Source organism: Bombina bombina, chromosome 6 (genome assembly GCF_027579735.1).
Source record: "Bombina bombina isolate aBomBom1 chromosome 6, aBomBom1.pri, whole genome shotgun sequence".
NCBI classification, from domain to species: Eukaryota; Metazoa; Chordata; class Amphibia; order Anura; family Bombinatoridae; genus Bombina; species Bombina bombina.
Window position 1 is genome coordinate 1,091,226,862 of NC_069504.1, and position 144,179 is coordinate 1,091,371,040.

The 144,179-nt window shown below is 40.6% G+C and overlaps 1 protein-coding gene across 1 annotated transcript; it reads left to right on the top strand.

Annotated features, from left to right (window-relative positions):
* Positions 1-19,475: 19,475 nt before the first annotated feature.
* RIBC2 (RIB43A domain with coiled-coils 2) lies at positions 19,476-77,090 on the top strand. Its single transcript, XM_053716253.1, has 7 exons — positions 19,476-19,694; positions 39,269-39,350; positions 45,095-45,439; positions 49,971-50,089; positions 61,279-61,506; positions 61,889-62,055; positions 76,866-77,090. Exons 1-7 carry the CDS (start codon positions 19,578-19,580, stop codon positions 76,945-76,947), a joined length of 1,140 nt encoding a protein of 379 aa, XP_053572228.1. The 5' UTR covers positions 19,476-19,577; the 3' UTR covers positions 76,948-77,090.
* Positions 77,091-144,179: the final 67,089 nt, after the last annotated feature.

A 144,179-nucleotide genomic window follows, 5' to 3' on the forward strand; every position in this document is an offset into this window, starting at 1 on the left:
CTACTAAGAATATTTAATAAATTATTCTTAACGTAAGTATGAAAAATATCTACCGTGTGGAGAACTGTGTCATGCTACAAGCAGCATTGAGGTTATGTTCAGTCATTTGTTTCTTGGGGAGACTAGATAACTCAGAACTGGCTGACATTATTACCTAGCTGGGGAGGGGTAATCAGTATGCACTATAGGAAAAAATGGTGTACCTGGAAACCTTTTAATTTGCTTATTTAATAGTGTGTTTGGCGTTTCACTTTAAATATGCTGTGTGGGCTGACGCTGGGAAGATGCGGTTTGCTATTTCAGGGCTAAATGTTATTATGGCTTCATAACTGGCTTGACAGAGTTTGCTGTTGAACTTTTATTATGTAAGTGCGTGTATAAGAGGGGCACATGGAGTTTTTTAGTATAATATTGACAGACCGACATGTTTTATCGTCCCATGCGGGTCTCTGTACGACTCGAGTTATGCCCACGATGGGTGGGGGCCTATTTTCACACGCTCAGCAGCGAGCAGTATTTATTTCGGATCGGCAGCAGGGTCCTGAGGCACCGGTGGGGCCTAAGTCAGTTTGCACTCATTGGGTACAGAGAGACTTGGGAGCGCTTCTTCTGGAGGATGTGCGCCGGAGGCAGGTAGGCGCCACAGCAGAGCTGTGTCAAGGTGCAGGGGCCTGAAGTGTGTTAATAAATTGGTATTAAAGTTGACAAAATTTGATATATAACTTGTCCAAGAACGGAGCAATAATAGTTAAGTGAATTGGGGGCACATAAAGGCACTTTTTATTGTTTGCAAACAGTTGTTTTGACTGATTGCAGAAAAATTGCTGGGCTTTTATTTTTTTAAAGGTGCAGTGCACTTTTTTAGTTCAAAATTGTTTTCTATGTAATTTAACTTCAGAGCTCAATATATCAAGTAAAGAACGACTATTATTGCTATTGCTAGTCTGTTATACATGTCTTAACTTGAGGAAAATACTTGTTCTATGTGTTTAGATGCCATTGTGGAACCCCCTCTTACGTTTTAGTCCCTCATGTACTGAAAGGGCCTTACAATGTAAAGAGCAGATTTTCTTTAACGAAAGTGTGTCTAAGGATGCTCTCAGTCTGATGAGAATCAGGGTATGCCGCTACTTTCTCCCCAAGCGTCACAACCTTTAACGCCCACCCAAGCGACGCCGGTTCTTCAACCGCGTCTACTTCATTTACTCTGCAGGATATGGCTGCAGTTATGTCATCTACCCTTACAGAGGTTTTATCTAAGTTGCCAGTGTTACAGGGCAAACGCAGCAGGACAGAAGTCAATTTGAATACTGCGACCTCTGATGCTTTGTTGGCTATTTCCGATGTACCCTCACAGGGATCTGAATTGGGGGTCAGGGAACTTCTGTCTGAGGGGGAACTTTCCGATTTTGGAAGTATGTTACCTCAGACGGACTCGGACGTCATGTCCTTTAGATTTAAGCTTGAACACCTCCGCCTGTTACTTCGGGAGGTTTTAGCGGCGACTCTGGATGACTGTGACTCTATTGTGGTACCACCAGAGAAATTGTGTAAGATGGACAAATATTTAGATGTGCCTGCTTACTCTGATGTTTTTCCAGTTCCTAAGAGAAACTCGGAAATTATTACGCGGGAATGGGAAAGACCAGGTATCCCATTCTCACCTTCTAATTTTAAGAAAATGTATCCCATATCTGACACTGTTCGGGACTCTTGGCAAACAGTCCCTAAGGTGGAGGGAGCTATATCTACCCTGGCTAAGCGTACAACTATTCCTATTGAGGACTGCTGTGCTTTCAAAGACCCTATGGATAAGAAATTAGAGGGCCTTCTAAAAAAGTTATTTATTCATCAGGGTTTCCTTTTACAACCGACGGCCTGCATTGTACCAGTTACCACTGCGGCGGCCTTCTGGTTTGATGCCTTAGAAGAGTTTCTTAAGACTAAAACTCCTTTAGAGGAAATTTTGGATAGAATTAAGGCTCCTAAGCTGGCTAATTCATTTATTACGGATGCCGCCTTTCAGATTGCCAAATTGGCGGCTAAGAATGCAGGATTTGCCATTTTAGCGCGTAGAGCGTTATGGTTAAACTCTTGGTCTGCTGATGTGTCATCTAAATCAAAGCTTTTGGCTATTCCTTTCAAAGGGGAAAACCCTATTCGGGCCCGACTTGAAAGAAATAATTTCTGACATTACAGGAGGTAAGGGTCATCTCCTACCTCAGGATAAAGCAGCTAAACTGAGGGGTAAACAAAATAATTTTTGTTCCTTTCGGAATTTCAAAGGAGTCCCCGCTTCTTCTTCCGCTAAACAGTAAGGAAATTTTGCTCAAGCCAAGGCCGTCTGGAGACCCAACCAGGCTTGGAACAAAGGTAAACAACCCAAGAAGCCCACTGCTGCTCCCAAGACAGCATGAAGGGGCGGCCCCCGATCCGGGACAGGATCTAGTAGGGGGCAGACTTTCTCTCTTTACCCAGGCTTGGATAAGAGACGTTCAGGACCCCTGGACACTGGAAATCATGTCCCAAGGGTATCGACTGGAGTTCAAAAATTCTCTCCCAAGGGGGAGGTTTCTTCTTTCACGATTGTCTGTAGACCAGATAAAAGAGAGGCGTTCTTACGTTGTGTAAAAGACCTCTCTACTATGGGAGTAATCCGGCCCGTTCCAATACTGGAACAGGGGCAGGGGTTTTACTCAAATCTTTTCGTGGTTCCCAAAAAAGAAGGAACGTTCAGACCCATTTTAGATCTCAAGAGTCTAAACAAGTTTCTCAGAATCCCATCCCTCAAGATGGACACTATTCCAACAATTCTACCATTGATCCAGGAGGGTCAATATATGACTACCATGGACTTGAAGGATGCATATCTTCATATTCCTATCCACAAGGATCATCATCAGTTCCTAAGGCTTGCCTTCCTGGACAAACATTTTTAGTTTGTGGCTCTTCCCTTCGGGTTGGCCACAGCACGCAGGATCTTCACGAAGGTTCTAGGGTCCCTTCTGGCGGTTCTCAGGCCGCAAGGTATTGCAGTGGCGCCTTATCTAGACGATATTCTGATCAAGGTGTCGTCTTACCATCTGACGAAATCTCATACAGACATGGTTCTGTCCTTTCTGAGGACTCATGAGTGGAAGGTGAATCTAGAAAAGAGTTAATTAATTCCATAGACCAGGGTTCCCTTCTTGGGAACTCTAATAGATTCCATATCCATGAAAATTTTCTTGACAGAGGTCAGAAAGTTAAAGATTCTGAATACATGCCGAGCCCTTCAGTCCAATCCTCGGCCATCAGTGGCTCAGTGCATGGAGGTAATTGGATTGATGGTGGCGGCAATGGACATAATTCCGTTTGCTCGTTTTCTTCTCAGACCTCTACAACTGAGCATGCTCAGACAGTGGAATGGAGATTATTCAAATTTGTCTCCTCAGATAGATCTGGATCAGGAGACAAGAGACTCTCTTCTTTGGTGGTTGTCGCAGGATCATCTGTCCCAAGGGACGTGCTTCCACAGACCCTCATGGGTGATAGTGACAACGGACGCCAGTCTACTAGGTTGGGGTGCAGTCTGGAATTCCCTGAAGGCTCAGGGTGTGTGGACTCGGTCAGAGTCTCTACTTCCAATCAATATTCTGGAATTGAGAGCAATATTCAATGCGCTTCAGGCTTGGCCTCAGTTGGCTTTGGCCAAATCCATCCGTTTTCAGTCGGACAACATCACGACTGTGGCTTACATCAATCATAAAAGAGGAACAAGGAGTTCCTTAGCGATGACAGAAGTATCCAAGATAATTTGATGGGCGGAGGCTCACTCTTGTTATCTGTCAGCAATCTACATCCCAGGAGTGGACAACTGGGAAGCAGACTTTTTAAGCAGACAGACGTTTCATCCGGGAGAACGGGAACTCCATCCTGAGGTCTTTGATTCTCAGATGGGGCAGACCGGAATTGGATCTGATGGCATCTCGTCAGAATGCCAAGCTCCCAAGATACAGATCCAGGTCAGGGAATCCTCAGGCCGAATTGATAGATGCCTTAGCAGTGCCTTGGTCGTTCAACCTAGCTTATGTGTTTCCACCGTTTGCTCTCCTTCCCCGGGTGATTGCACGGATCAAACAGGAGAGGGCATCGGTAATTCTAATCGTGCCTGCGTGGTATGCCGATCTAGTGGACATGTCATCTCTGCCGCCGTGGAAGCTTCCATTGAGGCAGGACCTTCTCATTCAGGGACCCTTCCAACATCCGAATCTAGTTTCTCTGCAGCTGACTGCTTGGAGATTGAACGCTTAATTTTATCTAAGCGGGGGTTCTCTGATTCGGTCATTGATACTTTGATTCAGGCACGTAAGTGTGTCACTAGAAAGATCTACCATAAGATATGGCATAAATATCTTTATTGGTGCGAATCCAAGGGCTACTCATGGAACAGAGTTAGGATTCCCAGGATTTTATCTTTTCTCCAAGAAGGATTGGAGAAGGGGTTATCAGCAAGTTCCTTCTGCTTTATCGATTTTACTACACAAGCATTTGGCAGATGTTCCAGACGTTCAGACTTTGTCAGGCTCTGACCAGAATCAAGCCTGTGTTTAAACCAATTGCTCCATCCTGGAGTTTGAATTTAGTTCTTAATGTTCTTCAAGGGGTTCCGTTTGAACCCATGCATTCCATAGATATTAAGTTGTTATCTTAGAAGGTTTTATTTTTGGTTGCTATTTCTTCTGCTGTTAAGAGTTTCCGAACTTTCAGCGTTACAATGTGACTCTCCTTATCTTATTTTCCATTCAGATAAGGTGGTTTTACGTACCAAACCTGGTTTTCTTCCCAAGGTTGTTTCTACTAAGAATATTAATCAGGAAATTGTTGTTCCTTCATTGTGTCCTAATCCTTCTTCTAAGAAGGAGCGTTTGTTGCATAACTTGGACGTGGTCCGTGCCCTGAAGTTTTACTTGCAGGCGACTAAAGATTTTTGTCAATCATCTTCTTTATTTATTGTTTTTTCTGGAAAGCGTAGGGGTCAAAAAGCTACGGCTACCTCTCTTTCTTTTTGACTGAAGAGTATCATACGTCTGGCATATGAGACTGCTGGACAGCAGCCTCCTGAAAGAATTACGTCTCACTCCACTAGGGCTGTGGCTTCCTCATGGGCATTTAAAAACGATGCTTCTGTTGAACAGATTTGCAAGGCTGCAAACTTGGTCGTCTCTTCACACTTTTTCCAAATTTTACAAATTTGACACTTTTGCTTCATCTGAGGCTGGTTTTGGGAGAAAGGTTCTTCAAGCAGTGGTGCCTTCTGTTTAGTTTCCTGTCTTGTCCCTCCCTTTCATCCGTGTCCTATAGCTTTGGTATTGTATCCCATAGGTAAGGATGAAATCTGTGGACTCGTCATATCTTGTAAAAGAAAAGGAAATTTATGCTTAACTGATAAATTTATTTCTTTTACGATATGACGAGTCCGCAGCCCACCCGGTCATTTCTAAGACAGGTATTTACTTGTTTTTTGTTACACTTCAGTCACCTCTGCACCTTTGGCTTTTCCTTTCTCTTCCTAACTTCGGTCGAATGACTGGAGTGGGAGGGAAGGGAGGAGCTATATGTGCAGCTCTGCTGTGGTGCTCTTTGCCACATCCTGCTGACCGGGAGGCGTAATCCCATAAGTAAGCATTAAATTTGTGGACTCGTCATATCGTAAAAGAAATAAATTTAGCAGGTAAGCATAAATTTCCTTTTTACTATATTTGTACAAACTAAAGTTGTTTCTTTTGCAAGGCTAACACTGTAGGAAAATAATTTTCTGTTTCAGAGCAAACACTTTTGGAAAATAAAGTATGACTGTGTGAGTATCTGAAACTGATGTTTAAAAGCACTGAATGTTAAATGGCTTAAAGGGATATGAATCCCAATTGTTTTCTTTCATGATTCAGATAGAGCAGCAATTTTAAGCAACTTTCTAATTTACTCCTATTATCAATTTTTCTTCATTCTCTCGGTATGCTTTGTTGAATGAGAAGCAATGCACTACTGGTTGCTAAATGAACACATGGGTGAGCCAATGACAATTTATATTTATATATATATATATATATATATATATATATATATATATATATATATAGCCACCAATCAGCCACTAGAACCTAGGGTATTTGCTGCTACTGAGCTTTCCTAGATAAACCTTTCAGCAAAGGATAACAAAAGAAGGAAGCTTATTCAATACCAGAAGTAAATTGTAAAGTTGGTTTAAAATTGTATGTTCTATCGGAATCATGAAAGAAAAATGTTGGATTTCATGTCCCTTTAAATTTGCTATTGCTTTCGTTCATTAATGTAGATGCCAAAGTTTTGGCGAATAGATTGGGCAGACACCTACAGTCACTCATGCATCTGGACCAAGTAGGATTCACTCTAAACAGGCAAGGTACAGACAATACTCTGCGTCTCCTAAACATTTTCACTGAGGCTGCCGATCTGGAGCTTCCCATACTCACCCTGTCAGATGCTGAGAAAGCTTTCGACAGGGTGAGGTGGGAATATCTGTTCCAAACGCTCTCTGCATTCGGCTTACCAGACAGCTGGAGCGCTCTACTCAGCCTCTTCGGCAGTTGTGAGAGGCCCAGGGTTTTGTTCACCCAAAATAGAAAATCAGGAACGGAACTAGGCAGGGATGCCCCCTCTCTCCATTTCTGTTTGTCCTAGCGATTGAACCTCTGGGAGCTGCCATCCGGAAGTCCATAAACAACCAGGGACTCCAAATGCATGACACTCTGCAGAAAATGGCACTGTTTGCAGATGACCTTACAATTTTCCTTACAGAGCCCTTGGATTCCATCCCCTCATTGATGCTACTATTGAGACAATTTGGCAAACTTTCTTATTACAAGATTAATGAGAGTAAAACGGAAGCATACTCTATTAACATACCACAAAATGAACAAGAGACTATTACGCGTCTATTTTTTCAAATGGTCCACTAGAGGAGTTTGTCACTTAGGCGTCTTCCTTTCCCATATAAAATCTGTAACCATCAAAGAAAATTATGAGACTCTACTAACAGAAGTTACCACAGAACTTAACTCTAAAAGATATGGGGAAATATATTGGATGGGCAGGGTGGCAGCCCTCAAAATGATGATCCTCCCCAAGCTCACCTATTTATTCCGTTGTATCCCTATCTCAGTGCCAACAACCCTAATACGCAAATTTCAAACTCTATTTAATTCTTGCACCTTGCATAACAATAGACCCCGGGTAGCTGCCCACATTCTCCAAGCCCCAATTGAGAGAGGGGGCATAGGCCTCCCTAATATACAAAAATACCATGAGGCGGCAATGATAACTCATGCTATTGCATGGGGGTCTTGTCTCCCTCCAACCAGGTGGAGAGAGCTGGAGCAGGCCTCTTTACCAGCATACGTCACCCTGGAGGACTTGCTTTGGCTCCCCTCGCACTGGCAATCCAATATCCACATTGCAAATAGTATAGTCAAAGGATGTCAAGCAACCTGGATTAAATTAAGACACCACAAGCTTATTGCCCCACACCCCTCACGGGGTCTGTTACTAGGACTCCCCGACACACACCTTAATACATGGACCAATACGGACATAGTCTGTGTGAAAGACTTTTACTCCAACACACAGTTAAAGGGACATTAAACCCACATTTTTTCTTTCATGATTCAGATGGAGAATACCATTTTAAACAACTTTCTAATTTACTTCTATTATCTAATTTGCTTCATTATCTTGATATTCTTTCATGAAAAGCATATCTAGATAGGCTCAGTAGACTCTGATTGGTGGCTGCACATAGATGCCTCCTGTGATTGGTTTACCCATGTGCACTGTTATTTCTTTAACAAAAGATATCTAAAGAATGAAGCAAATTAGATAATAGAAGTAAATTGGAATGTTGTTTAAAATTGTATTTTCTATCTGAATCATGAAAGAAATGTTTTGGGTTTAATGTCCCTTTAAGACCACAAATTGATATGCTGAAGCAACCCAGCTTGGCCCCTAGGTTCCAATTTTATCTATTGAGACTAAGATCTTTGATGAAATCTTGGGGCCTCCTGGAAAATAAATTACGGACCTTACTCCTTGGGAAACACGTTGGCAGACAAACCTCCAACTATACAGGCCTCTTTCAGTACACTACCAATGTTTAATTGGGGAACTGATCCCCCCCAAGACGAGACACGTGGAAGCCTGGGAGAGAGACTTACAATTGACATACACGCCTGAAGCATGGAACATTGCAATTAACCTCACAAAGAAAGCTACTCACTGTGTTACCCTTTACGAGCTGTATTTCAAAATAATTACTAGATGGCACTTTGTACCAACAAAACTGAAAAAAAGTCTTCTCAAATCACTCCCCACAGTGCTGGAGGGAGTGTGGAGAACTGGGGACCCCTCTACATGTCTGGTGGTCGTGTCCAAAATTGGAACATTACTGGCGCAAGGTAGAACAGACCTGTAAAGACCTGGATTTAGTGGAAACACTATCCCCTGACACCGCTATACCACATCTAGGGATAGATAGACTCGCCAAACATAAACAAAGCTTAATACTACACATTCTCACCTCCACTAAATTGCTCATCGCCAGAAACTGGAAAAAAAGCCAACCCCCCAGATGGCAGGGAGTAGTGGACTGTATAAACTATGTGGAAACCATGGAAAACTATGTTTTTAAGGAACATAGACGACTACATGAATATTGCCTTATATGGGAACCATGGGATTCACTTGAGACCCACAAAACCCCGTAATTAGACTGGTAAATCAGTACGGATTAGTAACTATTACCTGAAGATCCCCTACCACCCCTGACCAACACACGCCCTAACCCCCCCCACATAGATAAACCAGGTGCAGAGACTATGAGATTACCTGACAACCCCATAATGTTATTCTCCTTGGGGGAAGGAGAGATTTGCTGTCATCCTTCTCCAGAGTTCATTTCCTAAGTGCCTTAGCGACTTAAATTATTACCCTAATGGTCATGCCTTTAAAGGACCAGTAAACACAGTAGGTTTGCATAATCAACAAATGCAAGAAAACAAGACAATACAATAGCATTTACTTTGAATTTCAAATGAGTAGTAGATTTTTTTCTAACAAATTTCAAAGTTATGTCTATTTCCACTTCCCCTGTACCATGTGATAGCAATCAGCCAATCACAAATGCATATACGTGTAGTCTGAATTCTTGCACATGCTCAGTAGGACCTGGTGACTCAAAAAGTGTAAATATAAAAGACTGTGCACATTTTTTTTTAATGGAAGTAAACCGGAAAGTTGTTTAAAATTACATGCTGTATCTGAATAATGAAAATTTTATTTGACCTGAGTGTCCCTTTAATGTTTCCGGTTAAGAAGTCGAAAAATCCAATGATAAGAAAACATCCAAACAAAAGGTGACCTCTGTAAAAATGAGGTTCTAAGAATAGAGATATCTCCCAGCCTATTTTCACAAAGTTTTGTACTTCCGAGTGCAGCCTCATATTTATATGTTGTACATCCCTTCTATATTGCATTCAATGTATGACTTATTTGTAACCTCAATAAAAATTATTTAAAAAAAAAAAAAAATTGCTATTGCACAGGAATTTGCAATGGCTTAGCTACAAATTAGTTAAGTAAATGTTAAAGGGATAGAAAGGTTAAAAGGAAATGAAATGTGCATGGGTGCACTTCCATTTAAAATCTAAGCATTTTTCAATATACTTTCATTAGCAAAAATGATTCTAGTAAAAGTTATTGTTCTTCTGCAGAAAACGCACATATGCTGCGAGGGTCTGTGCGCCAGTATTCAGACACTACACCTTCTCAGAGAGTCAGCAGTGGATTGTATAAAACAAATGACATCTTCAGAAGCAATACACACCACTACTAGCTCTCTGAGAACATGTGGTGTTTGAACACTGGTACAGGGGCCGTTACAGCATATGTGCATATGCTGCAGAAAAACAGTAATAACTTTTACTAGAGTCATTGTTGCTAAAGGAAGTATGTTGCAAAAACGCTTATGTTTGAAATTGAAATGCACCCACACACACATTTCAATGTTGCCCTTTCTATACGTTTAACCCTCTGCTCCTGTAATACACTTCTAGAAATACACTTTTTACCTCTGTGATTACCTGGTATCTAAGCCTCTGCAAACTGCCCCCTTATTTCAGTTTTTTTGACAGACTTGCATTTTAGCCAATCGGTGCTCACTCCAGGGTAACTTCACGTGCATGAGCTCAATGTTATCTATATGAAACACATGAACTAATGCCCTCTAGTGGTCAAAATGCATTCAGATTAGAGGCAGTCTTCAAGGTCTATGAACCTCCTAGAATTATCTTTCAACTAAGAACACCAAGAAAACAAAGCAAAATTGGTGATAAAAGTAAATTGGAAAATTGTTTAAAATTACATGCCCTATTTAAATCATGAACGTTTTTTTGGTCTTGACTGTCCCTTTAAAGTCAATGTAAACTGGAGCGTACTCGCTCAAGTCATAGGATAGAGTTTAAAAATGTGTGAGACTTTTATTCAAGAAATTGATAATATATCCTGATGATCTGTGATTTTTACCTTTTAATGCTATAACGAATGCTATAACGATCAATTGAGGACTATGGCGGGCGGAGGAACGGCGCTTATCGTTATAGCATTAAAAAGGTAAAAATCACAGACCATCAGTAAATATTACCAATTTGATGACTCACTAATTTTTTTAATTCTATCCTATGACCTGACGCTCAAGTTTACATTAACTTTAAACTTTTAGTATTCAGATAGAGCATGCAATTGTAAACAACTTTCCATTTCACATCCATTACCAAAATGTGCAAAATAGTTTTATATGCACACTGCCTGAAGCACCAACTACTGAGCATGTGAAGAATTCACAGTATATACTGTTTTTATTATGCATTAGTTGAATATGCAATTCTACTGTATTTAATGGTCCTTTAAAGCAATATTGCACCCCTAATGCTTAATTTGACCAGAGGGAGTGTATTTAAAGGTTTGCTTTACCTTACCTGTATTTGCTATTTGAAATAGCTACTTTTGTCTGTTTTGTTCCCGCTTACACTGAAAATATGAGTTAAATACGTTTTTTCTGTAGAAAAGTTACGTAAATAGAAGGAAATATTTTGTATGTGAAATAGCTGCATGTGTTTACTCAACTGCCCTAGCCATAATTAGCATTTGAATACCCAATATAAAAAACAGTAGCAGGGTTGTTTAACTTGATGGTTATTGGCACATCCTAGGTGATGATTTTGATGAGAACAAACCGCTATTTCAAATACAGAAATATATATGAAGGAACTATTTCTAAATGACTGCAGTAAGTCATTTGGAACACAAATCTTACAGTTTAGTGTCAATTTAAGGCTTCAAAAGTATTGATCTACAGCCCCCATGTTTAGGAAGTTGGCCATCTCTGCTAAAACTCATTCCTAAAATGACATACTCTACCAACCCTGCAAGTCTACATGTTTAACCCCTGCAAAGGGATTAAAATGTTTAGTTGTCACAGAATACTGCAGGTCCCGAGTGGACAGCTGGTGAGCTAATCAGCAGCGGCATTTGCACAACCCACCTTCATGACTGCGACTGCTGATTGGCTCACCAGGCGTATTGACTCGGGACCAGAAGCAGTGTTGCATTTGGGTGAATTTCATGCCCAATTAGGCTAGTTTTAAACATGGATTGCTGGAAATTTTTTGGAGGTTGTGGGTTTGGGGGTTATTTTGAATAGTGTGTTTATTTTTTTGGGCTATTAACCACGGACAGTTCTTTCAACTCTCTGAGGAATTTGCCCTCACTGCAGACACCTCACGTGACACAGGAGCTGCCAGTCGTACAACAAACAACTAGTTTTCCAGCCTCCCTCTTCTCTCTCTCTGTCTAAATTCAACCTCAGTGCTGATGCTGATTCAATGTTACAGACCTGTGCAATCTGTCACAGCACACACCTACTCCAGACTCCTCCCTCCTCTCTAGCAATCAGAGTACTTGGCCTGTTCCATGTTTAGAGAAACAGAGCTAGAGAGTTGTCAGTACACAGGTGCTTTGCGGAGACAGTAAGTGTCTGAATCTGCACTTATATTATAAAGTTTCTGCAGTGTACAGTATGTAGTCTAAACAGGGTTCAGATATTAAGGCAATGCCCGTGTGTGTGAGTGTATATATATATATATATATATATATATATATATATGTGTGTGTGTGTGTATCCTGAATAGAAGATTCCTTAATGTTACACAAACTAAAAATTAGGGAAATAAACTGCACATTCTCCCTCTCACATATCAAGGGGGGGAATATATATATTTGTTTATGGGGTCACCCACCAGTACAGAGTACCGCCACTTCTGCCATCCCCTAACAGTAATATTTCTAATTGGCATATGCTGCAAACTTTATCATGCATTCCAAATAACTTTCTCCCTTATATTGTGCTCAATAACTTTGAGAAAAGCTATTAATCAATAATCAGTGAGTACCGGTGTTCTGTCAGAATAAGCTACCCGTCAGAAAAAACTACCCCAGCACTTCCTGCGAATGCGCTTTTTGATGGCACCGCATTCCAAATCTGTAAAGCATCTCTTTAAAATGCTGTGAACTCAGACAGCATATGCAGAGTAGCTTTTTCTGACAGTGGAGAAATTCCACAAGCTATGTCTCTGTGACTGTTTGCTTACATGCATGTGCAGTCACAGAAGTAGCTTTTTCTGACAGATATTTTTATTTGGTAAACAATGAGTGCGCGTTTGAAGGAAGCAAAACTGGGATTAATCAAATAATACCCACTATGGATTATAATTGTTGGCATGCCAATATTTATATATCAATACATATACTCCCTTCGCATACGCACTCATTGTGTCCCAAAAAATATCCGTCAGAAAAAGCTACTTCTGGTACCAAATATCTGTCTAAAAGGTTACCTCAGCGACTGTGCTAGCCTATGACTGCGCTGTCTAAGGTTACAGCATTCCAAAGATATTTGTGATACAGATTTGGAATGTGGTGATATGAAATAGCGCATGCGCAGTGCTAGGTTATTCTGACAGAACACCAGCACAAAAAAACTTTGTTTTTAAGATGCTTGATGTGTTTCTAATAAGTAATGGATTAGTGGATGCTTTATTAATATTAAAGGGACAGTAAACCTCAAAAATAATGTTATACATAGTGCAGAATTATATAACATTATATTAGCCTTATCTTTATAAAACATAATATTCCCTTTGATTTTTTTTTTTAAAAATGACTGTTTTTCAGACCCGTTCTCTGTGCTCTTCTGAGCGGATCTGTTTTTATAACACAGCGCATCGGGCCAGCTGTCTAGTCACAGCCCGGCCGACCGCGCCATTATACTCAGTGCAGCTCGCTCCTGCTGTCAGAGAGATTATATGATACTACCCAATCTATAATTAATATTATAAGTGATTAATGCAATGTTATAGTATTGTTTAAATAATCATAAATAGGGAGATATTTAAAATATAGCAAAAATGAATATTAGGACTGTACAGCTGTTTGTCTGCTGCCCCCGATGGCCAAAATCCAAAATTACAGCCAGAAGGCCTTTGGCTGTTAAAAATGAAATTTCCCAGGGACAATCCAATAAGACCTCCCAGGTGACCAATGTATGATCAGTTTCCGAAGAGCCAATCCATGCGCAGATCCGTAGGGCCTCCCATATTGTTTCATCAATGATTAAAACATATATAAGCTAATGCAAGATAGGAAAAGGGACATGCTGCTGACCTTTACTGATAACTGATTGCTGGGCGTTTGAAATACAGTTATTATAAGCAAAGCTGGGCTACCTTTTCTCATTGATTGCAAAATATACGTATTTGTCTTCTGAGAGGAAACAAGAAGTTTTTGGAAACTTACTTATCGATTTGGTGATTTTTGGTGATGTATGATTGTTCTAATTTTTGATATTTAAATCAAAAGTATGTGGTAAAGTATAAATTACAACTGATAGACTTAAAGAGCTTTATTTATATTTTAGAATTATATTCATAGTCCTGATTAGTTTTAAGCTTGCCTTTTGTATGCTAAATATTTAAAACAAACATCCATTGTTGCTGTAGGTAGCAGATTTAAAGGAATAAATTGTATTTTAAAACTAGTATTTCATAGCCTGAGTATTGTTAAACAAATCCTTGATGCTAAGTAATTTTGCACAAAAACATCTGCATCCTTTCCGAACCAACAATTTTTTACAGAAAAAACGCTGTATCCTGCCGGATCCATGCCTAATTTAGGCAGATATAAACAAATGTGTTTTCCACACAAATACATCCAGAAACTTGTGGATCCAGCAATATTTTACAAAAAAACATCTGGACCTTTTTAAGAACCAACACTTTTTTACACAAAAACAGCCAGATCCATGTCTAATTTAGACAGATATACACAAATGTAAGTGTTTTCCACACAAATACCTCCAGATACTTCTGATCCATCACTATTTTACACAAAAACATCTGGGTCCTTTCAGAACACTTTTTTTTTTTACACAAAAATAATCTGATCCTACCATATCCATGTCTTATATAGACAGATATACACAAATTTAATTTTTGTCCACACAAACACATCCATCTAGGTCCTTTCAGAACCAACAGTTTTTTACAGAAAATCAGCAAACATGTTGGTTCTAAAAGGACCCAGATATTTTTTGAGTAAAATGTTATTGAATACAGAAGTGTCTGAATGTGTTTGTATGGAAAACACTTAAATTTGTGTGTATCTGTCTAAATTGGGCATGAATCCGGCAGGATCCGGCTGTTTTTCTGTAAAAAAGTGCTGGTTCTGAAAGGACCCAAATGTTTTGCAGTAAAATGTTGTTAGATACAGAAGTGTCTGGGTGTGTTTGAATGGAAAACACTTACATTTGTGTGTATCTGTCGAAATTAGGCATGGATCCGGCAGAAATCGGCTGTTTTTATGTAAAAAAGTGTTGGTTCTGAAAGGACCCAAATGTTTTTCAGTAAAATGTTGCTGGATCCAGTAGTGTCTAGATGTGTTTGTGTGGAAAACACTTAAATGTGTCTGTATCTGTCGAAATTAGGCATGGATCAGGCTGTTTTTCTGTAAAAAAAAGTGTTGGTTCTGAACCAAGATATTTTTGAGTAAAATGTTGTTGGATCCAGTAGTGTGTAGATGTGTTTGTGTGGAAAAAAAATAAATTTGTGTGTATTTGTCTAAATTAGGCATTTATCCGGCAAGATCCGGCTGTTTTTCTGTAAAAAAAAAAAAAAAAAGTGCTGGTTCTGAAAGGACCCAAATGTTTTGCAGTAAAATAATGTTGGATACAAAAGTTTCTGGATGTGTTTGTATGGAAAACACTTAAATTTGTGTGTATCTGTCTATATTAGGCATGGATCCGGCAGGATCCGGCTGTTTTTATGTAAAAAAGTGTTGGTTCTGAAAGGACCCAAATGTTTTTCAGTAAAATGTTGCTGGATCCAGTAGTGTCTAGATGTGTTTGTGTGGAAAACACTTAAATGTGTCTGTATCTGTCGAAATTAGGCATGGATCAGGCTGTTTTTCTGTAAAAAAAAGTGTTGGTTCTGAACCAAGATATTTTTGAGTAAAATGTTGTTGGATCCAGTAGTGTGTAGATGTGTTTGTGTGGAAAAAAAATAAATTTGTGTGTATTTGTCTAAATTAGGCATTTATCCGGCAAGATCCGGCTGTTTTTCTGTAAAAAAAAAAAAAAAAGTGCTGGTTCTGAAAGGACCCAAATGTTTTGCAGTAAAATAATGTTGGATACAAAAGTTTCTGGATGTGTTTGTATGGAAAACACTTAAATTTGTGTGTATCTGTCTATATTAGGCATGGATCCGGCAGGATCCGGCTGTTTTTCTGAAAAAAAGTATTGGTTCTGAAAGGACCCAAATGTTTTTGAGTAAAATGTTGTTAGATCCAGAAGTGTCTGGATGTGTTTGTATGGAAAACACTTAAGTTTGTGTGTATTTCTCTAAATTAGGCATGGATCCAGCAGGAACCAGCTGTTTTTCTGTAAAAAAAAAAAAAAGTGTTGGTTCTGAAGGACCCAGATGTTTTTGAGTAAAATGTTGTTGGATCCAGTAGTGTCTGGATGTGTATGTGTGGAAAACACTTAAATGTGTGTGCATCTGTTGAAATTAGGCATGGATCCGGCTGTTTTTCTTTAAAAAAAAAAAAAATGTTGGTTCTGAAAGGACCCAAATGTTTTTCAGTAAAATGTTGTTTGATACAGAAGTGTATGGATGTGTTTGTGTGTAAAAAAAAAATTAAATTTGTGTGTATCTGTCTAAATTAGGCATGGATCCGGTTGTTTTTTTGAAAACAACTGTTGGTTCTGAAAGGACCCAAATGTTTTTGAGTAAAATGTTGTTGGATCCAGAAGTGTCTGGATGTGTTTGTATGGAAAACACTTATATGTGTGTGTATTTGTCTAAATTAGGCATGGATCCAGCAGGAACCGGCTGTTTTTCTGTAAAAAAAGTGCTGGTTCTGAAAGGACCCAAATGTTTTTGAGTTAAATGTTGTTGAATACAAAAGGGTCTGGATGTGTTTGTGTGGAAAACACTTATATGTGTGTGTATTTGTCTAAATTAGGCATGGATGCGGCAGAATCCGTCTGTTTTTCTGTAAAAAGTGCTGGTTCTGAAAGGACCCAAATGTTTTGCAATAAAATGTTGTAGGATCCAGAAGTGTCTGGATGTGTTTGTGTGTAAAACAATTAAATTTGTGTTTATTTGTCTAAATTGGGCATGGATCTGGCAGGATCCGGCTGTTTTTCTGTAAAAAAAAAAGTGCTGGTTCTGAAAGTACCCAAATGTTTTTGAGTAAAATGTTGTTGGATTCAGAAGTGTCTGGATGTGTTTGTATGGAAACCACTTACATTTGTGTGTATTTGTCTAAATTAGTGGTGGATCCGGCTTTTACCCACACCCCTTTGTGGCTGTACATTTATATACTGTTCATCTGTAAAATGGCCTACATTTGTTTTTATTGCTTGGGCTATAGCAATTGTTGACATCTGGTAACACAGGCCAGCAGTTCTCTAAACCCTTTGGGGGTTAACACAGACTTGGAGTGCTAAAATTTTACACTATGCACCTTCAATTTCATTTCCACCAGGAGCTGTCTGGAAATTAAATTAAAGGGGGGCTTAGGGAACTAGAAATATATTCTGCAAATTATTTTATTTTTTTATCATCTTTCTAGTTGCAATCATTACTTTTCAAAGAACGTTTTTAAATATGGGTGCCCTGATTTTCGTTTTCAGACCCTTTATGTACTGTAGAAAAAGAAGGGTTGCAGAAATAAATTACAAAAATGCGGGTAAACCAAGAGGATATGACTGCCGTTTCCTCTCGAAAAAAAGGATTTTCAGAAATAAATTCCAAAATTGAAGGTATATGTACCGTTTCTTGGGGAACAAACGCCATTTTTAAAATAGATGTCTTTATTTGCAGAATGTAAGAGCAACTTTAAGTAAAGCGTGAACCATAAGACGCTGGGTCCAGTAGGAATTTTACCTGATCCATTAGGACCGATCACACAGTTGAAACGTTTGAAGGGACCTATCTGCTGAAGCCCACGCCACGACTTAAAATCCTGCAACACTAGCTCTTTCAAGTAACCCATATCTGAAGCTTATATAGATGGCGAAGTCAATCAACTCCCGCCGCCACAGACTATAACCTCAGCTGCGTCATCGAATATGTCTGGATGTGTATGTGTGGAAAACACTTAAATGTGTGTGCATCTGTTGAAATTAGGCATGGATCTGGCTGTTTTTCTTTATAAAAAAAAAAAAGTGTTGGTTCTGAAAGGACCCAAATGTTTTTCAGTAAAATGTTGTTTGATACAGAAGTGTATGGATGTGTTTGTATGTAAAAAAAAAAAAAAAAATTTGTGTGTATCTGTCTAAATTAGGCATGGATCCGGTTGTTTTTTTTAAAAAAAAAAACTGTTGGTTCTGAAAGGACCCAAATGATTTTGAGTAAAATGTTGTTGGATCCAGAAGTGTCTGGATGTGTTTGTATGGAAAACACTTAAGTTTGTGTGTATTTGTCTAAATTAGGCATGGATCCAGCAGGAACCGGCTGTTTTTCTGTAAAAAAGTGCTGGTTCTGAAAGGACCCAAATGTTTGCAGTTAAATGTTGTTGAATACAAAGGGTCTGGATGTGTTTGTGTGGAAAACACATGTGTGTGTATTTGTCTAAATTAGGCATGGATACGGCAGGATCCGTCTGGTTTTCTGTAAAAAGTGCTGGTTCTGAAAGGACCCAAATGTTTTGCAATAAAATGTTGTAGGATCCAGAAGTGTCTGGATGTGTTTGTGTGGAAAACAATTACATTTGTGTGTATTTGTCTAAATTAGACATGGATCTCACAGGATCCGACTGTTTTTCTGTAAAAAAAAAGTGCTGGTTCTGAAAGGACCCAATGTTTTTGAGTAAAATGTTGTTGGATTCAGAAGTGTCTATGTTTTTGCATGGAAAACACTTACATTTGTGTGTATTTGTCTAAATTAGTGGTGGATTCGGCTTTTACCCACACCCCTTTGTGGCTGTACATTTATATACTGTTCATCTGTAAAATGGCCTACATTTGTTTTTATTGCTTGGGCTATAGCAATTGTTGACATCTGGTAACACAGGCCAGCAGTTCTCTAAACCCTTTGGGGGTTAACACAGACTTGGAGTGCTAAAATTTTACACTATGCACCTTCAATTTCATTTCCACCAGGAGCTGTATGGAAATTAAATTTAAGGGGGGCTTAGGGAACTAGAAATATAGTCTGCAATTTCTTTATCATCTTTCTAGTTGCAATCATTACTTTTCAAAGAACGTTTTTAAATATGGGTGCCCTGATTTTCGTTTTCAGACCCTTTATGTACTGTAGAAAAAGAAGGGTTGCAGAAATAAATTACAAAAATGCGGGTAAACCAAGAGGATATGACTGCTGTTTCCTCTCGAAAAAAAGGATTTCAGAAATAAATTCCAAAATTGAAGGTATATGTACCGTTTCTTGGGGAACGAACGCCATTTTTAAAATAGATGTCTTTATTTGCAGAATGTAAGTGCAACTTTAAGTAAAGCGTGAACCGTAAGACGCTGGGTCCAGTAGGAATTTTACCTGATCCATTAGGACCGATCACACAGTTGAAACGTTTGAAGGGACCTATCTGCTGAAGCCCACGCCACGACTTAAAATCCTGCAACACTAACTCTTTCAAGTAACCCATATCTGAAGCTTATATAGATGGCGAAGTCACTCAACTCCCGCCGCCACAGACTATACCCTCAGCTGCGTCATCGAATATTTCCCGCCAAAACAACTCACAGCCCTACGGGCCGTCACGTGATCATTCAAGCCGTGGAATCACCAGCATCTCGCGATAATCAAGTATCTTCGCAACAGACGTTTGATGACGTTTCCAAGGGCAACGCGATGCTCTAGTGTAGGCCACAGACAGGGTTGCGAAGGATTACTTACTGCCAATAGCAGGTCTGCTGCTGGTCCTCAGAGTACGGCGAAATGTACAAGCTGGACTTGCCCGTGGATTTAAAGGAGGCAGCTCTCCTGGAGAAAAGAAGAGAAATCGAACTGCAGAGACAGAGCCGAGTGTTTAATAGTAAAGTCCGCACCATCGGGGTAAGTGGGGCGAGCGTGAATTCGGTGCTAAAATGACTTATCCGTGGGGGGTGGCTTGTCTGTGGGGCTGGGCAGTGTCTCGTTGGAGATGAAGGAGTTTTCTAAACATGACTGGCAGGATTATTAACTATATGTAAATGCTGTGTTTTATATCGTTGCCTTTGTTTTCTAATCATCTGCATATTTTAGAGCATTTTTTTGGGGGGGGGGGGGGCATTGTTTCTGTGCACGAGGGAACAAATCACTTAAAGGGATATGAAACAAAAAAAAGAATATTTTGTGATTGAGACAGAGCAAACAACTTGTGAACAGTTTTCCACTTCTATTATCAAATTTGCTTCGTTCCCATGATATTTTTTGTTTAAGAGATACCTAGGTAGGTGTCTGCAGCATTACATGGCAGGGTATTGTACTGCCATCTAGTACTTTTGCAAATGTTTAACTTTCTGGTAATCTCTTATTTTAGCGTATTTTATTAGGAGCATCTGCCCAATTTAGTATGTTAGCTCCAACTACTGCAGTCATAAGACAAATGGTTCTTTTGTTCAGAATAGCAGACATGCATGGCATTGCAATTAGTTTTTGGCAATTAGAAGTCCACTAATTGCAACTGCGCACTACACTGATAGTCTATTTCCTACTTTACTGACAATTCAGGCAGTAGCAAATCTTATTGCCCCCCCCTTTGGCGTCCAGCAAAGGGGGCGCAATAAGATTGGATACAGCCTGAATCGTCAGAGAAGAAGTAAATAGACTATCCGTTACGGGCGGAAGAAAACATATAAAAAAAAAAAAAAAAAAATTCCAAAGCCTTTCATAAATGAAAGTCCCCATTTTTTACTTTATGATTACACAAAGGGGTCAATTTATCAAGCTGGGGCGGACATATGCGCCCCTATCCGCTGCAGCTCGCCTCTGGCGGGCTGAATTTTGCTGCCGGAATTCAGCATTGCTCAAGAACAGCCAATCGCACGCAGGCAGGAGCTGTCAATCTCCCCGGTCCGACGACTGATGACCGCTGCTTCTTAAAAAACGGACTGCAGGTTCTCTTGTGAGAACCTGTAGTTGTAGGCAGGCAAAGCCTGCCAAATCATTTGATAAATCAACCCCATATTGTAGCTAAAAAAGTTAGTTTACTATCACTTTAATTTTTCCTCTGTTTTAATTTTTATTTTTAAATCTTTAGTGCAGTGGTCCCTCCCACCTCCCCGCGATCACTACTGTACGGTCCCCTCCATCCTATTTCCCCATTTTTCTGTAGTGTAGCGTCCCCTCCCTCTCCCATTCACAAAAGTCACATTGGGTGACCCATTCCCCAGCTTTGCATAAGTAACATTGTTATATTAACAAACTTTATAAGTTGTAAGATTGTCTGTCTCTAAGAAGTCCCTGCAGGCTGCCCCTTATCTCAGTGGGGTTTTTTTTTTTTTTTTAAGCTTTTCACAATCTTGCATTACAACCAGACAGTGCTAGTTCATGTGTACCATATAGATAACATTGTGCTCACTCCCATGAAGAATAATAATGGGGTAAAAAAACAGCACTAATTGGCTAAAAATGCAAGATTGCAAAAAGCTATAAAAAAAAGCACAGAGATAAGGGGCAGTCGGCAGGGGCTTAGATACAGGTAATCATAGTGGTAAACATATATTATTATAACTGTGTTGATTTTGGAATCCCGGGAATGACTAATAAAGGGATTATCTTTTTAAACAATAACCATTTTCAAGTAGACTGCTGCTTTAATATAATGTTGTTGTCTTCTATATCATTAAAGGGATAGAAAGGTCAATGCATTTCAATTACAAATAGGAGCATTTTTGCAATATACTCCCATTAGCAAAAATACTTCTTGTAAAAGTTCTTACTGTTTTTCTGCGGCATACACACATATCCTTTGACATATCCTTTGAGAGCCTGAGCACCAGTATTCAAAAACCACACCACAGATAGTATGTGGTGGCTTGTATGACACAAATTATATCTTCACAAAAGAAATACAGTTCCAAGTAGATGATGACAGCACACCAATACTTCCAAAAATCTTCACGTTTATTTAATACAGCTCCAATAGACAAAGCATGATTTAAGGACTTCGACCTGAAAAGTTGTTGATTGATATATTTGTCATTGAAGCTCTATTAAAGGGATGGTAAACTCCATATATATTGATTATAATATTGCTATTGTTACAGTACATTCAATTTACACACTCAATGTCATGTAATGGTATGTATGTAAAAACACAAATTCTTGTAAAAAAGGGGGGTACTAATGGCACTGCTACAGTTTCTGTTTAGGAATATCCTTATATAAAGTGTATATATCTATTGAGGAATCAATACTCAAAGGCATGTATTACTAAGTAAATAATGTTGGATGGGGGTGCTATGTACAAAACAACAAGTTGAATTTCATCAGTATCAAAACTGATAAACAAGTACATATAGGAAGCACTCACAGTCCTAAACAACTAGAATAGTTTGAGCAAGAGAACAAGGGGGCATAGCGGAAGAAAAAATTAAAATGTAACCTTTATTAGGATTCTTAAAATCAAACATACACAAACATTTAAAAACTCAATATATTGTCCAAAGATACTGATACAGGTCAGGGAAAGTATTACAGTATATAAGTGATAGAAACCTAGGATGATGATGTTAATCCTTAGTTTATATCGCATTATAGAGGCAAGTGTGCTGAACAAGTATCATGTCTATGAAGAGACTCAGGGCTAGATTTATCAAGCCCCTACGGCAGCAAGTTCTCACAAGAACTTGCTCGCCGTGATTTATCAAGCAGCGGTCACCAGACTGCTACTTCCCTAAGCTCTTCGCCACCTCTAAGGTGGCAAAATTCAATCTCCTCGGTCGAGTCCGACCGAGGAGATTGACAGCTCCTGCCCGCGTGTGATTGGCTGTGTGCGGGCAGGGGACGGGATTGCACGCGAGCGCAAAATTGCGCTCGTGTAAAATGTTGATTACCTACGGGTAATTTTGCCCCGTCACACGCGAGCTGAGGTGTACAGGGGCGCGTATACGTGCCCCTGTACGCCTCAGCTATGATAAATCTAGCCCTCAATATCACAGGTATTGGAATGACAGGGAGAACAATTTCCTCAAATATATTCAATATTTATTAAAGTCACAGTAATAAATGGTTTAAAGAAAATGTGCTAAAATGTACACATAGGAGGTATAGAAAATAGATACAATGTCCATATGTATGTAAACTAGACTCTATTATAAGTAATACATTTGCACGCGCATACATCCGCAGCGTGTCTTGTAAAAAGTTAGTTTACCGATTATCGATCTATACCTTTAAAGAATTTCCAATCATCTATTGTTAGGCATATAATGGCTTTATATATAACATATGAGATGTAAGGGCTATAAAGCAGATACATTATTATATTAGTACAATTATAAGTACTTTAGGTGCATGAGTAGACCTCCGCTATATGACCCAGGATTACAAAACCCACGAGTGCAAATATGTACCAATAAACGTAATACACTAAGTTCAGAGTACCCTGACTTGAAGTAGGTACCCTATCTGAGAGAGTATAGGCTGTTTGTCATATCATCTATAGTGAAGGTTCACAAGCATACATCCGCAGCGTGACTCGTAATGACTAAGTGGAAGTATACCAGCCTAAACCTCTAAAACAACAGACTATCATTTGCTATTAAAATTTACAGAGACCCAAAATCCCCTGACATGTTTCGCCAGAACTAAGTAAACATTGAATCTCGTGACTCAATGTTTACTTGGTATACGTCATTTGCTCCAATGCGCATGCGTTTGAAATGTCAGAGTCGGGAGCGAGCAAATTGTCTGACGTGTAGAGAGGGTGGAGAATAGGTAAGCGTCAAGTTTATTCAGGCAACTAAATAAGAGGGGCGGAGCGAGGCGGCACAACAATGGTTTGTGAATAAAGATAATTTTTAATAAAATTACATATATACATTTAAAATTGATAATGCGGTTTAATATATATATAGTAATAACTAATCGAATTCTTGAACTTAGCAATAGCAGAGTTTACCATCACTTTAAATATACTTGAAGATTATTGGAACTATTGGTGTGTTGCCATCATCTAACTGAAACTCTATGTATAGAAGGCCTTGATATGGGGCCTTGAATGTCGTTTGCACCCTTATTATGAACACAAGTGCTGTATACGACTGTTGATGCTTTACAAAAGAAGTACACACAACTGCCAGCTCTTTGTGCAGGAGTGGTGTTTGAATACTGGTGCACAGGCCCTCACAGCATATCATCCAGCAGAAAAACAGTGATAACTTTACTTGAAGTATGTATCTATGTATGTCTATATAAAATATACATATCAATCTATATCGTAAAAGAGATTATTCCTTAGAAATATTAGAGACATTGTAGGACAGAAATTACACACTAAATCATTAGAACTCTACAAGTATATGTGTTTAACTCCAGTAAAACGGTTAAACACATATTTATTTATATATTATTTTTTAAAATCTTTTTTTATTAACATACAATGATAGAAAGAAAGAAAGAAAATACATACGGCATCAGAACATACGTATAAGTGTTACAAACTTACAGTGTATTACAATAGCACACGGAGGACACAGTAAAACACCTTGATTAAACACACATTTAAAGTTCCATTCGGGAGCTGCCTAAAACTGCTGGTCCCTCCCGAAAAAGGCTGATGAGCCAATCAGCAGTGATAATGGCACAGTTGTGACGTGTGAATGCTGCTGCTGATAGGCTCTGATTTTGTTTCTTCTTGGGACCAGCAGTTCTCTGTGGTTCTCGAGCAGTACTTTAACTATGTGTTTAACCCCTTTGGAGGAGTTTAACTCATAGACTTGCAGGGTTGGTAGTGCTAAAATGTTGTTTGCTAATTCATTTTTGCCCTTAATTGTTCCTTTAAGATGGCATATTGAGATTGCACATATAACAGACTTTGACATCCTTATAACTTTTTGTAATGAGATGCATTAACTATAATAATATTTAAATGAATACAGGTATTGAATCAATAAGCTAGAATGTGTGTAATACATCCTCGAGTTAGCACATACTCCTTCAACAAGAGCCATATACGTACTAAATACCAAAAGGGACCACTAGATGACAGCAGAGAGCTGAGTTTAGTTGCTTTTAACCCCTTCACCATAAGGACCCATGACAGAATAATTCCGCCATGCGCTAAAATTAGCTCCTGATCGATGTGGAACCAGCGATTGTAGGATTAATGCCCTTGCTAGCTGCCTCAGCGTCTGAGGCAGACTAGCAACAGCAAATCAAGATGTCCCAGCCCACGTGATCGCTGTGGCAGCCAATCACAGCGGTCACAATGTTGCTGGGACATCAGATCCGCCTTTCCGATTGTGAATTTAGTGTTAGGTTAGTTAGGGGTGGAAAAAAAAGTCAGGACAAAAAAATAAATGAATTTATTTTGAATTACTTTCCTTAAGCTGCACTAAGGGCAAAATTTATCAAAGTGAGTATAAGAAAATTCTCACGTTCTGCATCCAAAAAAAACTCACAAATGATATCACCATATTTATGAAAGGTTATGCACCAATAAAGTCACAACTTTTCACATGTGCAAACAAATTGACTCATGACCATTCGAAAGTCTTTAATATATGCAAATAAATTGTCTGGAAATGCCTAATTATTGTATTAATCTCTATTGGCATTTTAAAATGCCTGTATATATTCATAGTTCTCATATATTTTTCGAAAAGTGGTGCATGCAATATTCACTGTTTTTAATCTCGCCAATTTGTAGTTTTGCGAGGTAGTGAAAAATAAAGAGCGATATTGTTTGTCTGGAGAGAAAATGGAAAAATTACTTTTTGTTGCCGTAATAACTGTATCTAGAGTTAGAAATTGCCCATAGCAAGGCGCAGAACCTGAACAATAATAATTCATTCAATAACAAAAAGTATATACAGATTTATAAAAAAGTAAAATAATTTAAAGTGCAATTGAAATATGTGTCAAAAAACGGGCAATCTTCCTTGATGAAAGAGAGCCAAATAAGGGGCAAAATAAAAATAACTTTAATATATAAGAATTGACATTCTTACAAACAATCACTTGATTAATTTATTCTGTTTTAAAGTTAAGATTGATAAATAAAGTGAAAATTATATTTTCGCAAGAAAACTAAATCAGCCGTTCGCTTGACATCGCAAAAAAAAAATTGCCCCAAAAATGTCTCTAGAATTTTGATAAATACTGGCGACATTTTTTACCTCACACATTGCGAACTATTGCGGAAATAAACGCAACTTTTTAGGCGCATTTTTTCGGGGCTTGATAAATTTTGCCCTAAGTATAAAAAAGTTGTGTTTTTTTATTTGTTTTTGCATTTTTTGGTATTTTGTTTATAATAAATGAGAACTTATATATGTATATGTCACATCCAATTAAAGCCCTTTTTGTCCTTTTTTTAGATTTGTCGTCCCTATATAAAGCGATTCTTTAGCACCTACACATTTATGGTCTCTTATTCCTGGGCTCTAAATGTCAAACATATTTGTCAACCTGTTTTCTTTCCTAAGATATGGTGATATGGTGAGTCCACAACATCATCAATTACTGTTGGGAATATCACTCCTGGCCAGCAGGAGGAGGTAAAGAACACCACAGCAAAGCTGTTAAGTATCACTTCCTTTCCCACAAACCCCAGTCATTGTCTTTGCCTTTTGTCAATGGAGGAGGTGAAGTTTTGGTGTCTGAATAAAATTGAATTTCTTTTGCTACAAGCAAGATTTTTGGGTATAGCCATAGTCCATGTTGGTCTCTTCAGTAGGGCAGTGGTGGCTTTAAAGCAGTTAGGAACTTGTAAGGCAGGACTTGCTGCGTGTTCCTAACATATTGCTGCCCATGGTATAGAAAGACAGAGTAGGTTTACTTTGTTCTTTCTCTTCTACAGGTCTCTGTGAGCAGTATGTGTCCTCTCATACCGTGTAAGCTGTCCTCCTGCCGGACGGGTTGATGCAGGTAAGTGCCATTTTGCCTTTTAAGTAGGGGAGACTTTGCACTTTAAAAGATTCTGCAAAATTAAATGGGACAAAATATATCCTGGTAGGATATTAATTATGGCAGTGCACAGGCACTTAATGTGATATGTTAAGAGAGAGACTGCTTCCCCTTGGTTGGTAATGAAGGGGTTAACCAGCTTCATGAGGCAAAAATAAATATTTGTGCATTTTTAGTATGTGTGTTATCTGTCTGTACTAATTGTTTTGGTAGTACCAGCATTAGTTTATTTGCAATCTTTATTTATTTCTGAAGAAAAGTATGTTCAAATAGTCCAGTGGGCTAATGGGCATTTAAGCAGCATATATTTAGGGACTTCTGTGAGCTCTGTATTTTTTCCAATCCTGCAGGATATTGCAGAACTGGTGTTTGTATATAAGTGCTTATGATCTGGCACTTCTGACATCTATTGCAACAGGCTCTATTTTCTCTTGTATGATCGCGCACCGTTTTTTCAGCTACGCACTGGGTTTCAAAATGGCTCCGCCTCATTCTTTGTTAGTGAAGAATGGAGGGGTGCCATTTTTATTGTCGATTTGTCTCACGCGACCCGCCTCCCTCTCCGACTGAGATCGGAGCGGCGGGTTTAGATACAGATGAGAGAGTCTCAGTGTGTTTTGAGTTCTAAAAGGGGCCATGATACACGAGTATTCATTTTTGCTGCTGCAATTTGAACTATCCGGTGTGTTTATTTCAATGCATTATGTCAATGTGCTAATAAGAAGCTGGCGTTTGCGCATTCACACCAGCCACAACCCCCATGGGGTTATTTTCAGTATCTTGCTCATGATGGTTCATATATTTCTCAATAAACAGGGGCATATTGCAGGAGTATAAGATTGGAACAGGGGTCTGTTTCCATATTATTTATGTCTATCCTGTTATGTCGCATGTAGTGTTTAGTTACTTTTGCTTAATGTTCCCAATTTATCAACCTTCTATTGTTAGAGGCTATTGGGGTTATTTTCATATCATAATATAGTATAAGATTGGAACAGGGGTCTGTTCCTATATTTATTTATGTTTATCCTGTTATATGACATGTCTCTTTACTTTTAAATTGACCGTACTCATTTTTTTATTTTCAAAAATTATAGCAAATATATTGTGCTTGCCTCATGTTTCTCAGGATGATGCTGTTTAGACAATTTCGCAGCTTTTCTCCTTAAACGTCCCAAGTCTCTATGGTGTCACATGCAGTGCCCTGTGGTTCCTCTCAATCTCCTGGAGGAGTGTATTTTCCTACAGATGTTGCAGCTCAGGTATCCTCTGTGGTATCTGTATATTTAGCTGCTTTTCCTTCCCTACAGGGAAAAGGCAAGAGGAGATTTAAAGATTCAGATAGACGGTTTCTGCTCCACATTCTGCTACACTGGTTGCTCTTTCTCATAAGTCTGGTGAGGAGGATTCACCGGTAGTTTTCTGAGGGTAAAATCTCAGATTCGGACAGTATAATTCCTTCATCTCATGCTGAAGTGGTCACCTTCAGATGTATGCTTGAACACCTCGTGTATTGTTAAAGGAGGTTTTAGCTACTTGGACGACACGGATAACCCTGTCGTTGTCAACCGTTGGAAGTTTAGTAAACTTTATTTTTTCTAGGATGTTCCTTCCATGAGGAAGTGTTTCTAGACGTGCTATGGAGATTTTTCACAGGGATAGGAGAAGCCAGGGATACCTTTCTCCCTGTCTCACATCTTTTAAAGGATTTTTCCTGTCGCTGGTTCTGTTTAATGCACGGTGCCTTAAGTAGAAGGAACCTTTTCTACTATGGCTCAAAAAACTTTGATCCCTATAGAGGATAGCTGCTCCTTTACAGATCCATGGACAAGAAGCTGGAGGTTTGTTTGATCAGCTAGGGTTTCATGGAAACCTACAGTTGTGTTTCTACTGTGTCAAGTGCGGCATCTTTTTGGTGCAATGCCTTGTCTAATTACACTTGCTGTGTTAGCCCGCAGGGCGTTGTGGCTGAAATCTTGGTCAGCTAAGAAGCCTACCTATGGCTTAGTGAGCCTAGGCTCTACAACTCTGCAGATGCAAGTTCAATATCCTATTTGACCAAGACTTGTGTCAACTGTGGTCATATTTGGTATATATTTAATGTTTCGTCCAAGCTTCTGGCGCTTCCTTACAAGGGTGAGACCTTGTTTGGACCTGGTCTGGCAGAATTAACTTCTGACTTTTCAGGGTGGAAAAGGATCTTTTTTACCACATGTCAAGAGGAATAGATTAAAGGAAAGTATTTCTTTTCCTCTTACGTCTGGGACAGTCCAGTCATCTTGGAAACCCAATCACACTTAGTTCAGGGGAAAGCAATCTAAGCTTTCTTCCCAAGGGCTGTTTTTTTTCCTTTCTGGAGTATCTGCAGTACAAATATGATGAAAGACATTCTTGAACTGGGTTCAGGACCTTCCTTCCTTGGAGTGATAGTTCCAGTTCCGGTAAGGGAACAAGGTATAGGTACTGTTTGGCCAACAGCAAGCTCTAGTGGTCCGGTAGATAGCTTAGTCATCTTGCAACCAGAGGGTTGGAAGTTTGAATGCAGCTGATTTTCCCTTCACTTTTCAGTGATTCAATGTATGGAGGGAATTGGTCTGATGGTTACATAGACATCATTCCCTTTTGCTCGAGTCCATTTGAAAGCTCTGCAGTTATACATGTTCAGGCATTGGAGCAGTGAACGTTCAGATCTCTCTCAGAGGATAGATCTAGTTCAGCGTTAAGAGGCTCTCTCCCATGGTGGTTTTTCAGGATTATCTGTCTCAGGGCGTGTGCTTTCGGAGACATTCCTGGGTGATTGTGACCACGGACGCCAGCCTGCTGGGCTGGGAGCAGTCTGGGACTCGTTTAAGGTGCAGGGATTAGGGACTCAGGAGGAGTCTGCTCTCCCCATTAACATTTTGGAGTTGAGAGCGATTTACAATGCTCTGATGGTTTGGCCTCAGTTGTCCTTAGCCTGGTTTATCAGGTTCCCGTTGGACAATATCAACTCAGTGGCTTACATCAACCACCAGGGAGGAACTCAGAGTTCCTTAGCCATGAAGGAGGTGACTTGGATTATTCAGTGGACAGAAGCCCACAATTGCTGTCTGCCATCCACGTTCCAGCGGTGGACACTGGGAAGCAGACTTTCTGAGCAGACATTTCATCCCGGGGAGTGGGCTCTCCATCCGGAGGTGTTCTCCAGGTAAATCCACAAAGGGGGGTGCTGAGGTTGGATCTGTTGGCATCTCGGCAGAATTCCAAGCTTCCAAGGTACGGTTCAAGGTCAAGAGATCTGTAGGCCGCCCTGATAGATGCTCTGGCGGTTTCTTGGGATTTCAGTCTAGCATATCTGCTTCCTCCGTTTGCTCTCCTTCCACGAATCATTGCTCATATCACACAAGACAGAGCATCGGTAATATAATCGCTCCTGCATGGCCTCGCAGGATCTGGTATGCAGACCTCGAAGTTGTCACCTCTTTAACCTTGGAGGTTGCCTCTGAGGAAGGACCTTCTAACTCGGGGTCTATTTCTTCATCCAAATCTTGTTTCTCTGAAGATGACTGCTTGGAGATTGAATGCTTAGTTCTGTCTAAGCGTGGTTTTTCGGAGTCGGTCATTGAGACCATGATTCAGGCTTGCAAGCCTGTTACTAAAAAGCCTTACCATAAGATATGGTGTAAAGGTATTTTTTGGTTTGAATCCAATCCTCTTGGTGTAGGGTCAGGATTCCTCGGATTTTGTCTTTTCTCCAGGTAGGTCTGGAGAAGGGTTTATCAGTCAGTACTCTGAAGAGTCTGATTTCTGCATTATCCATTCTGTTACACAAGCTTCTGGCAGATGTGTCAGATGTGCAATCTTTTTGTCAGGCCCTGGTAAGAATCAGGCCTGTGTTTAAGTCTGTTGCTCCTCCTTGGAGCTCTAACCTTGTCCTTAATTTTTTGCAGCAGGCTCTGCTTGAGCCATTGCATTCTATAGATACTAAGTTTTTATCTTGGAAGGTTTTGTTTCGTATTGCTATCTCTTCTGCTGGGGGAGTTTCAGAACTCTTGGCTTGCAGTATTATTCACCTTACCTTTTCTTTCATGTGGATAAGGTGGTTCTTCGTTCTAAATTGAGGTTTCTCTCTAAAGTGGTTTCGGATAGAACTTGTTGTTCCTTCTCTCTGTCCCAAAACAGAAACACAAACACCACAGAAATGTAAAAACAGCCCTGGTCCTTAACAGTAAGAAAATTGAAAAATGGTCACTAAGGAGTTAAGAACAGACAACTGTTACAAATTAGAGGTTTTGATCACTGGTCTGCAGGAGCATTTAAATAAACATCAGTATAAAATAGAATATAACGTGTTTAATAAGATTCTGCAATACACAGTGGACAAAGCTGTAGAGGAAATTATACAAAAACTAGCATATTAAATATTTAAGAGATTGGATTATTGGACAAATGTCAATCTGTGGCGTAGAAGAGATAGATCTAAGGCTTATAGAAACACCAGTAGGCTTAATAGCGGGTAGAGTATAAGTAGATCTAGAAATAGGAAACAAAAATAAACATTTACAGATGGGGATTCAGCGGAAGAGTTTGTTGTCAGTGATGGTGATAGGAGTAAAGGAGTAGAACAAATTAGTACACCAATTTTGAAAAATATTTGTGAAAAAACAAAATTGGTAATAGAAGACAGAGATAAGGCTAGATTTGAAGAGATGTTTTTAGTACCCCCACAACTGAAAGAAGGAAAACAAAATTAAGGGATAGAAGGTATAGAAAAAGGAGAAAATTCACAGATAAGTCAGATTTATCCTGTAGCCCTCTATCTCCTAAGGAAGAAAACGTTTTGAACTACGGATCGGGGACTTGTTCCAGAGGAGCCTTTTAATCTTTTTGAGACGGTTCTGGATGTAAATAAACTAATCCATAGTTTGCCCTTAAATACACATTTCCTAGATGCGGAAAGGGGCATTAATATAAAAGTTCATGATGAGGAGAAAGACCATTCACCAAAGATTTCTGAAATTGATTTTGATACCCGACTGGATTTTGTAGCTCTGTGTGTTAAGGAAGATTTGATTGCACTGATGTTAGATTATTAAGTTTAGACGCAGTGCCATCTAATACAGCGAAGGGATGTGAACCAGAATCTATATTTTACCCTATACAGACTAAGGGGAACATTTTAGAGCAGTTTGAAATGAAAGTTGAAAAATATATGACAAAATGTCATAGTAAGGTTAGGAATAAAGGGTGTAAAAACATACATGAACATAAAGCATTACATAATCTGATTAAAACACTTTTAAATTCACTTCTATTATCAAATAAGCTTTGTTCTTTTGGTATCCCTTGTTGAAAAATAATACTCACATATCCTACACTAGTGGGAGCTAGCTGCTGATTGGTGCCTGCGCACATTTGTCTTGTGTGATTGGCCAACTAGATGTGTTCAGCTAGCTGCCAGTAGTGCAATGCTATTCCTTCAGTAAAGGATAACAAGGTAATGAAGCAAATATAATTATAGAATCAAAATTGGAAAGTTGTTTAAAATTGTATGTTCTATCCAAATCATGAAAGAAAAAATTGAGGCTTTCAGTTCCTTTAAGGAAAACCTAGAAAATTTAAAACCCCAAAACACAATTTAGCATAAAAAACACAATAATATTACCAGTCTCTTTCTGTAACAGGTTTCAAATATTAGACAAAGGCAAAAATTAATAAAGGAACATTTATTATGAGCAAAAAAGTCAGTGCATTTATACAAAAACAAAATTAATGCTTACCTAATAAATTTCTTTCTTTCCGGATATGGAGAGTCCACAACATCATTCAATTACTAGTGGGAATATCCTCCTGGCCAGCAGGAGGAGGCAAAGAGCACCACAGCAAAGCTGTTAAGTGTCACTCCCCTACCCATAATCCCCAGTCATTCGACCGAAGGGAAATGGAAAAAGAATAACACAAAGGTGTAGAGGCGTCTGAGGTTTAGTAAAAAAAAATACCTGTCTTAATAAAGGGTGGGGTCATGGACTCTCCATATCCGGAAAGAAAGAAATTTATCAGGTAAGCATACATTTTTTTTTCTTTTCTAAGATATGGAGAGTTCACAACGTTATTCAATTACTAATAGGAACCAATACCCAAGCTAGAGGACATAGAATGAACAGGGAGGGTGAACAAGACAGGCAGACCTATACAGAAGGCACCACTGCTTGAAGAACCTTTCTCCCAAAAGAGGCCTCAGCCTAGGCAAAGTATCAAATTTGGAAAAAGTATGCAGAGAGAACAAAGTTGCAGCCTTGCAAAGCTGTTCCACAGAAGCTTCTTCTTTGAAAGCCCTAACAAACAGGACAGAGAACTGGCGAAAATAATTAGTCGCCTGTAGGTAGAATTTTAGAGCATGCACAACATCCAAGTTGTGCAACAGACATTCTTTATGAGAAGAAGGATTGGGACAGAGAGAAGGAACAACTATTTTCTGATTAATATTTCTATCCGAAACCACTTTAGAAAGAAACGCCAATTTAGTACGAAGAACCGCCTTATCCGCATAAAAGATAAGGTAAGGCGAATCACACTGCAAAGCCAAGAGTCCCGAAACTCGCCGAGCAGAAGAGATAGCAATAAGAAACAAAACCTTCCAAGATAGCAACTTAATATCTATGGAATGCATTGGCTCAAACGGAGCCTGCTGCAAAACTTTAAGAACAAGATTAAGGCTCCAAGGAGGAGCAACAGGTTTAAACACAGGCCTGATTCTGACCAGGGCCTGACAAAAAGATTGAACATCTGGCACATCCACCAGATGCTTGTGTAACAAAATAGATAATGCAGAAATCTGACCTTTTCAGAGAACTGACAACCCTTTCTCCAGACCTTCCTGGAGAAAAGACAAAATTCTAGGAATCCTGACCCTACTCCAAGAGTAGCCCTTAGATTCACACCAATAAAGGTATTTACGCCAAACCTTATGGTAAATTTATTAAGTAACAGGCTTGCGAGCCTGGATCATGGCCTTAATGACCGACTCAGAAAATCCACGCTTAGACAGAACTAAGCGTTCAATCTCCAAGCAGTCAGCTTCAGAGAAACGAGATTTGGATGGAGGAATGGACCCCGAGTTAGAAGGTAACCTCCAAGCCGGCCAAGAAGACATCTTCACTAGGTCTGCATACCAGATCCTGCGAGACCATGCAGGAGCTATTAGAATTACCTATGCTCTCGTTTAATACGAGCAATAACTCATGGAAGGAGCGCAAACAGAGGAAACAGGTATGCTAGACCGAAATCCCAAGGAACCGCTAGAGCATCTATCAGAGTGGCCTGAGGATCTCTTGACCTTGAACTGTGCCTTGGAAGCTTGGCGTTCTGCCGAGACGCCATCAGATCCAACTCCGGCACCCACATTTGAGGTTTAACCTGGAGAACACCTCCGGATGGAGAGCCCACTCCCCGGGATGAAATGTCTGTCAATTCAGGAAATCCGCTTTCCAGTTGTCCACTCCAGGAATGTGGATGGCAGATAGACAACAATTGTGAGCTTCCGCCCACTTAATAATCGGTGCCACCTCCTTCATGGCTAAGGAACTCCGAGCTCCTCCCTGGTGGTTGATGTAAGCAACTGAGGTGATGTTGTCTGACTGAAACCTGATAAACCGGGCTAAGGACAATTGAGGCCAAGCCATCAGAGCATTGTAAATCGCTCTCAACTCCAAGATGTTTATGAGGAGAGCAGACTCCTCCCAAGTCCATAGTCCCTGTGCCTTTAACGAGTCCCAGACGGCTCACAATCACACAGGAAGGTCTCCGGAAGCATGTACCCTGAGACAGATGGTCCTGAGAAAGCCACCACGGGAGAGAGTCTCCTGTTGACTGGTCTAGATCTATCCTCTGAGACAGATCTGAATGGACTCCGTTCCATTGTCTGAGCATGCATAATTGCAGAGCTCTCAAATGGAATCGAGCAAAGGGAATGATGTTCATGGAAGCGACCATCAGACCAATTACCTCTATACATTGAGCCACTGATGGCCGAACAGTAGACTGAAGAGAGAGGCAAGAGGAGAGAATTTTTGTATTTTCTGACCTCCATCAGAAACATTTTCATAGATAGGGAATCTATTATGGTCATTAAGAGAACCACCCTTGTAGCTGGAACAAGGGAACTCTTTTCCAGATTCACTTTCCAACCGTGGGAACGTAGAAAATGCAACAAGATCTCTGTATGAGAGTTTGCTTGTTGAAAAGATGGCGCCTTAACAAATATGACGTCCAGGTATGGCGCCACTGCAATCTCCAGAGACCTGATCACTGCCAAGAGAGCCCCCAGAACCTTTGAGAAAATTCTGGGAGCTGTGGCAAGGCCAAACGGAAGAGCCACAAACTGAAAGTGTTTATCTAGAAAGGCGAATCTCAGGAATTTGTGATGATCCCTGTGGATGGAAACATGAAGATACGCGTCCTTAATGTCTATGGTCGTCATGAACTGACCCTCTTGGACCAAAGGAAGAATGGAACAAATGGTTTCCATTTTGAAGGACGGTACCCTGAGAAACTTGTTTTGAGGCACTTTAGGTCTAAAATGGGTCGAAAATTTCCCTCTTTTTTGGGGGGGAACCACGAACCGATTTGAATAGAATCCTAGACCCTGTTCCCTTACTGGAACTGGAACAATCACTCCCAGGGAGGAAAGGTCCTGAACACAGTTCAAGAATGTCTCTCTTTTTACCTTGTCTGCAGATAATCTTGAGAGGTGGAATCTGAAACTGGGAGGGAAAGTTTTGAATTCTATTTTTTAACCCTGAGATACTATGTCAACAGCCCAAGGATCTGGGACATCTCGTCTCCACGCTTGACAAAACAGGGAAAGTCTGCCCCCCACTTGATCCGGACCGGGGACCGACCCTTCATGCTGAGGGTTTCTTTGATTGCTTGCCCTTATTCCAAGACTGATTGTGCTTCCAAGAAGACTTGGACTGCTCCTGCTTGGAAGAGGGAGAGGAAGACTTGACCTTTTGAAGTTACGAAAGAAACAAAAATTACTTTGACGTCCTTTGAGTCTGTTCTTCTTGTCTTGCGGTAGAAAAGACCCTTTTCCACCCGTAATATCAGAAATTATTTCTGCCAGACCAGGTCCGAACAAGGTCTTTCCCTTGTTGGGAAGCGCCATAAGCTTGGACTTAGAGGTAACATCAGCTGACCAAGATTTTAGCCACAATGCCCTGCGGGCTAGGACAGTGAAGCCAGACATCTTGGCTCCCAGTCTAATAACTTGCATGTTAGCATTAGAAATAAAGGAATTGGCTAGTTTGAGATCCTTAATCCTATCTTGTATCTCCTCCAACCGAGTCTCTACTAAAATGTATTCAGACAAGACGTCACACCAATAAGATGCCGCACTTGCTACTGTGGCAATACAAACTGCAGGTTGCCATTGAAGACCTTGATGAACATACATCCTCTTCAAATAAGCTTCCAGCTTTTTGTCCATGGGTTTCTTAAAGGAGCAGCTATCCTCTATAGGGATCATAGCCCCTTCTACTTTAGACACCGTGCGCCAAGAATCTTTAATGGAGTCAGCAACAGGAAACATCTTTTGTTGTTGTACTCCGCCTTTGTTTATAGCGCTGCGGAATCTGTTGGCGCTCTACAAATAACCGATAATAAATAAATAAATAATCTTTTTAAATACGGGAGACAGGGAGTAAGGAATCCCTGGCTTCTCCCATTCCTGTGAAATAATATCCGTCACACGGTCTGGGACAGGAAAAACTTCCAGAGGAAGGAACATCATAGTATTTATTAAGTTTACTAGACTTCTTAGGGTTGACAACGACAGAAGTATTGGAGTCATCCAAAGTAGCCAATACCTCCTTTAACAGTAAACGAAGGTGTTTAAGCTTAAATCTTAAGTTTACTTCTTCAGTATCAGATGAATGAATAATACTGTCCGAATCTGAGATTTCACCCTCAGAGGCTACCGGCGTATCCTCTTAATCAGACTTATGGGGGAGGGCAACCTGCGTAGCAGTAGGTGGAACAGAAACCTTACTATCTGAATGTCCAGCATAGGAAAAGCAGATAATGCCGCAGATACCGCAGAAGATACCTGTGCAGAAAATTTTGCAGGCAAATAAACGCCTCCAGGAGGCTGAGAGGAACTGCAGGGCACTGTATGTGACGCCATAGAGGATTGGGACGTTTGAGGAGAAAGCTGTGGCATTTCCTGAACAGCTTCATCCTGAGAAACATTGGGCTCAGAGGGCAAAAATGTATCTTTAAATTGAAGTGTTCTAGCTAAGCATGCAGCAAAGAATTGCATAGGCAAAACAATTTGTGCCTCTAGGCATAACAAACATTTGTCAAAAAACACAGAGTCTTGGTCCATGTCCATAATACTAAATAAAAAATTCCCCAAAGTGTAGAAATTTTTTAAATACACTGTCACTTTAAGAATTTTTAATACCACCATTTGGCTGCCAGAAGTCTTTAAAATGATCGTATAGTAGATCGACAATGAGAAAATTGAAATTCAATGACTCCGCTCCGTGAATATCCAACAGCAGAGAGAAGTCACATGACCGGCAGAGAGAGGAAACTACGCAGCAAGTAAAATGCGTGCGTTTCCCTCTGCCTACAACATAAGATGCAAGTAGCTGCAGCTGGTTTCAAACTCAAGCAGATTGTTAGTTAGCCTGTTCTAGCTAAGCAAGCAAAGAAAACCAAATGTTAGGTTTATACATACTGTATATCCCTGTATAAAACATAAGCCACACACATACTAATAAAGTATTTCAACAAAATTAGCCCAAAGAGGAAAAACGTCCCAATAAAGGGAAGATTAACCCCTAGGGGCATATCTATCAAGCCCTGTGTTTCTGGCGAGCCTGAAGGCTCGCCAGAAACACCAGTTATGAAGCAGCGGTCTAAAGACCGCTGCTCCATAACCTGTCCGCCTGCTCTGAGGAGGTGGACAGAGATCGCCACAATTCAACCCGATCGGGTTGATTGACACCCCCTGCTAGCGGCCGATTGGCCGCGAATCTGCAGGGGGCGGTGTTGCACCAGCAGCTCACAAGAGCTGCTGGTGCAATGCTGAATGCGGTGAGCGTATTTCTCTCCGCATTCAACGATGTCTGCCGGACCTGATCTGCACTGTTGGATCAGGTCCGACAGACAGTTGTTAAATAGGCCTCCTAGTCTCAACATACATAATGTGCATGCCCACTGCCAAAGAAAATCCTGTATAAAGGATTTTTAAAAAATCTCCCCATCTACTGCATATTACATGTTCTTCTGAAGTGCAAGTCTCCAAGGCCTAGAAGAAAAAAGCACTTACCTGCAGTCTAGCTGTCCGGCAGGAAGACAGCTCACAAGGCGTGAAAGGACACATACTCCTTACAGAGACCTGTAGAAAAAGAAAGAACAGAGTGACTAACTCTGGCTTTCTATACCATGGGCAGCAATGTGTTAGGAAACAAAGCAAGGACTACCCCACAACTTCCTAACTGCTTAAAAGCCACCACTACTCTACTGAAGAGATTGATGTGGACTCAGCTAAACCAAAATCCTTGCTTGCAGGGAAAAGTACCCAAAAAAGAAATTCATTTCTTCAGACACCAAACTTCACCTACTCCATTGAAAGAGGCAAAGAGAATGACTGGGGATTATGGGTAGGGGAGTGACACTTAACAGCTTTGCTGTGGTGCTCTTTGCCTTCTTCTGCTGGCCAGGAGTGATATTCCCACTAGTAATTGAATGATGTCATGGACTCTTCATATCTTAGGAAAGAAAAACATTTAACAAACAATTACACACAGAAAAACGGGTTTCTACATCATATTGGGGTAAGGGGTTAACAATTACACACATTTACAGATTGCAGATTTTACAAAAGTGTTTCCAAAGTATAGTGCTTGTGTTTATTGTTTTTTCACATTTCTAGCAGTTTATGTTTCCTGTACAAGACATCATATATTGGGCCATTTAACTCCACTATATATGTTAATGGAAGATACACCCACTGGTGATTGTTTATAAAAAGACAGGTGTAGTGAGAGTTAATGAATTTTTAACCCAATCTCAGTAGCATACCAAGTGTCTTTGAATCTACTCCATTGTTAGCAACTAACGATATAAACTTTAAAAATTATTCTTTAGAAGTTAGGTTTAAAATCCTTGAATATCTTTCTAATGTTTGGTCAGTGATGATTTTAGTAAATATGTGCATTCAAATACTTTTTATCTCAATGCGGAAGAAGGTGGCTTCTCGTGGCATTCAGCTCTTTATTCGGAGACAGATTTCTTCTTGTGAAAGTGCAATGCACTAAGACCTGTGCAAATCCAAATCTCAGTGTGTTGAACTTTCACAAGGAGAAATCTGACTCCGAAAAAAGTGCAGAATGACGAGAGCGGCTGTCTTATTCTGCACCAGATACTAATGAAGTATCCATATGCACATATCTAATGTTTAGTCTCCAAATAAATATTTAGGTAAGAAGGTGGTTTATCATTTTAGTGATTTATTTATCGTTTATCAGGTTGACAAGCAAGCATTGGATGCTCAAGTTCATGATAACAAGATTCAGCAGGAAATTGAAAATAAAAGACAAGAAGCATATGGTAAGTAATTCTGATATTAATCAAAGTGCATAATATAGATAGATACACACATATAGATAAAAAATATATGTTCAATACTCATACTTATATAATGTAAGTCAATAGGAAGTCAAGTTAATAAGTTATTTTTCAGGTCCCTATTAAAATAATATTTTATAGAATACCTGCCATTATTTTTGTAATAAAATCTTAAACTATTATCTATCTAAGTTTTCACACTCTAAATTAACATTTTATTATTATTTATTTGAAAGCAATCCGAAGCTCTGTACCACAGTCCCTCCCACTGCTTCACCCTGCAGGGCTGGGCATGGTCTCGGTTTCATGAGCTAAAACAGGGTTACAATGCAACATTCCATTCCATTTCCCTCCCTTCAGCCCACGTGATTGGATAGTGTTAGCTGATAAATAGTAGTTGTCATTGTTACCAGGTATATATTTTACCAGACTTGAGTACAGCGATTGACCAGTTAACCATTTGAGCCATCCACGGATGGAGAAAAAAAAATGAAGCACCAAATCATGAAGTAGAGTGATATGACAAAATGGAAGCATTTACCCCAAGACATTAAAGGGCCGTTTACAGTGCAAATAACATAAAAACAAATAGTTAAAGGGACATTAAACACCACATTTTTCTTTCATGATTTAGACAGCGCATACAATTTTAAACAACTTTCCAATTTACTTCTATTATCTAATTTGCTTCATTCTTTAGATATCCTTTGTTGAAGAAATAGCAATGCACAGGGGTGAGCCAATCACATGAGGCATCTATGTGCAGCAACTTCTGAGCCTATTTAGATATGCTTTTCAACAAAGGATATCAAGAGAATGAAGCACATTAGATATTAGAAGTAAATTGGAAAGTTGTATAAAATGGCATGCTCTTTCTAAATCATGAAAGAAAACATTTGGGTTTAATGTCCCTTTAAAGTATTGCAATGGAGCTGCAGAGAACTGCTGATCCTGAGAGGACACTGCCAATGAGTCAGTCAGCAGCGGCAGTCATGCAGCTAGGTTATGTGATTACCTCTGCTGATTGGCTTACCACTTACGACATGTTCATGGACACTGTAATGTTCCTTTATCTGCTATAACTCTGAGTTCAACACAAACTAGCATGTTTAATTAACTATAGTAAAAACACATTATATAGTAATTATTACTATTCATTATTTTTTTCCTGATATTGATGCAGTATATATCTAGTTTTGGTGTTATTTGTTTTAAAGAGTCATTAAAGTTAAAAACAAACTCTCATGATCCAGACAGAGCATATTATTTTAAAGATCTTTCCATTTTACTTCTATTTTAAAATTTACTGCTGCCATATATTGCTCAAGACACATGCAGACTCCTGAGACTACCTTGGTATGCTCTTCAACAAAGCATACCAAAAAGAAAATTTTATATAAGATATAAACTGCAAAGTATTTTATAGAGCTGCAACAACTAATCAACATAATACCAATAGCTCAATTTATGGAGGTAATCGGTCTGATGGTGGCTTCCATGAACATCATTCCTTTTGCTCGATTCCATTTGAGAGCTCTCCAGTTGTGCATGCTTAGACAATGGAATGCCGACCATGCGGATCTATCCAGAGAATAGAGTTAGGTCAGTCGTCAATAGACTCTCCCCTGTGGTGGAATTCTCGGGAACATCTGTCTCAGAGCACATGCTTTTGGAGACCTTCCTGGGTGATCATGAACAAGGACGCCAGCCTGCTGGGCTGGGGAGCAGTCTGGAACCTGTTAAAAGCTTAGGGCCTTTGGACTCAGGTGGAGTCTGCTCTTCCCATCAACATCTTGGAGTTGAGGGTGATTTACAATGCTTTATTGGCTTGGCCTCATTTGTCCTCAGCCCAGTTTATCAGGTTCCAGTCAGACAACATAACCTCTGTGGCTTACATCAATCACCAGGGAGGAACTCGGAGTTCCTTATCCATGAAGGAGGTTACTCTGATTCTTCAGTGGGCAGAGACCCACAATTGCTGTCTATCTGCCATCCACATTCCAGAAGTAGACAACTAGGAAGCACATTTTCTGAGCAGACAGACTTTTCATCCCGGGGAGTGGGAACTCCATCCAGAGGTGTTTTTCAGCTTATTCCTCAAATGGGGGATGCTGGAGTTAGATCTGATGGCGTCCCGGTACGGTTCAAGGTCAAGAGATCCACAGGCCGTTCTGATAGATGCTCTGGCGGTTTCTTGGGTTTTCAGGTTGGCATACCTGTTTCCTCCGTTTGCTCTCCTTTCACGAGTCATTGCTCATATCAAACAAGAGAGGGCGTCAGTGATTCTAATAGCCCCTGCGTGGCCTCGCAGGATCTGGTTTGCAGATATAGTGGAGATGTCATCTCTCCTACCTTGGAGACTACCTCTGAGGAAGGACCTCCTGATTCAAGGTCCCTTCCTTCATCCAAATCTCGTTTCTCTGAAGCTGACTGCTTGGAACGCTTAATTCTGTCTAAGCGTGGTTTTTCTGAGTCGGTCATTGAGACCATGATTCAGGCTCGCAAGCCTGTTACTAGAAAGATTTACTATAAGATATGGCGTAAATATCTTTATTAATGTGAATCCAAGGGCTACTCTTGGAGTAGAATTAGAATTTCTTGAATTTTATCTTTTCTTCAGGAAGGCCTGGAGAAGGGATTGTCAGTCAGTACCAGTGTTAATTTCGTCGACTAAAACTTGACTAAAATGAGCATAAAACTAAAGAAATTCTGATGACTAAAATACAACTAAAACTAAAATGGCAGTTTAGTCAAAAGACTATGACTAAAACTAAATCAAAATGGCATTTTAGTCAAAAGACTATGATTAAAACTAAATCAAAATTAACAGTTTCTAAATCTGTCTGTACTGCATGTTTAAACCTTAATACAATACATAATAACTAGAATGTTACTAGAAAGATTTACTATAAGATATGGTGTAAATATCTTTATTAATGTGAATCCAAGGGCTACTCTTGGAGTAGAATTAGAATTTCTTGAATTTTATCTTTTCTTCAGGAAGGCCTGGAGAAGGGATTGTCAGTCAGTACCAGTGTTAATTTCGTCGACTAAAACTTGACTAAAATGAGCATAAAACTAAAGAAATTCTGATGACTAAAATACAACTAAAACTAAAATGGCAGTTTAGTCAAAAGACTATGACTAAAACTAAATCAAAATGGCATTTTAGTCAAAAGACTATGATTAAAACTAAATCAAAATTAACAGTTTATAAATCTTTCTGTACTGCATGTTTAAACCTTAATACAATAAATAATAACAGGTGTTATGTTTACTCCTGGATTATATAATGAGTTTGGAAATTATTGAGAAATGCTGACATAATACATTACACTTTAACTAAACCCCTTAGATTTTAGTCGACTAAAATCTACTGGAGATTTAGTCGACTAATATCTACTGAAGATTTAGTCAACTAAAACTAAAACAATTCAGATGACTAAAATACAACTAAAACTAAAATGGCATTTTAGTCAAAAGACTAAAACTAAGACTAAATTGAAATTAACACTGGTCAGTACCCTGAAGGGTCTGATTTTTGCTTTATCAGTTTTATTACAGAAACGTTTGGCAGATGTGCCAGATGTGCAATCTTTTACAGCTGGCTCCGTTTAAAGGTTGCATTCCATAGACATTAAGTTGTTATCTTGGAAGGTTTTGTTTCTTGTTGCTATCTCTTCTGCTCGAAGAGTCTCGGAAATCTCAGCTCTGCAGTGCGATTCCCCCTATCTTATTTTTCATGCCGATAAGGTAGTTTATCATACTAAGTTAGGTTTCCTTCCTAAGGTTGTTTCTAATAGAAATATCAATCAGGAGATTGTTGTTCCCTCTCTGTATCCTAATCCTTCTTCTTCCAAAGAACGTTTGTTACACAATTTGGATGTACGTACTCTTAAATTCTACTTAAAGGCAACTAAGGATTTTCGCCAGTCCTCTGCCCCCTTTGTCTGTTTCTCTGGGAAATGTAAAGGTCAGAAAGCTACTGCTACTACTCTTTCTTTTTGGTTACGAAGTATAATTCGTTTGGCTTATGAGACTGCTGGACAGCAGCCTCCTGAAAGAATTACGGCTCATTCTTCCTCTTCTTGGGCTTTCAAAAACGAAGCTTCTGTGGAACAAATTTGCAAGGCTGCAACTTGGTCTTCTCTACATACTTTTTCCAAATTTGATACTTTTGCCTCGGCTGGGGCTTTTTTGGGAGAAAGGTTCTTCTAGCGGTGGTACCTTCTGTTTAGGACTGCTTGTCTTGTCCCTACCTATTTATTGTGTCCTCTAGCTTGGGTGTTGGTTCCCAACAGTAATTACTAAAGCCGTGGACTCACCATATCTTAGGAAAGAAAAAGAAAATTTATGCTTACCTGATACATTTATTTATTTCCGGAAATGGTAAGTCCATGGCCCCACACTTTTTTTTTTAAGACAGTTGTTCTTTTGACTATAACCTCAGGCACCTCTACACCTTGTGTTACTCCTTTTTCTCCATTTCCCTTCGATTGAATGACTGAGGGTTGTGGGTAAGAGAGTGATACTTAGCAGTTTAACTGTGGTGCTCCTTACCTCCTCCTGCTGGCCAGGAGTGATATTCCCAACAGTAGTTACTTAAGCCGTGAACTCACCATATCCAGAAATTAATAAATACATTTATCGGGTAAACATAAATTTAGTTTTTTCATATTACACATAGAGGGTCCAAGAGTGGCCCTAGATCATTTGACTGCTCAGTATTGTAGTGCTAGTGAACTACTGCAGGAATTGTCCCAAGAGAGGCCATTATTGATCAACAGTGGATATCCTACCTACAACATTTATCACTTGTAAATAGGGGTACTATATGTTTATATCTTCTTTATGTTACGAACCCCCCCCCCAAAAAAAAGAGGTTTATTGCCCAATATGGTATCCAAATATACTGTATATTTCTAAATTTCCATGTATCTTAGCATTTTGAGATGTATGTACTGTAAGTCTAATTACTTGTAAGTGTATAAGACCAGAGCTTTTTGTATTTTATTTTTTGTATGTACTTCAACTTTCAAACCTCAATAAAAATATTATTAAAAATAAATAAAAAAGTAATTGTAAATATTATTATGACAGCCATGAAGTAGTATAGGAGAATGGTGCAACCCTAGTGGAAAAGCCTATGAGGAGTTTTAATGCATTCTCTGCACCTGTCCCCCAAGGTGCCTAGCAAAGTAGCAACATGAGATGTGCCTGAGATTAGTTAAAGGAGGTTCCGCCCTGACTTATAACTAGCGATCATACAACTCTATGGGTATAACCCCGGCAGAGGGGTTACTGCTGGTTCCAATTGGAAACTGCTGCTGACCCAATTACATTTTTCACATTGTTTGTTGTAGACTTCTCACATGTCATAACATACTTATAAAATAATGGTATTCTTTGAGTCTGCTGAAAGAAAGAGTATACATATAATGTGGATTTCTCACTGAAAAATTACCTACAAATGGGCTTAAATGTGCACAGTATTTAAAAACTGTGTGTGTGTAAAAATAGCTCAGCAGGTAAGGGGGCAACAATTGCTTTTAGGTACATAGACTTTGAACTGTACAATTACATTTTCTAAATTTTATTTATAAGATATACATGTTATAAATATTGCCCGTAGTATGTAATCCTTTCGCACTTTTTATGTACTTTTACAAAATACATATATACATGGATTACAATGATATTATTTTTAACTTGTAAGTCCCTTTAAGATACACAGAGGCTACAACATGACAAAATTGTCTGCTTGCTGGATGAAAGACAAAAGGAAGATATCAGAAACCTGAACAAAGCCACCAATGACTTCCGATTGTGCTTTCAAAAGAAGGAGGATCGTCGAGAATATGATCTGTATGACCCAAATGCATTAAAGAAAGATCTGCCTCCACGTATATCTGATGACGATAAGCGATGCAGTATTTCTGGTGTTCAGCGACTGATGGGAGAAGATTTAAATAAACTAAATCGAAAAAAAGAACAACAGGAGCAGTTGCGAGAATGGTCCCTGCAGCAGCAGCAAGAATGGGCAAAAGCATTGGAGGACAAAAAGTTTGCAGGTATTGTTTGCCTATTTATATTTAAATTAACACAACACAACATATTCAAAAAAATTTTTTTTTGCTTTTTAAGAACTTTAAACATTACAATATATTTTTACTTTGTTACTTGTATAGAGCTTACAAATATTCACCTAGATTACGAGTTTTGCGTTCGTGTTTTAACGCTGAAAAAATGGCCATTTCAGTGTTAAACAGCACTGCAGCCATTACAGGTCTTGTCGGTATAGCTGTACCGCAAGCTGTAACTCAATGTCAGTCCCGCACACGTAAAAATGACGTTTTTTCATGGGACTTCCATAGCGCAGCTATTTCGAGTTTTGCAGTGAGGCTAAAAAGCTTGGGGTGCAGCCTATACTGACAATATCTGTTTCGCAATCTGACAGCAGTAGTTATGAGTTTTATGCTACAAAACTGTTACATAAAACTCATAACTAAACTGTCACAAAGTACACTAACACCCATAAACTACCTATTAACCCCTAAACCGAGGCCCTCCCGCATCGCAAAACACTATTTTAAAGTTATTAACCCCTAATCTGCAGCTCCCGACATCGCCGCCACTATTAAAAATTATTAACACCTATTCCATCGCTCGCCACCACTATACTAAAGTTATTAACCCTTAAACTGCCGCCCTCCCGCATCGCAAACACTAGTTGAATATTATTAACCATTAATCTGCCGTCCGCCCACATCGCCCCCACTATACTAAAGTTATTAACCCCTAATTCCGCCGACACTATAATAAATATACAAAATAAACCTATTAGCCCCTAAACTGAAAGCCCCCACATCTCGATAAACTAATTTAAACTAGTAACCCCTAAACCTAACGCAACCCTAACACCTCCTAACTTTAACATAATTAAAATAGAGCTAAATTAAACTTACAATTATTAACTAAATAATAACTATTTAAAACTAAATACATACTTACCTGTGAAATAAAACTTAAGTTAGCTACAATATAACTAATAGTAGCTAGCTTAGGTTTTATTTTTATTTCACAGGTAAGTTTGTATTAATTTTAACTAGGTAGACTAGTTAGTAAATAGTTATTAACTATTTAATAACTACCTAGTTGAAATAAATACAAACTTACCTGTGAAATAAAACCTAAGCTGCCTTACACTAAAACCTAACATTACAAAAATAAAAAGCCTACCATTACAAAAAATAAAAAACACTAAAAATAAAAAAAATAAAAAAACCTACCATTACAAAAAATAACAAACAAAATTATACAAAATAATAAAAATTATTCCTATTCTAATACCCTTTTACATTTTTTTTAAAAAAACACCCCAAAATAAAAAAGCCTAATCTAAAATAAACTACCAAGGGCCCTTAAAAGGGCCTTTTTTGTGGGCCCTTAAAATTGCCTTTTGTAGGGCATTGCCCTAAAGTTAACAGCTCTTTTGCTACAAAACAAAACAAACACCCCCTAACAGTATACAAACCCCCAAAGTCACAAAATAAAGTTAAACCTAATCTACCCATTGCCCTGAAAAGGGCATTTGTATGGGCATTGCCCTTAAAAGGGCATTTAGCTCTTTTACCTGCCCTTAAAAGGGCATTCAGCTCTTTTATGAAATGCTCAAGCCCTAATATAAAAATAAAAACCCACCCCAAAACGAAAAAAATAAATTACACAAAATAACAAACAAATTATCAAAAATAATAAAAATTATTACTATTCTAATACCCTTTAAAAAAAAAAAAAAAAAAACACCCCAAAATAAAAAACCTAATCTAGAATAAATTACCAATAGCCCTTAAAAAGGCCTTTTGTAGGGCATTGCCCTAAGTTAAACAGCTCTTTTACCTGAAAAAAAAACCCACCCCCCAAACCCACAAATTAAAAAAAACTATCTAAAAAAACCTAAGCTAACCATTGCCCTGAAAAGGGCATTTGTATGGGCATTGCCTGTAAGGGCATTTAGCTCTTTTGCATTGCCCTAAAAAGGGCATTTAGCTCTTTTATGAAAAGCCCAAACCCTAAACTAAAAAAAAAAGCTCACCTGTTTGTAAACTTGTAATGGCTGCGCAATAGAGGGTTAAATAACGCAACTTTTTTGCGTTTGATAATTTCCCTATAGCGCGCATAACTCGTAATCTAGCTGATTGTTTGTTATATTAGTGCTGAGAAATCTGTTGGATCTCTACAAAGATTATTATAATAATAATGTTTGTCTTAAAAGTAAAGACTGGCCATAATCATGTATAAAAAAAACTTAGGCTTAAATTGACACCCTAGTTTAAAAATGAAATGATCAGTTTTTTATTGTGAAACAAGATTTCCTTTACACATGATGACCTTGATACTATGCAGATCGCTAAAATGGAGTCACTACACCACAAAGTAGTGATACTGCTTTCACATAATGGCCTCCTAGGTGCTACAAACCTTGCACCTATATTACATAACTGTACATATAAAATGTAACTGTAACCCCTTTACACTGAAAATAAACTGAATGCCCCCCCCACACTTAACCCTCTCCAAGATGTACTTATCCCCCAGCACAAGTAAATGTTTCCCTTAACCCTAAAGATGACTCAAATACTTCTTAGTCCTAAAAGCAAGTCAACACTAAGTTAACAGCTTAACCTTGCTTACACCCCCAGGTCAAGTTAATTAAATAAAAAAAAAAAAAAAAAAAAAAGTATATGTAAACATTGGCATGTGCTGAGGGACTGCAATGAGAAAGTATCCTTATTTAAAAACCCCCCACTCATAGCTCACAGGAGAGTAAAAAATTTGAGGGACCACTTGGTTAAATCCGATGTGGGCCCTAGTAAAATTAGTGTACAGTCCTGTATTACCAAGAAAAACTATGGCTCATATCCCTGTCTTAACTGTATGAGTTGCAGTTCCATAATAAAAGGAACATTTTTTCACCACCCATATAAAGGTACAAAATATGAAATCAATGGCTACTATACATGTGATACCACTCACGGGGTATACCTTATTAAATGCCCATGTTCTTTGTTCTATATTGGCGAGACCACTCGCAAGGTGAAAGACAGAATGAGCCAACATCGCTCTAATATACGTTGTGGCAATACTGAAGCACCAGTGTCTAGTCACTTTATTACAAAAGGGCATAATATTAGCCAGATGAGGTGGCAAGTCATAGATCATGTAAAAACACAGAGAAATGGACAGGACAGGGAGAAAGTTCTCAAACAAAGAGAATCTTGGTGGATACATAAATTGGAAACCATGATCCCTAAGGGGTTAAATAAAGAGTTGGATATGTCTGTATACCTGTAATAAAGTAAAATATTAGAATTGAGATAAATTTCAAATAAGATATTCAATATGTATATACACACTATGCTTGATACATGTAGCATTATTTAGTACCAATAGTGTAACAACTTTGTAACTCTTTCTTTGTTTTTAATATATTTGTTTTTAATGTTGTATAGTTATACATGTGGTCACCACTAGATGGTATCAGAGAGACATTAAGTGATGAAAAATTGCCATTTGGCGCCAATACATAAGGTATAAAAGCTTACACATCACAGTATTAACCCATGCATGATTAAGGGAAATTAATCCCGAAACGTCGCGGTTTTATTGTGTCCTGAAATAAAAGAAATTTGTCATTTGGAGTGCTGTGGACATTATCATCTTTGTTACACCACAAAGTAGTGATACTGCTTTCACATAATGGCCTCCTAGGTGCTACAAACCTTGCACCTATATTACATAACTGTACATATAAAATGTAACTGTAACCCCTTTACACTGAAAATAAACTGAATGCCCCCCCCCACACTTAACCCTCTCCAAGATGTACTTATCCCCCAGCACAAGTAAATGTTTCCCTTAACCCTAAAGATGACTCAAATACTTCTCTTAGTCCTAAAAGCAAGTCAACACTAAGTTAACAGCTTAACCTTGCTTACACCCCCAGGTCAAGTTAATTACTGTACTCCCACAAAAAGGTTGACTCTAGCTGCAATTGAACCCAACTACAACCACCCCCATAATTTAACCTATATAATTAACCCTCTTCACCAGAGTTCTACAGCTACTTTCAGGTGTTGTAAAAAGAGGAGCCAGTTGCAAATATGTTGTTTGCTGCAGATAGTAGCATCAGTCACAGGATACTGTTATACCTATGTGATAGCAGCTCCATAGAAAAGAAAACTGACATCAGTATTATTTGGGAGGTGTCTTACAACTTCTGAGCAGCTTTAGTATGATGGCGCATGACCCAATGCTGGTAACGACCGTTCTTCAACAGTTATACAACTGTCGCTCTCAGTAGCCAAGCCTATGAGTTTAATCACTGTAATTTTCCAAATAAACCATCTGAGTCAAATGAGCATAAGTGTAAATTTCAAAAAGAAGTGTGTAAAAAGTAACCACCTAGTATTATGCTTAAGCGGTTAGCTAAAATATAATTTTCCTCAAACCACATTGTTTATGTAATATAGAGAATGTGTTGTTTTGTGGACCACGAATGCATTCCTATAAATGAAATATATCTTGATTTATGTGATCTAGATACTATGTATGACAAGATGAGTATTAAACTTGACCAAAAGGCAGTGGAACTGCAAATGATGGAAGAAAAAGCAAAACGAGATGTGTGTTATTCTACAAAGGATTTCAACAGAGCTCAGGTATTTGCTTAGATATCACAACAGATCTGATTATGAGCAGAAAAATAAGTGAGAAATTCATAATATTGTCATCTAATGTGTTATGAGCGCTAGCTGCTAGTTTCAAAATAAATATTTAAATACAACTACGTTGTTAAGCGGCAACATTTTTTGCAGCGCTATACAAGGGTGCAGTCAAAACTGGCAACATGACAATGTAAGTAAAATGATTTAAGGTTCATTTTTGTGAGCACTTACACCCTAAAGGAGAAAATTATTAAATATATTTTAGACAGAGCCCTCATCTAGTTTTGACAAATGGTAGAGTCTGATTAAGTTAATAAACATTAAAGGGCTATTCTAGTATAAAAATAAAATGCTCTATTTCATTAGAGCATAATATTTTCCTTAAACAAATCTAATTTTTTATTATTTGTTTAACACCTTTAAAGGGGATCTATTCCAGTATTGATGAAATTTACGTTCAATTTAAAAATGGTATTGGACATTATTTTTTCAATCAAAATGATCACTATCTTTCCAAATAAAACATAGTCGAGGTTAAAATATCACACAACATTCTATCTTCTTTTTCCCACTTTCTACAGTTAACAGACGATAATGGGTGTCGATCACTGTAAACCAAAACTTGTTAATGGGGTTAAAGTGATGGTAAATCCTAGCGTTTGTAAAAAGGCTAGGATTTACCAGTGGAACAAATAAAGGGGACTTTCAGTCATGAAGTATAAAATACTTCATGCTGAAAGATCCTTTATTTGTGTGAAGCATTCGCCGCACTGAGCTCCTCAGGCAGCCACGGCAGAAGGCTATTGTGCTGTGAGGTGACTTTTCCACCTCTTAGCCAATAGCGTGCTTCGCCGTGCTAGCTATCAGGCATGGAGCCAGCTGGCCCTCACGGCTATTGGCTAAGAGGAGGAAGTGTTACGTGGGCTGCCTGGGGAGCTCAGTGCGGCGAATGCTTGACACAAATAAAGGGACTTTCAGCATTAAGTATTTTATACTTCATGACTGAAAGTCTCTTTTATGTCTTCCACTGGTAAATCCTATTGTTTCACACTTGCTAGGGTTTACCATCACTTTAATGGCGTCCATGCGTGTGTTTTGTGATTGGATAGTGTTTCTGAAAAAGTGGAAAACAATCTTCTTCTTTTTTTTTTTGTATTCATTTTGGTGTGTGTGTCATTTAAAATAAAAAGAATGCTGTGGGACATACTTTCCATAAGAAGAAACTGGTTGCAATGTATCTCATCTTCTATAACAGGATTTTAACAGTTCACAATGAAGCGATTGCCATTAGAAAATCAAGAAAATACTTATGAATTAAAAAAGGAAGATTGTAAGAATGGGATTGCTAAACACCATTTTTAGATGTTGCGCTAGTGATTTTCATTTCCTACAGATCTATTCCACCCACTACCAGCAGACTATACAATAGACATGGGTATAGGTTTAATGAATCTAGACCACATGCACAAGACAGTAGAATTATTCCAGGTTTGACATTTACCAAATGTTATTGACTCTTGAATTCAATATGTCAATTTTGTACTAGTATTGTGATCTCCAATGTCAATGTTGTCCATGGATTGTATGGGTGACTTTTCTGATATCCGATCTGTTATTTTTCAATACAAAATTGTGTTATCATTTGGATTGTGATTGGTCTAATGTTGAAAAAAGATGTATCAGGAGCTGAAAAATAGCAAATAAACACAATCCACTAGACTAGAATCAACCCCATAGTCAGAGATGCCCTCCTGGAACCTCCCATTCTAATCCAGATGATGATACAGCCAGTAACTGGGGCATGCATATGTATATCTGCTTCTCATCTGCTCACTAACTATATCCTCATAAGAGGTTAAAAAATAGAAAAAGAAATGAATTTTACAAATAAAATGCTCTATTGACCTACATAAATAATGTATTGTTACACTAGAATGCTCCCTTAAGCTTATAATAATACCCTTATATGCATCACCCAATCCAGTTTGTAAATGCACACAAATTATTGTGCCTTCAGAGACTTGAATTGTGCAAATGTAAAGAAATACCTCTATAACAGAATTTCCTGCAGTGAAACACTCTATTGTGCTTGCTAGGTCCACCTAAGAAAGTATGGAGTAGAATCATTTTTCATCCTGGAAAATTATTTTTGAGTAAAAATAGAACTTGCATTGAATAGTCAGAATCTGTAGATGTCAAATATCGGAATAGTTGGAAGAAATTACTTGAAAATGTGTCTCCCTGGAATCTTACAATTGTGTTCCTGCCAGTTGCTATATAGTTATTTTTCTAGGCCATATTTATTTTTAGAAACCTGAACATATGGTCCATATGACTTGGTTAAAAAAAAAACACACATAAAAGAATGTCCTGATAGAAATTTTCTTGACTGGGGAAAAAGCTAAAAGGCAACGTTCCACCAATTTAATATTGATTCTCCTACTGTGACAACACATACCCCAGACTCTCATTGAATGGGTGTCAACATAATAAAGAAAAAAAATCTAATGTTTTTATGGGGGTATATAAAAGCAGTTCACTTATTTTTATTGACAAACCCTCATTATGGTCCTTCTTCTGACCTGATATGTGGAGCATCAGCAAAGGCCAATACGTGGGTATAGTGTGAAATATCACACCAACCCTTGCATGGGCACAACTCACTAAATTTTCTAAAAAATGGAGCGAGTGGTGAGCTGCCTCTTATAGAAAGTAATGAAGCTGTCTGGAATGGAGTAACTCGCAAGGAACCGCAAATTTAGGAGGAACACCCAGCGCTGAAATAATTTTTTGAAGTAAATCAAATTGTGCTATTTTCAGCATCCTTTAACTTGCAATTGCTTCTAGTTTTGAATATGTGTCTTTTTCTATCAGTGCAATAAGTGCATTGTTTATTTTGTGACAAAGTCGCCAGCTTTTAGCAAGATAAATCAGAGACACCTGCAAGGCATAACAGTATATGATGAGACATATGAGAGAACTGTTTTACAATAGAAAAATAAATTATGTTTAATTTTTAGTTAAAGGGACAGTCTACTCCAGAAATGTTATTGTTTAAAAATATAGATAATCCCTTTATTACCCATTCCCCAGTTTTGCATAACCAACACGGTTATATTAATATACTTTTTACCTCTGTGATTACCTTGTATCTAAGCCTCTGCAGACTGCCCCCTTATTTCAGTTATTTTAGCCAATCAGTGCTGACTTATAAATAACTCCACAGGAGTGAACACGATGATATCTATGTGGCACACCTGAACTAGCGCTGTCTATCTGTGAAAAACTGTCAAAATGCACTGAGATGAGGCAGCCTTCAATGGTTTAGAAATTAGCATATGAGCCTACCTAGGTTTAGCTTTTAACAAAGAATACAGAGAGAACAAAGCAAATTTAATGATAAAAGTAAATTGAAAAGTTGTTTAAATTGCATGCCCTATCTGAATCATGAAAGTTTATTTTTGACTAGACTGTCGCTTTAACACTTTCCCAACTGGGTGCTAAGATTTTTTTTTATTTTTTGAACAAACATTTTTTAACTTTTTTTTTTTTTTTTTTTCAGATCCTCAACTTACACTGTTGGAAAGGTTGGGTGATTACCTTTCCAATGTTAGGTCTTGAGGGTCTGTAGCTGCTTAGATGCCTGAGATACAGGCTTCAAAGCAGCATGCCCCCTGCTCCTATACTTAACATTGTTAAGTATAAATAAAGTTGCGCAGTGATGTCATCACGTTATTGCGCATGACGTCACCACGCATAATGTGAAGCCCCGGCGAAGCCTATCACTATGCAGGCCTGATCGCCGGGGTAGGAGCGGGTGGGAGCCCCCAGATCTCCCTCAAGGTGGGAGAGTGCTAGTGACGGCTCTGAGCCATCATTAGCATTTAAGGGGTTAATGATCATTTGCAGGCTGCTAGTTTAGGTCTTTAAGGGACATTAAACACTTTGAGATGGTAATATAAAATGATAAATCATGTAACTAAAGAAAACTCTGCATTATACTATCATTATTTATTTTGTCCCCTTTTCCTGTAATTCCATTCTGAAATTGTGAGCTTTTCAGTTCCTGTTAGAAATGGAAGTGCAGAACACTGTTATATTGCACACAGCCATTGGCTGCACACTCTAGTGACCTATTTATAACTGTCCCTAATCGGCCACAGCAGAGAAGGTATCCTAAGTTACAACATGGCAGCTCCCATTGTTTTATAGACACTAAAACGTTACACTTAGTTTGTCCCTATTTAAACTAATAATACTTTAAAAAAATAATCTACATGTTATTCTCATACTAATCTTTTTTTTTAATGCATCGTTATATCTAGCATTTATTTAGAGTTTAATGCCCCTTTAAGGGAATACAAAAGTTTAAAACTTACAATGGTTGTCAGTGAAACCAGGATAGAAAGACAACATGAGACTAATATCAGTAACATGTTGTGGTGACAGTATTCCTATTTGAACATCTCATTCCAATTAGTTTTCTGGTATTATGTATTTTAAGTTATCAGACCTGTGTGCACTCATATTGTCTAGGTTACAATTGTCTGGTTATTTTCTCACATTTAAACTGTTTACTTTTATGTTTGGTCTTGTGCCAGGAGACTGATTGCTAAATACTTGCAGGCGTGACATGTGACATTTGCTTTTGCTTTCTTATTGCAATCATGAAATAAAACCTGGATCTCATGCATTTTAAATTGGATCTAAATGCTCCGACAATGGGGTGAAATAGCTAAAATGTTAACTCCTTTAAAAATATGCTATAAAATCAATACCTTTTCATACACATATCCATGCCATTTTCTGAGCATATTTAGCTGCTGATTGGTAAGTACGCTCTTGTCCACAAACTTTTTCACAAGCAAGCAAGTGCACAGTGCTTGCACACAAATTTACTGCTAACTAGACTTTAATATTGTAACAGCAAATGCAGATCTTAGAGTTAGAAAAAGTGGCTAAAAGGGTGGGGGTGTGGGGGGGGGGGGTTATGCACCTATAAAGCAGAGTACATTAAGGTGACAGTATACACCAATTTCCATATAACTGCATGTAATAGACAATACTATAAGGAAGAATATGCACAGATACTGATCTAAAAATCCAGTATAAAACCTTTTAAAAAAAACTTACTTTCGAGCCGTATGGTTAGAAAGGTGATTGAATAAGAGGTGAAAATCTCACCTCAAGAAAAATTCAGAGGTTTGAAGTGGGCAAGAGATGGGGGAATAATGCAAATTCTACATCGGAATAAAAATCAGGATTTTGTGCGTCTCCTAAAATGATTCATCTGTGAAACCCTACATGAATAACCACACAGGTTTAAGATCTATTTTCATTACACTTAAAGGGACAGTAAAGTAAAAAAAAATCTTTCATGATTTAAATAGGGCATGTCATTTTAAACAACTTTCCAATTTACTTTTATTACCAATTTTGCTTTGTTCTCTTGGTATTCTTAATTGAAAGCTAAATCTAGGAGGTTCATGTGCTAATTTCTTAGAACTTGAAGACTGCCTCTAATCTGAAAGCATTTTGACAGTTTTTCATCACTAGAGGGCGTTAGTTCATGTGTTTCATATAGATAACATTGAGCTCAGGCACGTGAAGCTCCTAGGAGTCAGCACTGATTGGCTAAAAATGCAAGTCTGTCAAAAGAACTGAAATAAGGGGACAGTTTCCAGAGGCATAGATACAAGGTAATCACAGAGGTAAAAAGTATATTATTATAACTGTGTTGGTTATGCAAAATTGGGGAATGGGTAATAAAGGGATTATCTACCTTTTTTAAACAACAAAAATTCTCTTGTTTACTGTCCCTTTAAAATTTGCCATCACTTTAAAGGGACACGCAAGTCAAAATAAACTTTTAAGATTCAGACAAGAGCAGCAGTTTTAGACACTTTCCAATTTACTTCCATTATCAAATTGTGCACAGTCTTTTTATATTCACACTTTCTGGGGAACAAGATCCTACTGAGCATGTGCACAAGCTCACAGGGTATATGTATACTAGTCTGTGATTGGCGGATGTCTGTCACATGATACAAGGGGCCAGAGTAGGTGTTAAATCATTGTCTTTTTATTATGCACTTGTTAATTATGCAAGTGTACTGCATTGAGTGATCCTTTTAAAGGGACACTGTACCCAATTTTTTTCTTTCGTGAATCAGAGCATGAAATTTTAAGCAACTTTCTAATTTATTCCTATAATCAAATTTTCTTCATTCTCTTGGTATCTTTATTTGAAATGCAAGAATGTAAGTTTAGATTCCGGCCCATTTTTGGTGAACAACCTGGGTTGTCCTTGCTGATTGATGGATAAATTCATTCACCAATAAAAAAGTGCTATCCAGAGTTCTGAATAAAAAAAAGCTTAGATGTCTTCTTTTTCAAATAAAGATAGCAAGAGAACTAAGACAATTTGATAATAGGAGTAAATTAGAAAGTTGCTTAAAATTGCATGCTCTATCTGAATCACGAAAGAAAAAAATTGGGTTCAGTGTCCCTTTAAGTTAAAGCTTTTTAACTTACTATGGAAACTAACAGGAAATGCATGTTTGGGCAGAGCTAATACTCAGGTATTAGTTGCTCAGTGGCTGATAATAAAATTACAATTTAGGTTTTTTTTACCCAGGGTTTAACTTTATTAAGATTTACAATTGCTATAAAATTGTCATTCCCTTTCTAGTCTGCTTGAGTTTTATGGGATCAGATGTTGACCTACACATCATTCTGAGTTATGAAACCAAATCAATGTAAATATTTGCATAGGAAATTAGTACATCTTAGCAAGTATCCCCGCTTGCCCCCAAAAATTCTTAATATGCAATGTTTCCAATGCACAAGAGAATTGTGGGTAAGATATGCAAATTAGGTATGCAAATTCTCAGTTTTTTTGCTTCAAAATACTGTTTTAACACAGCGATCCTTTTAAACAGGAATATGACAGCAAACCAGAAATCACTCACTATACAAGCCTGTTTCGTTCTTTTTAGAACTCATCAGTAGGAGATAGATTTCTGATTGCTGCATTGGAAAAGCTATTTTCATGGTTAAACCAAAATTCATTAAAATTATGGGGGGGGAGATAAAAAACTGAAATTAAAATCCTCCATGTCTCAAAATTAAATCAATGTAAATATTTGCATAGGAAATTAGTACATCTAAGCAAGTATCCCCGCTTGCCCCCAAAAATTCTTAATATGCAATGTTTCCAATGCACAAGAGAATTGTGGGTAAGATATGCAAATTAGGTATGCAAATTCTCATTTTTTTTGCTTCAAAATACTGTTTTAACACAGCGATCCTTTTAAACAGGAATATGACAGCAAATTTCCTATGCAAATATTTACATTGATTTAATTTTGAGACATGGAGGATTTTAATTTCAGTTTTTTATCTCCCCCCCCCCCCATAATTTTAATGAATTTTGGTTTAACCATGAAAATAGCTTTTCCAATGCAGCAATCAGAAATCTATCTCCTACTGATGACTTCTAAAAAGAATGAAACAGGCTTGTATAGTGAGTGATTTCTGGTTTGCTGTCATATTCCTGTTTAAAAGGATCGCTGTGTTAAAACAGTATTTTGAAGCAAAAAAACTGAGAATTTGCATACCTAATTTGCATATCTTACCCACAATTCTCTTGTGCATTGGAAACATTGCATATTAAGAATTTTTGGGGGCAAGCGGGGATACTTGCTTAGATGTACTAATTTCCTATGCAAATATTTACATTGATTTAATTTTGAGACATGGAGGATTTTAATTTCAGTTTTTTATCTTCCCCCCCCCCCCCATAATTTTAATGAATTTTGAGTTATGAAACCTAAGAGCTTTTGGCCCACAGCTTTTGTACAAAATAAAATCTATCCTAAAAGTTCTCCTTATTACAATTACTATGGTTTGTATTGTAATCCTTTAGCAATACTTATACTTGGTTGTTTTCAACTAAATTCACCATCAACATTCATGGGAGATTTTGTAGATTAAAAACAACGCCTTGCTAAGGGATTAGAATATACTCTGGAATGTTTCATAATCTAAGCATTCTAATTATTTAAAAGTCTCACAATTATTACTGATGTGTATAAACTTCAAATACTGAAGTACTATTGGCCTTGTAACACTATAATTAGTTACGTAACTGTTCTTTGGTCTGGTGGTCTTCATAAATGTTAACTGCTGCAATGTGCTCATTATCAGATTTAATAGCAGCAGCTTAGTGAGTAGTTGCAAAATCATTTCTTGTTTTCAGAGGGAAAATGTTCCTAGTTAATTAAATGCTTTAATCCTTACTTGTTTATGATCCAGAGGCCAGACAGCTTTTAAAACCTGCCAGTAATTAAAAAAAAAAGATTTATTTTACAAGTCAACAAGCTAATGTGATCAGATTGCATTTCTATTTCTCATTGATTTTGAGAACTTATACTGAAAACAGTGTATTAGGACATAAAATGCTCTGATCTATACCTCACCTTTTTATGATATGAAATAAAATTTTAAGTTTTTTAATCTTACAGTGTCCCACGAGTGCTGCATTTTTTGGAAGTTGCTCGATTTTGCGGCTTACGCTCTGCCGCGCTGGATTTGCACCTCACGGGGCTGTGTTGATATTCACCCTATCAGCTGGGCAGCTTGCGACTCTCAGCGTCACGCTCTTCAGCGACCTAGTCTCCATACTCCTACATTACAGCATAACACTGTTGCTTGCATAAGCAGTAACAATGTGTATGTCCCCTGCAAAGAGATTAAACACATGCTCAGCCTCAATGCATGACTGGGAGCTAGCTGAACACATCTGGTGAGCCTGTGACAAGACAAATGTGTGTAGCCACCAATCACCAGCTAGCTCCCAGTAGTGCATTTCTGCTGTTGAGCATATTTACGCATGCGTTTCAATAAAGGATACTAGAGAACAAAGTCAATTTCATAATAGAATTGCATTTAAAAGTGTGTTAATATTACATCCTCTATCTGAGTCGTGAAAGTTTAATTTTGACTTTTTTATGTCCAATTTTTTTTTTTTTTTTTTTTAATTGGTCATTGGTTTCCAAACTGCTACTTTTTTATATAAAAAAATGCAAACCTCCAAATACTAATAGCTGAATGTTTGTTGTTAATAATAAAAAAAGTATTGCAATGGACTAATATAAACGTATAAGTCATTTGTGTATTGGTTCATTTTTTCTACTTCATTCACAAATTCCCTTCAGTTGATCGCTTCCCTCTCTAAATCTCTCATTTTCATTCCCACCTACCTTTGTGTCACATCTCTGTCATCACTGCATTTAATATTTTATTTTTCTTTGTTTCATTTTAAAGGGATATTAAACCCAAAAATATTATTTTCTGATTCAGACAGAGCATAACATTTCTAAAAAGTTTCCAGTTTACTTCTATTATCAAATTTGCTTTGTTCCCATGATATTCTGTGTTGAAGAGACACCTAGGTAGGCGTCTGAAGCACTACCTGGCAGGAAATAGTGCTGCCATCTAGTGCTCTTGCAAATGGATAACATTCTTGCAAAGCTGCTGCCATATAGTGCTCCAGAAATAGGCTGGCTCCTAAGCTTATGCCCCTGCTTTTAAACAAAAGATACCAAGAGAATGAAAGAAAAATGTTGGGTTTTATATCCCTTTAATTCTGCATTTATTCATTCCACTCGACATCCTCTAACTTTCCCTTCATATTCACTAATCTCACTTTTCTTTCACTCATCTTATGCAATTTAATTTTCCATTTCCCCCCTCACTATCACAAACTATTTACCTATCCCCTCACTTACAATCCTCGTCTGCTAGTTCACTAGCTAGTTACTCCAGTCTTATCGCATGGCATTGGTTGCATTTAGCAGGGTATTGGTGGATCTTCATGGCAAATCTATTCTACCACCAGCAATTCTAAGCCATTTGGCTGGAGTACAGATACATGGGGGTCGATTTAACAAGCAGCAAATGATGCATAGACGCCCCACCGTTTCTGGTCTGTCAGAAACGGAAGTTAAGAAACAGCGGTCCGCCACCTAAAAGATACGATCGGGATGATTGACGTCCCCTGTTAGCAGCCGATTGGCCTCGAGTGAGCAGGGACAGTCAAGTCAAAATTAAACTTTCATGTTTCAGATAGGGCATGTAATTTAAAACAACTTTCCAATTTACTTTTATCACCAATTTTGCTATGTTCTCTTGGTATTCTCAGTTGAAAGCTAAACCTAGGTAGGCTCATATGCTAATTTATTAGACCTTGAAGGCCGCCTCTTATCTGAATGCTATTTGACAGTGTTTTACCACTAGAGGGCATTAGTTCATGTGTGCTATATAGATAACATTGTGCTCGTGCCTGTGGAGTTACCTAGGAGTCAGCACTGATTGGCTAAAATGCAAGTCCGTCAAAAGAACTGAAATAAGGGGGCAGTCTGCAGAGGCCTAGATACAAGGTTATCACAGAGGTAAAAAGTGTATTAACGTAACTGTGTTGGTTATGCAAAACTGTGTAATTAGTAATAAAGGGATTATCTTTTTATACAATAAAAATTCTGGAGTAGACTGTCCCTTTAAGCTATAGCAGGTCTGTTTTTAGGATTGGCTTAAATGAAAATCATAACAGCTCTTATAACATGAGGATAGGTGAGGACCAAGGTGAGTAAACAGGGGGACAGAAGAGAAGGTAAAGGGGCAATTTAAAAAGAAGGAAATGTGAAAGGAGTGTGAGAAATTGTAAAAAGGGGAAAGCAAAGGGCCACAATGACCTTAAAGTGACGGTAAAGTCAAAATGAAACTTTCATGATTCAGATAGAACATGCAATTTAAAAAAAAAATCCAATTTACTTCTGTTATCAAATTTGCTACGTTCTCTTGGTATCTTTTATTGAAGAGTAAAACTAGGTAGGCTGATAAGAGCTCAAGCGCGTGCAAGTGTCTTTTGTATAACAAAGCTATAAACTGTTCAGATTGGCATATGTATAATTAATATATACTGTGTGTGTATATAGATATTTTATATACACATATGTATATAAATAAAACTATATATATATACGCACGTGTGTGTGTGTATATTGCTCTTTATTTCCCTGCATACAGCTATAGAATCAATTGTGTATTGTCCATTGATTATGTATGTGTATATATATATATATATATAAATAATTTATTTATTTATTTTTCTCTCATTTGAGGCTGAAGAAGCTTCAGAAAGAAAAAAGCTAGAAAAGCAGCAGGAGGAAGAGGATAATTCAGTGGAAATTTCCAACCTTATTGACGGGGATCTTCTTTCAGAGAATCCTGCTCAGGCAGCAAGTGCCTTTGGGCCACATCGTGTGGTACCTGATCGCTGGAAGGGAATGACGCCGGAACAAGTAAATGAGATTACAAATGTACAGCAGCAGCAGATACAAGAGAAGAAGGTATTGCATTATTATTGTTATCGTTACTTTAAATAATCTGCAATGTTCCAATGTATTAATCAGTACAAGAGATTAGTACATGTCAGGGTGGATCTGATTTAAATAGAGATATTGGAGCCTTTAAAGTGATATTACAGCAACGTCGCAACTGTTGGCAAACATCAGGGAGTTGATCTTAGTGTATTTTCAGACTAGTTGCATTGGAGTTATCTCTCCAGACTTTTAAACCATAATTATTATAGTGATGTTTTTAGTGATGGGGTTGCAGCTACAAGGAAAGATCTTGTGGACATCTGTTTCAGTTTGTGTTGTTCAGAGAAGTTATGAAGAGAGACAATGAGTAGAAACTCTGTATAAATTATGTCATTCTTCTTTATGACAGAGGCTGATGGAGGAGGAGAAGCAGAAATTGGCTGAGTGGGATCAAAAGAGGGTACAGGCTGCGAGGACAATGATACTGCTAGAGAGGCAGCAAAAACGTCAAGAGAAAGAACTTCGTAAAGCACAAGATCATATCAACTTGCAGCTCGCAGACGCTCAGAAAGCACAGTAAGTGCCAGTTGTATTGTTTTCTACTACTGCTAGTGAAGTTTAGCATTTTCTGAAATGTAAAAAAAAGTATTTTAATAAATAACCCCGGTCCCTAAAGCTCCTTTTTTTCTGTACCTATGACATTTTTTATTTAAAGGTACAGTTTACCCTAAATTTTTCCACCCCTTTAATGTGTTCCCAATTATCCATTTTACCTCTCTAGAGTGTATTAAAGGCACATGGCCCCCACAATTGTTTTTTCATGATTCAGATAAAGAATACAATTTTAAAAAACATTTAAATTTGCTTCTTTTATGTAATTAGTTTCATTCTTCAGATAACTTTGGTTGAAGAAATAGCAATGCACATGGGTAAGTTAATCACACAAGGCATCTATGTGCAGCCAACAACCAGCAGCTACTTGAACCTATTAAATATGCTTTTTAACAAAGGATATCAAGAGAATTAAGCAAATTAGACAACAGAAGTAATTTGGAAAGTTGTTTAAAATATCATGCTAGGTGCTTCCGGTGGAGGAGGAGCTACACAGTTGCAGCTGAGCTCGTTTCTCCAGTCTCCTGGACTTTGGCGGTACTTTCTTCGCGCCAGCCCCTGGTTGGGGGCCTTCCTCAGGACAGTTACAAGATCCACTCCGGACCCATAGACAGTGGCACACCATCCCACTGTTAGACCCTCGTTGGCTAGCTATCTGGTTCTTAAAATTATCCCTCAACATACCGTAGCTAATCGCAAGCTAAGAAGGCTCCTTTCGTAACAGTTAGCGCCACTGCTTTGAACTACTTCTTTCATTAACAAGCCCAATTCCCCCCTGCTGCCCTCCCCTTACACCTCAACGGAACTAAGACGCTGGTTTCTCTTCTCCTGACCACCCCCTCCTTCTGCACCCACCAGCTCAGATTCCCAAGCAACAAGCAACAAGGCTAATTCTTCAAGCTACCTGTTTGCGGCTGCCCTCCTTCCCGGTCCTGTCGGCTGGGACCTGTCTCGCTCCCTCCCCCACCGGTGCTGCGCGGGGGGGAGCCGGACCCGGCTTGGAAGTGTGGACCGGAAGTGCAGCTTGTCTCTACGCTCTACAGCCGCCCAACGCGGTGCTGCCCACTCCCCCCCCCCCCACCGGTTCTGCGTGGGGGGAGTTGAGCGCAGTCTTTGACAGGAAAGCTGGATCAGAAGTGCCCGTGGGGAAACGCTCTGCTATCTATCTACGGGACCGGCTGCAGGCTGGATTCGCAGGAGGGGGTGAGTTCTCTAGCCAGGCTGGATTATACAATGTTTATGGGACTGATCGCTTAGTGCAGCAGGGGGTTAGACATCTGACTTCCCTCCCCTTTTTTTTTTTTTTCCTCTCCCCTGTGTGGCACTTAACTTTTCACTCACACCACGTGGTACATGGATAAATTCCTTTCTAACTCCCCTAAAAACCCTTCCCCAAACATGACAGGAAGACATAAAGACAGGAAACTTAAGGGTGTGCTGGATTCAGCCACTGAACAAATAAACCCTAGTAATGTGACAATATTACCAGAAAATCTTGATATGCAGGCATTGGTGTCTAACATCACGGAGGCTCTCGCCCCCAAATTTGAATTACTTAAAACTGATATTAAGCTAGATATTTCCTCTTTAACCCAAGAAGTGAGGCAGTTCTCGGGAAGACTGCAAGAAGCAGAACAGAGGGTCTCAGATCTAGAAGACCAAGCAACTATACATAGCACCAAAATAGAGACCTCAGCTAAAATAATACAAAAATTGTTGGACAGGGTCGAGGACCTCGAAAACCGTTCTAGACGGAACAACTTGAGAATAATAGGCCTTCCTGAAAATAAAAAATTTGAAAACCTTGATACCTTTATCTCTCATACACTTACTAGAGCTCTAAAAATCCCCTCTACACACCCACCTATTATAGTATAAAGAGCCCACAGAATGGGACCTCTACGCCCTGACAGTAACATTAGCAGGAGACCGCGACCTATAATCGCTAGATTACTGAACTACAAAGATAAAGATCTTCTTCTGCAGTATTTCCGGAAGAATCAACCAATCACAATAGAAGACAGTAGAATTCTGATTTTTCAGGATTTTGCGGCAGATACAGCCTTAAAGAGAAGAGAGTTGGCCCCAATTTGTTCTAAGTTTATTCACCAAGGGTGTAGGGCGGCCCTTATTTATCCCTCAAAACTCAAGGTAGTAATAAATGGGACAACGCACATTACTGATGATCTTCAAATGGCGGAGAATCTTCTTAAGACACTAGATACACAAATATAGCTTACAAACTAGCAGCTTAGGTAGGCAGAGTATGATGAAGGTGATTATAAACCACGGGGAATTGGACCCCCCCTACCCCCCTCATTTCCCCCCCCCCTTTTCCATTTTTGGTTCTGGGGGTTTTGTGTGTTTTTTTTTTTTTTCTCTTCTTCTCCTCCTTCCGCCCAGTTCTCTCATCCCTTTTCATTCCACCAATGCTACTTACTCCTCTCCTCTATACATAGAGAAATATGACGTATAATCCTGATAATTTTAAAATTGTATCCTGGAATGTAGGAGGAATTTCCTCCCCCATCAAACGTAAAGCAATCTTATCACATTTGCGGAAAGTTCAGACGGATATTGGCCTAATACAGGAAACTTTAATTTTGGGGGGGGGGACTTTAATATGGCCCCCCAATGTCCTATAGATAGACTCAGAAAAGACTCTAAGCTTTTGAAACAGAAGAAGGATAATCTTGATTTTAAATTGGTCAAAAAGATTAAACGAATTCTTTCCCTGCGAGATATTTGGAGATATCAGAATCCTGACACCCAAGATTTTACTTGCCTATCTAAGGCTCACAAAACTTTATCCAGGATCGACTTATTCTTGATTAGTGATCACTTGAGTTCCTCAAAGATTAAATCTCAGATAATGCCAATTTTTCTATCAGACCACGGGCCCATCTCCCTTGAATTCAACCTGGCACAATCTAAACCAAAGACCCTCCGATTTTTCTTTCCTTATTTTCTTTTTACCGACTTGAAGTTTAAACAGTGGCTCAGGAATCGATTCACGGAATATGCGCAATTTAATATCAACTATGTGGACCGCACAGATATCTTCTGGGAAACTGCTAAGGCAGTCCTTAGAGGAGAAATCACAGCATATTCCATTATTCAAAATAAAAAAAAAAGCAAGGGAAAAGGAAGTCTATAATTCTTTGGTTAACGCCTATAACACTTATTTATTGGAAAGAACTCTTCTAAACTGGGCAAGGTACATACGAACTAAAGCTGCGAGAAATACCTTTTTCCTAGCTCAGGAAACATATAACGAGATTAGATTGCAAGCTAAACTACATAAATTTGGTAATAAGTCTGGTAAAATGTTATCTAAACTAATTAAAAGTGAGAACAAAAAATCCAATATTGATAAAATCCAACATAATGAGAAATATCTCTCTAACTCTAACGCTAGACTTAACGCCCCAATTACGCGGGAAGAAATTGGAAAAATAATCTCTAAACTTCCCTTGAACAAGGCAGCTGGACCGGATGGATTGCCCAATGAACTCTATAAAATCTTATCATCGGAGATAGTTTCTTACTTAGCTAACCTTTATAATGATATCTTTATTTATCATAAACAACCCACGTCCTCTTTCGCGTCCTCTCTAACCACTTTGATTTTAAAAGAGGGGAAGGACCCTACATGTAAGGAGTCCTACAGACCAATTGCATTGTTAAACTCAGACTATAAAATACTCTCCTCCATTTTAGCAACTAGACTTCAGTCCATTCTATCTACAGTAATCCATCCGGACCAAGCTGGTTTTCTTAATAATCGTAACTCGTCTGCAAAGATTAGGGAATTACTGGTGACTATGGAATATGTTCAGGGAGAGACCCCACAAGGGGCGGGGGGAGAGGACTCCCCGGACCTGGCCATTTTGTCAATTGATGCGGAAAAAGCTTTTGACTTGGTAGTTCATAAACATCTAATTCTCTCATTAGCAAGGTTCGGGATTGTAGGGAATTTCCCTAAATTCGTGGAGAGCCTCTATAGTCACTCTTCCACAAGTCTGATTATTAACGATGATATCTCCCCACCAATTGCATTAAAGAGGGGCACTCGTCAGGGCTGTCCTCTCTCCCCGCTCCTTTTCGACTTAGCTATAGAACCCTTAGCAATTAGAATTAGGAACTCACTGGAGGGCATAAAAATTAGGAGGCATGAAATGAAAGTCGGATTATATGCGGATGACCTACTTATATACATATCTAATACAGCGCAAAATATTCCAAAACTCCTGCAAATTACTGACCATTTTGGGGTATTCTCAGGATACAAAGTAAATGCGATAAAATCGGAACTAATGTGGCTCAGGAAAAATAAGACCAGCAAGACAGATTTACCCTTTAGAGTAGTAACAGACTCATTGAAATACTTGGGAATTAAAATACCAATTAATTTAAAAGATCTATATAAGATGAACATAACTCCAATGTTAAGTTTTATCAAAGAAAGGCTTAAGGCCTGGCAAAATTTACCACTTTCAATATCTGGCCGTTCAGCCTTAGTTAAAATGATCCTTCTCCCAAAATTGCTTTATATTTTACAGAATGTCCCTTTAATTTTATTTGAGAGAGATATACGTTCAATGAATACATCAATCGGGAAATTCGGCAGGGGAAGAGGCCCAAAATAGCCCTCTCTAAACTAATGGTGCCAAGAGAATTGGGAGGATTGGCACTTCCGAACTTAAGATTTTATAATCTTTGTTTTTTGGCCCGCATAATAGCGGACTGGTTTTCTACCAAGAACTATGTCTTAAATAATGACCTTGAATTTAATATATGTGACCCATACTCTCCAATAGCTCTGGCACATACGAGCCCTAAAGATCTCCCCAGAAATATAAAGGAGCTTAAATCTATTTTAAACCCGATTAAAGCTTGGTTCAAAATATCCAAATCTCTCTCTATATGCCCCATGGTATCAAAACATCTTCCTCTAACTAGAAACCCGAACTTCCAACCAGGACTGGACTCAGTTATTTTTAATAGATGGTATAACAGGGGGCTGGACAGGGTCATTTACTTTATTAATCAGGAGAGAAAATGTGTTAAATCTTTTGAGGAGTTGCGGCTTGAATTTAATCTGTTAAATAAAGATTTCTACGCATATTTACAGATAAGACACTATATTACAGAGCTTATACACAAGATTGGATGGAACTGATCCTTGGGAAGCTTAGAAACCTGGTTAACAATAACCAAAAATTCCTCCATGTCTATTGCCCCATGTTACTACTCATTGAACCTTACCAAAGCCACCCCGATATTGGAGAAGCTGGCCGGGTCCTGGGACACCTTAATCCCACACAGTAATATCGACTCGAAAACTATCCAATTTTCAATTAATAAAGTAACAAAAACCACATCCTCATCCAATTGGCGAGATGCTCATTTAAAACTCTTGCATAGGGCATATTTCACCCCGGAAAGAGGCCTCAGAGTCCGTAATCATCAATTTAATAAATGCCCCAAATGTTCTTATTTTGCTGCTGATATAATTCACATGTTCTGGCAATGTCCTAGAGTGAGTAATGTTTGGAGTAAGCTGGAATACTGGCTTAAAAGTAAACTTAAAATTGAACAAATATCTTTTTCCTTGTTCCAGATTATATTCTGTCTAAAATCTGAAAAAGGGCGACAGTCTAATGAGAAACTAGTTAATCTATCTATCTTAGCCACCAGATATCTGCTTTGCCAGAAATGGAAGATGAGGTCGGTACCAACTATTGTTGAAATCAGGGATCATCTAAAGAAACAATGTGTTTTAGAACAGAAAAATACTAATATAGATAATGAACCCGACGTAAAGAAATTTTTTGACAAATGGGCACCATTTATTAAGATTTTCCCTGAAAGAGAAATCGATTACTTAATCTCTCCATTTAAGAATTCGGAGTTAATATTGTTGGGTATTTGGTGATTTAGAGAAGTTATGAGAGATCCGGGACTTTCTCTTCTTCCAATTCTTCCCCTTTTTTTTTCTCCCCCTGCCCCTTTTTCTCCCCTCTGCCCCTCCCCTTTTATTTTATTTTTTTTGTTGGTTTACCAGTTCTTGGGTGGTTTATTATATTTTTTTTTTTTTTATTATTTTTTTTTTGTTATGTTTTTTTAGAATTAAGTTATCTCTTTTTTCTTTATTTTTTATAAATAAAACACTCCAACAATGAGTAATAAGAAGATAGGCAGATGGCTTAGGTTTTATCAATTGAGTATATGATGGGTAATATGCAATTTTGGTTGATAATCATTATTTTCTCTCTATTGTTTTTTTTCTGTTGTTTGTTTATGAACTCTAAAATCGTGGCTTCTTGTTTCCATGGAACTTGTATTCATTGTTGGACATAAATAAATGGTTTAAAAAAAAATAAAAAAATAAAAATATCATGCTAAATCATAAAATTAAAAAAATTGGGTTTCATGTCCCTTTAAATTGTTTACAACAAGCTCATTTACATTTATTTCTGTGTTTGAAATAGCAAATTTTGCCCTTGGTATACATACCTATTGTGAATGTTTATATAAAAAAAAAAGCTGTGTAAACATAACCAGCAGGAGAATTGACACTCCCAATGGAGGTTAGGAGAGATAAGTAATAAAATGTTAATTTTACAGACCATCCGACTAAAATTTAGCCAATATTAAACTAAATTTAGCCATTATTAAAATTGTTCAATTTTTATTGCACATATTATTATTAAATACATTTATGTTAAATTATGCAATTAATTTGTGCTTTGGATAGCTGAAGATTATATAATATAAGAATTTAAGAAAATATTACATTCTCCTCACTGGCTATTTTAAAATGCCAACCAAACACTATGTGTGTGTGTGTGTATATGTATGTATGTATGTGTATATATATATATACAGTATATATATATATATATATATATATATATATAACAATTGCAAAGGGGTACCAGCACTCACTTTTTTGTAGTTCATCATCCGGGGTGCTCCTCAAGTAAAGAACATATAAAGCAGGCAAAGGGAAGGCACTCACCGTATTAGTAACAAACTCTTTTATTGTTTAGTTAACGGTTTCGGGGTTGCCCCCGTCCTCAGACCAACAGAACATATTCAAAACTCACCTATTTAACAGGAAACCCATCACCGTGAAATCTGAATCAGCTGTGTCCCTGCACGTCTTCCCAAACGCAACTGCGCATGAGCAAAACTGTTACGGAACACAGCTGCGAACAAAACCGGCCTCAAGAAAAAGCCATCACCATAGTAACCTCCTAACACCAACGTGTATAACATCTGTCAGATTAAAAACAAACATGATCGCAAAGTATACAAGCCATATATTGATATCACATGTGCGTACTCTAACATACTACCTCCCGAGCAACATCAAACCCAGCATTCAATTATTTAGTACTCTGTTGTATCGTAACTTGCCGAACGTTACCTAGCAACCAAATATCAACACAAACCAACAGCGCTCCTTATTAAACATATTGAACAAGCCATACCGTATTCCATAGTGCCTGTCAACATCCAGCGCAGTAAATCAGACATGCTCACCGCATTGGAACTAACGTAACTGTTACGGTTACCCTTAGTCTCGCTGAGAGATGGACCGCTTAGTAGCCTGGATCCCTATTGCTAAAGAGGGGAGAAGCTGCTTTCCATAGTATTCTATATGAGTCTCGCAAATATAGAATAATCTCCCTTAGCTGCAGTACAGCTAGGATACCCTTCTGCCCACAAAAACGAGTCAACGCTGCGATTGAGGGTCAAAACAAGAACTCAGGACTGGGATGCCCAGCCTGCTTTTTATTAAGGTTACATGCACACAGGGCACTCCCAGGGGGAGAGGGGGGGAAGCACAAAATCCCCCATCACACATTTAGATAGAGAGCACTGTCCTTTGACAGGCCACAATAGGATTACAGTACTTAAGATAACAAGTTTACAAGTTCATCTTATCAATTAGCAGTCTGGCTCCAGAGGTGATTAGACAATAGTTTCTAAAAGCTGAAAAAAAAGAGTTAACTCTTTATGAAATGAAACTTGTTACGGTTTTCTTGGAGCCCTTCTTAGGCGCTGGCTTGCTGGTTCAGGCATTGCTGCTGGGAAATAAGCTTTTCACAACAAAATAACTAATGCTTCTGTAACATTGCTCCCTTTCTGTGGAACACTCTGGCAGACACGGTCTGACCCCTTTTCGGGGCAGACTAAGGCTGTCCAGACCGCTGGTTATGCGGGGCTGAGGTCGGTTTGTCTGGACAACCCGTCGGCGTTGCCATTCTGTTTCCCAGGTCTGTAAGTAATGGTGAAATTGAAGGTTTGCAACGATAAGCTCCAACGTAATAGCCTGCCGTTATCTCCAGAGACCCGGTTCAGCCACACCAACGGGTTATGGTCGGTGACCAGAGTGAACTCCTGACCATATAAATAGGGAGTCAATTTCTTTAATGCCCACACCAAAGCCAAACACTCCTTTTCGACCGCTGCATAGCTGACTTCGCGGGGCAGGAGCTTCCGGCTGATGTAGGCAACTGGATGCTCCCCTCCATCTTCGCCTACTTGGCTGAGGACGGCTCCCAGCCCGAACATGGAAGCATCGGTATGGACGATAAAACGTTTGTTAAGGGCTGGGGCCGCCAAGACAGGAGCGTTAATTAGAGCATTTTTGAGAGCCTGGAAAGCCGTTTCACAGTGGGGAGACCACAGGACCTGTCGAGGTAAGTTCTTCTTGGTCAAGTCAGTCAGGGGTTTGGCAAGTGTGCTGTAGTCTGGTACGAACCGTCTATAGTACCCTGCCGTGCCCAGGAAGGCTAGGACCTGAGTCTTAGTGATGGGGGTGGACCAATTGGCGACAGCTTCTATTTTGGCCGGCTCTGGTCGCTGCTTTCCACACCCCACCCGGTGACCCAGGTACTGTACCTCGGCCATCCCAAAGTGGCATTTTTCTGGCTTCAGAGTCAGGCCAGCAGCCCGGATCTGATCCAGAACCATTCCCACATGAGCTAAGTGGTCCTCCCAGGACTCACTGTGGATCGCTATGTCGTCCAGGTAGGCGCAAGCAAAACTCTGGAAGCCATCCAGGAGCCTATCCACCAAGCGCTGGAATGTAGCTGGGGCATTCTTCATCCCAAACGGCATTACCCTAAACTGATATAAGCCGAATGGGGTGACGAATGCCGACTTGGGGATAGCCTCCGGGGCCAGGGGAATCTGCCAGTAACCTTTGCAGAGGTCAATAGTGGTCAGGTAATTTCCCCTGGCTATACGATCGAGTAGCTCGTCTACCCTGGGCATAGGGTAAGCGTCCGTCACGGTATTTTCATTGAGCCTCCGATAGTCTACGCAGAACCGGGTGGTCCCATCTTTCTTGGGCACCAAGACAACTGGGGAGGCCCAGGGACTATCGGAGGGCTCAATTACCCTGAGCTGGAGCATCTCATCGATCTCCTTCTTCATTCCTGTCCTAACTGCTTCGGGGATTCGGTACGGAGCCTGGCGCAAGGGAGCTTGTCCCGGAGTATCTACCTGGTGGGTGGTTAAAGTAGTGTACCCTGGCTTCGGGGAGAAGGTGAGGTGTTTGGACTGGAGGAGTTGGTTGAGCTGCTCCCTTTCAGTGGGGCTAAGTCGGTCCCCTATCTGAACCTGAGCCACTATACCTGTGGGGAGGCTCTTTTCTAATAGGTCTGGAATGGGTAAACTGTCGGGGTCTTCCTGAGGGGAACAACATATGGCCGTCACGTTCTCTGGTCGCTCAAAATATTCCTTGAGCATGTTTACATGGAATGTCTTTCTAAGATTGTTGTCGTGGCAGCTAGCTATCACATAAGTGGTGTCTCCCCTTTTCTCTACGATCTGGTAGGGACCCTGCCAGGACGCCTGCAATTTGTCTGTCTTCACCGGCTTAAGTACTAACACCTTTTGTCCTATGGTGAAGATTCTCTTTCGGGCCCCCCGATCGTACCATACTTTCTGTCTTCTCTGGGCCAACTGGAGATTAGCCCGCACGGATTTGGCTAATTGCTCCATTCGGTCCCTGAGTTCCAGCACGTATGGCACAATTGGGACACCGTCAGCCTCCATCTCTCCCTCCCAGTGCTCCCGGATCAGGTTTAGGGGTCCCCGTACCTTTCTTCCGTAGAGCAACTCGAAGGGAGAGAACCCTGTCGTTTCCTGGGGCACCTCCCGATAAGCAAATAGGAGGTGCGGCAGGAAGCGTTCCCAGTCTCGGTATTCCTGAGTGAACGTCTTGAGCATTTGCTTGAGGGTCCCATTGAACCTCTCACACAGCCCGTTCGTCTGGGGGTGGTATGGGGAGCTTAGGAGGGACTTAATTTTGCAAACCTGCCAGAGTTGTTGGGTCAATTCAGCCGTAAATTGGGTGCCTCGGTCGGATAGGATTTCTTTTGGAAATCCTACCCGGGAGAACACCTGTACTAGTGCATTCGCTACCGTATCCGCTTGTATGTTGGATAGGGCGACAGCCTCTGGGTACCTGGTAGCGTAGTCCACTACGGTAAGAATGTATCGCTTACCGGAGGGACTAGGGGTAGCCAGTGGTCCCACTAGGTCAATAGCAACCCGGCTGAAGGGTTCCTCTACAATGGGCATATTTATTAGCTGGGCTTTAGGGTGATCGCCTCGCCTTCCTACTCGTTGACACACATCGCAGGTGTTACAGTAAGTTCTAACGTCAGCGTGCACCCCTGGCCAAAAGAACGTGTGAGTAATGCGGTGTAGGGTACGGGTAACGGCTAGGTGGCCTGCTAAGGGGATGTCGTGGCCTATTTTGAGGATTTCTTGACGGTATTTGTGGGGCACTACCAGCTGTCGCCTACGCTGTCCCCTTTTCTCTGTCCAGCGGTATAGTTTCCCTTTTTCCCATAAGAATGTTTCGTTATCTGCCCCGCCCCCTCCGGTCTCTGCTCGTTCCCGGTACTTTTGTAAGGTCGGGTCAGTCTTAGACTCTGCCTCGAAAGCATCTGGGGTGTCCCAGGGTATGGGGCCTAACCTGTCAGGCAAGGTCGGGGTAGGTCTTACCTGTGTCTCCCGCACTGGTGAAAGCTCTCGCTCCGTCCGGGCTTGGGCCCGTGTAGTCACTGGGTCCGCCTCGTTGTTGCATACTGGAGCATAGGCAGAAGTCATGGGGCCCAAATCGTTGCCCAGTAGTACTTCGGCAGGTAAATTATCCATTAGGCCCACGTTCACAGCCCCCTTTCCCGCTCCCCAATCAAGATGCACTTTAGCTGTTGGAATTTTGTACACATCCCCCCCCCGCCACTCTAACGGCCACAGTCTGTCCGGATCGCTTGTGCTCTGGCACCAAATGACTCTGTACCAGCGTGATAGTAGCCCCTGTGTCTCGCAATCCCTCGGTAGATCGCCCCTCGAGCCATACCCTCTGCCGATGGTGCTGGCGGTTATCTGAGGCAGCATATACAGGGTCTGCCTCGTGAAGCGGCCCCACATATCCCTCCATAGGGGCCTCTTGGTTAACACAGAGGGCCCGGGCCGGACGATAGGACCCAGAGGGGTCATTGTAATTCCTGGGTGTCTGGTGCGTATTAAGGGGGCAGCTAGCCATGAAATGCCCTGGTTGCTTGCATCGGTGGCAAGTCGGTCTGGGACGCTCAGAGCTGTTATTGGGTGGTCCTGAGTGTCGGACGGGCCCTGTGGGCACCGGGGCTCGGAATTCAGCACGAGGGGGTGCACGGTAAACCTCTCTGGGTTCGACCCGTGCTGGAGCTCGGTAGTTCATGGGTTCGTGAAGACGGGAGTCATAATGTTCATCGGCCAATTTGGCTGCTTCTTCTAAGGTAGAAGGCCGCCTGTCTCGCAGCCATTCCTTCCCTTGCTGTTCCATGCCATTATAAAAATGTTCTAAGAGAAACAATTGTAAAATTTCCTCCCCAGTCACCGCTTTACTTCCGCTCAGCCAGTGATTTGCCGCTCTCCGCATTCGGTGCGCCCATTCCATATGGGTATCGTTAGGCTTCTTTTCCGTGCCCCGAAACTGTCGGCGATACGTGTCCGGAGTTACAGCGTACCGTCGCAACAGTGTCTCCTTAACTAGCTCATACTGTGTCACTTCCTCAGCACCCAGAGTACGAAAGGCTTCCAGGGCTCGCCCGGATAGTTTCCCAGACAATATCGTGGGCCACTCTCTGTTGGGAATCTGGTGCAGGGCACATTGCCTTTCGAAGTCCGCCAAATATTCATCAATCCCTGTCTCGCTCTCTAGGAAGGGTCGAAATGCCGCATAGGGTATCTTGGGCCTCCCAGCATTTTCGACAGGGATGATTACCTGCGGGGCTTCAGCATTGCGGTGTGCGTTCGCTAGGTTGAGTTCGTGGGCTCGAGTCTCTCGTATATCCTCGTCCGCCTCCGCCATCAACTGCTGTACCAATTCCATGGAGGGGTTCGGCCCGTATAATGAGAGCCTTTCCCGAACAATCCTGGTTTTTTCGTCACTAATCGTGGTCGGTGTTTCCGCCATTGTGAAGCTCTGATCCAGTTCGGTCAATTCTGCGATCAGCTCTCTCCTCGGCCGGTTGCTGGCGTACCCCCCTCTGCTTTCAAGTAAATCCTTTAGGGTTGTACGCTTCAATTTTTCGTAAGCGCTCTCCATCCGTTCTGTACCTCTCCTAGGAAATCCAGGAAAATCCCGCCGCTGCCGCCAAATGTTACGGTTACCCTTAGTCTCGCTGAGAGATGGACCGCTTAGTAGCCTGGATCCCTATTGCTAAAGAGGGGAGAAGCTGCTTTCCATAGTATTCTATATGAGTCTCGCAAATATAGAATAATCTCCCTTAGCTGCAGTACAGCTAGGATACCCTTCTGCCCACAAAAACGAGTCAACGCTGCGATTGAGGGTCAAAACAAGAACTCAGGACTGGGATGCCCAGCCTGCTTTTTATTAAGGTTACATGCACACAGGGCACTCCCAGGGGGAGAGGGGGGGAAGCACAAAATCCCCCATCACACATTTAGATAGAGAGCACTGTCCTTTGACAGGCCACAATAGGATTACAGTACTTAAGATAACAAGTTTACAAGTTCATCTTATCAATTAGCAGTCTGGCTCCAGAGGTGATTAGACAATAGTTTCTAAAAGCTGAAAAAAAAGAGTTAACTCTTTATGAAATGAAACTTGTTACGGTTTTCTTGGAGCCCTTCTTAGGCGCTGGCTTGCTGGTTCAGGCATTGCTGCTGGGAAATAAGCTTTTCACAACAAAATAACTAATGCTTCTGTAACAGTAACAAAACCAATGTTCAATTAAATCAACAGACACCCCACCAAGACCAACATACTATAAATGATGGCGATATGCGGTGACTTTTAAATAACAGAGTATGGTATCCGGTCTTTTAGTTGGTTTGATGTTTGGCTGCTAGGCTTTGTTCGGGTTGTTGTGACAGTGATTGTTCGTGGACTATGCTGCTTGCGTTATGATAGAGTATGTGCATCTGGTTTTATAGGTCTATTTGGATGTTGGGCGATTGTGTTTTTATCTTTGGTGTGGGTGGCGTCCTTATGGATGTGGTCTGTGAGATTATTATGGTTAATTGTGGTGGGGTGTCTGTTGATTTAATTGAACATTGGTTTTGTTACGTTAGTTCCACTGCGGTGAGCATGTCTGATTTACTGCGCTGGATGTTGACAGGCACTATGGAATGTGGCTTGTTCAATATGTTTAATAAGGAGCGCTGTTGGTTTGTGTTGATATTTGGTTGCTAGGTATTCTGTTAAATAGGTGAGTTTTGAATATGTTCTTTTGGTTTGAGGACGGGGGCAACCCCGAAAACGTTAACTAAACAATAAAAGAGTTTGTTACTAATACGGTGAGTGCCTTCCCTTTGCCTGCTTTATATATATATATATATATATATATATATATATATATATATATATATATATAGTAAGTTCCCACAGGATTAGGGTCCTCATCTCCTCCTGTGTGTGTCAAATTTTGTCTTATCTATTTCAATTTTTGTATTATTTAAACAAATTGTACCCATGTACAGTGCTATTGAATATGTTGGCGCTTAATAAATAAAGTATTATAATAATAATAATTATAGTCCTTGTCATATATCATATACCTATGAACCTTTATAACTTTTTTTTATTTAAATTTATATGAATATTTTTTTTCAGATAGTATTAATATGAATGTAACTGTATTTTAAATGTATTTATGTTGTGTTAAAGGGTCAGTCTACACCAGAATTTTTATTATTTAAAAAGATAGATAATCCCTTTATTACCCATTCCACAGTTTTGCATATCCAACACATTTTTATTCATATAGTTTTTACCTCTGCAGACTGCCCTCTTTTCGGGTCTTTCAGTGCTGACTCCTAGGAAACTCCACGTGCGTGAGCACAATATTATCTATATGACACACATGAACTAACGCCCTCTAGTTGTGAAAAACTGTCAAAATGCATTCAGATAAGAGGCAGCCTTCAAGGGCTAAGACATTAGCATATGAGCCTCCTAGATTTAGCTTTCAACTAAGAATACCAAGAGAACAAAGCAAAATTGATGATAAAAGTAAATTGGAAAGTTGTTTAAAATTACATGCCCTATCTGAATCAAGTTTATTTTTTACTAGACTGTCCCTTTAAGTGCATTTTTACTTTTCACTTCTAATACCTTGCTAAGGTTAGCGAGCCACTTGTAATCTAGCCCTTTATGGGAAATAGATTTTTACTTTAATATAATTTGTATATTTGAATATATTGTTCTGTTATTAACGCCTCTTTTTATTTTGCAGGAAAATCTACCTTGACAGAGAAGTGTTCTCTAATGCTCCAACAGCGCAGTACTTTGAACAGTTTAATACAACAAGTCGATGAAATGTTAGTGAACAATTGAAATATTTATAAAACTATGCAGTTCCTCAGATGTAAAAGGATGGTTATCAGTTTATTTTTATGTTTCTAAATACTACAATAAATGTTATTTGAAATAAAATTGCAGAATGCATCAAATGTAAGAATGTGTGACAGCTCTGTTTACTTTTAGTAATAAGCCAGTCTTGAAAGATGATGCAATAAGACTTAGGGGACGAGTTAACATGTTGGGAATGCGAAACATAAGTTAAGAAGACCGCTGCTCCTTAACTCGTCTGCCACCTCTAAAGGTGGCGGAAAGCAATCATCCCAATCAGATAGGATCGGGATGATTGACACCCCCTGCTAGCGGCCGGGGAGAGTATCATTGCACAAGCAGCATTTCACCAGAAATGCTTGTGCAATGTTAAATGCTGACAGCATATGCTGTCGGCATTAAGCAATGTCGGGCGGACATGATCCGCTAAAGCGGATCATATCCGCCCGACGGTTAATAAATCGGCCTCCATAGCATCTGTTTCAGAGGAACACTAATAGTGCCTGCATTAATATAACAAAAAGCATGCCAAAGTAAAATAATGATGTTCCTGCATAAAGACAGTGGGGCCAGCGGATCATGAGAGAGAGCAAAAGAGGGGGGAGAGAGAGCAAAAGAGGGGGGAAAGAGAAAGTAAAAGAGGGGGAGAAAGAGAGCAAAAGAAAGGGGGAGAGAGCGCAAAAGAGAGGGGGGAGAGAGAGCACAAAAGAGAGATGGAGAGAGCGCAAATGAGAGGGGGGAGAGAGCACAAAAGAGAGGGGGGAGAGAGAGAGCAAAAGAGATGGGGGGAGAGGAGAGACAGAGCAAAAAAGAGGGGTAGAGAGAGCGAGAATGGGGGGAGAAAGAGAGAGCAAAAGAGTGGGTAAGAGAGCAATAGAGAGGGGGAAGAGAGAGCAAAAGAGAGGGAGAAGAGAGCAAAAGAGGGGGGGAAGAGAGAGCGAGAGAGAGGGGGGAGAGAGAGCAAAAGAGAGGGGCGAGAGAGAGCGCAAAAGAGAGGGGCAGAGAGAGAGAACAAAAGAGAGGGGAGAGAGCGAGCAATAGAGAGGCAGAGAGAGAGAGAAAGGGAGTGGGGCCGCTGTACTGCAAAAAATGGCCTGTGTAAACGGGCTTTAGGACTAGTATTTTATATTTAATGCTATCAAATTATAATGAGTAGTAAACCATCTGCGCTGATTCACATTTCGCCATATAAGCCCTATAACTTTTTTACCACTTGGAGTAACAATACGAAAAACTGGTCTCATATTAACATATTAAGTTAGTGAGTACCCCAGTTGTTACTAGCAGTCGTTCACTACATTTTGAAGGCCTAAATATGTAGAAAAAGTAAATTTATGCTTACCTGATAAATTAATTTCTTCTATGGTACGACGAGTCCACGGATTCATCCTTGTGGGATATTATCCTCCTGCTAATAGGAAGTGGCAAAGAGCACCACAGCAGAGCTGTCTATATAGCTCCTCCCTTAGCTCCACCCCCCAGTCATTCGACCGAAGGTACAGGAAGAAAAAGGAGAAACTAAAAGGTGCAGAGGTGACTGAAGTTTAAAATCAAAAAAATATAATCTGTCTTAAAATGACAGGGCGGGCCGTGGACTCGTCATACCATAGAAGAAATTAATTTATCAGGTAAGCATAAATTTACTTTTCTTCTAAAAGGTATGACGAGTCCACGGATTCATCCTTTACTTGTGGGATACAATACCAAAGCTACAGGACACGGATGAACGGGAGGGACAAGACAGATGGTTAAACAGAAGGCACCACTGCTTGAAGAACTTTTCTCCCAAAAATAGCCTCTGAAGAAGCAAAGGTATCAAATTTGTAAAATTTGAAAAAGGTATGAAGCGAAGACCAAGTCGCAGCCTTACAAATCTGTTCAACAGAAGCATAATTTTTAAAAGCCCATGTGGAAGCCACCGCTCTAGTAGAGTGAGCTGTAATCCTTTCAGGAGGCTGCTGTCCCGCAGTCTCGTATGCCAAACGGATGATGCTTTTCAGCCAAAAAGAAAGAGACCTCTACGTTTTCCAGAATAGACAACAAACAAAGAAGATGTTTGACGGAAATCTTTGGTTGCTTGCAAGTAAAACTTCAAAGCACGAACCACGTCCAAGTTGTGCAACAGACGCTCCTTCTTAGAGGAAGGATTAGGACACAGAGAAGGAACAACAATTTCCTGATTGATATTCCTATTAGTAACAACCTTAGGAAGGAATCCAGGTTTGGTACGCAAAACCACCTTATCAGCATGGAAAACAAGATAAGGCGAGTCGCATTGCAATGCAGATAGTTCAGAAACTCTTCGAGCCGAAGAGATAGCAACTAAAAACAGAACCTTCCAAGATAGAAGCTTAATATCTATGGAATGCATAGGTTCAAACGGAACCCCTTGAAGAACTTTAAGAACTAAATTCAAACTCCATGGCGGAGCAAAAGGTTTAAACACAGGCTTGATTCTAACTACAGCCTGACAGAACGACTGAACGTCTGGAACATCTGCCAGACGCTTGTACAGTAGAATTGACAAAGCAGATATCTGTCCCTTTAAGGAACTAGCTGATAGGCCCTTCTCCAATCCTTCTTGGAGAAAGGTCAAAATCCTAGGAATCCTGATCTTACTCCATGAGTAGCCTTTGGATTCGCACCAATAAAGATATTTACGCCATATCTTATGATAAACTTTCCTAGTGACAGGCTTTCGAGCCTGAATCAAGGTATCTATGACCGACTCAGAGAAACCCCGCTTGGATAAAATCAAGCGTTCAATCTCCATGCAGTAAGCCGCAGAGAAACTAGATTTGGATGCTGGAACGGACCTTGAATCAGAAGGTCCTGTCTCAGTGGCAGAGTCCATGGTGGAAGAGATGACATGTCCACCAGGTCTGCATACCAAGCCCTGCGTGGCGACGCAGGTGCTATCAAAATCACTGAAGCTCTCTCCTGTTTGATTCTAGCAATCAAACGAGGAAGGAGAGGAAAAGGTGAAAACACATAAGCCAGGTTGAACGACCAGGGTACTGCTAGAGCATCTATCAGTACTGCCTGAGGATCCCTTGACCTGGACCCGTAACAAGGAAGTTTGGCGTTCTGACGAGACGCCATCAGATCCAATTCTAGTGTGCCCCATTGCTGAATCAATTGTGTAAACACCTCCGGATGGAGTTCCCACTCCCCCCCCGGATGAAAAGTCTGACGACTTAGAAAATCCGCTTCCCAGTTCTCCACTCCTGGGATATAGATTGCTGATAGATGGCAAGAGTAAGTCTCTGCCCATCTAATTAATTTGGTAACCTCTATCATTGCTAGAGAACTCTTTGTTCCCCCCTGATGATTGATATATGCTACAGTCGTGATATTGTCCGACTGGAATCTTATGTATCTGGTCGAAGCCAGCTGAGGCCACGCCTGAAGCGCGTTGAATATCGCTCTCAGTTCTAGAATATTTATCGGGAGGAGAGCCTCCTCCTGAGTCCTGCGGAAACACATTCCCTGGGACAGATGATCCTGTGACAACCACCAAAGAAGAGAGTCTCTGGTCTCTTGATCCAGATTTATCTGAGGAGATAAATCTGCATAATCCCCATTCCACTGTTTGAGCATGCATAGTTACAGTGGTCTGAGATGCGAACGAGCAAACGGAACTATGTCCATTGCCGCTACCATTAGTCCGATAACCTCCATACACTGAGCCACTGACGGCCGAGGAATGGAATGAAGAGCTCGGCAGGTGGTTAAAATCTTTGATTTCCTGACCTCCGTCAGAAAATTTTTCATGTCCACCGAATCTATCAGAGTTCCCAGGAATGGAACTCTTGTTTGAGGGGTAAGTGAACTCTTTTTTACGTTCACCTTCCACCCGTGAGATCTCAGAAAAGCCAACACGATGTCCGTGTGAGATTTGGCTAGTTGGTAAGTCGACGCCTGAATTAAGATATCGTCCAGATAAGGCACCACTGCTATGCCCCGCGGCCTTAGAACCACCAGAAGGGACCCTAGCACCTTTGTGAAAATTCTGGGAGCTGTGGCCAACCCGAAGGGAAGAGCCACAAACTGGTAATGCTTGTCCAGGAAGGCGAACCTAAGGAACTGGTGATGATCTTTGTGGATAGGGATGTGTAGATACGCATCCTTTAACTCCACGGTGGTCATATATTGACCCTCCTGGATCATTGGTAAAATAGTCTGAATGGTCTCCATCTTGAAAGATGGGACTCTGAGGAATTTGTTTAGGATCTTGAGATCTAAAATTGGTCTGAAGGTTCCCTCTTTTTTGGGAACCACAAACAGATTGGAGTAAAACCCCTGCCCCTGTTCTGCTTTCGGAACTGGGCGGATCACTCCCATGGTATATAGGTCTTCTACACAGCGTAAGAACGCCTCTCTTTTTGGCTGGTTTGCAGACAATTGAGAAAGATGGAATCTCTCCCTTGGAGGAGAATCTAGAAGATACCCCTGGGTTACGATTTCTAAAGCCCAGGAGTCCTGAACGTCTCTTGCCCAAGCCTGAGCAAAGAGAGAAAGTCTGCCCCGTACTAGATCCGGTCCCAGATCGGGGGCTACCCCTTCATGCTGTCTTGGTGGCAGCAGCGGGCTTCTTGGCCTGTTTACCTTTGTTCCAAGTCTGGTTAGGTCTCCAGACTGACTTGGATTGAGCAAAATTCCCCTCTTTTTTTGCAGCAGGGGAAGAGGTAGAGGGACCACCTTTAAAGTTTCGAAAGGAACGAAAATTATTTTGTTTGGTCCTCATCTTATTTGTCTTATCCTGAGGAAGGGCATGGCCTTTCCCTCCAGTGATGTCTGAAATGATCTCTTTCAGTTCAGGCCCGAATAGGGTCTTACCTTTGAAAGGGATGGCTAAAAGCTTAGATTTTGATGACACATCAGCAGACCAGGACTTAAGACATAACGCTCTACGCGCTAAAATGGCAAAACCTGAATTCTTTGCCGCTAATTTAGCCAGTTGAAAAGCGGCATCTGTAATAAAAGAATTAGCTAGCTTGAGCGCCCTAATTCTATCCAGAATATCATCTAATGGTTTCTCAACCTGAAGAGCCTCCTCCAGAGCCTCGAACCAAAAAGCAGCTGCAGTAGTTACAGGAACAATGCACGCTATAGGTTGGAGAAGAAAACCCTGATGAACAAATATTTTCTTTAGGAGACCCTCTAATTTTTTATCCATAGGATCTTTGAAAGCACAACTGTCCTCAATAGGTATAGTTGTACTCTTAGCCAGGGTAGAAATAGCTCCCTCCACCTTAGGGACCGTCTGCCACGAGTCCCGCATGGCGTCTGATATGGGAAACATTTTCTTAAAAGTAGTAGGGGGAGCGAACAGATTACCTGGTCTATCCCACTCCTTAGTAACAATGTCCGAAATCCTCTTAGGGAATGGAAAAACAGTGTAGGCAGGAACCTCTAGAAATCTGTCCATTTTACACAATTTCTCTGGAACTCCAATAGGGTCACAATCATCCAGAGTCGCTAAACCCTCCCTGAGCAACAAGCGGAGGTGTTCTAGTTTAAATTTAAAAGCTTTCATATCTGAGTCTGTCTGAGGGAACATCTTTCCTGAATCAGAAATCTCTCCCTCAGACAGCAAATCCCTCACCCCCAACTCAGAACATTGTGAGGGTACATCGGATATGGCTAATAAAGTGTCAGAGGGCTCAGCATTTGTTCTCACACCAGACCTACTGCGCTTCCCCTGCAACCCAGGCAGCTTAGATACTACCTCTGTGAGGGTAGTATTCATAACTGCGGCCATATCTTGCAGGGTGAAAGAATTAGACGCACTAGAAGTACTTGGCGTCGCTTGTGCGGGCGCTAATGGTTGTGACACTTGGGGAGAATTAGATGGCATAACCTGATTCCCTTCTGACTGAGAATCATCCTGCGACATACTTTTAGTAGCTAAAATATGTTCTTTGCAATTTATTGACCTTTCAGTGCATGAGGGACACATTCTAAGTGGGGGTTCCATAATGGCTTCTAAACAAATTGAACATTTGCTTTCCTCAATGTCAGACATGTTGAACAGGCTAGTAATGACTACAAACAAGCTTGAAAACACTTTATTTAGTGAAAAATCTTAAAAAACGGTACTGCGCCTTTAAGAGAAAAAAAAGCATACAGGTTCTGCAAAACTGCTTTAAAATACACGAAACTTTCCAAATTTTTGATAGCAGACTCAATTTGTGTACTTAAGTTTGCCCCACAAGAAAGTAAAACATTTAACCCTTTATTGTGCAAACCGGATTGATAATAAGGCCTAAATCCGGAAAAAAAACACCCCCAGCACCTTGCCACAGCCCTGCTGTGGCGCCTACCTGCCCTCAGGGATTGTAAAAATGGGGTTAAAGCTTCGATTTGGCCCAAAACTTCCACAAGGGCCCTCAGGAGTTGGAGCTTGCTGCTTGCTAAGTGAAAACAACTGCGCATCTGAGGCGCAAAAATAGGCCCCGCCCATCTCACTCAATGTCTTTACAGCCTCAAAGAACCGCACCAGAGCGGTTTTAAACTAGCCATGTGGGTTCTGAGACCCAAAAAATAAGCCAAGTGTACCCTCAATAAAGATGCCAAAAAATGTTATTGCCCAAAAAACAGCACTCCCAGTTCACTAAACGTTTGCCCACAAACATTCAAAAACTCAGTGTCAACCATTTTTTAATTAGCCCCTTATGCAAGCTTAGTAATGCCCTTCTATAGCTCTTAGGATTACTGCTTACCCTTACCCTCATGGGGATACTGTCAGCCTTTCTGAAATACACAGTCTCTCCAGAAAAAATTACTGAACATACCTCACTGCTATATAGCATGAAAACGTTCCTCACACTGAAGTTTCCTGTACCCCTCAGCCTCTGTGGGAACTGCACTGGATCTTAGTGACAAATGCTAAGATCATCATCCTCCAGGCAGAAGTCTTCATCCATCTGCTGCCTGAGAGTAAATAGTACACACTTGTACCATTTAAAACAAAAAACTCTTGCTTGAAGAAATTAAAAACTAATATTTTATCACCTCTTTCAATTTACCCTTCCTAGTACTTAGAGTAGGCAAAGAGAATGACTGGGGGTTGGAGCTAAGGGAGGAGCTATATAGACAGCTCTGCTGTGGTGCTCTTTGCTACTTCCTGTTAGCAGGAGGATAATATCCCACAAGTAAAGGATGAATCTGTGGACTCGTCGTACCTTATAGAAGAAATTGAGGTTTATTTAGTCAGCTATAGAGTTACAAAGGCTCAACAAATCACAGAACTTAAATTTAACTTTAAAAAAAAAACAGGTAGGAGCTTTTTAAAGACACCAGCTCTTATAAAAAAAAAAATTATGGCCAATCTAAAATGTCCTGAAAAAGGCTATTTTCTTCTTAAATGGGGAGAGTCCACAGCTGCATTCATTACTTTTGGGAACACAGAACCCGGCCACCAGTAGAAGGCAAAGACACCCCAGCCAAAGGCTCAAAAACCTCCCCCACTTCCCTCATTCCCCAGTCATTCTTTGCCTTTCTTTACAGGAGGTTGGCAGAGAAGTGTCAATAAGTCTCTTATGGAGAGAAGTACTCTTCGGAATGGGACTGGAGTTTTAAGTAGTCCTGTCAACCTCTTAGTGAGAACTTAGATGAAAGTTAGAATCCGGAGATGCAGGAAGAGTCTTTCTGCGAAACCATCCCGACTCATAATACCAGCTCCATAGGCAATCAGCGTTGACAAGTTTCACTGCCTGCTTTCTTCTCTCAAGTCCATGTCAGAAGCGATGCTACTATCTGTAACACTTGAAGGGCCGTGTTCCTATTCCACAGCGTAGATTCTGGTAAGATCGTTTCATTTTACTTTCAATATGAGAATGTAATGTAAAAAGAAGAGAAGGTCTCAGTGGGACTCCTTTTATCTTTATGGAATCAAGGGTTAATATCTCCTGTGGAGGGTTATTTAACAGGGGGGACTTTAATCATGTTTGTTATGTGATTCTGTCTGCTAATGTGTAGTGATGCTTGGGCTCGTGGCTTTTTCGGAACATACCAGCCTTTTTGTCAGGCAGCGCGGTCCTGGTGGACTGGCGCGCTTTTCTTTGGCCTACATGGTGCACCTTGTGACCGGGCGTGGTAACGTTTTCTGTTCTCCATTTCTGTATTCCTGACCGAGTGGCGACGGAGAGAGTCTGTTTCGCTAGTTGTCTGGGTCATAGGAGGTGGTGAGTGCCCCAGCCATTGTGGGGTGTAAGGTGCAGTTTATTTTTTTATCCATAATTTCAATAAACAAGTTATGAAGGATTCGGATTTTGTGGAGATGGACGTCTCTGATTCAGATTTTTCTTCTTGCGAAGAGTATGAAATGGCCCGGGTAATCCATGCCCATCAGTTATGTTCCAAATGCCACTTTAGAGTGCTCTTGTCCGAATCGGGGAACTTGGAGTCCGCCAAGCCATCCGCCCATGAGGATACCATATCCCACAAGGCGCGCACCCTAGAACCTTCTCTTGCTACGCAAGCAGGTGTCCCAAATGCCGTTACCTCTTCTCCGGAAGGCGGCTTGTTTACTCCAGAGGTTTACAGCACGGTTCCTTCCAGGTGGATTCTGTCCGTGTTCCGTTAACCAGGGCTCATCAGGCGCGGGATTTTCTGGTTCAGATCAGCCCTCTGGGGAAGTGGTTTCCTCTGAGGCTTCAGGGGTCTAACCCTCGTGCCACGGTCTTCAATTGCCCCGTTGGAGGTAAGTCTTGCCTTTTGTTATAGACTAGCGCGCCTTTGTGTCCTGCTGAGGCATGTTTTGGCAGTGCTGGAGGATCCCATTCCTAATGGGTCGATGGATCCTCGGTCTTCCATTCCAGATGGCAAGCAGGGTTAGACGAAGGGGGATAAAGTCAATCTCTTAGTCATCTCCATTTTTTTCCTTTTTTTGAGTATCTTTTTCCAGTTCCAGTCTCTGACCGGCTGGTCCTGTTAGTGTGTCCATTCTTCTTGGGCGTTCGCCTGCGGGTGCTGCCCTCATTTTCTTTGATCCGGTTACGATGTATTTTTATTTCTTTTTGAAAAAGCTCATGTCTGTTATGGTTTTTCCTTTTGGAAAACATTTTTTTCTCTGGGATTTGATACTAGCGATTCTGTGGTCGCTTTGGCACTTCCGCGGGTTGGGCATCAGAGGGGATTGTGCTCAGTCCTCAATGTCCTATTCCTGATGGCTGGCGGGGTTACCGAACTCGGATCCTGCTAAGGTTTACTTTGGGGGTTCCTGAGGCTCTTTGGCTCGGGAGCTAGCATTTTCTCCTTCCCAACAGGGTTGGAAGTTCAGATGACTCCTTGAAAACCTGTGGTACCAGGTTTAGGTGGCGATTACTCGTCTTCTCTATTGGTATTTTTTATTGGATTGTTCCTTTTGAATCCATTGGCGACGGTACCTCTTTCTTAAAGGGTCGAGGTTGTTTGTGCCTCTTTTTCTCCCTTTCTTGGGGATGGGTTTCTGGTCATCTGTTTAAGGAAGCTCTGGCTTTTTGGCCTTTTTCTTTCCCCCTCTGGTATCTCGTCTGCTACCATACTTTTGGAGCTCTGGAGATTGTGTTGTCTTTTTTCCTGCGGTTGCCCCTGCTTAGGCGTTTTGGTTTGATCTGTTGCTCGCCAGGAGTTGGGATGCTCGTTCATCGTACATTCCTCAAGCTGTAGGGGTTTCCGGGAGATTGATCCTGAGTGGATCTTTAGAGACTATTTGTCTTCTCAAACTAGATTTCTCCTACATTGGTGTATCCGGTCCACGGCTTCATCCTTACTTGTGGGATATTCTCAATCCCTACAGGAAGTGGCAAAGAGAGCACACAGCAGAGCTGTCCATATAGCTCCCTCAGGCTCCGCCCACCCAGTCATTCTCTTTGCCGCTCTAACTAGTAGCATCTCCATAGGAGTGGTAAAGAGTATGTGGTGTTTAGTTGTAGTTTTTTATTCTTCTATCAAGAGTTTGTTATTTTAAAATAGTGCCGGCTTGTACTATTTACTCTGCAGCAGAAAGTGATGAAGATTTCTGCCGAGAGGAATATGATTTTAGCACCAGTAACTAAAATTCATTGCTGTTCCCACGCAGGACTGTTGAACCAGAGAACTTCAGTTGGGGGGAATAGTTTGCAGGCTTATCTGCTTCAGGTATGATCAGTCATTTTTCTAACAAGACCTAGTAATGCTAGAAGACTGTCAGCAATCCCCTCTGGGATAGGTAAGCCATTTTTCTTAGACTCTGTATAAAATGATGGCTTATATTAAGGGCTCTATGCTGGTTGACACTATTGTGGGCTAAATCGATTGCTTTTTAGCATATAAATAAGATGTTTTTTCAGACTTTAAAACACTTTTGGGGTTTAATTTGCGCCTGGCACTTATTTGGACACCTATTCTAGTCAGAAAGGCCCCTCCACTCTGGAATGAAGAGAGAGGAGGCCTCATTTTCACGCAGTTGTTTTGCTTAGGCAGTTTCATGCAGCTTCATGTGGGGAGTCCAGAGGCATCAGAAAAGTCTCCAGAGAGGCTTATTTCCTACTAAAATAATCCCTAAGGAAGGTAAAGGCTACAGTGGAAGCTGTGGCATATTACTGTAGTGTTTTTAACTGGTTAATTGCTGTTATAGCTCCGGTTTGGGCATTAAGGGGTTAATTGGTCTGAAAATATGTGTGCAATACTTTCAAAGCATTAAGACACTGTGGTGAAAATTTCATTAAAATCGGATGTTTCCTTGATGGTTTTTTGATGTTTTAGTAATAAAGTGTGCACTTTTATTATTTAAAGATACAGTAACGTTTTTGTCAAAAATTATTTTTATTGCATTGAAGATCTGTTTAAGTCTGTCAAACATGTCTGACCCTTCAGATAACCTATGTTCTGTATGTTCAAAGGCCAAGGTGGTTCCCCCATTAAATTTATGTGTGAAGTGTGCCATAGCGTCCAAACAACTTAAGGACCGTACAATCACGCTTAAAGATATAACCCAAGATGATTCTTTAGCTGAAGGTAGTGAGGATAGCTCACTATCCTCTCCTTCTGTGTCAACACCAGCTATGCCCGCGCAAGTACATCTAGCGCGCCAATTGCTATTACTATACAACAGTTAGCAGCAGTAATGGATAATTCTCTCGCAGCATTTTTATCCAAACTGCCAGCTTTTCCTAGGAAGCGTGATTGCTCAGTTTTAAATACAGAAAATGAGCAAGCAGACGCAGAGGATAATTTATCTGTACTGCCCTCACATCAATCTGACTTGGCGGTGAGGGAGGGCCTGTCTGAGGGAGAAATTTCACACAGGAAAAGTTTCTCAGCAGGCAGAGCCTGATACCATAGCTGTTAAATTTAAGCTAGAACACCTCCGCGCTCTACTTAAGGAGGTCCTAGCTACTCTTGATGATTGTGACCCCTTGGTGGTCCCAGAAAAATTGTGTAAAATGGATAAATTCTTAGAAGTCCCAGTACACACTGATGCGTTTCCGATACCTAAGAGGGTGGGGGATATAGTGAATAAGGACTGGGAGAAGCCAGGTGTACCTTTTGTTCCCCCTCCTATATTTAAGAAAATGTTCCCCATTGTTGACCCCAGAAGGGACGCGTGGCAGACGGTCCCTAAGGTAGAGGGGGCAGTTTCAACGCTAGCTAAGCGCACAACTATACCAATAGAAGACAGTTGCGCTTTCAAAGATCCTATGGATAAAAAATTAGAAGGTTTACTTAAGAAAATTTTTGTTCAACAAGGTTTTCTTCTTCAACCAATTTCTTGCATTATTCCTGTAACCACTGCAGCTGCCTTTTGGTTTGAGGAATTAGAAAACTCGCTCCAGAAGGAGACTTCTTATGATGAAGTCATGGATAGAATTCACGCCCTGAAGTTGGCTAATTCTTTCATTACAGATGCCGCTTTTCAGTTAGCTAAATTAGTGGCGAAAAATTCTGGTTTCGCAATAGTGGCGCGTAGAGCGCTTTGGCTAAAATCGTGGTCGGCGGATGTGTCGTCCAAAACAAAATTGCTTAATATTCCTTTCAAGGGTAAGACCCTATTCGGGCCAGAGTTGAAAGAAATTATTTCAGATATCACTGGGGGAAAGGGCCATGCCCTTCCACAGGATAGACCTTTCAAAGCTAAAAGTAAGTCTAATTTTCGTTCCTTTCGCAATTTCAGGAACGGACCGGCTTCTACCTCTACAGCCACTAGGCAAGAGGGTAACACACCCCAGCCCAAACCAGCATGGAAACCATTGCAAGGCTGGAACAAGGGTAAACAGGCCAAAAAGCCTGCTGCTGCTACCAAGACAGTAGGGGGGCAGACTTTCTCTCTTTGCTCAGGCCTGGGCAAGAGATGTTCCGGACCCCTGGGCACTAGAAATTGTCTCTCAGGGGTATCTTCTAGAATTCAAGGACCTTCCTCCAAGGGGAAGGTTCCACATGTCTCGCTTATCTTTACACCAGATAAAGAGACAGGCATTCTTACATTGCGTAGAAGACCTTTTAAAAATGGGAGTGATACACCCAGTTCCAACAGCAGAACAAGGACTGGGATTTTACTCAAACCTGTTTGTAGTTCCCAAAAAGGAAGGAACTTTCAGGCCAATCCTGGACTTAAAGATCCTAAACAAATTCCTCAGAGTTCCATCATTCAAAATGGAAACCATTCGGACAATTTTACCAATGATCCAGGAGGGTCAATATATGACTACCATGGACTTAAAGGATGCGTACCTGCATATTCTTATCCACAAAGATCACCATCAGTTTCTGAGGTTCGCCTTTCTGGACAAGCATTACCAGTTCGTGGCTCTTCCCTTCGGATTGGCCACTGCTCCCAGAATTTTCACAAAGGTGCTAGGGTCCCTTCTAGCGGTGCTAAGGCCAAGGGGCATTGCAGTAGCACCTTACCTAGACGACATTTTAATACAGACGTCGTCCTTTCACAAAGCAAGGGCTCATACGGACATTGTTCTAGCCTTTCTAAGGTCTCATGGGTGGAATCCCCGTTCACAAGGGTTCCCTTCCTGGGAACAATAATAGACTCGGTAGAAATGAAAATCTTTCTGACAGAGGTCAGGAAATTAAAACTTTTGAACACTTGTCGAGTTCTTCAATCCATTCCTCAACCCTCCATAGCTCAGTGTATGGAGGTAATAGGACTAATGGTTGCGGCAATGGACGTGGTTCCCTTTGCTCAAATTCATTTAAGACCATTGCAACTGTGCATGCTCAAACAATGGAATGGGGATTATGCAGATTTGTCTCCCCAGATTCAGATGGACCAGCAAACCAGAGATTCACTCCTCTGGTGGTTGTCTCAGGATCACCTGTCTCAGGGAATGAGTTTCCAAAGACCGGAGTGGATCATTGTCACGACCGACGCCAGCCTCTTAGGCTGGGGCGCGGTCTGGGAGTCCCTGAAGGCTCAGGGTCTATGGTCTCGGGAAGAATCTCTTCTCCCGATAAACATTTTGGAATTGAGAGCGATATTCAATGCGCTCCAGGCATGGCCTCAACTAGCGGAGGCCAAATTCATAAGATTTCAGTCGGACAACATGACGACTGTAGCGTACATCAATCATCAGGGGGGAACAAAGAGTTCCCTGGCGATGAGGGAGGTATCCAAGATCATCAAATGGGCAGAGGATCACTCCTGCCATCTATCAGCAATTCACATCCCAGGAGTGTACAACTGGGAAGCGGATTATCTGAGTCGTCAGACTTTCCATCCGGGGGAGTGTGTAACAGTTCAAATTACAAATATACTTTAAATTACAATGTTCCAATAAAATCCACAATGTAAATAAACTTAGGAGATTCATTTAAGCATATAGTGTGTTTTCCCAGCTATTTGGTTAAAAGGAACTGACCTGTCCTAATAACTGTTATACTGGGAAGTTTATATAGTTACTTATGGTTAGTATATCCTGTCTATTATATAGTGATACCACAAGATTACTTTCTTCAACTCTGTGCAGGGAGAGATGAAGTGTTAAGCATGTCATTTAAAAGTAAATAACAATAAGGAGGTGCGCTCATTAGCAAAATATGTAATCAAATAAGGTGCAGTCTGAGTAAATAAAAGTTCTCTTACCAAGCGTGGTAAAGGATATGTTTAAGTATTGGCTCAGGATGGGAGCGGAGGTAATTTACAAGTTCGTAGCTGCTGTAGGAATACAGCTTGTCCTCAGTAGCGTGGCGAACACGGAAGTGTGAGTGAAGCAGCAGTCGGTGACGTCACCCGCCAGTCAGCTGTTAGAAGAGGAGCGGTCCGATGTTACGCTCAGGGATCTGAGCCTCAGGTAAGCGTTTCAGAATAGAAGCAATCTCCTGTAAACCAGTAGGGAGAGGGTGTAGCCAGGAAAGTGAACACTTCAGGAAACTGAGAACAGATGAGCTTGATTAGCAACAGCAGGATGCTGGGAAATCACAGCTAATACCAAGCAATGATAGAGGATAGGTAAAACCCCTTTATAGGAGGGAAATGAACAGAGGCAGAAAAGTTAACCCATGATGGTACATGAGATATGACAGAGACCCCCCAAAAAATGAACCACACCGGGGTTCAAGGATGAGGGCGATCCGGATTCCTTCGATGAAATAAAGATACGAGTCGGGGTGCTGACAAGTTAACAGAGGGCTCCCATGAGTCATCTTCAGTGGTGTAACCCTTCCAGTGAACCAAATACTGTAAACGACCAGATACTAACCGTGAGTCCAATATCTTTTCAACTTCAAACTCATAGTCAGGAGCTATGGGTAACGGTGCATTGGTAGTTAATGGTGCAGATATTAATTCTTTATATGGTTTCAATAAGTTAACATGAAATGTAGGATGTATTTTATAATTATCCGGAAGATCCAACGTCACAGCATTGATGTTGACAATTTTTTTAATAGGAAAGGGTCCAACAAAAAACCTGTTAAATTTCCTAGAGGGTGTGCTAAGACGCAAATTCTTTGTTGATAACCAGACGAGGTCCCCAACCATATAGTTTGGGGCTGGGCGTCTCCTAAGGTTGTAGTATTTCCTATGTCTTTCCTGGGCTACTCGGATATTATCAGCGAGTATAGTGAAAGTTTCTGCAATGTTATTTGTTGTGTCATTAACTACCGGACAGGAGCTCTCTTGGGCCTAGATTTAGAGTTCGGCGGTAAAAGGGCTGTTAACGCTCCGCGGGTTTTTTTCTGGCCGCACCATAAATTTAACTCTGGTATCGAGAGTTCAAACAAATGCTGCGTTAGGCTCCAAAAAAGGAGCGTAGAGCATTTTTACCGCAAATGCAACTCTCGATACCAGAGTTGCTTACGGACGCGGCCGGCATCAAAAACGTGCTCGTGCACGATTCTCCCATAGGAAACAATGGGGCTGTTTGAGCTGAAAAAAAACCTAACACCTGCAAAAAAGCAGCGTTCAGCTCCTAACGCAGCCCCATTGTTTCCTATGGGGAAACACTTCCTACGTCTGCACCTAACACTCTAGCATGTACCCCGAGTCTAAACACCTCTAACCTTACACTTATTAACCCCTAATCTGCCGCCCCCGCTATCGCTGACCCCTGCATTACACTTTTAACCCCTAATCTGCCGCTCCGTAAACCGCCGCCACCTACGTTATCCCTATGTACCCCTAATCTGCTGCCCCTAACACCGCCGACCCCTGTATTATATCTATTAACCCCTAACTTGCCCCCCACAACGTCGCCGCAAGCTACTTAAAATAATTAACCCCTAATCTTCCGACCGCAAATCGCCGCCACCTACGTTATCCCTATGTACCCCTAATCTGCTACCCCTAACACCGCCGACCCCTATATTATATTTATTAACCCCTAATCTGCCCCCCACAACGTCGCCGACACCTACCTACACTTATTAACCCCTAATCTGCCGAGCGGACCTGAGCGCTACTATAATAAAGTTATTAACCCCTAATCCGCCTCACTAACCCTATCATAAATAGTATTAACCCCTAATCTGCCCTCCCTAACATCGCCGACACCTAACTTCAATTATTAACCCCTAATCTGCCGAGCGGACCTCACCGCTATTCTAATAAATGTATTAACCCCTAAAGCTAAGTCTAACCCTAACACTAACACCCCCCTAACTTAAATATAATTTTTATCTAACGAAATAAATTAACTCTTATTAAATAAATAATTCCTATTTAAAGCTAAATACTTACCTGTAAAATACATCCTAATATAGCTACAATATAAATTATAATTATATTATAGCTATTTTAGGATTAATATTTATTTTACAGGCAACTTTGTAATTATTTTAACCAGGTACAATAGCTATTAAATAGTTAAGAACTATTTAATAGTTACCTAGTTAAAATAATTACAAATTTACCTGTAAAATAAATCCTAACCTAAGATATAATTAAACCTAACACTACCCTATCAATAAAATAATTAAATAAACTACCTACAATTACCTACAATTAACCTAACACTACACTATCAATAAATTAATTAAATACAATTGCTACAAATAAATAAAATTAAATAAACTATCTAAAGTACAAAAAATAAAAAAGAACTAAGTTACAGAAAATAATAAAATATTTACAAACATAAGAAAAATATTACAACAATTTTAAACTAATTACACCTACTCTAAGCCCCCTAATAAAATAACAAAGCCCCCCAAAATAAAAAATTCCCTACCCTATTCTAAAATACAAATATTACAAGCTCTTTTACCTTACCAGCCCGGAACAGGGCCCTTTGCGGGGCATGCCCCAAGAATTTCAGCTCTTTTGCCTGTAAAAAAAAACATACAATACCCCCCCCCCAACATTACAACCCACCACCCACATACCCCTAATCTAACCCAAACCCCCCTTAAATAAACCTAACACTACCCCCCTGATGATCTTCCTACCTTGTCTTCACCATGCCAGGTTCACCGATCCGTCCTGGCTCCAAGATCTTCATCCACCCCAAGCGGGGGCTAGACATCCACTGAAGAAGTCCAGAAGAGGGTCCAAAGTCTTCCTCCTATCCGGCAAGAAGAGGACATCCGGACCGGCAAACATCTTCTCCAAGCGGCATCTTCTATCTTCTTCCATCCGATGACGACCGGCTCCATCTTGAAGACGTCCAGCGCGGATCCATCCTCTTCTTCCGACGACTAGACGACGAATGACGGTTCCTTTAAGGGACGTCATCCAAGATGGCGTCCCTCGAATTCCGATTGGCTGATAGGATTCTATCAGCCAATCGGAATTAAGGTAGGAATTTTCTGATTGGCTGATGGAATCAGCCAATCAGAATCAAGTTCAATCCGATTGGCTGATCCAATCAGCCAATCAGATTGAGCTCGCATTCTATTGGCTGTTCCGATCAGCCAATAGAATGCGAGCTCAATCTGATTGGCTGATTGGATCAGCCAATCGGATTGAACTATATTCTGATTGGCTGATTCCATCAGCCAATCAGAAAATTCCTACCTTAATTCCGATTGGCTGATAGAATCCTATCAGCCAATCGGAATTCGAGGGACGCCATCTTGGATGACGTCCCTTAAAGGAACCGTCATTCGTCGTCTAGTCGTCGGAAGAAGAGGATGGATCCGCGCTGGACGTCTTCAAGATGGAGCCGGTCGTCATCGGATGGAAGAAGATAGAAGATGCCGCTTGGAGAAGATGTTTGCCGGTCCGGATGTCCTCTTCTTGCCGGATAGGAGGAAGACTTTGGACCCTCTTCTGGACTTCTTCAGTGGATGTCTAGCCCCCGCTTGGGGTGGATGAAGATCTTGGAGCCAGGACGGATCGGTGAACCTGGCATGGTGAAGACAAGGTAGGAAGATCATCAGGGGGGTAGTGTTAGGTTTATTTAAGGGGGGTTTGGGTTAGATTAGGGGTATGTGGGTGGTGGGTTGTAATGTTGGGGGGGGGGTATTGTATGTTTTTTTTTACAGGCAAAAGAGCTGAAATTCTTGGGGCATGCCCCGCAAAGGGCCCTGTTCAGGGCTGGTAAGGTAAAAGAGCTTGTAATATTTGTATTTTAGAATAGGGTAGGGAATTTTTTATTTTGGGGGGCTTTGTTATTTTATTAGGGGGCTTAGAGTAGGTGTAATTAGTTTAAAATTGTTGTAATATTTTTCTTATGTTTGTAAATATTTTATTATTTTCTGTAACTTAGTTCTTTTTTATTTTTTGTACTTTAGATAGTTTATTTAATTTTATTTATTTGTAGCAATTGTGTTTAATTAATTTATTGATAGTGTAGTGTTAGGTTAATTGTAGGTAATTGTAGGTAGTTTATTTAATTATTTTATTGATAGGGTAGTGTTAGGTTTAATTATATCTTAGGTTAGGATTTATTTTACAGGTAAATTTGTAATTATTTTAACTAGGTAACTATTAAATAGTTCTTAACTATTTAATAGCTATTGTACCTGGTTAAAATAATTACAAAGTTGCCTGTAAAATAAATATTAATCCTAAAATAGCTATAATATAATTATAATTTATGTTGTAGCTATATTAGGATGTATTTTACAGGTAAGTATTTAGCTTTAAATAGGAATTATTTATTTAATAAGAGTTAATTTATTTCGTTAGATAAAAATTATATTTAACTTAGGGGGGTGTTAGTGTTAGGGTTAGACTTAGCTTTAGGGGTTAATACATTTATTAGAATAGCGGTGAGCTCCGGTCGGCAGATTAGGGGTTAAAAATTTTAATCGAGTGGCGGCGATGTGGGGGGACCTCGGTTTAGGGGTACATAGGTAGTTTATGGGTGTTAGTGTACTTTAGGGTACAGTAGTTAAGAGCTTTAGAAACCGGCGTTAGCCAGAAAGCTCTTAACTCCTGCTATTTTCAGGCGGCTGGAATCTTGTCGTTAGAGCTCTAACGCTCACTGCAGAAACGACTCTAAATACCAGCGTTAGAAAGATCCCATTGAAAAGATAGGCTACGCAAATGGCGTAGGGGGATCTGCGGTATGGAAAAGTCGCGGCTGAAAAGTGAGCGTTAGACCCTTTAATCACTGACTCCAAATACCAGCGGGCGGCCAAAACCAGCGTTAGGAGCCTCTAACGCTGGTTTTGACGGCTACCGCCGAACTCTAAATCTAGGCCTTGCTGAGTATTAACATGAAAAGTTGGGTGAAACCCATAGTTGGCAAAGAATGGTGTGGATTTAAGAGATGAGTGATGAGCGTTATTATGAGCAAATTCTGCTAATGGCAGCAGCGATGTCCAATTGTCCTGGTTTTGAGTAGTGAAGCACCTGAGATATTCCTCTAACCACTGATTGGTTCTTTCCGTTTGCCCATTTGTTTGGGGATGATAAGCTGTACTCAAACGTTGTTCAATTGATAAAGAGGAACAAAGTTCTTTCCACAACCGAGAAGTAAATTGGGTTCCTCTATCCGTAGTTATTGACTGTGGTAGACCATGAAGTTTTATGACATTATTGATTAATAAAGTTGCAGTTTCCAGTGATGTGGGCAATTTATGATAAGGGACGAAGTGTGCCATCTTAGAGAACAGGTCTACTACTACCAGGATTGTGTTGTTGTTATTAGATATTGGCAATTCAACAATAAAATCAGCTGCAATATGAGTCCATGGTTTTTCAGGAATAGGTAAAGATAATAGATATCCGACTGGTTTAGCCTTTTCATATTTACAAGTAGTACAAATCTCACAGGATTGTATATATTTAATGACGTCTGGGTTCATATGTGGCCACCAGTAAGATCTCTTAGTTAGTTCTAAAGTTCTCTGTATTCCTGGGTGTCCAGTTAAACAGGTATCATGCATGCTTTTAAGTATGTTCATTCTCTGTGATGGAGGAACATATATTTTATCCTTATAGTAATATAAACCTTCTGAGTCTTGGGTTAGGATATCCCTTGGAAGGGTGTTATCTGTTTCTTGATCAACCTGTAATTGTGATCTGGAGTTGAATGCAATTCCTATCGATTCTTGTAAACAGTGTTCAGGAATTATTGTACCATAGGGTGAGTTTACTTTAGGTTTTTCAGGTAATCTTGAGAGTATATCTGCTTTGGTATTTTTAGATGCAGGTCTGTAAATGATGTTATATAGGAATCTTGAAAAAAATAGACTCCACCTGACTTGCCTGGAAGTCAAGGTCCTGTGAGTCTTTAGGTATTGCAGGTTCCTATGATCGGTGTACATTTGTATGGGTATGTCTGTACCCTCCAGAAGATGCCTCCAATGCTCCAAAGCCGATTTCATTGCCAACAACTCCTTTTCCCCTACATGATAGTTGATTTCTGAGACTGTTAAAACTCTAGAGTAGTACGCTACTGGGTGTAATGGTTCTTGAGGTGATGGTCGTTGTGATAAAATGGCACCTATTGCATAGTGAGATGCATCAACTTCTAATATATATTGTAAATTAGGTTTGGGGTATGATAGAATGGGTGCTGTGGTAAATCTAGTCTTTAAATACTGAAAAACTTCATCAGCATCTTGTGACCATTTGAAGGGTATGTTGGCCTTTGTTAATTCAGTAAGAGGTTTCGCTATTCTAGCGAAATCTTTTATGAACTTTCGATAAAAGTTGGAAAATCCAAGAAATTTCTGTACTTCATTCTTAGACTTTGGTGTTGGCCAATTTAATATTGTGTCAACTTTATCTGTTTGCATAGATATTCCTTGAGGTGTTATATGATATCCTAGAAAGGTAATGTCTTGAGAATGGAAAATACATTTCTCTAATTTTACATATAAATGATGTGCCTGTAATCTAGAGAGTACAATTCTTACTTGTTTTATATGTTCTTCTATATTAGATGAATAGATCAAAATGTCATGTAAATATATCACCATGGAAGTATCGAGTAAGTCCCTGAATATATCATTTATGTACCGCTGAAATGTGGCCGGGGCGTTACATAAGCCAAAGGGCATAACTGTATACTCATACAACCCATATCTGGTTCTGAAGGCAGTAAGCCATTCATCAACGGGTTTTATTCGTATGAGATTATACGCACCTCTTAAATCTAGTTTTGTGTAAACTGATGCCCCTTTCAACCTTTCTATGAATTCTGATATTAGTGGGAGTGGGTAACGATTCTTGATAGTTCTTTTGTTCAGTTCTCTATAGTCCACAATTGGACGTAAGGTATGGTCTTTATTTCTGACAAAAAAAATCCCTGCTCCAGCTGGAGAGGTAGAGGGTCTTATAAATCCTTTTCGTAAATTTTCCTCAATGTAAGATTTAAGATGAGCTAACTCATTTTCAGACAATGGGAAAATATGGCCATATGGAATATCTGAGCCTGGAATTAAATCTATTGGGCAATCATATGACCGGTGAGGTGGTAGAGTTTCTGCCTCTTTTTTACAGAAAACATGTGCAATATCTAAATACTGTAATGGTATCTTAGTCTCAGTGATTGAAAGTAATGATGTTTGTGGGAAACAAGTAGATTTACAGTATGACGAAAGAAACTGTATTCTATTTTCAGCCCAAGATATTGTAGGTTGATGAAGTCTCAACCATTGTAACCCTAACACAATTGAGAATATAGGTGAGGAAATCACATCAAAGGTTATATATTCACAATAGTTATCTTGTGTTGTTATCTGTAAAGGAACTGTTTGATGTGTTATAGGCCCTGATTCTAGTTGCTTTCCATCAATGAGACGCACTATAACAGGGGTTTGTTTCTTAACAAGTGGTATTTTATTATTCTCTACAAGTGCACAATCAATATAACAAGAGTAAGCCCCTGAATCAATCACTGCTTCAGATCTGAGGCGATGGTGATCCCACTGTAAAGAAATGGGAATGGAACAATTTGTTACATGACTATTTGTATAATTTAAAGTAACTTCTTTGTTAATTTTCTTACCCTTCTTTGTTTTTCTAAGTACAGGACAAGTTGGAACATCATGTTCATGCGATGCACAATACAGGCAAAGATGATTTATTCTTCGTCTGTTTTTCTCTTCAGGAGATAGAGGTCCTTTAATAGCCCCAATATCCATAGGTTCCTCAATAGCTTTTGTATGTTGTGGAGTGGATCTTGTGTCATGATATCTATAATTAGTGTCATGGAAATTTTTTTCCTGTTTCCTCTCTCTGATCCTGTGATCTATTTTTATGGTTAATTGCATTAAAGTCTCTAAATCTTCTGGTAAATCAAGTCTGGCGAGTTCATCTTTTATGGCATCTGACAATCCCAACCTAAACTGACTCCTCAATGTTACTAAATTCCAACCTAAATCTAATTGCCAAATCTTAAACTCTGAAATATAATCCTCTACAGCCTTTTTATTTTGTTTTAGATTCCTAAGTTTAAATTCTGCTGTACTTTGTTTGTGTGGGTCTTCATATAAGGATGAGAGTGAGTTAAGGAAACTGTCCAAAGAGTTTAGTATTGGACTGTTTTGCTCATATAGAGAATCTGCCCAAACACGAGGTTCCCCTCTTAAATAAGAAATCATAGTTAAAACCTTAGTTTTTTCAGTAGAAAAAGTTTTAGGTTTTAAAGTAAAAAAAAGTGTGCAAGCATTAACAAATTGTCTGAAATATTTTCTGTCTCCACTGAATTTATCTGGTGGGCAAACTGGGGGTTCTGTAACAGATTCTGTGTGTTGTTGTGGAGGAATAAATCCTTCTTTAATTATGGACTTTAAGGTCTGATTTTCAATCTGTAGGTCTCTAAGACCCTGATTTAGCTGATCCACTTTCTGCCCCAAAGATGCTACATAATTTGAGAGTTCCACAGGATCCATTACTGCCTTTAGTTGTTTGCCTTGTTTTATAGGCTTGGTATTTCTGTACCAGTTCAAATTACAAATATACTTTAAATTACAATGTTCCAATAAAATCCACAATGTAAATAAACTTAGGAGATTCATTTAAGCATATAGTGTGTTTTCCCAGCTATTTGGTTAAAAGGAACTGACCTGTCCTAATAACTGTTATACTGGGAAGTTTATATAGTTACTTATGGTTAGTATATCCTGTCTATGATATAGTGATACCACAAGATTACTTTCTTCAACTCTGTGCAGGGAGAGATGAAGTGTTAAGCATGTCATTTAAAAGTAAATAACAATAAGGAGGTGCGCTCATTAGCAAAATATGTAATCAAATAAGGTGCAGTCTGAGTAAATAAAAGTTCTCTTACCAAGCGTGGTAAAGGATATGTTTAAGTATTGGCTCAGGATGGGAGCGGAGGTAATTTACAAGTTCGTAGCTGCTGTAGGAATACAGCTTGTCCTCAGTAGCGTGGCGAACACGGAAGTGTGAGTGAAGCGGCAGTCGGTGACGTCACCCGCCAGTCAGCTGTTAGAAGAGGAGCGGTCCGATGTTACGCTCAGGGATCTGAGCCTCAGGTAAGCGTTTCAGAATAGAAGCAATCTCCTGTAAACCAGTAGGGAGAGGGTGTAGCCAGGAAAGTGAACACTTCAGGAAACTGAGAACAGATGAGCTTGATTAGCAACAGCAGGATGCTGGGAAATCACAGCTAATACCAAGCAATGATAGAGGATAGGTAAAACCCCTTTATAGGAGGGAAATGAACAGAGGCAGAAAAGTTAACCCATGATGGTACATGAGATATGACAGAGTGGGAACTCCACCCGGAGGTTTTTGCTCAGCTGACCCAGCTATGGGGCATTCCAGATCTGGATCTGATGGCATCACGTCAGAACTCCAAAGTTCCACGTTACGGGTCCAGGTCCAGGGATCCCAACATTGGTAGATGCCTTAGTAGCGCCTTGGTCGTTCAATCTAGCTTATGTCTTTCCACCATTTCCCCTTCTCCCCCGGCTAGTAGCCAGGATCAAACAGGAGAAGGCTTCTGTAATTCTGATAGCTCCTGCGTGGCCACGCAGGACTTGGTATGCAGACCTGGTGAATATGTCATCGGTTCCACCATGGAAGCTGCCTTTGAGGCAGGACCTTCTAATTCAAGGTCCATTCGAACATCCAAACCTAGTTTCTCTGCAACTGACTGCTTGGAGATTGAACGCTTGACTCTAGCTAAGCGTGGGTTTTCGGAATCAGTTATAGATACTCTGATCCAGGCTAGAAAGCCTGTCACCAGGAAAATTTACCATAAGATATGGCGGAAATATCTTTGCGGGTGCGAATCCAAGGGTTACTCATGGAGTAAGATTAGGATTCCAAGGATACTATCTTTTCTCCAAGAAGGAGTGGAGAAAGGTTTGTCAGCTAGTTCCTTAAAGGGACAGATATCTGCTCTGTCTGTTTTGTTACACAAGCGTCTGGCAGCCATGCCAGATATTCAGGCATTTGTACAGACTTTAGTCAGAATCATGCCTGTCTACAGACCTGTGGCTCCTCCATGGAGTCTAAATTTAGTTCTTTCAGTTCTTCAAGGGGTTCCGTTTGAACCTCTACATTCCATAGATATTAAGTTACTATCTTGGAAAGTTTTGTTTTTAGTAGCTATTTCTTCTGCTAGAAGAGTTTCTGAATTGTCTGCTTTGCAGTGTAATTCACCCTATCTGGTGTTTCATACAGATAAGGTCGTTTTACGTACCAAACCTGGTTTTCTTCCAAAAGTGGTTTCCAATAAGAATATCAACCAGGAAATAGTTGTTCCTTCTCTGTGTCCTAATCCAGTTTCTAACAAGGAACGTCTGTTACACAATCTTGATGTGGTTCGTGCTTTAAAGTTTTATCTAAAAGCAACTAAGGACTTCAGACAAACATCGTCCTTGTTTGTCGTCTATTCTGGCAAGAGGAGAGGTCAAAAGGCGACTGCGACCTCTCTGTCTTTCTGGCTGAAAAGCATAATCCGGTTGGCTTATGAGACTGCTGGAAGGCAGCCTCCTGAACGAGGCTTCTGTTGAACAGATTTGTAAGGCAGCGACTTGGTCTTCACTGCATACGTTTGCCAAATTTTACAAATTCGATACTTTTGCTTCTTCGGAGGCTATTTTTGGGAGAAAGGTTTTGCAAGCAGTGGTGCCTTCCGTTTAGGTTACCTGACTTGTTCCCTCCCTTCATCCGTGTCCTAAAGCTTTGGTATTGGTTTCCACAAGTAAGGATGAAGCCGTGGACCGGATACACCAATGTAGGAGAAAACAGAATTTATGTTTACCTGATAAATTTCTTTCTCCTATGGTGTATCCGGTCCACGGCCCGCCCTGGCATTTTGGTCAGGTTTAAATTTATTTTTTGTAAACTACAGTCACCACTGCACCCTATGGTTCTCCTTTTTCTCCTAACCGTCGGTCGAATGACTGGGTGGGCGGAGCCTGAGGGGAGCTATATGGACAGCTCTGCTGTGTGCTCTCTTTGCCACTTCCTGTAGGGATTGAGAATATCCCAAAAGTAAGGATGAAGCCGTGGACCAGATACACCGTAGGAGAAAGAAATTTATCAGGTAAACATAAATTCTGTTTTTCTAGGTTTGGAGCTCTTTTTTCTTGCAAGTTTTCCTTGGTCTTTAGACCTAGCAGGTGTTGTCCTTTGAGCCTTTAGGGTTAAGCTCTCCGTGTCTGAGATACTTACACGGATACTTACAAGGACCCTTGGATGTGGCTGTGATTGCATCACCCGTGGTGCAAGGTCTTCTCCGGATGGGGTATCCCGTTAGTTCCTCAGGGGTTATTAGTTTACAAGCCGGTTCCGGGTGTCCGGTTTTCTTGTCCTGTTCTTTTCTTTAACTGGACATTTTGGTTTTTTTTTTCCATGTGCAGATCCCTTAGGTTGGATCTGGAAGGCCCAGTTTTTCTGATTTCAGAATGTCCTCATGTCCCTTCTGATGGATTGTTCTCTCTCAACGGAGAATGGGAAATTTCTACTGGGCTGGCTTGATAATCGGTATTGGCTTTTTATCGTCCGTCAGAGCCTGTGGGTGGGTGAGCTGTTATGTTTGTGTTTCCCCTCCTTTTGGAGCGGGTTGGGCATTCCACAGTATCCTCCTTTCTTGGGTGGGAGGCTTTGCAGTGGTTCCTTACCTCAGCAGGTAGGTATCCTCTGCTGGTCTTTGGGTGCTGTCCTCTTCCCTGTCTTTTGTTTTCTGGGAAGGATTTGCTCTGCGCTCTTTGGAGTTTTTTCCTCTATGAAAACTCATGGTGCAGTTTACTAGCCTTTGATTAGCTAGTTTTGGCAGCTTGCATCCGCTTCTTACTCTTGAGGGAAGCCTGTGGCTTCCTCTGGAGCATAATATGAGGTTATGGTGCTGTTTTTTAGTGGCTCCCGGGGGTGGTTTTTACCCCTCAATCACTCCATCCGTAGTTCAGGTTTGCACTCTGTGTAAGGGAGGGGGTCTTCCTTTGTCCTTCTAGTTTTCCAGGGTTGGGGCATTTTCTTTGGTCCCTTGGACTCCATGCAGTTAGGGATCTGGGATTTTCCTTCCCTTCACTTTGCTCGGTCGGTGGGGTGCGTTCTCTACGCGGCTTTCTCCTGTTGCAAACTCGGTTTGTGCTATTGGAGCAATACTTGGGGTTCCTTTTGCCCTAGTTGTCTGTCTGAGGGTTCTTTTGGACTCTCTTATATGAGTTATAATGTGGGCTTGGAGCCTGCAGGACTTTGTCTCCTCTGAGGCCTTTGTGCTCGGTTGAGGCTGGTGATCTGAGCGATCATTAGCAAGGGCCTTTCTGGCCTTAACTGATGGGCTGTTGCTTGGTCCTTTCCATTTTTGTTCCTTCTGCTTCTGGTGAAGCAGCTTTTTTGTCGGGTATTTTGGTAATTTTAGGCTGTGGTGCCTTCAGACTGGGCTGCCTCTTGTTCCCGCCCATTTTGCTTTCAGTGTCCTCTATAGCTTGGGTATTGTTTTCCCAAAAGTAATTAATGCAGCTGTGGACTCTCCCGTTTAAGAAGAAAAACTTAAATTATACTTACCGGATAATTTTCTTTTCTTCTGACAGGTAGAGTCCACAGCTCCCCGATTGCGTTTTTTCTTTGGGGCAGCTGTAATTTTCGTTTTTATTCTTCTGGCACCTTTTTCACCCTGATATTTCTCCTACTGTTCTTTGTTCCTTTGCAGGGGTTAAACACACAGTAAAGCTGGGTGAATAGTCATAAAATCACATGCTATAACGGATTAGAGCATGCTTTTTCTTCTATTATAGCCCTTTAAGTATGATGGTGGCAATCCAACCTCTCCCGTAGGAAGTGGTGCAAGCACTCTGTTCAGAGGCATTTTACACAAGCAGGCAAAATAAATAATGAAAGTAAATGGAAATATTGTTTTATTTTCCTTAGTTAAACATATTCCTGGGAGATTAAATGTGCCGTTTACAGGTCAATCAAAATCCTTTACAACAAGTAATCAAATTATTTAGCTACAAAAATCCCAATAGATTTGAATGTTTGTTCTAAAGGAGTGTGATCAAACCCTTAGGGGTAGATTTATCATAGTGCGAGCGGACATGATACGATGTAGGGTATCATATGCTGTCTGCATTTATCATTGCACAAGCAGTGCACCAGAACTGCTTGTGCAATACCGCCCCCTGCAGACCGCTGCTTCATAACTTCTGTTTCCGGCGAGCCAAAACAAGGGACATCAAGTTCCATACGGAGATTGATAAATCGGCCCCTTGATGTGCTTTTGATTGTTTCATAGGATAACCTATAAACTGCAGCTAAACTATTCCTGAGCCTGCTACCTCATTACAAACTATAGATAATAAAGTTATTAAGGAATATTTGTAAGATAGATAGACAGACAGACAGACAGACAGATAGATAGATAGATAGATAGATAGATACTAAAACTGAAGATAATTCTGCATATTTAAATACCCAGTTACTAATTTATTTATTTTTATGCAGAATCTGCAATAGTTTGAGCGCCCTTTCACTCAGTACTTGGAAGAAATCACAGTTTCCAAAGGGTCAACAGTCTTTTATTTTACATATTACTTCAAGTTTAGTTTGGGATGATTGACACCCCACGTTAGCAGCTTATTGGCTGCGAATGTGTAGGGGGCGGCATTGCACAAGCATTTCACAAGAAATGCTTGTTCAATGTTAAATGCCGACAGCGTATGCTACAGAGAATCATGTCCGCCTGGCATTTGATAAATTTACCCCATTATGTTTTCTTTTCTTATATGTACTTTTGTGATTTTGAGGTATCTTTTGTATTAGTTCTTATAGGAATATCCAATATTCAGTTTCTTTGCTGACTTGGACAGTTCATAATTCATTCATTTATTTTCCCTCCACCTTTACAATATTTCATGTGCCATTGACAGCCACGCAGACTCAAAGCAAATATATATAGACCCAGCCCCATGCTTAACAGGTAGCAATGTGTTCTTTTCATCAAATGCTTCTCCTTTTTTTCTGCAGAGATTTGCAGGGTTTGTCATCATTGTTTGCATCATAATTTGTTTAAATGGAAGCTAGTATTTGTGACTTTAGGTTAGTGACCCAGGTAAGGAGAGGCCGTGAGGCAGCACCTGGGCAGATCACCATTTGGCCTAATGCTAACTGATTTTATGGCATCAGGAACTAAGGGCCACAAACTGTAGATCTGCATTTAGAAACACCTATAAATAACACTGGGTTGCTTTCTCCTTTAAGAGATTAAGTTACATCATTTTCTTTGAAGCACCATTTTACTAAGAGAGAGTTATGTATCAGTCACACAATCTGCAGATGAGAACTTAATGTGTGATATTCACTGCAGAACCAACAAGCTCATAAACTATTCTTGTGGACTTGTTCATTCAGTAGAATCCAGACAGCAGTTTGGATGTATAGGCGAAGATAAAAAGGCAGACATACAATGCAAAGGAAATGAGCAGTAGGAAGAGAAATGTATACACAATTGTAAGGACTATGTAGTTCCAGTGCAGCTTGTTTCTAGCGAGAGCCATGGCAACCTTTAAAAAAAAAAAAAATATTTAGATGTAAGCTGTTTTCTTGTAAATATTCAGATTACAAAATAAAAGAACAGTGCACTGTATTGTCAATTGTTGAATTCCTTTTGTGTCTACTTAATAAAGTTTGTAAGCTCTATAATCTTTCAAAAAGAAACTCAGTAGAAAAGTGTATGAGCTGATTTTGTATACAGAAGCAAAATGTGAAAAATAAAAAAAGTTTAATACTTTCAACTTAGCATGCGACGTGTTGTGAGTGTTTTCTCATCTAGAAAATGACTGCACAACCTTACTCAAGCTCTTCATTTAACAGCAGAAGGTTTACATTTTGGGGTGCGGGTGCTCAGAATTGTACATTTCTAATAAGGAGCTATTTAGATGAGATAAAGACAGTTCTTAAGGCCTGTGGTTATTTAGGGCCAGATTACAAATGGTGCACTATTTAGGGATTTCGCTTGTCTGCAAACACAGCCAGAAGTAAACTTTTATTGCACGTGGGATAGCACACATATTACAAGTTAAAAGTAAATATATGTGTATATATAATGTTTTTTTTGTAAAATATCTAGACGTGGACTCCTTGCTCAGTGTGCTTAGAGTAATATGGCTACAACTCACTGACGAGGCTCAATGAAGGCCGAAACGATCGTCTGGGGTTGCTGTGTTCCTTGTTCAGAGAGGAATTGCCTGGTATTTCGGCGCTGGACTGACCGTAATAGGCGGGATCAGACTGATATACTACAGGAAAGTTCTACTCTGTGAAAAGCATTACTGGTGTAAAAAGTTGCACCCAGGTTGTAAATTGCCAAAGAACAGGCTAACAATGGTATTGAGCCAATTGTTCGTTCCTGTGAGTGCACTTCTCTCTGTTTTTGTATATGTATGTATATATATATATATATATATATATATATATATATATATATATATGTGTGTGTGTGTATCCCATGGTACAGAGAGCACTCGCTGTACAACTTTGATTCTATTATTCTATATATCTATATAAAAATACATAAAAGATTGGAATGAAAAATATTTACAGTACATATACAGTAAAACACATTATTAAAATTGAATTTAAATAATTTTTTATGTTTTCGGGTAATTGAGTGGAAAGAGCTTCAAAGTATCTATACATATGTATATATGTGTATACATGTGTATATCTGTTAATTTGTGTATATAGGTATGTGCTGTATATGCATATTTACACATAAATACACATATATTTGCCAATGACTAAGGACTAGGGGAAGGCCCGAAACATGTTTGACACTTAAAGGGATACTAAACCCACATTTTTTCTTTCATGATTCAGATAGAGCATGACATTTTACTCCTATTATCAATTTTTCTTTGTTCTCTTGCTATTTTTATTTAAAAAGCAGGAATGTAAATCTTAGCAGCCAGCCCATTTTAGGTTCAGCACCATGGATAGCTCTTGCTTATTGGGTCTAGTGTCCGTTTAAATTCAGTCCAGATTTTGTATTTTTGTTACTGCTTTTATTGCTTTTTGTATTTAATCTGTTTACAATAATAAAATACTTTTTTTTTCATTTTTATACCCTTTTTTGATTTCCATTGAATTGGAGGTACGGACATACTTGGATTGTGTACACATATATACATATGTATATCTAAAGAAAGAAGAAAAAGAGTTTGATTATCTACTAATACCATTCAATATTATACAGGATATTATGTTAGTAAGGTGCTGCCTGGAAAGGATTTATATATAAAACCTGTATATAGAAAAGTGGATGGACCAAAATAAGGAACATCCAAAAGACCAGGGGTATAGCACATCCGGAGGCTGTGGGGGGGGGACCCATGAAATAATTATTCCATGGGTCCCCTCACAGCCTACGGATCGTTATTTGGTGACCGTGTTAAAGTGTAATGAGCCGTTATACCCTGGAACACCAGAAACAAGCGAGGGGACAGGTATTTCATCCTAGACCGGTGGAGTTGGCTGTGTGCTGACAGCGGTCTGACCGGTGGAGTTGGCGGTTGCTAACAGCGGTCTGCCTGACTTTTCCCTGTTGGTCTCCCTTGGTGCTCATGTGGACACTTTCTGTCTGGTCTATATATACGTAGCTTACGCTTTGGGTACTTGCTTGCTTTGAGTGCTAAATGCTACTAACATGCAGCTTATGCCTATCTATGCTGAACTCTAATTACTATCGTGCACCATATGAAACTCTCTAAGCCTGCTAGTTATGCTCTTTTGTGAGGGGCCCATGTGTTTTGTTTGTCTGTTTCCATGTTTTTGTATATATGCATGTTTGGTTTTTACATATTTATGATCACATAAAGTATATTTGCTTCTTAATATGAGGAGAGTCCACAGCATCATTCCTTACTGTTGGGAAATACTGAACCTGGCCACCAGGAGGAGGCAAAGACACCCCAGCCAAAGGCTTAAATACTCCCCATACTTTCCTCATATCCCAGTCATTCTTTGCCTTTCGTCACAGGAGGTTGGCAGAGAAGTGTCAGAAGATTCGGAGTAGTTCCGTATGAAGGGTATCGACTGGAGTTTTAAGTAGTCTTGTCAGCCTCTCAGTGAGAGCATTGACGAATATTAGAGTCTGGAGATGCAGGGAGAATCTTTCTGCAAACCCATCCGGATTAACAGCTCCTAAGCAATCAGTATTGACGAGCTTCACTGCTTGCTTCCATCACTCAAGTCCATGTCAGGAGTGATGCTACAAGAATGTCAAACTTGAGAGGCTGTGTTTCTGTTCCACGGCATAGATTTTGGTAAGATCGTTTCATTTTTTATGCACATATGATAACGCAAGAAGACAGGGTCACAGTGTGGCTCCTTTTATCTGTATGGAATCAAGGGTTAATATCTCCGGAGGGGGATTATTGAACAGGGGGGATTAATCACATAATTTTATTTTATTATGAATATGCTGCGACGTGTGAGATGAGGCTCAGGCACATGTTGGAACGTACAGGTTTTACTTTCGTTTTTCGGAAGCTGTGCAGCCTGAAAGGCTTGGCACTTTTTTTTTCCTATTATAGCAGGGGCGGTCCTGCATTGTGCACCATGTGACCGGGTGTGGTCACACTGATTTCCTCTTTCCTGACCGTGCGGTTTACTGGAGAAGAAACGGTTTCTCTGTTTGGCCTGGGTCATAGGAAGTGATGAGTGCCCCAGCCATTGGGGGTATAAAGGTGCCGTTTTATCTTATTATTCATTAGTCTGCTTTATAAGCGCAAGCTATGGAGGATTCTGATGCATTAATGGGTACTTTACCTAAGTCTAATACCTGTTTATATTGTTTGGAGGCCGTGGTATACCCGCCTGCTCAATTATGTTCCACGTGCCTTGATAAAGTAATCATGTCAAAGAAAGTTAATATGTTTGATACCTCTGAGCCGTCCACCTCTGAGGAGTCTCCATCCTGTGAGGTGCGCACCCTACAGTCATCTCCTAATACACATGCAGCTTCCCTTAGCACTCCTAATCCTCCATTTGGAGGGGCCCTTTTACTGCCAGACTTTACTGAGCAGTTACAAACGGCAGTGTTTGCAGCCTTTAGTGCTTTACCTCGCCTTGCTAAGCGCAAGCGAAAGGTAAAATATTGCTATCCTTCCGAGGGGTCATATACTAGTTTATTGGATTTATCTGATACAAGATTATCCGATGATGAAGATGCCTCTGATACTTTAGAGGGTGCTCTTTCTGGGTCGGAATCTGCTGCCTCTAAGCCTCCAGCTGGGGAGGAACCAGACTTTAGATTTAGGATTGAACATTTACGCTTTCTACTAAAGGAAGTTTTGGCTACTTTAGAGGTTCCAGAGCCTAAATTGCCTGAGGAACCTTTGATTCCTAAATTACATAAGGTCTTCGAGGACAGGGTTGTACCACAGACTTTCCCGATTCCCGTAAATATGGCGAACATTATTAAGAATGAATGGGAAAGAATTGGTTCTTCATTTTCCACTTCTTCCTGTAAAAAATTGTTCACGGTTCCGGACTCTCAATTGGAGTTGTGGGGTTCCATCCCCAAGGTGGATGGCGCTATCTCCACGCTTGCTAAACGCACTACTATCCCGCTTGATGATAGTTCGTCATTTAAAGAGACCATGGATAAGAAAATAGAAACTCTGTTAAGAAAGATGTTTCAACATACGGGATATTTGTTTCAGCTGGCAGCAGCTGTTGCTGCGGTTGCTGGAGCAGCTACCTACTGGTGCGACTCCTTATCTGAGTTGATCGATGTGGAGGGTCCCCTCTACATGATCCAAGTAAGAATTAAGGCCTTAAGGGTGGCTACTTCTTTTATTTGTGATGCAAATATGCAAATTATACTCCTGAATGCCAAGGCTTCAGGTTTTTCTGTTCAAGCCCGTTGGGCACTCTGACTGAAGTCCTGGTCTGCGGACATGACTTTGAAGTCAAGACTTCTTTCCCTCCCATTTAAGAGAAAGATTCTATTTGGTCCAGACCTGGACTCAATTATCTCCACGGTTACTGAAGGCAAAGGTGCCTTTTTACTGCAGGATAAGAAGAACAAACCTAAGGGACAAGGTCCTAATTTTCGTTCCTTTCTTTCAGATAAATTCCAACATCAGCAGCCCTCCGCAAAGCCCGAGCAATCCAAGGGGACTTGGAAGCCGTCTCAGTCCTGGAATAAATCTAAGCAGAACAAGGAACCCGCCAAGACAAAGTCGGCATGAAGGGACGGCCCCCGATCCGGCTCTGGATCTTGTAGGGGGCAGACTGTCACTCTTTTCAGAAGCTTGGTTTGGGGACGTGAAAGACCCGTGGGTCCTGGAGGTCATCGCTCAGGGATACAGGATAGATTTAAAGTCTCATCCACCCAGGGGCAGATTCCTCTTGTCAAACCTGTCTTCAAGGCCAGAAAAGAGGGAAGTCTTTCTAGGGTGCGTGAGGGATCTCTCCTCCCTGGGAGTCATTGTCCCGGTACCTCTTGCAGAAAGAGGTCTGGGATACTACTCATACCTTTTTGTGGTCCCAAAGAAGGAGGAAACTTTCCGCCCGATTCTGGACCTAAAGTGCTTAAACAAATTCCTATATATCCCCTCTTTCAAGATGGAGACAATAACGTCCATCCTTCCCTTAGTTCAGGAAGGACAGTTCATGACCCTGATAGATCTGAAGGATGCTTACCTTCACGTTCCAATACACAAGGAACACTTCAAGTTCCTACGGTCTGCGTTCCTGGATCAGCACTTCCAGTTTATTGCACTTCCGTTTGGTCTAGCTACTGCTCCAAGAGTTTTTACGAAGGTTCTAGGGGCTCTGCTTGCAGGGGCCAGAACCAAAGGTATAGCAGTAGAGCCATACTTAGACGATATTCTGGTTCAAGCACCATGTTGTCGTTTGGCAGAAGACCATTCGAAAGCTCTTCTATTTCTTCTTCGATCTCATGGATGGAAGATAAAGTTAGAAAAGAGTTCTCTTATTCCCAATACCAAGGTGGAATTCCTGGGTACTATAATAGTTTCGATATCAATGAGGATATTCCTTACAGACCAGAGACATTACAGGCTAACTTCCACTTGTCTTGCCCTCCAGACCTCCTTAAGGCCCTCTGTGGCACGGTGTGTGGAGGTGATTGGTCTCATGGTGTCCAGCATGGACATCATTCCTTTTGCCAGATTCCATCTCAGACCACTTCAGCTGTGCATGCTGAGACAGTCTAACGGTGATCATTCTGATGTATCTCAACAGATTTCTCTGAACAAACAGTCGAGAGAATCACTCTCCTGGTGGCTCTGTCCAGATCACCTGTCCCAAGGGACATCCTTCTTGGGAACATCCTGGGAGATTGTGACTACGTATGCAAGTCTCTCAGGATGGGGAGCTGTTTCTTGTGCCAGGAAGGCACAGGGCCTATGGACTCGAGAGGAATCCCTCCTTCCGATCAACATTTTGGAACTTTGAGCGATCTTCAATGCTCTGAAGGCTTGGTCTCTTCTGGGTTCATGGCAGTTTATCAGATTCCAATCAGACAACATGACCTCAGTGACTTACATCAACCATCAGGGGGGAACGAGGAGCTCCCTAGCAATGAGGGAAGTATCTTGGATTCTGGAGTGGGCGAAGGCCCACAACTGCTCGCTGTCAGCTATCCACATCCCGGGTGTGGACAACTGGGAAGCAGATTTCCTCAGCAGACAATCCTTTCATCCGGGGGAATGGTCTCTCCATCCCGAGGTGTTTGCGGAGATTTGCAGCAGATGGGGGACACCGTAGATAGATCTCATGGCGTCCTGGCTCATTTCCAAGCTACCCAGATATGGGTCACGGAGCTAATAGATGCATTAGCAGTGCCTTGGAGGTTCAATCTAATTTACATTTTTCAGCCATTACCACTTCTCCCTCGTGTAGCGGCCCACATCAAGCAGGAACACGCTTCAGTGATACTGATTGCTCCATCGTGGCCACGAAGGATGTGGTTCGCGGACCTGGTGGGGATGTCCTCATCTCCTCCATGGAAGTTACCTTGTCGTAGGGATCTGCAGGAACAGGGTCCCTTTGTTCATCAAAATCTAGATTCTCTGAGGAGATTGAACGCTTAGTCTTAGTCAAGAGAGGTTTCTCTGAGAGGGTTATTGACACTCTAATTCAGGCTCGTAAACCTGTTACTCTTCGCATCTCTTATAAGGTGTGGAGAGCTTACTTCTTCTGGTGTGAAGAACGTGGTTTAGCCTGGCATAAGGTTAAGGCTGCCAGGATTCTTTCCTTTCTCCAGGAGGGTCTGGAGAAGGGCTTTTCCGCCAGTTCCCTGAGGGGACAGATTTTGGCCCTTTCTGTTTTTCTACAAAAGAGGCTCACAGAGCTCCCTGACATGCAATCTTTCATTAAGGCTCTGATCAGGATCAGACCTGTGTTTAGATCTAACGCTCCAGCTTGGAGTTTGAATCTTGTTCTTAGGTTTTTGCAACCAGCTCCATGTGAGCCTATGCATTCGGTTGTCCTGGAAGGTTCCTTTTCTATTGGCTATTGCATCGGCATACAGAGTTTCTGAAATGTACAATATATACATAGAAATGGAATTAAAACATAAGCAATTGCCCAATCTGTAACAGTTATTGACACTCTAATTCAGGCTCGTAAGCCTGTTACTCGTCGCATCTATCATAAGGTGTGGAGAGCTTACTTCTTCTGGTGTGAAGAACGTGGTTTTGCCTGGCATAAGGTTAAGGCTGCCAGGATTCTTTCCTTTCTCCAGGAGGGTCTGGAGAAGGGCCTTTCTGCCAGTTCCCTGAGGGGACAGATTTCGTCCCTTTCTGTTTTGCTACACAAGAGGCTCGCAGAGCTCCCTGACGTGCAATCCTTCATTAAGGCTCTGATCAGGATCAGACCTGTGTTTAGATCTAACGTTCCACCTTGGAGTTTGAATCTTGTTCTTAAGTTTTTGCAACAGGCTCCATGTGAGCCTATGCATTCGGTTGACATTAAATTGTTGTCCTGGAAGGTTCCTTTTCTATTGGCTATTGCATCGGCATGCAGAGTTTCTGAAATGGCTGTCTTGCAATGTGAGCCTTCTTATCTGGTGTTCCACACTGATAAGGCTGTCCTACGTACCCATTTGGGTTTTCCTCCTAAGGTGGTGTCTGATCGTAACATCAATCAGGAGATTGTGGTTCCTTCCTTGTGTCCTAATCCTTCTTCTTCGAAGGAACGTTTACTTCATAATTTGGATGTTGTTCAAGCTACTAAGGATTTTAGACAAACTTCCTTGTTTGTTATCTACTCTGGGAAGCGTCTGAAGGCTTCTTCGACTTCCTTATCTTTTTGGTTGAGGAGTGTTATATGGTTAGCTTATGAGTCAGCGGGACTTAGACATCCTCAGAGATTTATGGCTCATTCCACTAGAGCAGTGGCTTCCTCTTGGGTCTTTAAGGTTTTGCAGGCTGTGGTGCCCTCAGATTAGGGTCCGCCTTTCTTTTACTCCTCCCGTTATCAAAGAAAACATAAATTATGCTTACCTAATAATTTCATTTCCTTCTGTATGAGGAGAGTCCACTGGCCCCGCCCGTATACTCCGATGGGCGGACCAAAATTTGTTTTCTCTTCCGGCACCATTTATACCCTGATATTTCTCCTACTGTTCCTTGTTCCCTTGGCAGAATGACTGGGATATGTAGGAAGTATGGGGAGTATTTAAGCCTTTGGCTGGGGTGTCTTTGCCTCCTCCTGGTGGCCAGGTTCAGTATTTCCCAACCGTCAGAAATGATGCTGTGGACTCTCCTCATACAGAAGGAAATTAAATTATCAGGTAAGCATAATTTATGGGGTTTTTTGCATTTATACAAACTGTCCCTGTGAATAATTTTAGATAGTCAGTGTGCTATATCCATGGTCTTTTGGATGTTCCTTATTTGGGTCCATCCAATTTTTATACATATGTACAGTATATCTACATGCATACATATGTGTATGCATGCATACAGTATATGTTGCGGGTAAAGTTAGACATCAGGTAATCCTATGATTACCCAGGTAAAACTGACATTACCCAGTGGATGTGGGTAAAGCTCGATGTAAGATCATACATTGGGCTTTACCCTGGTAATCCTAGGATTACCCAAACGCTACTGAATTAAGCTAATCACAGCATAATTTTCTTCCTTTGAAGACAATAGTTCTTGCAAATCACTGCATCAAATATATATATATATATATATATATATATATATATATATATATATATATACAATGCGCTGTAATTCCCCATCTTCACCATCTATTTTGCCCCTGCCTGGGGGGGGTTCAAGGGGGGCGTTATCCAGAAGCATTTGGGTATCCTAGGATTGCCCAGGTAAAGCCAGATGTATGATCTTACATCAGGCTTTACCCACAGCCGCTGGGGTAATGTCAGTTTTGCCCAGGTAATCCTAGGATTACCCGGATATCGGACTTTACCAGTAACATATACATTATAGCCCTTTTCATTCAAATACCTTGTCATATACCATATACCTTTTAACCCTTATAACTTTTTTTTAATATTTATATTAATCATTTTAGGTAGTGTAACACTTTATTTTATTGTATTTATTTTTTATTTAATGTATTTTTTTTTTAGTCCTAACACTTTAAATAATTACTTTTGTTCAGTCTTTACAACAGATTGTAAAAAGAGAGTGGAATGAAAATGGCTGATATTGGACAATGCAAGAAAACACACATTAAAGAATTTTGCTAAGTATATTCCTGGGATAACATTCTGTCATTATTTTAGCAGTGTTGCATAAATTGGGATTGTGGTAGAGTTGCCCTGTATTCATAATTTGGGCTGTTTTGCTGCAGAATATATGTGTATATATATATATATCTGTAAATATATTCAACTTATTTTAACATATCTATTGGTTCCTATTAAAACTATTTGCAAAATTATGGATGGACCTGTTAGTATTTAACAACTTACTTGTATTGGTTTAGTGGTTTTTACCATTTAATTATATTTAGTACTAAATTAGAATTATATTTAGTTTAAATTTAAAATCCATTGATACATTTAAAAAGCACAATATTTACTCCATTCTACTGATTTGTTTAATCTGTCACCATTAACAGGAGTTGTTCCAGAAGACTGGAAAATCGCTAATGTAGTCCCTCTTCATAAAAAGAGAAGTGGGAAGATTCTGCTAACTATAGGCCTGTCCGCTTGACTTTCATTGCAGATGATGCAAACATTTGTAACAGAGTTGATGTTCCAGGAGGAGGGGATCAAATGAGCAGTGATATAAGAACTGGAGGACTGGGCAAATAAATGGAATCTAAAATTTTAAATTACCAAAATTATGAATATAGGATCCAAAACAAAACAAGGAGTCAAAATCTTAAATTAGAGGGTAGCAGATTCAGGAGAGATGTGAGGAAGCATTTTTTTACCGAAAGGGTTATAGATTCATGGAATAAATTTCCAAAAGAGGTGGTAAACACAGGGACTGTAAAATAATTAAAAAATGACTGGGACATGCATAAGGCTATCCTAAGAAAACAGTTACATGTAGTATGGATAAGCCTGATGGGCCTTTTGGTTCTGATCTACCTTAAAATTCTATATTTCTTTGTCTCCTGGATTAGGCCTTCAGCCTGACAATTCTGTTTGGGTTTTTTGGCTAGTATCTGACAACTCTCCTGCTTCATGCTTCAAGTTAGGTCTTTGGAACGTTTGTTGCTGACTTTGCTTGGATCTAACTTCTCTTCTGCTGCTCACTTCAAGTCTGTTGCTGATCTGGCTCGTTTGACAAATGCTTTTTCTGAAGTCACTTCCTGGTCCTCATTAGATGTCCATATGTATCTGAATCACTACTCAGTCTCTGGGTCCACACTTGGGGGCCGATTTATCAAGGGTCGAATGGCCCCTGATGCTCCTGTTTCCGTGCAAGCCTTCAGGATCGCCGGAACCAGCAGTTATGAAGCAGCGGTCTTAAGACAGTTTGCTATTGAATTCAAATTTTATTTACTTATTTATTTACATTTACATTTGGAGATAGCTGAACCCAAGGATTTCCTGATTTGCCATTGATTTTTCCAAGTTTTATTTATTTATGTATTTATTCTCAATTTATGATACAGCAAAGTGGCTGACATTCCTTTGTGTAATTTTCTGTGTGAGTTCTTGAATATTTAACTGTCATAAATGACAAAATATTGGAAAAAAAGAAGAGATGCTGCATAGTGTAGTACTGTGTAAAATCATTTCTCTTTCTTGACTTTCCCTAGCCAATACTCTCCAGTGAGACAACTCGCCATTGCAAAATGGACAGAACAGACCACTGTCATATGTAAAGATATAAATCCACAAACGGCAGCACCTTATAGCAGATAAAAATCTTTATTCCATCATACCTGGGTTAAAACATGGTATGATTAAGGGTTATGTACCCGAAACGTCACTCTGTTTTAACCCAGGTATGATGGAATAAAGATTTTTATCTGCTATAAGGTGCTGCCGTTTGTGGATTTGTGACTGTCAAGGGATTACAGCACCCTTGTACTGGCCTGCATCTGACAGTAGTGCTGTGCTATTGAGTGAGTTAAATATGTAAAGATATAAGTACCAATCCCCCTTCTTACTCTCAGTTCTGTACATGCTATACTGAATAATCTTATTCTTCTCAGGCTCTTCGATGCTCAGTGGGGCTGTTGCTCTATTTAGGCATGTGTTGAGCTGTGGTGTCTGAGCTCTGGTGGTTTTGAGTGCCAGGTTACTAGTGCTGTGTTTCCTCTGTGGGTGCCTCCATCCCTCCATCCTGGGCGGGACACGATTGGGTTGTAAACCCTCTTCTCAGAGTGTCAGTTTGCATGCTCTTTTTGCACACGGACTGCCTGCCTCTACCTCAGAAGGCTGCCTTTCCACTGTGCTTCTGGATAGCTGTCAGTTCCTTCCTCCACAGTTAGTTCTCTTGCATGTGCTTCACCCTCTATGCTCCTGCATGCAGCATTACGGCACTTAACCCTCTGTTGCCTGTTATAGATGGAGCCTTCTGTTAATATACCTCAAGCCAAGAGGTCTACTCTTTCTATGCCCAGGATAACCCGTGGTATGATTGTTAGGTCAGTAACTTTTCTTGTGGCTTTTACATTTAAAAGGGGTATTACTTATTTACTTGTTTATCTCAATTTTATCCCTGAAATGTGCAAAAATCAATTTGTGCCTTCTGTTCTAACATGACCTGGCAAGAGAAAAAGTTATGGTATGTGTGTATTGGTCAGATATGTTGTGTCAGCTTTTCTGACCCTTCTGCTAATGTGACTAAACCTGTTCTCTGATTAAAGGGACAGTATACACTCATTTTCAAATAACTGCATGTAATAGACACTACTATAAAGAATAATATGCACAGATACTGATATAAAAATCCAGTATAAAATTGTTTAAAAACGTACTTAGAAGCTTTCAGTTTAGCTCTGTTGAAAAGGCAGTTGGAAAGCCCACTGCAAGTGGTAAATAAGACACTCCCCCCTCCCCCTTCTTTTGCATATGAAAAGACCCTTTACACAAACAGGAGCAAGCTGGAGAAGGTAGCTGACGGTATTCAAATAAAACTTTGGGGCTTGGTTAGGAGTCTGAAAATCAGAGCAATGTTCTTTAAAAATAAGCAAAACTATACATTTAAAAAAAACAAAAACTTTATGGGCTTTATAAATAGATCATCTACAAAACATTTATGCAAAGAAAAAATGAGTGTATAATGGCCCTTTAAGCCTAATTCTAAACCTTCAGAGCAGCAGTTTCACATTTCTGAAGCTGTTCAGCAGTTGTATTTGGAGGAGTTTGTTAAGCCTGAGAAGTTACTGCTTCTGATAACATTTCAAACTTGTTTCCTGTACCTAGAGATCTTACTTCTCTATTTTCCATCTCCCATAAGGTGGACACAGCAATTACTGCATTAAAGGGGCACTAACCACTGATGCACCACCCTCTAATCATGGGTGCTGTCATTATGGAATCTAGGTTACACTACAGGTATCTGAAAGAGAGTTGTAACAGGTTAGCACTGGAATGTAGTGAAATATACATTTCAACATGATGGCACCTATGACCAGGGCCGTTTCTAGAGAATCTGGCTCCCAGGGCAAAAATCCAAAATGCGCCCCCCTCACAGATTCTAAAGTCCCCCTCCTAGACCTTGCATGTCACTCTGTCATTTAGAGGTCAGCTCCAAAGCAGCAGTGCACTACTGGGACCTAGCTGAACACATCTGGTGAGCAAATGACAAGAGACAAATGTGTGTTGCGGCCAACCACCAGTTAGCTCCTAGTAGTGCATTGCTGCTGCTAAGGATATGTACATATGCTTTTAAACAATGGATAGCAAGAGAACAAGAATATTAGAATTGTCTTACATTTTCTTGGTGTATCCTGAATTATGAAAGTTTAATTTTGACTTTCCTATCCCTTTGAATATGTCCTTTTTCTACTACAATGTTTTTTTCCAAATATATTGATATTATCTAAAAATATCTTTATATCTTTTACTAATTGCCATTATATTTATACTTTTCTTATAGCTATGCATATTTATTTGTTTACTGCATATAAATCCCTTTAAATTATTATCCAAAATGTATCTACAAAACGTCCAACAGACTTTAAAGTTGAACATTGCAGAAAGGTGTGTATTTGTAACATATTTAGGGGTCTATTACAATTATTTAGAAAAGTTATAACAGTTTTTTTTTTTTACAAAATTCACTATTAAAGTCTATGGTTTTTTCACACATACATAATTTGATAAAGAACTGTAATAGCTATTTATCTATACACACAGGCAGTAATAGACAGCGACATGCACACACAGGCAGTAATGGACAGAGACATGCACTCACAGACAGTAGTAGACTAAGACATGCACACACAGGCAGTAATAGCTAGAGACGTGCACACACAGGCAATAATAGGCAGATACATGCACACACAGGTAGTATTAGAGAGAGACATGCATTTACAGACAGTAATAGAGAGAGACATGCACTCACAGGCATTAACAGACAAAGACATGCACACACAGACAGTAACAGGCAGAGACATTCACACACAGGCAGTAATAAACAGAGACATGCACACACAGACAATAATAGGCAGATACATGCACACACAGACAATAATAGGCAGATACATGCACACACAGGTAGTAATAGACAGAGACATGCATTTACAGACAGTAATAGAGAGCGACATGCACTCACAGGCAATAACAGACAAAGACATGCACACACAGGCAGTAACAGACAGAGACATTCACACACAGGCAGTAATAAACATAGTCATGCACACACAGACAATACTAGGCAGATACATGCACACACAGGTAGTAATAGACAGAGACATGCACTTACAGACAGTAATAGAGAGAGACATGCACTCACAGGCAGTAACAGACAGAGACATGCACACACAGGCAGTAATAGACAGAGACATGCACACACAGGCAGTAATAGACAGAGACATTCACACGCAGGCAGTAATAGACAGAGACATCCACACACAGACAATAATAGGCAGATACATACACACACACAGACAATAATAGGCAGATACATGCACACACAGGTATTAATAGACAGAGACATGCACTCACAGGCAGTAATAGAGAGGGACATGCACACCCAGGCAATAATAGGCAGATACATGCACACACAGGTAGTAATAAACAGAGACATGCACACACAGGCAGTAATAGAGAGGGACATGCACACACAGGCAATAATAGGCAGATACATGCACACACAGGTAGTAATAGACAGACACACACAGGCAGTAATAGACAGATACATGCACTCACAGGCAGTAACAGACAGAAACATGCATACACAGGCAGTAATAGACAGAGACATTCACACACAGGCAGTAATAGACAGAGACATGCACACACAGACAATAAAAGGCAGATACATGCACACACAGGCAGTAAAAGGCAGATACATGCACACACAGGTAGGGATAGATAGGCATACACACACAGGCAGTAATAGGCAGATACATGCACACACAGGCAGTAATAGGCAGATACATGCACACACAGGCAGGGGTAGATAGGCGTACACACACACAGGCAGTAATAGGCAGATACCACACACAGACAGTAATAGGCAGATACATGCACACACAGGCAGTAATAGGCAGATACATGCACACACACAGGCAGTAATAGGCAGATACATGCACACACGGGCAGTAATAGGCAGATACATGCACACACAGGTAGTAATAGACAGAGACATGCACTTACAGACAGTAATAGAGAGAGACATGCACTCACAGGCAGTAACAGACAGAGACATGCACACACAGGCAGTAATAGACAGAGACATGCACACACAGGCAGTAATAGACAGAGACATTCACACGCAGGCAGTAATAGACAGAGACATCCACACACAGACAATAATAGGCAGATACATACACACACACAGACAATAATAGGCAGATACATGCACACACAGGTATTAATAGACAGAGACATGCACTCACAGGCAGTAATAGAGAGGGACATGCACACCCAGGCAATAATAGGCAGATACATGCACACACAGGTAGTAATAAACAGAGACATGCACACACAGGCAGTAATAGAGAGGGACATGCACACACAGGCAATAATAGGCAGATACATGCACACACAGGTAGTAATAGACAGACACACACAGGCAGTAATAGACAGATACATGCACTCACAGGCAGTAACAGACAGAAACATGCATACACAGGCAGTAATAGACAGAGACATTCACACACAGGCAGTAATAGACAGAGACATGCACACACAGACAATAAAAGGCAGATACATGCACACACAGGCAGTAAAAGGCAGATACATGCACACACAGGTAGGGATAGATAGGCATACACACACAGGCAGTAATAGGCAGATACATGCACACACAGGCAGTAATAGGCAGATACATGCACACACAGGCAGGGGTAGATAGGCGTACACACACACAGGCAGTAATAGGCAGATACCACACACAGACAGTAATAGGCAGATACATGCACACACAGGCAGTAATAGGCAGATACATGCACACACACAGGCAGTAATAGGCAGATACATGCACACACGGGCAGTAAAAGGCAGATACATGCACACACAGGCAGTAATAGGCAGATACATGCACACACAGGCAGTAATAGGCATACACACACACACACAGGCAGTAATAGTCAGATACATGCACACACAGGCAGGGATAGATAGGCATACACACACAGGCAGTAATAGGCAGATACATGCACACACAGGCAGCAACAGACAGAGACATTCACACACAGGCGGTAATAAACAGGGATATGCACACACAGACAATAATTGGCAGATACATGCAAACACAGGTAGTAATAGACACAGACATGCACTTACAGACAGCAATAGAGAGAGACATGCACTCACAGGCAGTAACAGACAGATAAATTCACACACAGGCAGTAATAGACAGAGACATCCATACACAGACAATAATAGGCAGATACATACACACACAGGTAGTAATAGACAGAGACATGCACTCACAGGCAGTAATAGAGAGAGACATGCACACACAGGCAATAATAGGCAGATACATGCACACACAGGCAGTAACAGACAGAGACATTCACACACAGGCAGTAATAAACAGAGACATGCACACACAGACAATAATAGGCAGATACATGCACACACAGACAATAATTGGCAGATACATGCACACACAGGTAGTAATAGACAGAGACATGCACTTACAGACAGTAATAGAGAGACATGAACTCACAGGCAGTAACAGACAGAGACATTCACACACAGGCAGTAATAGACAGAGACATCCACACACAGACAATAATAGGCAGATACATACACACACAGACAATAATAAGCAGATACATACACACACAGATAGTAATAGACAGAGACATACACTCACAGGCAGTAATAGAGAGAGACATGCAAACACAGACAATTAAAGGCAGATACATGTACACACACAGGCAGTAAAAGGCAGATACATGCACGCACAGGTAGGGATAGATAGGCATACGCAGTAATAGGCAGATACATGCACACAGGCAGGGATAGAAAAGCAAACACACACACAGGCAGTAATAGGCAGATACATGCACACACAGGCAGGAATCGATAGGCATACACACACGGGCCGTAATAGGCAGATACATGCACACACAGACAGTAATAGGCAGAGACATGCACACACACAGGCAGTAATAGGCAGATACATGCACACACAGGCAGGGATAGTTAGACATACACACACACAGGCAGTAATAGGCAGATACATGCACACACAGGTAGGGATAGATAGGCATATACACACACAGGCAGTAATAGGCAGATACATGCACACACAGGCAGTAATAGGCAGAGGCATGCACACACAGGTAATAATAGACAGAGATATGCACTCACTGGCAGTAACAGACAGAGACATGCACACACAGACAATAATAGGCAGATACATGCACACACAGGTAGTAATAGACATAGACATTCACACACAGGCAGTAATAGACAGAGACGTGCACACAGACAATAAAAGGCAGATACATGCACACACAGCTAGTAATAGGCAGATACATGCACACACAGGCAGGGATATATAGGCATACACACACACACAGGCAGTAATAGGCAGATAGATGCACATAGGCAGGGATAGATAGGCATACAGACACACAGGCAGTAATAGGCAGATACATACGCACACAGGCAAGGATAGATAGGCATACACACACAGGCATAAATAGGCAGATACATGTGCACACAGGCAGGGATAGATAGGCACACACACACACAGGCAGTAATAGGCAGATACATACACACACAGGCAGGGATAGATAGGCACACACACACACAGGCAGTAATAGGCAGATACATACACACACAGGCAGGGATAGATAGGCACACACACACACAGGCAGTAATAGGCAGATACATGCACACAAAGGCAGTAATAGGCAGATACATGCATGCACACACAGGCAGGGATAGATAGGCATACACATACACAGGCAGGCATAGATAGGCACACACACACACAGGCAGTAATAGGCAGATACATACGCACACAGGCAGGGATAGATAGGCATACACATACAGGCATAAATAGGCAGATACATATACACACAGGCAGGGATAGATAGGCACACACACACACAGGCAGTAATAGGCAGATACATGCACACAAAGGCAGTAATAGGCAGATACATGCACACACAAGCAGGGATAGATAGGCATACACACACACAGGCAGACATAGATAGACACACACACACAGGCAGTAATAGGCAGATACATACGCACACAGGCAGGGATAGATAGGCACACACATACAGGCATAAATAGGCAGATACATATACACACAGGCAGGGATAGATAGGCATACACACACACAGGCAGTAATAGGCAGATACATGCACACACTGGAAGTAATAGGCAGATACATACACACACAGGCAGGGATAGATAGGCACACACAGACACAGGCAGTTATAGGCAGATACATGCACACACTGGAAGTAATAGGCAGATACATGCACACACAGGCAGGGATAGATAGGCATACACACATACAGGCAGGGATAGATAGGCATACACACATACAGGCAGGGATAGATAGGCATACACACACACAGGCAGGGATAGATAGGCACACACACACACACAGGCAGTAATAGGCAGATACATGCACACACAGGCAGGGATAGATAGGCATACACACACACAGGCAATAATAGGCAGATACATGCACACACAGGCAGTAATAGGCAGATACATGCACGCACAGGTAAGGATAGATAGGCATACACACACATGCAGTAATAGGCAGATACATGCACAGAGGCAGGGATAGAAAAGCAAACACACACACATGCAGTAATAGGCAGATACATGCACACACAGGCAGGAATAGATAGGCATACACACACAGGCCGTAATAGGCAGATACATGCACACACAGGCAGTAATAGGCAGAGACATGCACACACACAGGCAGTAATAGGCAGATACATGCACACACACAGGCAGTAATAGGCAGATACATGCACACACAGGTAGGGATAGTTAGACATACACACATACAGGCAGTAATAGGCAGATACATGCACACACAGGCAGGGATAGATAGGCATATACACACACAGGCAGTAATAGGCAGATACATGCACACAGGCAGTAAAAGGCAGATACATGCACACACAGGCAGGAATAGATAGGCATACACACACAGGCAGTAATAGGCAGATACATGCACACACAGGCAGTAATAGGCAGAAACATGCACACACACGTAGTAATAGACAGAGATATGCACTCACTGGCAGTAACAGACAGAGACATGCACACATAGGCAGTAATAGGCAGATACATGCACACACAGGTAGTAATAGACAGAGACATTCACACACAGGCAGTAATAGACAGAGACATGCACACACAGATAATAAAAGGCAGATACATGCACACACAGGTAGTAATAGGCAGATACATGCAAACACAGGCAGGGAAAGATAGGCATACAGACACACAGGCAGTAATAGGCAGATACATACGCAAACACGCAGGGATGGATAGGCATACACACACAGGCATAAATAGGCAGATACATGTGCACACAGGCAGGGATAGATAGGCACACACACACACACAGGCAGTAATAGGCAGATACATACACACACAGGCAGGGATAGATAGGCACACACACACAGGCAGTAATAGGCAGATACATACACACACAGGCAGGGATAGATAGGCACACACACACACAGGCAGTAATAGGCAGATACATGCACACAAAGGCAGTAATAGGCAGATACATGCACACACAGGCAGGGATAGATAGGCATACACACACACACACACACAGGCAGTAATAGGCAGATACATACACACACAGGCAAGGATAGATAGGCACACACACACAGGCAGTAATAGGCAGATACATGCACACACAAGCAGGGATAGATAGGCATACACACACACAGGCAGGGATAGATAGGCACACACACACACAGGCAGGGATAGATAGGCACACACACACACAGGCAGTAATAGGCAGATACATACGCACACAGGCAGGGATAGATAGGCATACACACACAGGCATAAATAGGCAGATACATGTGCACACAGGCAGGGATAGATAGGCATACACACACACAGGCAGTAATAGGCAGATACATGCACACACTGGAAGTAATAGGCAGATACATACACACACAGGCAGGGATAGATAGGCATACACACACACAGGCAGGGATAGATAGGCACACACACACAGGCAGTAATAGGCAGATACATGCACACACAGGCAGTAATAGGCAGATACATGCACACACAGGCAGGGATAGATAGGCATACACACACACAGGCAATAATAGGCAGATACATGCACACACAGGCAGTAATAGGCAGATACATGCACACAAACAGGCAGGGATAGATAGGCATACACACACAGGCATAAATAGGCAGATACATGCACACACAGGCAGGGATAGATAGGCATACACACATACAGGCAGTAATAGGCAGATACATGCACACACAGGCAGGGGTAGGTAGGCATACACATACACAGGCAGTAATCAGCAGATACATGCACACACAGGCAGGGGTAGGTAGGCATACACATACACAGGCAGTAATCGGCAGATACATGCACACACAGGCAGGGATAGATAGGCATACACACACACAGGTAGTAATAGGCAGATACATGCACACACAGGCAGTAATAGGCAGATACATGCACACAAACAGGCAGGGATAGATAGGCATACACACACAGGCATAAATAGGCAGATACATGCACACACAGGCAGGGATAGATAGGCATACACACATACAGGCAGTAATAGGCAGATACATGCACACACAGGCAGGGGTAGGTAGGCATACACATACACAGGCAGTAATCAGCAGATACATGCACACACAGGCAGGGGTAGGTAGGCATACACATACACAGGCAGTAATCGGCAGATACATGCACACACAGGCAGGGATAGATAGGCATATACACACACAGGTAGTAATAGGCAGATACATGAACACACGGGCAGTAAAAGGCAGATACATGCACATACAGGCAGGAATAGATAGGCATACACACACGGGCAGTAATAGACAGATACATGCACACACAGGCAGTAATAGGCAGAGACATGCACACACAGGCAGTAATAGGCAGATACATGCACACACAGGCAGTAATAGACAGAGACATTCATACACAGGCAGTAATAGACAGAGATATGCACTCACTGGCAGTAACAAACAGAGACATGCACACACAGGCAGTAATAGACAGAGACATGCACACACAGACAATAATAGGCAGATACATGCACACACAGGTAGTAATAGACAGAGACATTCACACACAGGCAGTAATAGACAGAGACATGCGCACATAGACAATAAAGGGCAGATACATGCACACACAGTTAGTAATAGGCAGATACATGCACACACAGGCAGGGATATATAGGCATACACACACACAGGCAGTAATAGGCAGATAGATGCACATAGGCAGGGATAGATAGGCATACAGACACACAGGCAGTAATAGGCAGATACATGCGCGCACAGGCAGGGATAGATAGGTATACACACACAGGCAGTAATAGGCAGCTACATACGCACACAGGCAGGGATAGATAGGCATACACACACAGGCATATATAGGCAGATACATGTGCACACAGGCAGGGATAGATAGGCACACACACAGGCAGTAATAGGCAGATATATACACACACAGGCAAGGATAGATAGGCACACACACACACAGGCAGTAATAGGCAGATACATACACACACAGGCAGTAATAGGCAGATACATACGCACACAGGCGGGGATAGATAGGCATACACACACACAGGCAGTAATAGGCAGATATATACACACACAGGCAAGGATAGATAGGCACACACACACACAGGCAGTAATAGGCAGATATATACACACACAGGTAGGGATAGATAGGCATACACACACAGGCAGTAATAGGCAGATACATGCGCACACAGGTAGGGATAGATAGGCATACACACACAGGCAGTAATAGGCAGATACATGTGCACACAGGCAGGGATAGATAGGCACACACACACACAGGCAGTAATAGGCAGATATATACACACACAGGCAAGGATAGATAGGCACACACACACACAGGCAGTAATAGGCAGATACATACACACACAGGCAGGGATAGATAGGCACACACACACAGGCAGTAATAGGCAGATACATGCACACACAGGCAGTAATAGGCAGATACATGCACAAACAGGCAGGGATAGCTAGGCATACACACACACAGGCAGGGATAGATAGGCACACACACACACACACAGGCAGCAATAGGCAGAGACATGCACACACAGACAATAATAGGCAGATACATGCACACACAGGTAGTAATAGACAGAGACATTCACACACAGGCAGTAATAGACAGAGACATGCGCACATAGACAATAAAAGGCAGATACATGCACACACAGGTAGTAATAGGCAGATACATGCACACACATGCAGGGATATATAGGCATACACACACACACAGGCAGTAATAGGCAGATAGATGCACATAGGCAGGGATAGATAGGCATACAGACACACAGGCAGTAATAGGCAGATACATGCGCACACAAGCAGGGATAGATAGGCATACACACACACAGGCAGTAATAGGCAGATACATACGCACACAGGCAGGGATAGATAGGCATACACACACAGGCATAAATAGGCAGATACATGTGCACACAGGCAGGGATAGATAGGCACACACACACACAGGCAGTAATAGGCAGATACATACACACACAGGCAAGGATAGATAGGCACACACACAGGCAATAATAGGCAGATACATACACACACAGGCAGGGATAGATAGGCACACACACACAGGCAGTAATAGGCAGATACATGCACACACAGGCAGTAATAGGCAGATACATGCACAAACAGGCAGGGATAGCTAGGCATACACACACACAGGCAGGGATAGATAGGCACACACACACACAGGCAGTAATAGGCAGAGACATGCACACACAGACAATAATAGGCAGATACATGCACACACAGGTAGTAATAGACAGAGACATTCACACACAGGCAGTAATAGACAGAGACATGCGCACATAGACAATAAAAGGCAGATACATGCACACACAGGTAGTAATAGGCAGATACATGCACACACATGCAGGGATATATAGGCATACACACACACACAGGCAGTAATAGGCAGATAGATGCACATAGGCAGGGATAGATAGGCATACAGACACACAGGCAGTAATAGGCAGATACATGCGCACACAAGCAGGGATAGATAGGCATACACACACACAGGCAGTAATAGGCAGATACATACGCACACAGGCAGGGATAGATAGGCATATACACACAGGCATAAATAGGCAGATACATGTGCACACAGGCAGGGATAGATAGGCACACACACACACAGGCAGTAATAGGCAGATACATGCACACACAGGCAGGGATAGATAGGCACACACACACACACACACACAGACACAGACAGTAATAGGCAGATACATGCACACACAGGCAGTAATAGGCAGATACATGCACAAACAGACAGGGATAGCTAGGCATACACACACACACAGGCAGGGATAGATAGGCACACACACACACAGGCAGTAATAGGCAGATACATGCACACACAGGCAGGGATAGATAGGCATACACACACACACAGGCAGGGATAGATAGGCACACACACACACACACAGGCAGTAATAGGCAGATACATACGCACACAGGCAGGGATAGATAGGCATACACACACAGGCATAAATAGGCAGATACATGTGCACACAGGCAGGGATAGATAGGCATACACACACAGGCAGTAATAGGCAGATACATGCACACACTGGAAGTAATAGGCAGATACATACACACACAGGCAGGGATAGATAGGCACACACACACACACACACACAGGCAGTAATAGGCAGATACATGCACACACTGGAAGTAATAGGCAGATACATGCACACACAGGCAGGGATAGATAGGCGTACACACACACAGGCAGTAATAGGCAGATACATGCACACACTGGAAGTAATAGGCAGATACATGCACACACAGGCAGGGATAGATAGGCATACAAACACACAGGCAGGGATAGATAGGCACACACACACACAGGCAGTAATAGGCAGATACATGCACACACAGGCAGTAATAGGCAGATACATGCACACACAGGCAGGGATAGATAGGCATACACACACACAGGCAGTAATAGGCAGATACATGCACACACAGGCAGTAATAGGCAGATACATGCACATACAGGCAGGGATAGAAAAACAAACACACAAACAGGCAGTAATAGGCAGATACATGCACACACAGGCAGTAATAGGCAGATACATGCACACATAGGTAGGGATAGATAGGCATACACACACACAGACAGCAATAGGCAGATACATGCACACACAGGCAGGGATTGAAAAACAAACACACAAACAGGCAGTAATAGGCAGATACATGCACACACAGGCAGCAATAGGCAGATACATGCACATACAGGCAGGGATAGAAAAACAAACACACAAACAGGCAGTAATAGGCAGATACATGCACACACAGGCAGTAATAGGCAGATACATGCACTGCACACACACAGGCAGTAATAGGCAGATACATGCACACACATAGGCAGTAATAGGCAGATACATGCACACACAGGCAGTAATAGGCATACACACACACAGGCAGTAATAGGCAGATACATGCACACACAGGCAGGGATAGATAGGCATACACACACAGGCAGTAATAGGCAGATACATGCACACACATGCAGTAACAGACAAAGACATTCACACACAGGCAGTAATAAACAGAGACATGCACACACAGACAATAATAGGCAGATACATGCACACACAGGCAGTAAAAGGCAGATGCATGCACACATAGGCAGTAATAGGCAGATACATGCACACACAGGCAGGGATAGATAGGCATACACACACACAGACAGTAATAGGCAGATACATGCACACACAGGCAGGGATAGATAGGCATACACACACACAGGCAGTAATAGGCAGATACATGCACACACAGGCAGGGATAGATAGGCATACACACACAGGCAGTAATAGGTAGATACATGCACACACAGGCAGGAATAGATAGGCATACACACACAGGCAGTAATAGGTAGATACATGCACACACAGGCAGGGATAGATAGGCATACACACACACAGGCAGGGATAGATAGGCACACACACACACAGGCAGTAATAGGCAGATACATACACACACAGGCAGTAATAGGCAAATACATGCACACACTGGAAGTAATAGGCAGATACATGCACACACAGGCAGGGATAGATAGGCATACACACACACAGGCAGGGATAGATAGGCACACACACACACAGGCAGTAATAGGCAGATACATGCACACACAGGCAGTAATAGGCAGATACATGCACACACAGGCAGGGATAGATAGGCATACACACACACAGGCAGTAATAGGCAGATACATGCACACACAGGCAGTAAAAGGCAGATACATGCACATACAGGCAGGGATAGAAAAACAAACACACAAACAGGCAGTAATAGGCAGATACATGCACACACAGGCAGTAATAGGCAGATACATGCACACACAGGTAGGGATAGATAGGCATACACACACACAGACAGCAATAGGCAGATACATGCACACACAGGCAGGGATTGAAAAACAAACACACAAACAGGCAGTAATAGGCAGATACATGCACACACAGGCAGCAATAGGCAGATACATGCACATACAGGCAGGGATAGAAAAACAAACACACAAACAGGCAGTAATAGGCAGATACATGCACACACAGGCAGTAATAGGCAGATACATGCACTGCACACACACAGGCAGTAATAGGCAGATACATGCACACACATAGGCAGTAATAGGCAGATACATGCACACACAGGCAGTAATAGGCAGATACATGCACACACAGGCAGTAATAGGCATACACACACACAGGCAGTAATAGGCAGATACATGCACACACAGGCAGGGATAGATAGGCATACACACACAGGCAGTAATAGGCAGATACATGCACACACATGCAGTAACAGACAAAGACATTCACACACAGGCAGTAATAAACAGAGACATGCACACACAGACAATAATAGGCAGATACATGCACACACAGGCAGTAAAAGGCAGATACATGCACACATAGGCAGTAATAGGCAGATACATGCACACACAGGCAGGGATAGATAGGCATACACACACACAGACAGTAATAGGCAGATACATGCACACACAGGCAGGGATAGATAGGCATACACACACACAGGCAGTAATAGGCAGATACATGCACACACAGGCAGGGATAGATAGGCATACACACACAGGCAGTAATAGGTAGATACATGCACACACAGGCAGGAATAGATAGGCATACACACACAGGCAGTAATAGGTAGATACATGCACACACAGGCAGGGATAGATAGGCATACACACACACAGGCAGTAATAGGCAGATACATGCACACACAGGCAGGGATAGATAGGCATAAACACTCAGGCAGTAATAGCAGACACAAGCACTCACAGGTGAGTTTGTGAAAACTTACCATTGTCATTATGGAGTAAATGACACATACACACACCCATCACTATTAAGCATTTGTTAACCATAAGTAAATAAATAATACTAAAAAAAAAGACATAATGTGAAAAATATATTTTTTTTAATTCAACAGTCCTTAAAGGGACACTGAACCCAATTTTTTTCTTTTGTAAATCAGATAGATCATGACATTTTAAGCAACTTTCTAATTTACTCCTATTATCAAATGTTCTTTTTTTCTCTTGGTATCTTTATATGAAATGCAAGAATGTAAGTTTAGATGCCAGCCCCTTTTTGGTTAACAACCTGGGTTGTCCTTGCTGATTGGTGAATACATTCATCCACCAATAAAAAATTGCTGTCCAGAGTTCTAAACCCAAAAAAATTAGATGCCTTCTTTTTCAAATAAAGATAGCAAGAGAACGAAGAAAAATTGATAATAGGAGTAAATTAGAAAGTTGCTTAAAATTGCATGCTATATCTGAATCACGAAAGAAAAAAAATTGGCTTCAGTGTCCCTTTAACAGAAAACCTGTTCCTTTGTATGTAGAAACCCAATTTTTATAAAGCACCTTTTTTAATTAGCTCAGTAAAACAAAAAAATATGTACATATAATTATGTAAAGACCATGAATAATTTGTCATATGCATAAAGCATCACCTCTTTAGTGACACAGATCAGTGAGATAGGAGATTGCTTTCCTCAGGGTGATTCCTCTCCTTTTTACTTTCGGCTTTAGCTCTAAGTAGTTATCTGGTCTTAACACGCCCCCTTTGTGATCTTGTTGCTCCATTAGTATTATTGAAATCCAATGCAGCCAATTAACAGCTTCCTTTTAAATATATATATATTTATTTAATGTATATGCTTGTGAACTGTATATTTTAATCTTTGCTACACTAGTAGTTTATCAAGCAAGCAAGCACTGCCACTTTTTAAAGTGCTCCCCACTGCTCCCTATTGTGCCCTGGGCCACTACCCAGTCTGCCCGCCCCTAGAAACGACCCTGCCTATGACAAGAGAAAGGTGGGGATAACCAAAATACTATGCTTATAAAATGTATTTAGTATTTAAATGTCCCTTTAACAAACGGAATGGTTTTTCATACTGACGACTTAGGTGTGTTAAAAAATGCTTCAGAGTAGAAAAATAGAGCAAAATTTAAAATGTTTGTTTTTGCAGCAGGGAGCAATAATTCACCCCTTAATGGCTATGGTTTCTGTCATCACAGCTACAGGGAGTTTTTTCTCCAATTTGTTTCATACTGCATCTCACCTGCCTGATTCTTATGTATTTATGCTTTTTTTGAGATCTTCAGAAGGTTATCTCTTTCTGGATGTCTGTTACTTCTGAAATGCTGAAACTCAATTCTAAGTCTATGGTGACAGCCAATGATAAGAATGGCACTACTGCGGCACTGGGATGCAGATCCTGGTTCCAAGTTCTCAGCTTACCATTTGAGGTATCTATGCTATTCAGTAAAGAAGAACTTCTTTCCAAAAGAACAGGCAGCAAGAGTACCTTTCTTCCACAGACTTCTTGAGCTTGGCTCTAAAGGTGTTTACAAACATTTTGGTTCCTCTTTTTGCTCAGCTTTGTTTGTAGGGTATTTTTCTCCTCCACAGTGTTCTTCTGCATAATTCTGTCACCATGTCAGGGTGCCAGGAATCAGACTAAGACGAGAAGTGCAAAAATAATCACACCTTTATTAATAACAAAAAAAATAATAAAAAGTCCACAAGTCAAATAACAATCCAGGAGTCAAAACCAGAGCTGGTAGTCAGATGAGCCGAGTCAGGAGCCAAAGCGAATAGTCAGACGAGCCGGAATCAGCAACAAGGAAAACAGAAGAGTCAGGAACAAGCCAGAGATCAGGAACCAGGAAGGACGTCAGACAGCCAGGTAATACGCAGGAACTCTCACAAACAGGTCTGAGACAACATAAAGGCAAAGCATACTGAACAGAGGCCCTTTAAATAACAAGGCCCTTTAAATAATAAGTGATGACATCACAATTCTGAGACTGCATCCTGTCTCACACAGATGATGCACACCAGTCTGGCCATAAAAGGAAGTGCAGGAAATGAGCAGCATCCCCCCACAATGCACCATAGTCAGCAAGAGAGGTGAGTAAAATGGCTGCCAGCAGCACATGGCAAGCAAAACAGGGAAAAACCCTGACACACCAGATAGACAAAGTGTTAGCCTTTCTTCAACTTCACAGTTGGCTAATAAAAATGGATAAAAGTCATCTAGTTTTTTTGCAAGAAAGAGTTTTGGGGGGGTCAGTTTTCAACACACACAAAGCTCTGTTACTCCTGCCTCAAACCAAGATCCTCAATCTGAAAGTCTTTTTCAACAGCCTTCTGCGTTCTTCCTGGTTAAATGTAAGGGTATGGATGCACCTTCTTGTCTAATGGCTTCCAAAATTCCCTTGGTAAGATGGCTGAAGTGGCACATGAGAACCTTCCAATAGCACTTCCTGCAACATTGTAGACGAGATTACACTCTGAGTGGATACCTTCTCCAGGTGGCAATTACTTTAGCTTGCAGAGCATCAGAACATCAAGCTCTCTCAGTAAAGGAGCCTTATATTTCTTTTTACCAAGGTAAAGTAGTGCTCTGAATCATTCCTAATTTTTCTTACTAGGGTTGTTTCCAATCTCCATATACTTACATAATTTTTTCCTGATTTAAGAAACTTTCAAGGGGAAACCCACTCTAAAGGCTGAATGTAGTCCATTGTCTCCATAACTATGTTAATAGGACCAAGGATATCTAGAAAACAAATATGTTGTTTGTAATATCTCTGGGCTTTTGAGTGGCTCATGCTCCTGTGAAGAGAACACGTTCAAAGTGGATTATTCAGACCATTGTTAGTTCTTATCAACAATAAGAAATTCCAGTTCTAGCAGGTCTTTGGGCACATTTTACCAAGACTGCAGCAACGCAACCCCCCATGTGCATGACAGGCAGATACTTCTCCTATTCCTGATACAAATTATGTCAGGCTGTGGTATGTAAGTCACCCCTATTTCTTGTTATAGTCTTGATGTTCACTATTTTTTCTTCTGCAAAGTTGAGATGGAAATTCTTTCTTCTGTGTTGTCCTATATAAACTTATATGTGACCACATATATTAGTCTGTCTTGATTATTTTCTCTACTCTTCTCATAAGTATTGGCCAGGGAGAGGCTTGGCTCATATCCCTGAACAATACTCTGCCACCTTTTTGGACATAACTCAGAGTAGGAAGGAGTTTTACTTATTTCTTCGGTCCCTGTTTTTTCCAGGGATATTGGCCAAAATTTAGAAATTGATTGTAATTGTGTTGTTAATTTCTAGTTTAAGGGTGTTGCACTCACAATGGTGAAAATGTTCTGGAGTATATAGATGTAGTGGTGCAGATGGTGTTAACTGGTTACTAGAAATGCCATCTGGCTCAAATAGTAATGTTGGTAGTGTCAACAAAATTGTAAATGTCAATTTTGGATTACTTTATTGTGAAATACCTTAACAAAGAATTACACAATGACATGTCCTTTTTAATTTTTTTATTTTGCTAGTTACTATTTTAATTTCAAGCCATGAATGTCAGAAGAGGACTGGCCTTAGTTTTCTGATAAATTTCAGGTTGGGGACACTCATTTGTTTTTAATTGTGTTGAAATTGTATTGTGCCCCCTAGGTCTTTTTCAAATTGTATTTTAGTTAGAAACTCCATTTATGTTTTGCTATATTAAAAAAATATTGTCTCTTAAACCTGTGAACCTACATACCAGTCATGTACTTGCTTCAGCTATTTTACATTTCATGATGATATCACACAGAAAACAGAAAAGATGCATCATTGACACAGATTAAGGGCCAGATTATGATATGAGTGGAATGCTATTTAGTGCTTTCGCTAGAGCGCTAATTTGTGCTAGAAGTAAACTTTTTGCGTGTGTCTGGTTGCGCTGGTATTACGAGTTGAAAGTAAAACGTTATCACTCGCGCCCTAACCTGACATGCGCAAAAAGCTGAACTTATAATATTGCGCACAAAAACGATTATCCCAATAGAAGTCAATGGAGCAAAAAAAGTGGGGGGGGGGGGGACCCTACTCGAGTGCAAACCCGATTGCATATTCTCATGTGCGCTAACTTGACATGAAAATATGAATATTTCCCATTCCAATGTTCTGCACATAGCAGAATATCAAAAACATAAGAAAAGCACAAAAGCGCATCTAAGGCCAGTATAGATATTCTTTTATTGTAGCCCCTCGCAAATAGGCAGCTACTTACAAAATTAAAAACTTTACAGGCACATATGTATCATATACACTTGGTCAATGGCTAAACGCCTCGTTATCCGTAGGGGCTCCTCTGATGGAATCCTCTGATGGAATCCTCTGTTCAATCCAATTTAGTTCCGTAGGACTGTCCCCTTGGGCTTAATCCACTGTAAAATGAATAAAAACAAACTAAAAGCGCAAACAATCCCTCTGCTGCAACGTCCTTGTAAGCACGCCAAGGTACGGAAGCCTCACTGGGACTGAAGTTCAAATTCAACATATGTTCCGTTCCGACAGAACTTTTTCAAGAGTACCACTGTGATGTTGGATATGTCTCTTATACCCTTATAGTCCCGCCCTTATTGATTTCCTCATACATCTCGGCACAATTTAAAAAGTAATTCACCGGTAAGGGTGTTCTCATCTTTGTATGGTTACTTAAAAGATTCTGTATATATATATATTTATATACTGTCTATATATATATAATCCACCATAGTGTCAGTTTACAGCTTCAAGTATTAGAGGCACAAATTGACAAATGTATCACTTCCTGCTTACAAAAAAGACAAAAAATATAATACAAGTTCATGTATACCCACACACAATTATATACGAACAGAAAACCCCTCCATAATACAAGTGACTTTTTAAACTGTACACACTCTCTTAACAATTAAAGGAACCAGGGCATCACAACTTATAAAACTTTAACAGTATATATAAAAATTCCTAAAATACATATTCTAACATAAAGTAAAATAACATTAAAACGAGATTCTGTCTGAAATAAAAAGTTACCACCATAGAGATTAAATCCTTAACCCTAAAATCTATGTGTAGCTAGAATAACACTCATATTCGATTAAATAGCAGAATAGGTTCTATTTATTCATAAATACATATTTCTATAACTCAACACACAGCCATTAATGTCTAAACCGTTGGCAACAAAAGTGAGTACACCCCTAAGGGGAAATGTCCAAATTGGGCCGAAAGTGTCAATATTGTGTGTGGCCACCATTATTTTCCAGCACTGCCTTAACCCTCTTGGGCATGGAGTTCACCAGAGCTTCACAGGTTGTCACTGGAGTCCTCTTCCACTCCTCCATGACAACATCATGGAGCTGGTGAATGTTAGAGACCTTGCGCTCCCCCACCTTCCATTTGAGGATGCCCCACAGATGCTCAATAGGGTTTAGGTCTGGAGACATGCTTGGCCAATCCACCACCTTTACCCTCAGCTTCTTTAGAAAGGCAGTGGTCATCTTAGAGGTGTGTTTGGGGTCGTTATCATGTTGGAATACTGCCCTGCGGCCCAGTCTACGAAGGGAGGGGATCATGCTCTGCTTCAGTATGTCACAGTACATGTTGGCATTCATGGTTCTCTCAATGAACTGTTGCTCCCCAGTGCCGGCAGCACTTATGCAGGCCCACACCATGACACTCCCACCACCATGCTTGACTGTAGGGAAGACACACTTGTCTTTGTACTCCTCACCTGGTTGCCGCCACACACGCTTGACACCATCTGAACCAAATAAGTTTATCTTGGTCTCATCGGACCACAGGACATGGTTCCAGTAATCCATGTCCTTAGTCTGCTTGTCTTCAGCAAACTGTTTGCAGGCTTTTTTGTGCATCATCTTTAGAAGAGGCTTCCTTCTGGGACGACAGCCATGCAGACCAATTTGATGCAGTATGCGGCATATGGTCTGAGCACTGACAGACTGACCCTCCACCCCTTCAACCTCTGCAGCAATGCTGGCAGCATTCATACGTCTATTTCCCAAAGACAACCTCTGGATATGATGCTGAGCATGTGCACGCAACTTCTTTGGTCGACCATGGCGAGGCCTGTTCTGAGTGGAACCTGTTGTGTGAAACCGCTGTATGGTCTTGCCCACCGTGCTGTAGCTCAGTTTCAGGGTCTTGGCAATCTTCTTATAGCTTGACCCTATCTCTTCACATCTAATACCTTCTCAGTCTTTTACCCTCATTCCAGCTCTTACTCACATATTTAACCTATCCCTTACTACCGGTTCATTCCCATCTTCCCTCAAACATGCAAAGGTCACCCCATCCTTAAAAAACCCTCCCTCGACCCTAATTCTCCTGCAAACTACCGCCCCATATCACTGCTTCTGCTAGCTTTAAAAGTCCTGGAAAAACTAGTTTTCGATCACCTAACCCACTTCTTGTTCTCCAACTCATTGCTTGACCCCTTGCAATCTGGCTTCCGTCCCCAACACACAACTGAGACTGCCCTCACCAAGGTTACTAACGATCTTCTTGCTGCTAAAGACAACAGCCACTACTCAATACTTATCTTACTTGACCTGTCTGCTGCCTTTGACACCATTGACCATCCCCTTCTCTTACGGACTCTCAGCTCCCTTGGGCTCTCTGACACTGCCCTCTCCTGGATCCACTCTTATCTCTAATAGTTCCTTTTCTGTCTCCTTTGCTGGCAACTGCTCCTCTCCATTGCCTCTGTCTGTTGGAGTACCTCAAGGCTCTGTTCTGTGTCCTCTTCTCCTCTATTTATACTTCCTCACTGGGTAAACTTATCAGTAGCTATGGCTTCAACTATCACCTCTATGCTGATGATACTCAGATCTAGCTATCCACCCCTGCAATCTCTCCTTCTGTCCTTTCTCACATCAGTGTCTGCTAATCTGGCAATTCTTCTTGGATGGCGGCATCTTGTTCAAGACTGAGCTCCTTCTAATCCCCCCTCTAATTCTAGCCCGGGTTTCTAACTTTTTAATCACTGTTGGTGACACCACTATCTCCCCATCACCCCAAGTCCGCTGCCTAGGAGTTACACTTGACTCCAATCTGTCCTTCATACCCTACATCCAATTGCTCTCTTCATCCTGTTGCAACCACCTACACAACTACATCCAATTGCTCTCTTCATCCTGTTGCAACCACCTACACAATATCTTCAAAATTTGTAAGTTTCTGAGTGCTGAAACTACTAAACAGCTAATCCACTCCCTGGTAATTTCCCAACTTGACTACTGTAATAACCTACTAACTGGCCTCCCTCTTTCCCGCCTCTCCCCTCTTCAATCCATCCTAAATGCCTCTGCTAGGCTAATCCACCTTTCCCTGACCCTCTGTATCTGCTGCACCTCTCTGCGAGTCCCTTCACTGGCTCCCCATTCACAGCAGAATTAAATTCAAAATTTTCACCCTGACCTACAAAGCCCTTACCAACGCAGCCCCCCCTTTCTGTCCTCACTCATCAATAAATATACTCCAGCCTGCCCCCTAAGATCCAACAATGACCTGCTCCTTGCATCTTCTACCATCTCCTCCTCCCATGCTAGACTACAGGACTTCTCTTATGCGGCACCAACCATCTAAAACGTACTTCCTCGAGCTGTCAGACTTTCCCCTAACCTTTCCTCCTTTAAACGCTCCCTAAAGACCTTTTTGTTCAGGGAAGCCTATCTCCAAATGAATTATACTTGCCTAATAGCTGCCCTCATCTAACTCCACACTAACATCGTTCTCACCTTTGCAGTCCCCACCTCCTGTTTTTCACCCTCCTACCCATCTAGATTGTAAATTCCCATGGGAACAGGACACTCAATTCCCCCTGTATTTGTTTGTTAAATTTTGTCTAATATCTTTTATATTGTATTGTACTGTACTTTTATCTTTGTACCCATGGACAGCGCTGCAGAATCTGTTGGCGCTTTATAAATAAAGAATAATAATAATATAGCCTAGGCCATCTTTATGTAGAGCAAAAATTCTTTTTGGTGCCATGTTGAACTTCCAGCGACCAGTATGAGAGAGTGTGAGAGCGATAACACCAAATTTAAGACACCTGCTCCCCATTCACACCTGAGACCTTGTAACACTAACGAGTCGCATGACACCGGGGAGGGAAAATGGCTAATTGGGCCCAATTTGGACATTTCCACTTAGGGGTGTACTCACTTTTGTTGCCAATGGTTTAGACATTAATGGCTGTGTGTTGAGTTATTTTGAGGAGAGAGCAAATTTACACTGTTATACAGGCTGTACACTCACTACTTTACATTGTAGCAAAGTGTCATTTCTTCAGTGTTGTCACATGAAAAGAAATAATAAAATATTTACAAAAATGTGAGGGGTGTACTCACTTTTGTGAGATACTGTATTTATCTGTTTATATGTGTATATACCTCTGTAAATACATATATACACATATAAATACATATGTACACATATATAGACATTTATATATACATATATATATATATACAATACATATACATCTTTAGACATGTATATGTATGTATCTCTATGTTAAAGCCCTTTGGCTGCCTTTATTTCTCTAATACCTGAGACCTCTTTGAGCCTTTATTACTTTTTTATGCAATATTTTTCAGAAATAATTTTTATTAGATGGTGTTATTATGAGTGTAACTGTACTTTGTAATATATTTTTTTATGTATTTTGTGACACTTTTTTGTTTTGCAAAACGGTTAACCACAGCTCTGAGGAAGCGCTAACCCGACAAGCATTAACTTGAATTGCGCTCAAGCGATTGCGTTTACTTTCAACTTGTAATACCAGTGCAATTTAACCTGCGGGCAAAGGAACACAAAAACCCGATATCGCTCACTCAAACATTTGCACTCCACACGTAATCTGGCCCCTCAATGTGTTCCTAAGCAAACTCTCCATGGTAAAAATGTTCACAGTATATGTGTTTGTCTTTAAGCAATACACTAAAGAACCACTGAATCTCTTTGTAGGATTGCAATATTTTAGTGTGAACCTTGATACATGGCTATTAAAATGTTAAAGTCAATATGTAATATTAGTGGTAATAGAACATATGAAAGCAACAATTGGTAATCTCCTTACCATGTTAAGCCTTTTTGTGATTTACCGGTGCACAAAAAATATATAATCTTTGTTTATCTTTTCTAATTCTGACATTTCTACATTCCTTGTTTTTTTTAAAAAATCTAAATTAAATTTATATTAATTGTGTAGAGCATTACATTTTTAACAAATTTACTATCAATATCAGTTTTGTTTAGTTTTTAAAGAACCATTAAATACAGTAAAATTTTATTATTAGCATGTGCATAATAAAAAGACAACACATTAACACTTACTCTGAATTTCAAATAAGCAGAAGATTTTTTTTATGACAAATTTATGTTTTTCCCCATTTTCTGGCCCTCTTTATCATGTGACAGCCATCAGCCAATCACAGTCTAGTATACATTATGTACTTGTGCACATGCTCAGTAGAAGCTGGTGCCGCAAAAACACCTAGATTACGAGTTTTGCGCCATACCGTGTGCGTAAATAATGCAATAATATAAGCAGTAATGCACTTTCCATAGCGCTGCCATTATGAGTTACTGAAAAACCTCCTTGTGCTGTGCGTTAAAAACCTCCTTGTGCTGTGCGTTATAAGCTCCATACCGCACAAAAGCCAAGGGCTGAGTTTACGTGCTCGTGCATGCTTTCCCCCATAGACATTAATGGGGAGAAAATTAACACCTGCAGTCGCGGAATGGAAAATAGCTGTAATGCAATCCCCATTGATGTAAGAAAGTTACGTTTAAGCCTCACACCCTAACATAAACCCCTAGTCTAAACACCCCTAATCTGCTGCTCCCTGACATCTCCAACACTAAATAAAGTTATTAACCCCTAAACCACTGCTCCTCAAAATTGCCAACACTAAATAAAAGAATTAACCCCTAATCTGTCGCCCCCCCCAACATCGCCGGCACAAAATAAACCTATTAACCCCTAAACCGCCGGCCCCCCACATTGCCAATGCTTTAATAAAGTATTAACCCCCTAAACCTCCAGCCCCCCACATTGCAACTAATAAACTAAACCTATTAACCCCTAAACTGCAAGCCCCCCACATCGTAACTAATAAACCTAACCTATTAACCCTTAAACCGCCGGCCCCCCACATTGCAAAACACTAACTTAAACTATTAACCCCTAAACTTCACCCCCCTAACTTTAAATTAAAAGTTACAATATAAATATCTTAAAATAAATAAAAACTTACCTGTGAAATAAAAAAAACAAAGCTTAAACTATAAATTACCTAACATAACTATTCTAATAAAATAAAATTAAACTACTAATTAAAAATCCTAAATTACATGATATGATTATAAAAAAACTAACACTACGAAAAAATAAAAAACCTAAATTACAAATTTAAATAAGCCTAATACTACAAAAACATTTTAAAAATCTAACATTACAAAAAATAATAAACACTAAAAATACGAAAAATAAAAAACTCTAAGATTACAAAAAATAATAAACGAAATTATCTAAAATAAAAACAATTACACCTAATCTAATAGCCCTATAAAAAAACAGAATAAAAACTCCCTAACCTAACGATAAACTACCAATAGTCTAATAGCCCTTAAAAGGCCTTTTGTAGGGCATTGCCCTAAGTTAAAGGGACACTGAACCCAAATTTTTTCTTTCGTGATTTAGATAGAGCATGACATTTTAAGCATCTTTCTAATTTACTCCTATTATCAAATTTTCTTCATTCTCTTGGTATCTTTATTTGAAATGCAAGAACGTAAGTTTAGATGCCGGCCCATTTTTGGTGAACAACCTGAGTTGTCCTTGCTGATTGGTGGATCAACTCATCCACCAATAAAAAAGTGCTGTCCAAAGCTTAGATGCCTTCTTTTTCAAATAAAGATAGCAAGAGAAGGAAGAAAAATTAATAATAGGAGTAAATTAGAAAGTTGCTTAAAATTGCATGCTCTATCTGAATCAAGAAAGAAAATATTTGGGTTCAGTGTCCCTTTAAACACCTCTTTTACCAACCAACCCCCCAAAATAAAAAAGCTACATCTAAAAAAATCCTAAGATACCCATTGCCCCTAAAGGGACTTTTGTATGGGCATTGTCCTTTAACAGGACATTCAGCTCTTTTACTGCCCTTAAAAGGGCATTCGGCTCTTTTACTGCCCAAAGCCCTAATCTAAAAAAAAAAACACCCCAAAAAATGTAGGAAAAAAAACCTAACACTAACCCCAGAATATCTACTCATGGTTCCTGAAGTCTGGTCATCCATCCTCATCCAGGCGGCAACATCTTCCTCCATCGCGGGACCATCTTCTATCTTTATTCCGGTGGTTCTATCTTTATTCCGGTGGTGTGGAGCTGTGGAGGAGCGGAGCTGTCCAAGACCGGTGATGAAATCCAGCGCGCAGCATCCTCTTCATACGATCACTGCCTTACACTGAAGCTTAAATGCAAGGTACCCATTTAAAAATGGGTTACCTTGCATTCCTATTGGCTGATATTTTCAAATCAGCCAATAGTATGAGAGCTACTGAAATTCTATTGGCTGTTCAAATCGGCCAATGAAGAGGAAGCATCGTGCTGAATGTCATTGGGATGAAGATAGAAGATGGTCCCGCGATGGAGGAAGATGGAGGAAGATGTCGCTGCCTGGATGAAGACTTCTCGCCGCCTGGATGGAGATGGAAGTCCGGACTTCAGGAGTAGATATTCTGAGGTTAGTGATAGTTTTTTGTTTGTTTTTTGGGGTGTTTTTTTTAAATTAGGGTTTAGGCAGTGTAAAAGAGCTGAATGCCCTTTTAAGGGCAGTAAAAGTGCTGAATGTCCTTTAAAGGCAATGCCCATATAAATTCCCCTTTAGGGGCAATGGGTAGTTTAGGATTTTTTTAGACTTAGGTTTCTATTTTGGGGGGTTGATTGGGTGTGGGGGGTTACTGTTGGGGGGACTTTGTAATTTTTTGTAGGCAAAAGAGCTTTTTAACTTAGGGTAATGCCCTACAAAAGGCCCTTTTAAGGGCTATTGGTAGTTTATTGTTAGGTTAGGGGGTGTTTTTATTTTGGGGGGGCTTTTTTATTTTTATAGGGCTATTAGATTCGGTAAATCCAAAGAAAAGGCAGCACCACCAAG

Excerpts from the sequence above, each read along its gene's own strand:
- RIBC2 (XM_053716253.1), top strand. The coding sequence starts at position 19,578 with ATGTACAAGCTGGACTTGCCCGTGGATTTAAAGGAGGCAGCTCTCCTG. Across the intron at positions 39,351-45,094 it reads TAAAAGACAAGAAGCATATG|ATACACAGAGGCTACAACAT; the intron begins GTAAGTAATTCT and ends AGTCCCTTTAAG. Across the intron at positions 50,090-61,278 it reads AGGATTTCAACAGAGCTCAG|GCTGAAGAAGCTTCAGAAAG; the intron begins GTATTTGCTTAG and ends CTCTCATTTGAG.